General features: G+C 44.0%; 1 protein-coding gene across 1 annotated transcript; it reads left to right on the top strand.

The window, feature by feature from the left end:
• Positions 1-51,526: 51,526 nt before the first annotated feature.
• Positions 51,527-116,471, top strand: LOC143933892 (galanin peptides-like). The gene is made up of 6 exons (XM_077457002.1): positions 51,527-51,685; positions 54,946-55,026; positions 73,980-74,034; positions 93,476-93,565; positions 98,848-98,922; positions 116,282-116,471. Exons 2-6 carry the CDS (start codon positions 54,946-54,948, stop codon positions 116,338-116,340), a joined length of 360 nt encoding a protein of 119 aa, XP_077313128.1. The 5' UTR covers positions 51,527-51,685; the 3' UTR covers positions 116,341-116,471.
• The last annotated feature ends 27,708 nt before the right edge of the window (positions 116,472-144,179 follow it).

Genomic DNA, 144,179 nt, shown 5'->3' on the forward strand with positions numbered 1-144,179 from the left:
AACACACTGGGAGCCTTCTCCATACCTTATGGAGCTGCGAAGTTATAACCCCATACTGGAAAAAAATAGAATCCTTAGTTAGGGAAATTACACAATCCAGATGTAACCTTGAACCGGGCTTAGCACTGCTCAGCCTTTCTATTGAACAGTTCCCCCCAGTGCTGCGAAAAATAGTGGTTAATATCCTATATGCTGCCCGCATTTCATTGGCAAAACAATAGAGGTCTCCCACACCACCTTCCCTAGAGGTGGTAATAGCCAGAGTGAACAATCAATTTCTTATGGAAAAACGACTAGCATACAAAGAAGGAAGAGCTCCGGGTTTCCACAAACATTGGGAAGCCTGGGATTCTTCCAAATATGCCTCACCATATTTGTGACCTAGGCCAGATATATACTTGCTGAATAGATATCTTTGAAGGAAGTTGCCTCAAATTGCAAACCAATCTATATCTGGAGTGAGTACTTAGGTGTTGGGAGGTGACTGCGATACCAGAGCACTCCCTAGGGGGTGTGGTAGGTGCAGTCTACCCCACTCTGATTCAGGGGTAGTACCAAAAGATAAAAACATATCTCTGTTTTGTTGGATTTACCTGTTTACTGTTTTCCCTATGCTTTTTGAACAAGTTTTGTTGTAATAAGCTAAAACTTATTGAGAGTTACGGATGGATGCGGGGACGCATGCACCCCTGAACCACCACCCTAGACCCTCATTACGGTCAAGGGGAGCTACTTTTTCAATTTTTACTCCAGATCTGAGCCTGATCACAGTGTGAACCCAATTGGGGTGACAGGCTCTGCCTCCCAGGAGGCCATGTACTTATATAATCTTTAAGTAGCTCTACTGGGAAGTATAAGTTTTATGTCTAAGTGTATGCAGATTATTGTCTTAATTGTGCACTACTATGCTACCCATATTCCTGTTTTTGATACTTGTAACATGCAAAACTTAATAAAAATCTTTTGGTTAGAAGAAAAATATCCACCAAATTGTACTTATTTTTACCAAAGATATGTAGTAGTATACATTTTGGCCAAAATTTATGAAGAACATTTACTAATCTGCTAAATTTTATAACAAAAAAGAAGAAAAAATTTTTTTTTTACAGAATTTTTGGTTGTTTTTCTTTCATAGCACAAAAAATTAAAAACCCTGCAGTGATTAAATACCACCAAAAGAAAGCTCTATTTGTGTGAAAAAAAAGGACAAAAATTTCATTTGGGTACAGTGTTGCATAACTGAGTAATTGTCATTCAAAATGTGAGAGCACCAAAAGCTGAAAATTGGTCTGGTTATTAAGGGTCTTTAAGTGCCCAGTGGTCAAGTGGTTAAGGTATAAGTGGTGACCTGCGAGATAATGGAATGAACTTCCCGCCAAATATGGATCATGGAGCCTTCCTCTGCTTTGCATCTCCAGCAAACATTTGGAATTGTGGGTGAGAATTTTTGTAGCCTAGCGGGTGTTCTGTACCATTTGGTTACAATTTTGTACCTATTTTCTTGAATTGCTACATTCATCGAGCCCTTATGTGCATAGGTATATATGTCTTCCCACTGTTCTTTTGTAAGGTTAATATGTAGGTCTTTTCCCCATGAACTATGTGTGGGTGTAGTATATGTCTGGTCAAGTTCGTCTTGGAGTAAATTGTAGATGTACGATATTAAATGTCTCAGGGCTGTGGTACTTGTACATAGGGCTTCAAATGGGGAAAGTTGTCTACACCACATTGTGGATGGGTTTTCCGAGGAGAGGAAATGTCTCAGTTGCCTATAAGTCCAGAAAGGAAATTCCTTGGTTGGGGAGAGTGTAACTAGGTTTTCAAATGAACGTATTCGTCCTTTGTGGAAAAAATGGTGAGCTAATACCTCTTCATGTGGCCATTCCCTTTTTAAGAATAAGGTGGATTCACCTGGATGAAAGTCTGGGTTGTTGCATAAGGGGGTCAGGGGACCTGGTCGAGAGGATATTTTGGAAAGGCGTAAGGCTTGGTTCCAGTGTCTTGGAGTAATCCTGGGAAGGGCATTTTTTAGACCATTAGTGAAATGATTCTCTAGTGTAACCCATGTCTTGTGAAACCGCCAGTCCACAATCCTGGTTAGGTGGCAGGCCAAGTAGTATTTGGGGAGGTCAGGAAGTCCGATCCCTCCCTGCACTTTAGCCCAATTCAGACGGGAGTATTTGATGCGTGGGGCCGTGTTTTTCCAAATGAAGGCAGTACATTGCGAAGAAGGAAGGAGGGAGGTCAATTGGGATTGTCTGCATCAAGTATAAGAGTTGGGGGAGAACAATCATTTTAATTAATGCCACCCTACCGAACCAAGAAACATTTAGATTGGCCCATTCCTTTAATTCTGTTTGGATTTTAGGCAGGCAAGAAGTTTTGGTTGTTTAGGTCTGTTGTTTTCCTGGTGATTTGAATGCCAAGATAGGAAATGGTATCTTTTTTCCATCTAAAGGGGTGGGATTCCTGACAGTGAGTAACTTCCTATGGTGGTACTGAGATATTTAGGGCATGTGATTTGGAATAGTTGATCTTCAGGTTTGATAATTCCCCGAAATATTTCATATCACTGAGTAGATTAAGCAGGGACAGACGTGGCTTTTTTTCTTTTTATACTTTTTCTCCATGAATACCTTTGGTGTAGATGACTACATTCCTCTTTAAACTGGAGTTTTGATGGTGGCCACTTTATATATGACATCTTGGATGCATGCATCATTGAATGCTATCTGACGTCCTAGTACTCTGGTTGGAGGATCCATCGTGGATGATTATTTTCACTACTGATCGACTCACCACTACTGGTGTGTGGGTCCACACCTAGGGGTAAGAGTACAAGAGGAAACATATACATTTACTATCTTTATTTTGATATCATTCTACACACCTGAATCTCCCTATATTAATTCAAGTTTTGTTCTGAAGAGGAATATATGCATTGATTATTCTTAAAGGGACTATGATGATTTTTGAAGTGCATTATATTTATCACCTTTAACAAGGACGTTATCGCATTTTCACTATTTTGTTGATTTTTTTATGCTATGCCATTATTAGGTTTTCACTTGTATTGAGTTCACTTTTCAGGTATCGAACAATGGATACTTTCTTAGTTTTTGGTGCTTTCTTTGGTATTGGGCTGCGATTTGCCATTTTTGAAATGTATGTATTTTTTGTAATCCTACACAATTTCACTTGTTCTAGGGTTTATATTTACTACATTTTCATTTTGTAGAGATATTCCCTCTTGGAAATTTTCTTCTTGGCGGGCATATTCCTGTAGCGCCACAAATAAAGCCCTGTGTACAATTTTATCGGAAAATATCTTTAAATCTAAATCAAAACTATTTAAAACTATTACGGTGCCCCCCTTGTCAGCATTTCTAATAACAATGCTATGATCTGCCTTCAACACTTTCAAAGCCTGTCTCTCTGTATCAGACAAATTACTGGCCATAGGATTTGTGCGACAACTCCAAGCCAAATGAGTTAAGTCCCTCTCCACCAGTTTTTGGAAGAGATCCAAATCCTTCCCCCTCTATGCCACCGGATAGGATGGCATAGAGGGGATGGGTAGTTCTCTTTCACCTAGTTTATTTTGTAATCATCAATCAAGACTATTGTCACTATTGTCACTACATTAAAAAAGGTAAATGTGTGAAGTCCAGTACTAATGGAAAAACTTTTGAAATTTCATCTTTCATTAATTGTAACACCCAGTATTTAGTATATGTAATCACTTGTTATACCTGCCACGTTCAATATGTGGGTTGTACTATACATCGACTGAAGGAGCGACTGTATTATCACTTATATGACATAGAGAAAAATAAGTCAACCAATGTGGCTAAACACTGGAACCTTGTCCATTTTAAGCATGTTTCCAGTCTTTCCATCGAAGTCATAGAGAGGGTTACCACTCCTATAAGAGGAGGAAACAGATTCAGAATACTTTGCAAGTGTGAAGTGTTCTGGACATTTTCCTTACATAAGAGAATACATTCAGGGTTAATAATTAAGAAATGGTGTTGCGCTCCGGCTAAATAAATCTAATTAAACTAAGATAAACTAACATGTACTCAAGTACCAACCAAAACAGAAATAAAATAAAATGTGAAACTGTATGTTTAAATAAGCTCAGACAATGTGCATAAATTCTAAAGTGCAATACACCAGGTCAAGTTGTGCACTTAACATAAAAAACTTGGTATAAGAAATCTTCTATTAATGACAGTGAAATAGTATTGAGTGCACACAAATGTATAAATGATATGGCTCGAAAAAAAAAAAAAAAAAAAAAAAAAAACTGAGTGTCGTTATAAATCAAAAAATGCACAGAATGCTAATAGTCCATGTGCAGTGTATCACGTGTATGAACAAAATGCTAATAGTCCATAAACAGTGAGATATGTGTTTGAAAAAAAGGTCCAAAAACAAAAATGAGGTGAACTACAGTTATATAAAAAGCATGTCCATTTAGTGGTAAAATACGTCCATTAAGTGATCAACAAAGCAGTATCCTGCGTGCTCCAAAAACAGAAGGTGGATTCCACCAGTGCTCCTATGCGTATTATATCCTCACACTAGGTGCAGTAATTACCTTACCTTACTGCTGTAAGGTAAACAGCATTTCCAAAGTAACGCTTGTTGTCCAATAATGTAGGTTCAGTAGGTGATATGATCCTAGACTCTCATTCACCGTGGGCGCGTTGTAACATGCAGAGAAAGCAAGGGGAACACTCCAATGGTGAAGTACGTATTCACAATTTATTGGATATAAAACGAAGATATAGGTACTCACATTTAAAACAGTAAAAAAAAGCACAACTAAATGAACGCGTGTCACGTTCGCGCTTCCGGACGTCACTTCCGGTGTCCTTACTGGCCAATTGTGTTCCTACGCGTATCGTCAAATGACTTCATCAGGGAATAACAACTGGGGTAAGGACGAACGTATAAATAGTGTCAGTAATTGGCGGCCATTTTCGTGAAGTCCATTATAGCCACATCTACGGCCATTTTCTCGTGGGCTAGTATACATAGAATGATGGCCTACAGACGTAACAGTGGCAAGGAATGTACAAACTTCACTTACGATCATTTTTTGGGGCATTTTTAATGTAGATGGTCATTAACTGTTTTAGCCCACTGGGAAATGCCCGGGAGCCATTATTCTTATTGGCACAGCCCCGAAAGTAAATCAGAGCAACACGTCTCGTTAGTGCACCTGCGCAGTAACGTTTGTTTCTAAAAATGACATCTAGCATAAAACAAAAAAGTGATAGATACGGGCAGTGCTAGACGAATATATTAAAATTGAAAGTAAATGGATAAAAAGCATCAGAGTAAAAGCTACACTAGTAAAACCATAGTAAAATACAAAGTCATCTGTAAATAAAAATATTATGTATAAGAGATATTAATAGAATGTTTATAAAAATCTTAGGGGGTGTGGTCTAACATGGCCAATAATTAGGAATCAACTATTGGCGATATAGATTATCAACAGGTCAATCTAAAAAGCAATGATGTCTAGGAGGGAGACAGTGATCTAGAAAACGCTTAGGACTATTTTCTGGGCCACTATTAATATATAGGCTAAGCGATGTGAGAAATATATTAAAAATCAATAATTATGGCGAAAATTATGTACATAGAAGATCAAAAATATATTGGACAAAAAAGTGGGAATTCCAGGATAACGGCCATAATAAATGGTCCTAACGGGAGTCATGATCGATCTCCAAGAGTAACGCTGAAAACAGAGACTGATTAAGAAAAGGGGAATAGAATATATATAAAAATAGAATAGAATAAGATAGAATATGTAAAAATATATCAAAATCATTCTCAATTTTAGAGAGGACACCGGAAAGGAGATCCAAAATTCACATAATAGCAATTTTAAAACATACTAACAAAAGAAACATATAAATAATGTAGTCAAAAATCACTAATAAAACAATTGAGGTCAAAATCAATATTGAGTCCCTGGGGCGCAAAAGTATCTAAAGTGAAAATCCATCTAGACTCTGCTTGACTTAGTGTTCTGACCTTATGGCTACCTCTCCAGTGTCTTTTGTAGGGTTCGATGCCCCAAAACATGAGCTGGGTAGGGTCCTTGTTGTGGTGTGTGCAAAAGTGCCTTGAAACGCTATGCTTGTCAAAGCCATTAATAATGTTTTTGACATGCTCTTTTATCCGTACCCTTAGAGGTCTTTTGGTGCGGCCTACGTATTGCAAGCCACAACTGCATTGCAACATATACACAGCTCCCTCGGTGTTACAGCATATGAAATCTTTTATTTCGTACGTATTCCCAGTGCTTGTAGACGTAAAGTTAAATTTCTTTTCAGCTGGGCGTTTTGTTTTTAAACATGCAAAGCACCGTTTACATGGGAAGAACCCTTTTCCAGTGAAAAAAGTCAGGCCTGTGGGTGGGGGGTCGGGGACATTCTTGACTATCTTGTCCCTTAGAGTCAGTGCCTTTTTGTACACAAATTTGGGGTATTCAGGCAACAGTTCCTGTAGGTGTACATCTAAGCGTAGAATGTGCCAATGCTTTCTGATAATCTTTTCGAATTTCTTGTATTGGGCGTTGTAGTTTAATATGAGCGGTATCCCATCCATCCCTCGTGCTGGAGTAATTTTATCTCTAATTAAAGTGGCCCGATCCATATTTTCAACTTCTGTGATTTTCTTTCTAATGTCTTCATTCTCGTATCCCTTATTTATGAACCTCTGACCTATCTTTTCAGCCTGCAGGCGATAGTCTTTAGTGTTTGTACAGTTTCTGCGTAGTCTTATCAGTTGACCCTTTGGGATATTACACAGCCAGTTAGTGTGATGGCAGCTACCTCTTGGCAAGTAACTGTTCCTATCGACATTTTTGAAATGGGTCTTTGTATATAATTTGTTATTATTTTGTGTAACTTCTAAATCTAGGAAAGATATTGATCCGGTACTCACTTCCCAGGATAATTTAATGTTTCTGTTATTAGTATTTAGTCCTTCCAGGAATCTAACTAGGCTGGTTGTTTCACCTCTCCAGAGTATAAGGACATCGTCGATATACCTTTTATATATGGCCAGTTCTCTGGGTCTGTTAGTGTATACCGCTTCTTCTTCCCATTGGGCCATGAATAAACATGCCACACTGGGAGCGAACTTGGCTCCCATCGCCACTCCGGTTCTTTGATGGAAGTACTCACGGTTATACCAAAAATAACTGTTTTTAAGACAAAAGTCCAGGCACTTGACTAAATATTTACGCTGGGAGCACGACAACGTGCTATACTTTCTCAAGCCCCATTTTACGGCCTCACAGGCTTGGTAGTGTTGAATCACCGTGTACAGTGAGGAGACATCAACTGATGCCATAATCCAGGGTCCTTCCTCTTCAGGTAGTTCTTCTAATATTTGCAATACCTGCTTCGTGTCTCTCAGATAGGCTTCGGTTTTTGTGACCACAGGTTGTAAAAATGTATCTATATATTCCCCCATTCTAGAAGTGAGGGAGTCAATCCCATTCACTATGGGCCTAAATGGGGGATCTATTTTATCCTTGTGTATTTTCGGTAATGCGTAAATAATCGGAGTCCTGCATGACTCTGGAATCAGGTATTTAGCTTCTTTTTTACTCAAAATATCCTTTTTAAGCCCAAGGTGAACTACCTGCTCAAGTTCTTTCCTACATTTAAACATGGGATTCTTGGTTAATTTTGTATATGTAGTGTTATCTCCTAGTAGCTTCTTCATACTATCACAGTACTGTACTTTTGAGAGGATGACAATTCCTCCGCCCTTGTCGGCGGGTCGGATAACGATATCTTTCCGCTTCGATAATTTCTTAATCCCACTTTTCATAAACTTGGGATCCTCACGCTTCTTAATTTTTAGGTCCTTAAGGTCTTGTAGCACTACCTTTTTGAATACTTCAACATGTTTATTGTTGGAGACCGTTGGGTTGAACACCGATCTATTCCTTAATTCACTATGTGTCACATCCTGATCCGCCACCTGAATGCGTTTTTTGATGGGATTGCTCGCTAAATATTTTTTAATGTTTAATGTCCTAACATATTTTTGTACTCCTAGATACGTCTCAAATTTGTCCATATTCTTAGTGGGAGCATATTTTAGCCCTTTATCAAGTACACCTATCTCCTCTTGAGATAAGGGCTGCCCACTCAGGTTGAAGATCCCCTCCCCTTTCAGTCTCTTCTTTGCCTGTAATCTTTTTCCGGCCCTCTTTCCTCTCTTCTTGGCGGACTTCTCCTTATGTCCCTGGTATCGTTTGGACGCCTCTGTGGGTGAGTCTCCATACCTCTCCCTAAAAAAGGTCTATTTTGATAGGCGTCCTGGTAATAATTTTGGCTTCTCCCGTCTCTGTTTTCCTCATAGTGGTCCCTTAATGGGGCGTAGTGATTGTACGTCGGTACCGAATATTGTTCGTGAGAGTAGGTATGGCCCTGAGGCGGGCCCCAACTGTCTCTATGGCCATTCCCATAGTTCTGTGGTGGGCTCCTTCCTCGTTGTCCATATGCTCCTTGAGGTGGGCCTCTAGATTTAGAAGTTACACAAAATAATAACAAATTATATACAAAGACCCATTTCAAAAATGTCGATAGGAACAGTTACTTGCCAAGAGGTAGCTGCCATCACACTAACTGGCTGTGTAATATCCCAAAGGGTCAACTGATAAGACTACGCAGAAACTGTACAAACACTAAAGACTATCGCCTGCAGGCTGAAAAGATAGGTCAGAGGTTCATAAATAAGGGATACGAGAATGAAGACATTAGAAAGAAAATCACAGAAGTTGAAAATATGGATCGGGCCACTTTAATTAGAGATAAAATTACTCCAGCACGAGGGATGGATGGGATACCGCTCATATTAAACTACAACGCCCAATACAAGAAATTCGAAAAGATTATCAGAAAGCATTGGCACATTCTACGCTTAGATGTACACCTACAGGAACTGTTGCCTGAATACCCCAAATTTGTGTACAAAAAGGCACTGACTCTAAGGGACAAGATAGTCAAGAATGTCCCCGACCCCCCACCCACAGGCCTGACTTTTTTCACTGGAAAAGGGTTCTTCCCATGTAAACGGTGCTTTGCATGTTTAAAAACAAAACGCCCAGCTGAAAAGAAATTTAACTTTACGTCTACAAGCACTGGGAATACGTACGAAATAAAAGATTTCATATGCTGTAACACCGAGGGAGCTGTGTATATGTTGCAATGCAGTTGTGGCTTGCAATACGTAGGCCGCACCAAAAGACCTCTAAGGGTACGGATAAAAGAGCATGTCAAAAACATTATTAATGGCTTTGACAAGCATAGCGTTTCAAGGCACTTTTGCACACACCACAACAAGGACCCTACCCAGCTCATGTTTTGGGGCATCGAACCCTACAAAAGACACTGGAGAGGTAGCCATAAGGTCAGAACACTAAGTCAAGCAGAGTCTAGATGGATTTTCACTTTAGATACTTTTGCGCCCCAGGGACTCAATATTGATTTTGACCTCAATTGTTTTATTAGTGATTTTTGACTACATTATTTATATGTTTCTTTTGTTAGTATGTTTTAAAATTGCTATTATGTGAATTTTGGATCTCCTTTCCGGTGTCCTCTCTAAAATTGAGAGTGATTTTGATATATTTTTACATATTCTATCTTATTCTATTCTATTTTTATATATATTCTATTCCCCTTTTCTTAATCAGTCTCTGTTTTCAGCGTTACTCTTGGAGATCGATCATGACTCCCGTTAGGACCATTTATTATGGCCGTTATCCTGGAATTCCCACTTTTTTGTCCAATATATTTTTGATCTTCTATGTACATAATTTTAGCCATAATTATTGATTTTTAATATATTTCTCACATCGCTTAGCCTATATATTAATAGTGGCCCAGAAAATAGTCCTAAGCGTTTTCTAGATCACTGTCTCCCTCCTAGACATCATTGCTTTTTAGATTGACCTGTTGATAATCTATATCGCCAATAGTTGATTCCTAATTATTGGCCATGTTAGACCACACCCCCTAAGATTTTTATAAACATTCTATTAATATCTCTTATACATAATATTTTTATTTACAGATGACTTTGTATTTTACTATGGTTTTACTAGTGTAGCTTTTACTCTGATGCTTTTTATCCATTTACTTTCAATTTTAATATATTCGTCTAGCACTGCCCGTATCTATCACTTTTTTGTTTTATGCTAGATGTCATTTTTAGAAACAAACGTTACTGCGCAGGTGCACTAACGAGACGTGTTGCTCTGATTTACTTTCGGGGCTGTGCCAATAAGAATAATGGCTCCCGGGCATTTCCCAGTGGGCTAAAACAGTTAATGACCATCTACATTAAAAATGCCCCAAAAAATGATCGTAAGTGAAGTTTGTACATTCCTTGCCACTGTTACGTCTGTAGGCCATCATTCTATGTATACTAGCCCACGAGAAAATGGCCGTAGATGTGGCTATAATGGACTTCACGAAAATGGCCGCCAATTACTGACACTATTTATACGTTCGTCCTTACCCCAGTTGTTATTCCCTGATGAAGTCATTTGACGATACGCGTAGGAACACAATTGGCCAGTAAGGACACCGGAAGTGACGTCCGGAAGCGCGAACGTGACACGCGTTCGTTTAGTTGTGCTTTTTTTTACTGTTTTAAATGTGAGTACCTATATCTTCGTTTTATATCCAATAAATTGTGAATACGTACTTCACCATTGGAGTGTTCCCCTTGCTTTCTCTGCATGTTACAACGCGCCCACGGTGAATGAGAGTCTAGGATCATATCACCTACTGAACCTACATTATTGGACAACAAGCGTTACTTTGGAAATGCTGTTTACCTTACAGCAGTAAGGTAAGGTAATTACTGCACCTAGTGTGAGGATATAATACGCATAGGAGCACTGGTGGAATCCACCTTCTGTTTTTGGAGCACGCAGGATACTGCTTTGTTGATCACTTAATGGACGTATTTTACCACTAAATGGACATGCTTTTTATATAACTGTAGTTCACCTCATTTTTGTTTTTGGACCTTTTTTTCAAACACATATCTCACTGTTTATGGACTATTAGCATTTTGTTCATACACGTGATACACTGCACATGGACTATTAGCATTCTGTGCATTTTTTGATTTATAACGACACTCAGTTTTTTTTTTTTTTTTTTTTTTTTTCGAGCCATATCATTTATACATTTGTGTGCACTCAATACTATTTCACTGTCATTAATAGAAGATTTCTTATACCAAGTTTTTTATGTTAAGTGCACAACTTGACCTGGTGTATTGCACTTTAGAATTTATGCACATTGTCTGAGCTTATTTAAACATACAGTTTCACATTTTATTTTATTTCTGTTTTGGTTGGTACTTGAGTACATGTTAGTTTATCTTAGTTTAATTAGATTTATTTAGCCGGAGCGCAACACCATTTCTTAATTACTATCACTTAATTTGGGGAGGGTTTACACCCCTGCCGGTGTTTTGCTGCAACCACACTAGTTCTAGGACACATTGATAGGCGCGAGAATACTTTTACTCACATTCAGTGTTAAACTTTGAGTGTGATATTTCACACTACTATGACTGACCCTGTGTGTTCATGTATTTCTTATTTTTTCTTTCATCTAGTCAAGCTAGATTCCCCATTTTTGGAGCTATTAATTTGGGTATCATCGGTTTCAGCTTTAGTGACCAGATCTCTTATAATCGCATGGTGTATGACTATCAATTCGGATTAACCTTGTTCTCCATTAACTTGATACGGTTTGGGTGTCACTAGTTTCAGTTTGAGCAATCAGAATTTTTATGATTGTATGGTGTACAACCATTGACTTTGATTTACCCTGTCTTTCATTAATTTGATATGGTTAAAAATTCTCTCTTTATGCCGTGTACACATGATCGGAAATTCTTGTCAGAAAAGCCTTGGATGGTTTTTCTGACGGAATTCCGCTCAAGCTTGTGCTGCCTACATACGGTCACACCAAATTCTGACCGTCAAGAATGCAGTGACTTATAACACTACGACAAGCCAAGAAAATTAAGTTTAATGCTTGCAAGCATGCGTCGAATTGTTTCCGAGCATGCGTAGGAATTTTGCTCGTCGGAATTGATACAGACGATCAGAATTTCCAATCTAAACTTTTTCCGTTGGAAAAATTGTGAACATGCTCTCAATCTTTTGCTGGCAGAAATTTCGCCAGCAAAAGTCTGATGGAGCCTACACAGGGTCGCATTTTCCGATGAAAAGTTCTCATTGGTCTTTTGCTGGCTGAATTTCCGATCGTCTGTACGCAGCAATAGAGTAATTTATTGGATTTCATTGGCTATGAAATAGAGAAGGCTGCTTGTTTGTTCTTTTGTCTAATGGTCTAATAGTATATTGCCACCTAACATTATCCTATTTTTTTACTAATTATTATTTGTTAATCTAAGCCAGAACATAATAATAAAATGCACACATATAGGTTTGGGTTTAGATAACAAATGTAAGGGTTCTGCTTAAATCTTATATGAACACTTTCCCTTTGCCCTTTGGAGCATCATGATATAACATACTAACAATACTCAATATGTTCTTTTTATAAATAAGGCAATTAGTTGATTTTAATTCAGTTTATTATTGAGCTTCGTGTTATGGAATTAAGGATATATAGGTGTTCATTAGTGTATACTATAGATCTTTGTGCAGATCTAATTGTTTTTATGTTTATATGTTCCAATGTTTTAATGCTTCGAGCTTTATATAGTGATTGCCTTTATATTCACATGCATGGATTTAGTAATGGTTTGTTTTGGCAATGCATATGTATTGGTCAGTGTATTGACGTTCCAATGAGTGCTGCGACTGACTTGTTCATTAGCTACATTCATTATTTATTCATTCATTATTCATTGTCTTTATGGACATCTACAATGTTACCATCATTGATATCACTGCAACCATTCCATTATTCTATTTACCAATATCGTTATACTTTATTTAGATCACTATTATCTTATTTTATCTTACCATATATACTCGAGTATAGGTCGATCTGAATATAAGCCGAGGCCCCTAATTTACCACAAAAAACTGGGAAAACTTATTGACTCGAGTATAAGCCGGGGGTGGGAAATGCAGCAGCTACTGTAAGTGGCAAAGAGGGTCAACAATGCCCATCTGCAGCTGCATGTCTCACTGTGTCTATTGCATGCCTCCCTGTGTCCTGTGCAGATCTGCCTACCTCACTGTGTCCTGCGTATACCTCCCTGTGTCCTGTGCAGATCTGCCTACCTCACTGTGTCCTGTGTATGCCTCCCTGTGTCCTGTGCAGATCTGCCTACCTCACTGTGTCCTGTGTATACCTCCCTGTGTCCATTGCAGCCTACCTGTGCTAATCTTCATCCTTTGTGTCCTGTGCATGCCTCCGTGTGCCCATCTGCAGCCACCGATCAGCGTGTCATAAAAACATACGGCGGCCATTCCAGTATTCAAAAGCCGTGCCTCCTCTTTGTCTGTGATAGGCAGAACACTCAATTCCCCAGCAGTCAGTTTTCAGCCTATCACGGACATCCGCTCATCCTCGTCTGAGGTATGAGGATGAGGGGATATCCGTGATAGGCTGAAAACTGACTGCTGGGAAATTGAGTGTTCTGCCTATCAGACGAGGAGGAGGCGCGGCTTTTAAATACTGGAATGGCCGCTGTATGTTTTTATGACACGCTGGCCACCGTCTGTCTACATGACATGCCTGATCAGGTAGGCAGACGGTGGTGACTCGAGTATAAGCCGAGGGGGGCACTTTCAGCCTAAAAAAAAGGGCTGAAAATCTCGGGTTATACTCTAGTATATACGGTATATATTTAGTGATTGCATTAATAGAAAAAGGTGTCTATGTGAGGTGATTAGAACTTTTTGACATACACCAACAGTCAATTACATTCATTTACCTGTTTGCCTTTATTAGCCTGCAAAAGTTCACTTTGATTCTTTCCCTTTCCTTTTTCTTTATGTTCCCCCCCCCCCCATTTTTCTTCCCTTCCCCTATAAAATTCCTCTTTACTTTATGTATATTCAGCAACATACCATCTATACCTTCATTAGTGCATGTATATTTATAGATTTGTTTGACATTTGTAATGTCTATCACAGTATATTATTACACTATTCAACATTTATTGGAGTTAATTTATTAACACATTTAACTTATACTTTACATGGTATCTTCCATTAATTCACTTTTCATTTTTTATTTTTATTATTATTTCTCACTCAAGCACTAATAAGTTTCATAGTCAGCTCACCTACATATATACTGTACCTTCACTCATTAATTTATTTTATGTATATTAAACATTAATAACTCTTCACACATATGCTTTTATGTTCACTTTTTACTCATTTTAATTTTATTATTTTTTACATCTACATATACACATATTTTTGCACAAGGCTTCACTTAGTTGCACTTTTTTCAATCACATAATGAAGATGTAGTTATGTTTGCAGCACTTGTTGAAACTTCAGGTGTCTCATGGTACTTAATTGGTACATCAATTGACTGATTGATTTGCTAATCATGGAGTCACATGGCTTGTAACAAAAAGTATTTATTTCACTTTTGATTCTTGTGATTGTTAGCGATGATTAAGCACTGTTTGTAGTGTGAAACGCGTAAACTTTTTTGTCCGTTCTGCTGTGGAATGTATTTTTTATTAAGTTTTTTGAATAAAAGGCAAACATTTCTTTGCATTGTGGCTGTCCAGAACTTATTCCGATTTTTGGTTGCTATATGCAGTGCCAGCACCTGGGCTTCTAAACTGGAGGAGAGGTTTTCTACCTTTGTCTGACCTACCTGGAGCGGTGATATCCCTTTCCTTACCTTGAACTCCGTAGCACTGCATCCGCCTAAGGAGGTATAGACAGACCAAGAGGCTCAACAGTATCTGAAAAACTTTTCTTGTCAGTACTACACTTCTCAAAAGATGATCATGAACATCACCAGCATTGTGAGAAATACAATTCTCCCTATCATTCTTGACTTCCACGGTTGCTAGGGGCAATGGTATACGTTTCTTAATGGTCACCCCTGACATCTATGGCTGCAACAGGACATTTTCACCACTTGTCTTCCTGCTATACAGCAGACTGCCTGAAGACAAGTCCTTATCAGTCCTCATATTACATTGCAGCAACTCGTCATTGACACTGCAGGTGATAGGTGTCTGAACCTTCATTTGAGGGTGTCATCCCTCCTTGGTTGTGCTTTCACAGACCAATGCCCCCACCTGGTTGCAGGGCAACATTGCAGGCCAAACAGATTTCCTATTGCCAATGGTAATGGTAAGCACTTTTGGCACAAACATTCTCCCTGTAGAGATTTTCCTGGCACCTTTCCCCATGCGATCACAGGATGAAGCAACAGATTTTTGGACATCCTAGGTCTCTTTGTGGGAACAGTGAGCCACCTCCTCATAGAGGCCGCACCATCCCAGATGACTTTTCTCTGGCATCTCAGCCCTCTTTGTGGGAACAGTGAGCTACCTCCTCATAGCGGCCCCACCATCCAGAGGACATTTCTCGGGCATCCCAGCTCTCTTTATGGGAACAATTAGCTACCTCATCATAGCAGCCCCACCATCCCACCATCCGGACGACTTTTCTCGGGCATCCCAGCCCTCTTTGTAGGAACAGTGAGCTACCTCCTCATAGCAGTCCCACCATCCAGACGTAAATTTTTATAACAGAAACAAAGAAAAATGTTTTTGTTTTCAACATTTTTGCTCTTTTTTTTTGTTTAGCAAAAAATAAAAACCACCAAAAGAAGGTTCTATCTGTCTCCAAAAAAATGATAAAAACTTATATGGGTACAGTGTTGCAAGACCACGCAATCACATGCAGATCAGGTCCAATTTAAGTGCTGGGATGTTCAGATATGTATATTCTCCTTAGATATACTCTCCTCCACTCCTTTCCTTCATCTTCTATGGTGCCAAACTATAGGAAAGCCTTGCTTACACTCACTTGGTAAAAGGTATTTGCAGACACAAAAAACTTGAACCTTTAATTTTTTACTAGTAATGGCGGTAATCTGAATTTTTTATCAAGACTGCAACATTGCAGCGGACAGATCGGACACTTTGACACTTTTTTTAAAACCATTGACATTTATACAGCGCTCATTGCTATAAATGATTACTGTATAAATGTCATTGGCAGGGAAGGGGTTAACACTAGGGGGCGATCAAGGGGTTAAATGGGGGTAAGCATAGGTGGCTACAGTATTGGCATGGTTGTGTTTTTGGTTATGTATTTGTACTTCTTTATATATCTTATCTTAAAATGTTTTTGTTTTTCTTTCAAGCAGTACATATTTTTTTCACTTTTTAAAAGTACTTAATACTGGAAAATGTGCAACCATATACACTGATCCCACATTAAGATCACTGACAGGTAAAGTAAATAACATTGATTATCTTGGTACAAAGACATCTGAAAGTTGGTGGGATATACAGTATTAGGCAGCAAGTAAACATGTTGTCCATGAAGTTGATGTGTTAAAAGCTGAAAAAATGGACATCATAGTTGATTGTGTATGGGGCTTCATAGCCCAGGGTCCATGCTGACCTCTGTCCACAGCCAAAAACACCCACAGTAGGCACGTGAGCATTAAAACTGGACGACAGAGCAATGTAAGAAGGTGGCTTAATCTGATGAATAATGTTTTATTTTTTCACATTCTGTGGATGATCAAGTGCATTGGCATTGCTTACCTGGGGAATAGATGGCACCAGGATGCAGTATGGGAAGAAGGCAATCAGGCAGTAATGTGACGCTTTGGGTAATATTCTGCTGGAAAACCTTGGTTCTGCCATTCAAAAATGGTTTCAGGAATACAACAAGTTTGAGGTTTTGATTTGGCCTCCAAATTTTTTAGATTGCAATCCATTGAGCCTCTGTGTTATGTGCTAGAAAAACAAGTCCAATCCATGGAGGCCCTACCTCACAACTTACAGGACCTAAAGGATCTGCTACTGATGGTTTGGTGCCAGATAGCACACCTTCTAGTGGCCATGCCATGATGGGTCAGGGCTGTTTGGTGACAAAAGGGGGACTACTCATTATTAGGTGGGTCATTATAATGTTATGGCTGATCAGTGTAGGTTTGTGGTCATGAAGCCACATAATTACAGTGGCCTAGAGGATCAAATATGGTTGTTATGGGGGGTGTGGCTTGCGCGCTGAAGAAGATGGCTGCTTAAGCCTAGAGCTCTCCATAGCCGGCCGTTTAACAGCAAAAAACAGGCAGGTATTCTCCTCTAAAAACATACATACATACTCTGCAGTACTCCTGAGACAGTAGGGGCAATAATGTCTCGCAAAAGAGGACAAGAAAGGGGACCAAAAAAGCTGTCATCATTTACATTTAAACAGAGCGGTGAGCTGACAAAAATCCAAGATGGCGCCGCCGGAGCTGTGAGGAAAAATAATAAAACTCACACAAACCTTTCTGATAGCCATCCACCTGAAATGGATGAGGAATTATCATCCTCATATTCTAATGGCTCCTCTCATCTATCCCCAACATCCCAGGGACCCGCAAAATCGCGGATGAAGCTGGATTCATCTTGCCAGGCAGCTGATACTGTGAACACAGCTCTGCATAGTGATAATGCTATTTCCTCATTACAGACATCTATAGCTGCTTTCCCAACATTAGGTCAGCCAGTACTAGATATCACAATGAAAGAAATGCTTGTGTCATTACAATCGTCTATTATATCTAATCTATCCTCCATGATTCATAAATTCTCTCTTGATATGAAACATATGGATGGTAGACTGCAATACGTTGAAAACAAAATGGAGGAATGCACTGAAACAGTGAATGAGCTAGTGGATGCATGTACAGAACAAAAAGATGATTCCATGTGGGTCAAGATGAAATTCGCAGATCTCGAGGACCGCTCACGTCGAAAACAACATTAAAATGAGAGGAATACCAGAGTCAGTTCTACCTATGGACTTACATAACTATGCAAATACACTATTTTCTACATTATTGCCAGAATTATCGCCGATTGAACTTACAATCGATCGTATTCATAGAATTCCCAAACAAAAACATCTAGAAGAATCAATTTCTAGAGGTGTTATTCTGCGAATCCATTTCTATCAAGCTAAAGAGCAAATTCTCTCCAAAGTGAGGGAGCTAACTACTCTCCCACCACCATACTCAGATATACAATTATTCGTCGATCTCTCGCAATTTACACTACAAATGAGAAGACAGCTCAAAACTGTAACTAAGGCATTATCTAATCATAAGATCACATACAAATGGAGACATCCAGCCACTATCTTGACCACTTACAACGGGAAACATTTTGCTATATCTACCATTGAAGATGGCATGCAATTACTCCAAACATGGGGTATTATAGTTGATCTTCCACATAACACCCCTGCCTTGAAGGAAAAACCTAATTTATTCCACTTTGGACAAAAACGTGAACAAAATAGAATTTGCATTACTGACATATACGGTCTGGTTTGATGCTCAATACCTTACTACTTGAACTTCACCCCCTATCTTGGTCAGCATTCCTTTAAGTTGATTACTGCTGACTCTTGGAAAATATTTTTTTCTTTACTCTTTTATTTTTTTTTGTAAAATTTTTTTTCCCTCTTGCAATATATGTTGCCAAATAACTACTAATAGAGTAATAACTCATTTTTTCATAGGTTTAAAAAAAAAAAATCTACATTGTTGTGTGCATGATTTAATAGTAACTGTGAACTGATCATATAACAAATACTTAGATCTTTCGTTTAAGCATTATAGAAACTAGAGAATATTCTTTTAGGAATATATAGAATTATAGTAACATTTAATGTTGCTATATATTAATATGTCTTTCAAAATATTGTCCCTAAATGCAAGGGGACTGAATCACCCAGCGAAACGAACCTCTATGTGGAGGTCCGCCTTATCCTTTAATTGTGACATATTATGTGTTCAAGAGACACATTTTGCTAAAGATGCATCTCCCAAATGTCAACATAAACATTTTCCTCATATTTTTCAAACAAAATGCTCCAAAAAACAAAGAGGCGTGTTAATAGCTATTAGAGATACTATTACATTTCAATTAGATAATTGTATTACTGACCCTGAAGGTCTCTATATTTTTTTGATTTGTACCATTAACAATATTCAATACACCCTTGTATCTATTTATTCTCCGAATATGAGGCAAATGCATTTCATAAAAAAAACTATAGAGGAGGCGAAGAAAGTTCAAAAAGGACACCTCCTGATATGTGGAGATTTCAATTTGATTCCAAACAATGATATGGATTCTTCTGCTAAGTCCAAATGCTATGCTTCTCCCCTTGATAAGTTCATAACTTCAAACAACTTATTTGATGTGTGGAGATGTGGACATGCTAATGAAAGGGATTACACATATTTGTCACCACGGCACAATACCTACTCCAGAATTGACTTATTCTTGACAGATAAATGGCTGCTTGACAAGATTTCATCCTCCCATATACATACGGCCACATGGTCAGATCACGCTCCCATTAGCATGTCTATAACAACCACGTCATCCCAACCAAATTCATATATATGGAGAGCTAATAACTATATTCTCCAAAATGAAAATTACTCCACAACACTCCAACAACAGCCTACTGAATTCTTTTCAATTAATTCGACGTCTATATCTGACCCAATGATATTATGGAATGCTCATAAAGCTGTTATGAGAGGGGTGTTTATGCAATTAGGTTCTAAAGCTAAAAGAAAGAGAACTCAGAGAATGGATGAACTTACTAAGGAGATAGCAAAAGCTGAGGAACACAATAAAAATGATCCTTCTCCTTTCATTAAAACACAAATTTTCCAGTTACGTAATGAAATAAGAACCCTACTTTTAGAGACACATGAGAAATCCTATAAAAAATTCAGAGCTACCACTTATGCAACAGGGAACAAAGCGGGGAAAACAATGGCATTACGCATTAAAGGTTATCGATCTAAGACTAAAATCCCATTCCTCTACCATCCTCTCACTAATGAAAAATTGCTTAAGCCTTCTTCAATAGCTGAAGCATTTAGCTCATATTATAATGATTTATATAACATTAAGAACGATGGTGATACCCATCAACCTTCTCAGGAGGAGATTGACACCTTTTTGGAGAGTGTCAATCTTCCATCTATTTCCCCACAACAATTAGAATTTCTCAATTCTCCCTTTACTATCCCTGAAATTCTACAAACTATCCATATTCTTCCTAACTTGAAATCACCTGGTCCAGATGGCTTTACGGGGGAATATTTAATTTTTTTTTAAAGTACTCTAGCACCTATACTATGTGACATTTATAATTTAGCAGCCAATTCTTCATCATTTCCCAATGAAATGCTGAATTCTCTTGTTGTAACTCTTCCAAAACCAGATAAGGAACCATCTTCACCTAAAAATTTTAGACCAATTTCCTTATTCAATTTAGATGTTAAAATTTATGCAAAACTTATAGCCAAAAGACTAGATAGTTTGTTACCCTCTCTTATCCATAGAGATCAATCGGGTTTCACCAAAGGAAGACAAGCATCGGATGCTACTAGAATGATAAATATAATACACCATGTAGAACTCACCAAATCGCCATCCCTGTTTCTGTCGCTTGACGCTGAAAAAGTGTTTGATAGAGTTCATTGGGGATACCTGTCATCAGTTCTGACTAAATTTGGCTTAACAGGTCAAATCAACAAAGCAATATTAGCCCTGTACTCTGTCCCCTCGGCTCGAGTGTATACTATGGATTCTTTATCACCTCCATTCCCAATAACAAATGGATGCCCCTTGTCCCCCCTAATTTTTAACCTTGATATCGAACCCCTAGCTGAGAGTATTAGGTCCAATACATTTTTTTTTAGGAGTTACCATTGATGAACAAGAACATAAAATCAACCTTTTTGCAGATGATGTTGTTCTTATGATTACTGATCCTGTGAAATCCTTACTGGAAATTCAGGCAACACTAAATATGTTCAGCATAGTAACGCAAATAAATCTTGTATATTGAACTTGGGGATAGAAGAAAATACTACTAAACATCTTAACCACTTGACCACTGGGCACTTAAACACCCTTAATAACCAGATCAATTTTCAGCTTTTGGTGCTCTCACATTTTGAATGACAATTACTCAGTAATGCAACACTGTACCCATATGACATTTTTGTCCTTTTTTTCACACAAATAGAGCTTTCTTTTGGTGGTATTTAATCACCTCTCAGTTTTTTTTTTTTGTGCTATAAAAGAAAAAAGACCGAAAATTCTGTGAAAAAATGAATTTTTCTTCGTTTCTGTTATAAAATTTAGCAGATTAGTAATTTTTTCGCCAAAATTTATACTACTACATATCTTTGGTAAAAATAAGTACAAATTGGTGGATATTATTTGGTCTTTGTGAAAGTTATAGAGTCCACAAGCTATGGTGCCAATATCTCACACACAGCATATGCATACCACAAATTACACCCCAAAACACATTCTGCTATTACTCCAGAGTACGGCGATACCACATGTGTGATACTTTTACACAGCGTGGCCACATACAGAGGCCCAAAATGCAGGGAGCGCCATCAGGCGTTCTGGAGCACCCAGGACAATTCTGACATTTCTCTCCTACATGTAAAAATCATCATTTATTTGCTAGAAAATTACACAGAACCCCAACACATTATATCTTTTTTTTTAGCAAAGACCCTGGAGAATACAATGTTGGTCGTTGCAAATTTTTATCTCACACGGTATTTGCGCAGCAATTTTTCGAACACGTTTTTTATTGGGGAAAAACAGTTTTGTGCTTAAAAAAAAAAAAAAAACAGTAAAGTTAGCCCAATTTTTGCATAATGTGAAAGATGAAGTTATGCTGAGTAAATAGATATTGAACATGTCACTCTTCAAAATTGCACATGCCCGTGGAATGGCGCCAAACGTCGCTACTTAAAAATCCCCATAGGCGACGCTTTCAATTTTTTTTACTGGTTACATGTTTTGAGTTACAGAGGAGGTCTAGGGCTAGAATTATTGCTCTCGCTCTAACGTTCACGGCGATACCTCACATGTGTGGTTTGAACACCGTTTTCATATGTGGGCGGGGCTTACGTATGCGTTCGCTCCTGTATGCGAGCACATGGGGACAGGGGCGCTTTAAAACATTTTTTTTATTGTTCATTTTACTTTATTTATTTTAGTTTGACATTTCTTTCCCCCCCAAAAAATGTTTGATCACTTTTATTCCTATTACAAGGAATGTAAACATCCCTTGTAATAGGAATATGGGATGACAGGTCCTCTTTACAGTGAAATCTGGGGGTCAATATGACCCCACATCTCACCTCTAGGCTGGGAAGCCTGAAATAAAAAAAAAAAAAGATTCTGGCTTTGATCGTATTGGCGAGTTGGTAGAAGCACCGGAGGGCGGTGAGGGGTGGGGGGCGTCTATGGCTGGGTATTGCAGGGTATCACCGAGTATGGCTGGGTATCTCCGAGTATGGCTGGGTATTGCGGGGTATCTCCAAGTATGGCTGGGTATGGCAATTTATGGCAGGGTATTGCAGAGTATTGGCGGGGTATTGGCAGGTATTGGTGGGTATTGGCGGGGTATTGGGGGGTATTGCAGAGTATTGGTGGGTATTGCAGAGTATTGGGGGGTATTGGAGAGTATTGGGGGGTATTGCGGGGTATTGGGGGTATTGCGGGGTATTGCGGGGTATTGGGGGGTATTGCCGAGTATTGGGGCATTGCAGAGTATTGGGGGTACTGCAGAGTATTGGGGGGTACTGCGGAGTAATGGCAGGGTACTGCAGAGTATTGGGGGGTACTGCAGAGTAATGGCAGGGTACTTCAGAGTAATGGCAGGGTATTGCAGAGTAATGGCAGGGTATTGCAGAGTAATGGCAGAGTATTGCAGAGTAATGGGGGGTACTGCAGAGTAATGGCAGGGTATTGCAGAGTAATGGCAGGGTATTGCAGAGTAATGGGGGTACTGCAGAGTAATGGCAGGGTACTGCAGAGTAATGGCAGGGTACTGCAGAGTAATGGGGGGTACTGCAGAGTAATGGCTGGTATTGCAGAGTATTTGCAGGGTATTGCAGTGTATTTGCAGGGAACTGAGGGGTTAAATTCGGTGAGCAGCGATGTGGGCACTGCAGATGCAGCCCACATCGCTGCTAACACCGATCTCTTTCCCCTCCGCTGTACCGATCGGTACAGAGAGGGGGAGGTAGGAACCGGCGTCATAACATGACGCCGGTTTGTTTACAAGTGATCACTCCGTCATTTGACGGAGCGATCACGTGGTAAACGGCCGCGACGAGAGCCCGTTTACCGTGATCCGTGATCCAGTGGACCCGGCGGTCACGGATGATCTCGTGTGCGCACCCCAGGGGGCGCGCGAGAGCAGAATTCTGGGAGGCCGTTAATTAACGGCCTCTCAGAGTTAAACAACCGCCCTGAAGCCGTTAATCGGCAATGGGCGGTTGTTAAGTGGTTAAATTAAAATTCCCTTATACATGGACAATTAAATATTTGGGTATTCAATTATCAATTTCAAGTAAAACACTGTTCCAATATAATTATATTCCACTTCGTAATGCATTACAAGAAAATCTCACTAAACTAGCATCCCATGAATTTTCATGGATGGGACGTTTGGCAGCATTTAAAATGCTTCACATTCCACAAATTTTATACTTTTTTAGAACTCCCGATTCCAATTCCATTATAATTTTTCAAATCCCTTCAGACTCTGTTTTCTAGATTCATCTGGCAGGGTAAAAAATCTAGATGTGCTCATTCAAACTTAGTGAAGAAACGTCAAGCTGGAGGAACAGGATATGTGGATTTTCAAGATTATTATTTAGCCTTGGTTCTCACACAGTCTAAGGAATGGTTTCTATCTCCTCCATCTACAATTTGGGGGGAGATGGAAACTGCTAAGATCCCAGTAAATAATATATCAATATGGATTCCTTCCATGGCACTTGGAGCCAAGATACCTTCTTGCATCTCCCCAGCAATGTTAGCAACACTTAAATCCTGGGTTTGATTTCTGCATCTAACTTCCTCACACCCTCTTCCTACTAAAGTCAAAATTCCGCTAAATACTCTACATAATTTCATGAAGACAACCTCATTTATACCATGGATAGAGAAGGGAATTAAATATCTATATAATCTACTTGATAATGGGGTGATCAAACCATTTCCTACACTTCAAAAGAAATTTCAATTGCCAAATTCAGATTTATTCCTCTACATCCGAACTAAGAATTGCATTTCTAACCTCCCATCATGGACCTATAATGTTCCCCAATCGGCTTGGTCCTTCCTTAACATCCCCATACATCAACAAAAAGGGATCTCTCTTTTCTATAATCTTCTTCAACAAAAAAGTGTGTTTATAAAGACTATCCATTTAATTAGATGGGAAGAAGACTTAGGATACACCTATACAGTTGACCAATGGGAAAAAGCTTGTAACACCACATATAAAGCCACATGCTGCTCTACATTATGGGAAGTATCCATTAAATTGACCAGGGGCGTAACTATAGGGGGTGCAGCAGTCGCGAACGCAACTAGGCCCTGTGATGTAGGGGGCCCATGCAGCCCCCTCTACATATGGCGGACAGCAGCATAGGCAGCTAGGGGTACCAGTGCACCATGCACATGGGTGGCTGGAGGTGGAGGGTGACTAGCAGAGCTCCATGCTCGACTATCGCACTGGCTGCTCTTTAGTTGTGCATTCCCTGCATGACCTGTGTCCTTCGGCCGGATCCTCAGAGTACCCCTCTCTTGCTCCATGCATTCCCGCTCAGTCCGATGTCTGTTCTCCCCAGCCAGACCCCCCCCCCGAGTCCGGCCCACACTGCACTGCATACTTCTCCCAGGTAAACAAACTTTAAGCACACAGATGCTGTGCAGCCCATTGAGAGCCCCCCAGAGGACACTGCAGGCTTGTCTGCCAGCCCCCCTCCTCCCCCGTCATACACAGATGATGAAAGGTCTTTCTGGGAGATATGCTGATCGCCCGTCCAGCACACTGGATGGAGCCCAGGCCAACATGGATGAGTGCACGGCCTACAGCTTGGTCATGGTGAGTGAGAGAACCCCATCCTCCACACACTATTACATACCCCCTCCATCTCCCCCTGTGACCACTCTCATACCTATGACCAAGCCCTGGAGTTCCACCACCGGACTCGGAGGGAAGGGCCCTGGCTGGGGTTCAGGGGGGCCCTTCATGGTTTCTTGCATCGGGGCCCTGAAGGTTCTAGTTACGCCACTGAAATTGACTCAACGTTGGTATCTTACTCCTGAGAAAATATCTAAATTCAACGGCACATTTGACGACAAATGTTGGAGATTGTGCGGAAAAAAAGGTGATATGTTACATACATTTTGGACATGCCCTAAACTTGGGAAGTATTGGGAACAAATCTTTCAAGTTATGTCTGAAATGACCAAAACAGTCATGCCTCCAAATCCCTCACTGGCTCTATTTTCCATTGATCTTGAACGATATCCTATCCAGTTTAGAAATGTGTTTACACATATTTTGCTGTCAGCCAGGATCAGTATAACGAGGAACTGGAAAAATCCTGATCCTCCTTCCATAAAAGAAGTGATAGAATCGACTCAAACTCATTACATTTATGAATCAATACTAGCTCTTCAACCTCATAAAAAAGAACATACTCATAAAATATGGCAGCCATGGTTAACATGGGCTAGTCCCCAAAACATTGCATGAGTTCTTTGTTCCTAGATAACTTGAATTAAAAAATGACTTACCCCGCTCTAATATTTTAATCTTTGTTTTGTATCTATTAAATGACAGGTTACTATTACTGTCCAGAACACAGTTTAGCACCCATAGGGGTGTTCGGGAATATATTTAGGTTCATCATCTTTGAATTACTTGAATTGGCAGTATATAAATATATGAAGATAATATTTATATTACTTTTGTGTATTGTCTCCACAATGGATGTATTAATAACCTCCCGATCGTTACCTTTATTATCCCTATTATAATTGAGATAATTAATATGGTTTTCTTTATATTATATTTTTTATTATTTTTGGATACTATTATCTATGTATCTAAATACTGTAACTGATATGTTATTTAGTCATAATTTCTGTCATTTGTCTTGATAAAAATTGAAACTTTAATAAAAACTATTGATTAAAAAATATGGTTGTTATAATTACAACCAAATGACTAGCAGTAACTGGACAATCACAAAGTGTACAATCGACATAGAATTTTTTTCAGAAATTTTCCAGGATGCTGAAAGATCTATGCACTGAGTCATTCTTTTTTCATATTTATCTACTGCAGAATAAACTCTATATATACCACTTGTCATGCAATAGGATACTATTCAACTGAGATAAAAGATATAAGGGTTAATCTAAGATGTGTTGGTTGGCCTTGTCTGATTGTGAATCCACTTCTCTACTTTCCACATATTTAATAATGGCTGTACATAAATGACAATGCTAATTATGTCCTTAACCTGTGTTTGCTGCTTTTCTTAGAATTCAAGAAGGCTTTTAATTCAACAGAGTAGCCTCTTGCTGAAACAACATCATTAGGATAAAAGTTCCTAATTGAGAAAAATCTTCCAATTAATTAATTCTATGCATTACTATCATACTGTCAAGTGGATTCCTTCAACAGAAGAACATTAGGAAACCAGAAAGATTATGGTTGGAGATAGAGACTCAGCAGGCTAATCTGTGCCATTAGTGGTCACACTTCTGTGCCATTCTTGATGTTACATTTTAGAGGATTTGTTAACAACAGACATAATAATGTATTTGCTAAATACAAGGATCATTATATGTTACTTGGCTTTGTCCTACTGTTTAGGCTTTTTGCAGATATATAACATTCTGCTCAAAGTGTACATACCTCTCAGCTATCTCAGAATAGGAAGGACCATCTCAAGATTTAATTGAAACCGTGGCATCCCACAGATCCAGACTAAATCCTGTGGCCCAATGCTGGTATCCACTACTTCCCTTGCTCCAGTTTGGCTCCTCTCTTGGCCATCAAATTGTCAGATCCTGGCAATCAAAATGTAACAACACCCCCCTTTAACCACACCCACGTTACCTTTAACCACACACACTTTATTGCTGTCTGTATCCACACTGGTGAGATTCACTTTCTGTGTGTCCAGGTGCACAATGTGTCCAGTACAAAAAGTGAATTGGAATTTAAAATTTCACAGCTGTAAGCCCTTGTACACACGGAAAATGTCCGATCGGACCATGTTGTCGGATAATCCGACCGTGTGTGGGCTTCATCTGACTTTTTCCGTCAGAATGTCCGACCAACAAATTTTAAGAGCTGGATATAAAATTTTTCCGATAATATGATCTGATCGGACTTTGTCCTATCATTTGTAGAGAAATCCAATCAGACAAAGTGCCACGCATGCTCAGATCAAATTCCTAGACCAAAGCTTTTGGCTACTAGCTTGAACGAAGTCCCGTCGTAACTAAATAACGTCATCACGTTACGAACGATTGGAATTTTCCGACAACTTTGTCCGACCGTGCGTATGCAACACCAGTTTCGCACAAAATCCGTCGGACAAAATCAGACGGATTTTGTTGGGCTTACAGGAACAGGAGGTGAGAAGAAATCTTCTAATAAGGACACTGTGACAACTGTCTAAGAGAAGAATTCCCCTAGATTTCCTTTTACTTTCTGCTGTGCTTCAGTGACCATTTAACCATTTCCCACTCTATTCCTGGCTATGCTCTCTTTTGGAAAGACAGGGTAAAACGGAGTGGTGGTGGTATCTGTCTCTATGTGAGAAGTGATCTCAATGTGATCTCGATGAAGCTGAAGCATTATGGGTGGAACTGCACATGGGTGTGCATACTTCAAAAGTCATCATTGGAGTTGGTTATAGGCCACCCAGTGTTTATGAGGAGGTAGAGACTCAGCTCCTTGCGAAAATAGAAAAGGCTGCAAGGGCAGGGACAGTGATAATAATGGGGCATTTTAACTATCTGGAGATTGACCGGATTAATGGCACTGCCAGAACAGGTAAAGGGCAAAAATTTATAAACCTATTACAAGACAATTTTATGGTATAGTTCATAGAGGCCCGACTAGGAATGATGCTCTGTTGAGCCTGGTAATCTCAAACCATGCAGAGCTTATTACTAATGTTCATATAAAAGAACATCTGGGTAGCAGTAACCATAACTTTAAGAGAGCATATTTTCCAAGGATGAGGGCTACTCACCAAGACCTAGAATGGAAGGGAATATTTGCATCGATGGGCACCAGAACAAAAATGCTAATTCTTCAAAAAGAATGTATGTAGTGAACTCACTGCAAAGTATATTACCATGGGCAACAAGTTGAAAAGGCTAAAAAATAAATCCTATGTGGTTCATGGCCAAAGTAGAAAAATCTATAAATAATAAAAGAGCTTTTAAAAAATATTAAAAAGAAGGAACACTATCATCGTTTAAATGTTACAAAAAATATAACAGAATTTGTAAAAAGCAAATCAAGGACCCAAAAATTCAAACGAATGACAGATTGTGAAAGATAGTAGGATAAATCCCCCAAAAATCTTTGAATATATCTGTAGCACTAACCCCAGAGGGAGCTGCTGGTTATTTTTGGGCTTACCATTACCTTACCGCTTCTCCTTGTTGCACATTTAGGGGATGTCCCGTGGTAGGTGACTCAGTAACTTGAGACTGACAATAGATCCAATTGAATGGATTTTATTTGCAAAACTTCAACCATTGAACAGTCTTTTAACTTGGGATCAGAGGGTTGGAAAGGAATTCAGGTACTCTCAATGTCAAAGTCTATAAACGTTAAGGAACTTGCTTACTCTGACTGCATCCAGAGAATAGCCATTCGCAGCTGGATGAACACTCAGGTTGGACAGTCCCTCTCTCACAAGGCCTAGCAGCCAACAAGGTGCTTACTCAGGAACACGTAGGAAACTAAGCTGTAGAACACTTTTAGGATACCTGGATCTTTCAGCCAGCTTGGCGATATCCACAAGACCAGATTCTCTCGGTTACTTCAGCCCTTCCAGGCTCTTGTTAAGAAAACCATGGTATTCTTCTAAAGAGTCCTCCCCTGGAATGCTTGAAGTACAATGGGTCTCTCCCGAACCGGAGACGGCACCCAAGCACCTCAGAATCCTCCTTTAGTTTCCCTGCCTCGGGCTAGCCAGCACCGAGGCATCAAAGTCGGGTGGATCCGCACCCCAGGCCATAGCCTTCCTGGGGGCTGGTCAGGAGGACCAGGACTAAGTAGTCAGCACATCATACTGGACCGGAACCCCAAACCACGTAATGTTCATATCTTAAATACCCTCTCCCAGAGGGCACAGCGAGAGGGCCACTCCCACTGACCTGACTTGAGAAAGAGTAACTTAAGCGCATGACCAGACCATAGTTCTACGCCTGCCACCAGAAACAGTGCCCCCTGCAGCCAGGCTGAACATCTCATAGTCCAGTCAGACTGACACAGAAGTCAAATTTAGACAAATAGACCCAAACCAAACTGTAGTTTGGGTAAAGTTTTAACTTTGAAAAACATAGTGTGTGCTCTTCAGGAGCCCGGCGCTACATATCAATAGTAAAAAGGACAGGTTTGAGCATGTAGGCCATTTACAAAATAATCTAGAGTGGGTGACTGGGGACAAAGAGAAGGCACATGTATTAAATATCTTCTTCAGCTCTGTGTATACAAAGGAGCATGGGGGAGCTCATGGCGATAACGGAGATGGTATTGACACAGCTCCAAATGATCCACAATGGCTCAAAAGTGGTATGGTCCAGAAATATTTAGACAGAATAAATGTGAATAACGTACCTCGACCAGATGTAAAGAAGGGGAGGATTTGGGGCTTGAAGGGCACTTTCACACTGAGGTGCAGGGGCATTGGCGGTAAAGCACTGCTAGATTTAGCGTCCCTTTACCAACGTTTTAGCAGTGCCTTTTGGCCTCTAGCGGGATGCTTTGCAGGTGTTGTCCATTGATTTCAATGGCAGGAGAATATACCTCTCCTAAAGCTCCCCAAAGATGCTGCTTGCAGGACTTTTTTTTTTTTAACATTACGCAAGTGCACCGCTCCAGTGTGAATGTCCTCGGGTTCTCACACTGGAGTGACAGGAGAGGCGCTTTACAGGGGCTTAGCAGTCAATATTTTTAGTGCTATAGCGCCTGTAAAGCACCTCAGTGTGAAAGTAGCCTAAATTAAGTGCATAACCAATAGTTGGCCTGTTGCATGAAAACATAGTAAATTGATATACAACATATTTTGTTATTAAAAACAAATATTATGTTTTATTAAATAGCCTCATCAGCAAGTTATGAGAGTTATACATCATGGTTACAGTGGTACATGATGTAAACTGCTATCCATTGATGGTGAAATTGAGCCATAACGCTCTAAGGTACATAAAATACAGAGCTGATTGCATAAAAAAAATCACAATAGTATTGCACTTAATGATCCATAAAGGTGAAAAATAGGTATGAAAAACAAACACCTAAATGCATGATAAAAAGAGAAAGATCGCATCCTAAATTGCTCAATGCATTTTGTGACATACTCTCCACTTCTTCAGGAGCAGGTGCAATCTATATAAACAACAATATAATTATTTAATTAACAAGAAATATATACATTGGAAAGAACAAAATTAGGGTAATGCCCTGTATAACTTTGGCTTACAAATCAGCTCAGAATATAAACATAATGAGGACCAGGGTCCATCTAGGGACATCTAAACTGGGAACTGAGGGAGTAATACCCGTCAGCGTCAGGAAGAGATACCAGGACTGCAGAAAAATTGCAAATCTGCATGGTGGGGTCACTATTGGCTCAGCTGGCAGTCCATAAATGTTTCTATGAAAAATATTTTGTAATATACATAAATATTAGAGGTATATTTATAAAATGAGTCACATATATTGTGTGGCTGCCAGCCAGATACCGAAAAAAACATTACTTTACTTTTTAATATATTTATAAATTATATAGGGGCTGGGATTAAAAGTACAATATCAGTGTTTGCAGATGACACCAAACTATGCATTGGACTAACATCCTTACAGGATGTCTCCAACTAACAAGTGACTTCAAGGAATTGTTTAATTGGGCAACTATGTATCAATGAGGTTTAATGTTGATAAATGTAAAGTTATGCACTTGGGGGCTAAGAATATGCATGCTTCATAAATACTAGGGGGAGTACAGCTGGGGGAATCAATGGTGGAGAAGGATCTGGGTGTTCTAGTAGATCATAAGCTTAATAATAGCATGCAATGCCAAGCTGTGGTTTTCAAAGCGAACAAAGTCTTTTCTTGTATTAAGAGTGGTATAGACTCCATAGAAAAAGATATAATTTTGCCCCTGTACAGATCATTAGTAAGACCTCATCAAGAATATGCAGTTCAGTTTTGGGCACCAGTTCACAAAAAGGATATCTGGAACTAAGGAAAGTGCAGAGAAGGGCAACCAAACTGACAAGAGGCATGGAGGAGCTCTGCTTTGAAGAAAGATTAACTGGTTCCCGACCAGCCGCCGCAATTATATTGTGGCAGGTTGGCTGCCCTGGGCGAGCCATTGTAGCTGTACGTTGGCCACTTTAAGGGGTATAGGGGGTGCCCGCCACATCACTGAGAAGCCGATGCACATACCCGCCAGGAACAACGATCGATCCCCTCCCCAGGCAGTCCCATCCCCTCTATAGTTAATAAGAAAGAAAGAGAAAATTCCCCAGGGACTATATGGGCGTGGGTCTAGATACATGCATCAGTTACATCAGGTGCATCAGGTACAGCAGTGAATGAAAACAATGCATTTTATTAGAATAATATAAAAATAGACACATTAAAAACAATATGTTAAACAATTCATACAGATAAATCTTTAGATCATGATGTAAGGGACTCTAGAGTAAGAGACCACAATCAAACATGATATATGGAATACCCGACATGTTTCAGAACTTTGTTTATTCGTATAGTTCCTTCTTCAGGGTTTGTTTTTGGAGATATATTGTATAATCTAATATGGAAATGCATAAATATCAATTAGTCAACGTCAAGTATATAGAACAAATGCATAATGTGGGGACAGCACCATACACGGTGAACATTCAAAAACAATAACAAGAAACACTTACAGTATAAACAAATTGCTGTACAATCTCTGTATCACAGACGGATCTTAGATAATCAAAATGCAATAGGTGTCACTCCATCAGTCCAGTCTCCATTATTGTAAACAGATGAGTAATAAATAGTAGGTTGCAGATCACTCCAATACATAAGACTGAGGGCAGAAAAAAATAAATAAATAAATAAATATATATATATATATATATATATATATATATATATATATATATATATATATATATATATATACATTTAAATATATATATTGTAGACATGTCACTGGAGAAGTGGTTGAGGGGGTGTACATCTCACCTAGGTTGCTACACAGTGTGAGATGGTAAGTCCAGGATGGATCAGTTTCTCAGCAGCAATATGCTGCTGAGTTGTTATTTAATTTTGCCGGGCCTGGGTTTATATGGAATGGCAGGTAGGTTTGGTAGAGGGACCTGTCATTCCACATCCCCCGATCCAGTTCTGGGTTTGGGATCAGGTGAGCTTTGATCCTAATTAGCCTGGGAAGCTAAAGGCTCTGCAGGGTCTGCAGGTGATTGCTCTCAGCCAGGGAAACGAACAGTCTGTGTGTTTGAGGAAGCTGCAAGCACAGCCACTGCTGGAGCTAAAACTCACCCTGCGATATCCAGGCGAAAGACGCTGTGTTTGTAAGTGTCAGATAGGTGAGCAGAACCTGTTAGTAAGCGCCCAGCCGGGCTAGGACTTTTATTTTTGTTGTACTTAGAAAGCACGGTGTTGCTGTATATTTTGTTTGCTGGACTGTTTGTACCACGAATAAACGCCAAGATCTGCTTTATAAATTCCAAGTCTGCTGTGAACTGTGTCCAAACACACCCTACCCCGGGAAGATCCCTTACAATTGGTGGAGAATGCGGGCAACACGGTTGCTAGGGGCAACGGTGTGGACAGACTTGGCTACAGCTGCTGATGTCCTGGGTGAAAGCTGCAACTACACTCCAAGAACAGTCCAGCAACATGGAGGAGATGCTGAAGCAGTTTATGCAAGTGAGTTTGCAACAACAGCAGGCTCAGACAGAGGCCAATAGACGACATGAACAGTCCATGGCTGCACAACAACAACTTATCGAGCACCTGATAGCAATTCGAGAGGCGCCTGTGGTTGCTAATCCACCCACAGTGATGGGAGCCGCTCCAGAGATTTTTTTTGGGAGAAGGACTGTGCAGAAAGCGCTGCAAAAGATGACTGCTGAGGACGATGTTGAGGCCTTTCTAACAGTATTTGAGCGCGTGGCTGAGCGAGAGAAGTTACCAGCCGCTGAGTGGGCAGAGGTAATTGCGCCCTATTTAACAGGTGAACCCCAAAAGGCCTACTATGACCTCAGTGAGCAAGAGGTTAAGGACTATACTCGGCTAAAAGAGGAGATACTTGCCCGACTAGGAGTTACTACTGCAGTCCGTGCCCGGAGGGTACGCAACTGGAGCTACAGTCTGGACAAATCAGCGAGGTCCCAGATGTATGACCTAATCCATTTGGCAAGAAAGTGGTTGGAGCCAGACACTTCTACTCCTGCACAAATCCTAGAGAAGGTCGTGATGGATCGCTACCTCCGAGCGCTTCCTACTGACCTGCAACGCTGGGTGGGACAAGGTGATCCTAAGAATGCAAACGAACTTGTCAACCTTGTGGAGAGGTTCCAGGCGACTGAGGACTACCTCCGTGATGTTCCTGCAGCATCTTCACCTCCCCGGAGCGCCAGATCTGTGCCGTCAGCTGGTAAGAGACTTCCATCTATTGGGGGAGTGTGGAGGGGTGCTGATGGAGGGAAAAGGGCTCAAGTGGTGTCTCAGGGACAAAAGACTGGTGATGGTCCCGGGTGGCTAAGGGGCTCTGAAAAGGACTCCTTGCCAAAGAGACCAGGCCCTATCCAGTGTTGGAGATGCCATGAGGCGGGACACGTGTCGGCCCATTGCCCTCTTACCTCTGAACCCATGGAATGTGACGCTAGCCGGCGTCAGTCGCTATTTGCGGAACCATCTTGTGCTGCAGTTCCTGGACTAGAGACTGAACCGCAAATCTGCAACATCACAATCAATGACTTTCCTGTTAAAGCGTTAATGGACTCAGGAAGCCTTGTAACCTTGGTGCATGCTAGCCTGGTGACTGGGGACTTAGAGTCTAAAAAGCATATGAGTGTTGTGTGTATACATGGTGATACACAAGTGTACCCTATAGTGCTGGCTAAAGTCGGGACTGAACAAGGCACAGTACAATATGAAGTGGGTGTGGTTAAAAACCTCATGCATAATGTAATATTGGGGCGCGATTTTCCTTTATTCTGGGCTCTCTGGGAAAAAAGAAAAATCCCCAAAAGGAGTGAGGATACCTCTAAGGTGGTTGCCTTGTCCACTGTGAATGATAAAAGTGTACAGGATGAAAATGATTGTTTTCCTTTGCAGGTCCTGGCTGGGGAGGAGGAGGCTCCTCCCACTGAGCAAAATATACTAGACTTAGAGGTGTCTAGCGATAATTTTGGGGCTGCACAATTACAGGACCCCACTCTCAAAAATGCGAGAGAGCAGGTTGCTGTTATGAATGGGGTACCTCAGGAACCAGATGCTGAAAAAAGATTTCCACATTTTTCGGTAACTAATGATCTTTTCTATAGAGTCAATAAGGTTAAGGATGAGATTGTGGAACAGCTTCTGGTACCTAAGCCGTACCGGCGTCAGGTGCTTGACATGGCACATAACCATGTTCTTGGGGGACACTTGGGGACTGACAAAACGCGAGAGAGGGTTCTCCAGAGGTTTTTTTGGCCGGCCATATATGATGACATTAAAAAATACTGTGAGTCGTGCCCCACATGTCAGGTTAGTGCCCCAGTGTCACATTTTCGCAGTCCTTTGGTTTCGCTCCCTATTATAGAGGTGCCTTTTGAGCGTATTGCCATGGATTTAGTGGGTCCCATTGTAAAGTCAGCTAGAGGACACCAGTATATTTTGGTAGTCCTGGATTATGCGACCCGCTATCCTGAGGCTGTACCCTTAAGAAACACTGCATCTAAAACAATTGCACGTGAGTTGTTTTATATGTTCTCTAGGACTGGGATCCCCAAAGAAATCCTAACTGACCAAGGTACGCCATTTATGTCGAAAGTAATGAAGGAATTATGCAGACTATTTAAAATCTCACACATCCGTACCTCTGTATACCACCCCCAGACGGACGGATTGGTGGAGAGATTTAATAAAACTTTGAAACATATGTTGAAGAAAGTGGTGGCAAAAGATGGTCGTGACTGGGATCATTTATTACCCTACCTCATGTTTGCTATTAGGGAGGTGCCCCAAGCGTCCACAGGGTTCTCACCATTCGAGTTGGTCTATGGTCATCACCCTAGGGGTCTACTAGACATTGCAAAAGAGACATGGGAGAATGAGTCCACCCCATACAAGAGTGTTATTGAGCATGTAGCACAAATGCAGGACCGTATAGCCACTGTAATGCCCCTGGTAAGGGAACACCTCCAGAGGGCTCAAGAGGCCCAAAGTAGAATTTACAACTGGTCCGCAAGAATCAGGACATTCAACCCAGGCGATAGGGTCCTTATACTAGTCCCCACTGTTGAGAGTAAATTCTTGGCGAAGTGGCAAGGTCCCTATGAAATTGTTGAAAAGGTCAGTGAGGTGAACTACAAGGTGCACCAACCAGGTAGAAGGAAGCCTTTCCAAGTTTATCACATAAACTTGATCAAGCCCTGGAAAGACAGGGAATCCTTGGTGGCGACAAATACTGTTAATAATTTGTCACCACCAATCCCTCCAGTCAAGGTAGGTGATACTCTATCAGTGTCACAGAAACAGGAGGCTCAGGAATTTTTACAGAAAAACAAAAACAAGTTCTCTGACCTCCCAGGGCGTACACACCTCATCCATCATCACATTGAAACTGAGCCTAGAAGCAGAGTAAACCTTAAGCCCTATAGGATACCCGAGGCACGTAGGGAAGCCGTATCTGCCGAGGTAAAACGTATGCTTGCTCTGGGGGTAATTGAGGTGTCACAGAGTGAATGGTCCAGCCCAATTGTGCTAATCCCAAAGCCCAATGGAACTTGGAGGTTCTGTAACGATTTCAGAAAGTTGAATGAGATCTCCAAGTTCGATGCGTATCCTATGCCCAGGGTAGATGAGTTGATTGAGAAGTTGGGTAACGCCAGGTACATAACCACCCTCGATCTCACAAAGGGCTACTGGCAGATTCCACTTTCTGGTGAGGCTAAAGAGAAAACTGCATTCTCCACCCCTGATGGGCTATTCCAGTATGTAGTGATGCCATTCGGGTTACATGGAGCGCCTGCAACTTTCCAGAGGTTGATGGACTTGATTCTGCGACCACATCGTGATTACTCAGCTGCCTACCTCGATGATGTGGTCATTTTTAGCCCTGATTGGGAAAGTCACCTCTGTAAGGTACAGGCCGTGTTGGATGCCATAAGTGATGCGGGGTTGACCATAAATGCCGAGAAGTGTGCTCTAGCCCTAGAAGAGGCCAAATATCTAGGCTACATTATTGGGAGAGGGTTGATTAAGCCACAGCTAAATAAAATTGAGGCAATACAGAATTGGCCTAGACCCCTGACAAAGAAACAGGTTAGAGCTTTCCTGGGTATTACGGGGTATTACCGTAGATTTGTGCCGAACTTTGCCTCAGTTGCTGCTCCACTAACTGACTTGACAAAGGGCGGAAAGACAGCAATGGTCACGTGGACCCCAGAGGCCGAGAAGGCTTTCCAAAGCCTTAAGTCTGCCTTGTGCCAACCACCTGTCTTAGTTACCCCCGATTTCAGGCGAGAATTTCTGGTCCAGACAGATGCCTCTAACACAGGCTTAGGTGCAGTACTCTCACAAGTAGTGAATGGTGAGGAGCATCCAGTGACGTACTTGAGTAGAAAACTAACCCCGGCCGAGAAAAATTATGCCATTGTGGAGCGAGAATGTTTGGCAGTGAAGTGGGCCCTAGAATCGTTAAAGTATTACTTGCTAGGCAGGAAATTCAAGTTGGTGACAGACCATGCCCCCCTAACATGGATGAAGTTAAACAAGGAGAGAAATGCAAGAGTGACTAGATGGTTTCTCTCCCTACAAAACTTTAATTTCACTGTGGAACACAGGCCAGGGAAATTACAGGCAAATGCTGACGCATTGTCAAGGGTAAGTTGTCTGTGGGGACAAAAGGCTCAGCCCTCCGGTCTGAAAAAGAGGGGGGGGATATGTAGACATGTCACTGGAGAAGTGGTTGAGGGGGTGTACATCTCACCTAGGTTGCTACACAGTGTGAGATGGTAAGTCCAGGATGGATCAGTTTCTCAGCAGCAATATGCTGCTGAGTTGTTATTTAATTTTGCCGGGCCTGGGTTTATATGGAATGGCAGGTAGGTTTGGTAGAGGGACCTGTCATTCCACATCCCCCGATCCAGTTCTGGGTTTGGGATCAGGTGAGCTTTGATCCTAATTAGCCTGGGAAGCTAAAGGCTCTGCAGGGTCTGCAGGTGATTGCTCTCAGCCAGGGAAACGAACAGTCTGTGTGTTTGAGGAAGCTGCAAGCACAGCCACTGCTGGAGCTAAAACTCACCCTGCGATATCCAGGCGAAAGACGCTGTGTTTGTAAGTGTCAGATAGGTGAGCAGAACCTGTTAGTAAGCGCCCAGCCGGGCTAGGACTTTTATTTTTGTTGTACTTAGAAAGCACGGTGTTGCTGTATATTTTGTTTGCTGGACTGTTTGTACCACGAATAAACGCCAAGATCTGCTTTATAAATTCCAAGTCTGCTGTGAACTGTGTCCAAACACACCCTACCCCGGGAAGATCCCTTACAATATATATATATATATATATATATATATATATATATATATATATATATATATATATATATATACACATATGTATATATGTATATATGTATATATATATTGGTATCAATAATTGTGACTAGAGATGAGCTTGATGTTCAACTCGAACATCAGCTGTTTGCACGTTCGGCGATTACCGAAAGTTATGGGCCATTTGCGCCAAATTCGTGTGGCGCTCACAGCCCACAATGCACTGTGCCATCGCAGTGCATTGCTGGCTCATAATTGGCCAAGCATGCACTGTGACCCCACATGCTTGGCCAATCACAGCGCCGGCAGCGAGGAAGGCCAATCATAGCTCAGGCTGTGTAGTACACGCCCCACACTATATAAGGCCGCCAGCGCGGCGGCCTTGTGTAGTGTGTTGGCGTCTGTAGGAGTTAGTGGGTGCTCTCTGTGTACCTTCAACACAGTATATACCGTTCGTTATCGGCCGATTTAGCATTCTTGCTCTTCTGTAGTTGAGCTTTTAGCAATCTGCAGGAGTTTGTGGGTGTTATCTGCGTGCCCTGTGCGCAGTATACACCATTATATCCACCTATATAGCTAGCTATATTGCTCTTCTGTAATAGAGCTTGCAGCCAGTTGTAGGAGATTGTGCGTGTTGTCTGCGTGCCTTGACCGCATTATACACCATTATATCCACCTATATAGCTAGATATTTTGCTCTTCTGTAATAGAGCTTGCAGTCAGTTGTAGGAGATTGTGCGTGTTGTCTGCGTGCCCTGACCGCACTATACACCATTATATCCACCTATATAGCTAGCTATATTGCTCTTCTGTAATAGAGCTTTCAGTCAGTTGTAGGAGATTGTGCGTGTTGTCTGCGTGCCCTGACCGCACTATACACCATTATATCCACCTATATAGCTAGCTATATTGCTATTCTGTAATAGAGCTTGCAGTCAGTAGTAGGAGATTGTGTGTGTTGTCTGCGTGCCCTGACCGGACTATACACCATTATATCCACCTATATAGCTAGCTATATTGCTCTTCTGTAATAGAGCTTTCAGTCAGTTGTAGGAGATTGTGCGTGTTGTCTGCTTGCCCTGACCACACTATACACCATTATATCCACCTATATAGCTAGCTATATTGCTCTTCTGTAATAGAGCTTGCAGTCAGTTGTAGGAGATCGTGCTTGTTTTCTGCATGCCCTGACCGCACTATACACCATTATATCCACCTATATAGCTAGCTATATTGCTCTTCTGTAATAGAGCTTTCAGTCAGTTGTAAGAGATTGTGCGTGTTGTCTGCGTGCCCTGACTGCCCTATACACCATTATATCCACCGATATAGCTAGCTATATTGCTCTTCTGTAATAGAGCTTGCAGTCAGTTGTAGGAGATTGTGGGTGTTGTCTGCGTGCCCTGACCACACTATACACCATTATCCACCTATATAGCTCTTCTCTAATTGAGCCATCTGCCATCTGCAGGAGTAAGTGGGTGTTGTGTGCCTCCAGCACAATATACACTACCCAATTTGCTGGTTTTCCCCATCTCCCTTCAGGCCATTACCATGTCTGGAAGGCCAACAAGGAGAGGCAGACAGGCACAAGCCGATAAAAGAGGGCAAACAGGCTCTGTGTCTAGAGACAACAGTGCTGGTTGTGGACGCGGTGCATCGTCATCATCAGCACGTGGCCATGGGACACGCTTGTCCTTCTTTTCGGCAGCTGGATGTGTTGAGCCGCATCATGCCGAAGACTTGGAAGAGTGGATGACCAAGCCTTCTTCGACCTCCTCATCCTCTCTCACCCAGGCTCAGGGTACTAGCAAAGCAGCTGCCAACGCATTGTCTTCCCTCGTCTCAATGTCATCATCAGTGACTCCTTCCCTAGACCCACCCCGTCCTCCTGAGGAGTCCCCTGAACTCTTTGAGCACAGTGTTGGGTACATGCTCCAGGAGGATACCCGGTGTTTTGTAGGCTCTGATGATGATACTCAGCTAGAGGAAGGCAGTAGCGTGAGCGCAGAGAGAGGGGATGCTCAAGAAGGACAGCAATCTGGCAGTCATGTTCCACAAGCTGCAGCATACTGCCAGGTTTGCTCCAGCGATGAAGAGGGAGGGGATGATGAGGGCACTGACTCCACGTGGGTGCCTGGTAGGAGAGAGGAGGAGGAGGAGGCACATGTCCAACGAGGCAGGATGCCCTCCGGGGGCCAGCTTAGGGGCAGCACACCAACAGAATCACACCGCAGAGCTCCGCCTGTGCAGGGCGCTGTCTCTGCGAGTTATTCTTAAAGTTCTTTGGTGTGGGCCTTTTTTGAGACGAGTGCATCAGATTGCACCACTGCTATTTGCAACATATGTCTCAAGCGTATCTCGCGTGGCCAAAACATCATCCGCTTGGGCACCACATGCTTGACCAGACATATGTTGACCTGCCATGCAGCTCATTGGCAAGCATACCTCAAGGACCCACACCAAAGAACAGAGTGGACCTCTCCTTGCTCCTCATCAGCTGGGATCTCCAACCCCACTAGACCTTCATTCCTCTCTGAAACCTGCTCTGAGAGGAATGAAGGTGTAGAATTAGGTGTATCACAGCCAAGTGCTTCCGGGCACTCTGCTAGCAGTACACCCACATCCGATTATAGCAGGCAAATTTCCCTGCCCCAGCTGCTGGACCGTTGAAAGAAGCTCACTCCCAGCTATCCACATGCCCAGCGGTTGAATGCTAGCTTGGCTAAATTTCTAGCACTTCAACTGCTGCCTTTTCAGTTGGTAGACTCGGACCCCTTCCGTGAGTTTGTACAATGTGCGGTTCCTCAGTGGCAGGTCCTTTTTCTCGCGGAAAGGCGATTCCGGCTCTCTACCGGCATATGGAAGGCAATGTCCTTGCCTTGCTGGACAGGGCGGTCAGCGGTAAGGTGCATATTATCGCTGAATCATGGTCCAGCAGGCATGGACAGGGATGTTACCTGTCTTTCACGGTCCATTGGGTCACTCTTCTGGCAGCTGGGAAGGATGCAGGAAGAGGTGCAGTAGTGTTGGAGGTTGTTCCGCCACCACGCCTCCAAAATGCTACTACTGGTTGTGACACACCTCTCTCCTCCACCCCCTCCTCTTCTTCCTCCATGGCCTCTTCCAGTGCTCTGTCCTCAGAACCAGCAGTGCTCCATAGGCGTTCAAGGGGATACGCAAGTACGCAGGCAAAACGATGCCATGCCGTGCTTGCGCTGGTTTGTTTGGGGGACAGGAGCCACACTGGGGCAGATATTTTGTCAGCTCTGCAGGGGCAGGCTGAATGGTGGTTTGCGACAATGGCACCAACCTCCTCTCCGTCCTCCAACAGGGACAACTGACCCATGTGCCCTGTGTGGCTCACGTCCTTAACCTGGTGGTGCAGCGGTTCTTGGGCAGGTACCCGGGCTTACAGGATGTCCTGAAGCAGGCCAGGAAAGTCTGTGTGCATTTCCACCAATCATTTAATGCCTGTGCTCGGCTGGCTGAGCTCCAAAAGGAGTTGAACCTGCCCGAAAAACCGCCTTATATGTGACATGCCCACCAGGTGGAACTCAACGTTGGCCATGCTGCAGCTGCTGCACACACAGCAGCGGGCCATCAATGAGTACCTGTGCGACTACGGCACCAGGACAGGGTCAGGGGAGCTCAGGTTTTTTCTCACCACACCAGTGGGGCATGATCAGGGATGCATGCACTGTCCTGTCACCGTTTAAGGAGGCCACAAGGATGGTGAGCAGTGACAGTGCATGCATCAGTGACACTGTACCTCTTGTCCTCCTGTTGGAGCATACGCTGCATGGAATAATGGACAGGGCACTTGAGGCAGAACAGAGGCAGGAAGAGGAGGACTTCCTTGCCTCTCAAGGCCTTCTTTATCCAGACAGTGTTCCCGCTGTCCCACCCATCACACAGGAAGAGGAAGAGGAGGAGGAGGAGGAGGAGGATGATTGTGTCAGCGTGGAGGCTGGCACTCAGCATCAGCAGCAGAAGCAGCAGCAGCAGCAGTCTTGTAGGGATGATTTACAGTCCCAAGAAACCCGTGGACTTGTACATGGCTGGGAGGAGGTAGCTGCGGATCATGTTGTCCTTAGTGACCCAGAGGACTCCGGACCGAATGCCTCAGCTAACCTACGCTGCATGGCCTCCTTGATCCTGCAAAGCCTGCGGAAGGATCCTTGTATTCTTCGGGTCAAGGAGAGGGACCATTACTGGCTGGCCACTCTCCTTGATCCACGGTACAAGGGTAATGTTGCCAACCTTATCTTGCCGTCGCAGAGGGAGCAGAGGATGAGACATCTCCAGGAGGCCTTGCAGAAAGGTCTGTGCAACGCATTCCCAGAGACTGGGAGGTTACAAACTCCTGATTCTGCACAACGTGTTGCTGAGGCATCGATTAGAAGGAGCGGTGGAGAAGGTGGCCATCTGACCGATGCGTTCAGACAATTTTTTAGTCTGCAAACCCCAAGGTATGATCGGTTCCAGCAACCATCGCCAGCGTCTGATTTACATGGTGCAGGAATACCTAGGGGCAAGGTCAGACTTGGACACCTTTCCCATCGAAAATCCTCTGGCTTTCTGGGTCTTGAGGATGGATCACTGGCCAGAGCTTGCACAGTATGCAATTGAGCTACTGGCCTGTCCTGCATCCAGTGTTCTTTCAGAACACACCTTCAGTGCTGCTGGTGGCTTTCTTACCGATCACAGGGTGCGCCTGTCCACCGACTCGGTTGATCGACTGACCTTCATAAAGATGAATCAGTCTTGGATCAACCACAGCTACCAAGCACCTGAAGCTGATGTAACCGAATAACTTTTTTTTAAAATATCACATCCCTTAGAGACTGCCTATGCTGATGCTGAGTGACTGTCCTGTTATGTTGATTGTCTATCCTCTTCCTCCTCCGCTGATATGTTGGAAGAATATTTTTGGTTCTGGGTGATGCCACCAGCCCAATTTTCAGCCCCTGTTTAACAGGGGCATTGAATTATAATTTTTGATGCAATGCTTTGCAGCAAGGCTCATTCCTGCACCACAACTAGAGTATATGAGAGAGGTTGCAGTGTCGTGGCACCAGCACCAGTGCCATCAGCCCAATTTTTCAGCCCCTGTTTAACAGGGGCGTTTAATTACAATTTTTGATGTAATGCTTTGAAGCAGGGCTCATTCCTGCACTACAACTAGAGTATATGGGAGAGGTTGCAGTGTCGTGGCACCAGCACCAATGCCTAAGGGCCAATTTTTCAACCCCTGTTTAACAGGGGCGTTTAATTAAAATTTTTGATGCAATGCTTTGCAGCAGGGCTCATTCCTGCACTACAACTAGAGTATATGGGAGAGGTTGCAGTGTCGTGGCACCAGCACCAGTGCCTAAGGCCCAATTTTTCAGCCCCTGTTTAACAGGGGCGTTTGATTACAATTTTTGATGCAATGCTTTGCAGCAGGGCTCATTCCTGCACCACAACTAGAGTATATGGGAGAGGTTGCAGTGTCGTGGCACCAGTACCAGTGCCTAAGGCCCAATTTTTCACCCCCTGTTTAACAGAGGCGTTTAATTACAATTTTTGATGCAATGCTTTGCAGCAGGGCTCATTCCTGCACTACAACTAGAGTATATGGGAGAGGATGCAGTGTCGTGGCACCAGCACCAGTGCCTAAGGCCCAATTTTTCAGCCCCTGTTTAACAGGGGCGTTAAATTACAATTTTTTATGCAATGCTTTGCAGCAGGGCTCATTCCTGCACTACAACTAGAGTATATGGGAGAGGTTGCAGTGTTGTGGCACCAGCACCAGTGCCACCAGCCCAATTTTTCAGCCCCTGTTTAACAGGGGCGTTTAATGACAATTTTTGATGCAATGCTTTGCAGCAGAGCTCATTCCTGCACTACAACTAGAGTATATGGGAGAGGTTGCAGTGTCGTGGCACCAGTACCAGTGCCTAAGGCCCAATTTTTCAGCCCCTGTTTAACAGGGGCGTTTAATTATAATTTTTATGCAATGCTTTGCAGCAGGGCTCATTCCTGCACTACAACCAGAGTATATGGGAGAGGTTGCAGTGTCGTGGCACCAGCACCAGTGCCTAAGGCCCAATTTTTCAGCCCCTGTTTAACAGGGGCGTTTGATTACAATTTTTGATGCAATGCTTTGCAGCAGGGTTCATTCCTGCACTACAACTAGAGTATATGGGAGAGGTTGCAGTGTCGTGACACCTGCACTAGTGCCACCAGACCAATTGTTCAGCCCCTGTTTAACAGGGGCGTTTAATTACAATTTTTTATTCAATGCTTTGCAGCAGGGCTCATTCCTGCACTACAACTAGAGTATATAGGAGAGGTTGCAGTGTCGTAGCACCAGTGCCTAAGGCCCAATTGTTCAGCCCCTGTTTAACAGGGGCATTTAATTACAATTTTTGATGCAATGCTTTGCAGCAGGGCTCATTCCTGCACTACAACTAGAGTATATGGGAGAGGTTGCAGTGTCGTAGCACCAGTGCCTAAGGCCCAATTTTTCAGCCCCTGTTTAACAGGGGCGTTTAAATACAATTTTTGATGCAATGCTTTGCAGCAGGGCTCATTCCTGCACTACAACTAGAGTATATGGGAGAGGTTGCAGTGTCGTGACACCTGCACTAGTGCCTAAGGCCCAATTGTTCAGCCCCTGTTTAACAGGGGCGTTTAATTACAATTTTTGATGCAATGCTTTGCAGCAGGGCTCATTCCTGCACTACAACTAGAGTATATAGGAGAGGTTGCAGTGTCGTAGCACCAGCGCCTAAGGCCCAATTGTTCAGTCCCTGTTTAACAGGGGCATTTAATTACAATTTTTGATGCAATGCTTTGCAGCAGGGCTCATTCCTGCACTACAACTAGAGTATATGGGAGAGGTTGCAGTTTCGTGGCACCAGCACCAGTGCCTAAGGCCCAATTTTTCAGTCCCTGTTTAACAGGGGCATGTAATTACAATTCTTGATATAATATTTCACAGTAGCGCCCATTCCTGTGCCCACCGAGAGTAACTTTGAGGACTTATATTGTTTTGGCACCAGCACCACAACCACCAAAGGCCCAATTTTTCTACCACTGTTCAACAATGGCATGTAATTACAATCCTTGATATAATGGTTCACAGCAGGGCGCTCCAGCGCCCACTAAGAGTCACTTTGAGGGCTTACAATGTTGTGGCTACACCAACACCTTGTTCCGCCATTTCTGCAGAGCATATAGGGCAGGCCCCTACTTTCAAACATCCAACTTACAAACGTCTCCTACTTGCAAACGGAAGGAGACAACAGGAAGTGAGATGAAAAAAGACGGACGGCAAAACAAATTATACAGGGGTGATAACCCTTCCCTATGTTTTCCAAAAAGCTTAAAAATTGATTTTTTGACTGGAGCTACACTTGTACCAGTTCAAAATTACAAACCGATTCTACTTAACACAACAAACCTACACAGTCTTTCCTTTTTTTTAATATGGGTACGGGGTTCCCCTTAATATCCGTAGAAGACCCAAAGGGGTTGGTAATGGGCAGGGGGACTGCCCATGCCATTTTTCTCAATGATTTTCATCCATATTGTCGGAACCAGATATTACATTAAAAACGCAAGCAGTTTTAAATGACTTTTTTCCTGTTAAATGTCATTTTGTGCAGGGACTGTTCTAAACACGGGAAACACGTGGCACTTCACAGACATACTATAAACACCCCCCAGGCACGATATTTAAAGGAATATTTCACTTTTTTTTCACTTTAATCATCATTAAAATCAGTGCTACCGCCAAAACGGCCATTTTTTAAAACATTTTAGTCATTGACCCATGTCCCCTGGGGCAGGAGCCAGGTCCCCAAACCCTTTTTAGGACAGTATCTTGCATATTAGCCATTAAAATTATCACTTTTTATTTCGAACATTCGAGTCCCATAGACTTCAATGGGGTTCTAAAGTTCGTACGAATTTGCGGTCCGTTCGAAAGTTCTGATGCGAACAGATGCGGAAAGGAGTTCGGCTCATCCCTAATTATGACTAATAAGCTAGTAAAACATCATTAACAAAAAATAAAATAGAGACCAACCAAGCATCATGGGCCATGGAATCCTCGAGAAACAGTAAATGGGAGGGGCGGGAACCCTAAAAAAATATAATATATAGTATAGTATAAGTCTCCCAGAGATAAGTCAATAAGAAGTAAAAAGTATAATATAAAGTAAATGGAGATGCGGTAAGATGTATAATCTAAAACTATAGTCGGAATTGGCTCAAAAAATAAAGTAAGTATAAGCCAATGCCAAATCTTCAAACTGTGTTGCTACACCATACATATGTGGACTGTCTCAAAATTAACTATGCTAAGGCAGTCCAACAAAGCAAATAAAAGATGTAATGCATGGAAACGTATGCCTCGTACACACGATCAAGCAATCCGGTGGAAAAGTCCGGCAAACTCAAGTCCGCCGGACAATCAGCCCGTGTGTAGGCTCTAGCGGACTTTTTTTACCCAAAAGTCCGGCGGAATAAGAAAGTATTTTTGCACTCCAATATGTCCGCCGGACTCGCATTTCGGCGGACAGTACGGCCGTGTGTGTGCTAGTCCACTGTACTTTTGAAATGAGCGGACTTTTCCCGCGTGGAGAAAAGTCCGCTCATTTTGAGCGCGTCTCCAGGTAGCAGGGGCCAGCGAAGGAGGCGGCGCTGGCCCCGTCACCTGGTATGGACTTAAAGGGGAACCCCTACACCGAAAAATCAGCGTGGGGTCCCCCCTAGGTCCATATCAGACCCTTATCCAAGCATGCTACCCGGCCGTCCAGGAAAGGGGGTGGGGATGAGCGAGGGCCCCCCCTCCTAAGCCGTGCCAGGCCGCGTGCCCTTAACATGGGGGGTGCATTGGGGAAGGAGGACAAGGGCCTCTTCCCGACAACCCTGGCCGTTGGTTGTCGGGGTCTGCGGGTGGGGGGCTTATCGGAATCCATGAGCCCCCTTTAATAAGTGGGCCCCCGGGTCCCGGCCCCCCAACCTATGTGAATGAGTATGGGGTACAATGTACCCTTACCCATTCACCTGTAAAAAAAAAGTAAAAAAAACACAACACACAAGGGTTAAAATAGTTTATTGCACAGCTCCGAGGGTCTTCTTCGGGGGTCTTCTCGCCGGACTCCTCCGCTATCTTCTGCTAGCTCTTTTATTAGCGGAGGAGCCCGGATTTCTTCTTCGCCGCCGCCGCCCTCTTCTTCCGACTTCGGGGGTCTTGTCCCCCTCTTCGGGGGTCTTTTCCCCCTCTTCGGTTCTTCTTGTCGGGCCACCGCGCCTTCTTCTAGCTCTTTTACAAGCAGTGGCCCGGTCTTCTGTCGCTGCTGTCTTCTGGCCGTCTGTTCTTCTCTTCTGGAGATGTTGAATCGTCGCTGTCTCAGCTCACAATGACAGGGACGCGGCGTGCGGCGACTTATATAGGGAGATAACCGGATGATGTCCCCGCCCATTATGATGTCACAGTCCCAGCATAATACCACCAAAAGAAAGCTCTATTTGTGAGAAAAAAATTACATTAATTTTGTTTGGGTACAGTGTCGCACGACCGCTCAATTGTCAGCTAATCTGACTCAGTGCCATATCGCAAAAAATGACCTGGTCAGGAAGGGGGTAAATTTGTATCTCTGTCCCCGTCCAATGCATCTAGAGAGGCACCGCACATCCCATGCCCGCTATCACTGTCACAAAGTGCCAGAGCATCAGTGCGATCTGAGCCAAGCGGGTGCCCTGTGATTGGCTGAACGGAACTGGTAATGTACGTTGTGGCAGACATGAGGATCTGTGATTGGCCCGATGGATCACATGTGGAGGCGGGGCTGGACTGTGGATAATTGCGCCTGCTTACCCCCCGGAGTCCTGCCTCACGCTGTGTGTCTCCTGAGGTCGCTCTCATCTGCTCTGTCAGCCCCCTTCTTGTCAATCACCCCCCTCTGTCATCCCCCCTCCTTTCTGTCAGCCCCCTTCCTCCCTGTCAGCCCCCCTCTCTGTTGGGCCTCCCTCTCTGTCAGCCCCCCCTCTCTGTCAGCCCCCTTCCTCCCTGTCAGCCCCCCTCCTCCCTGTCAGCTACCCCCCTGTCACCTACCCCCTCCTCTGTCAGCTACCCTTCCCCCTCTGTCAGCTACCCCCCTCATCTGTCAGCTACCCCCTGTCAGATACCCCACTCCTCTGTCAGCTACCCCCGCTCTGTCAGCTACCCTTCCTCCTCTGTCAGCTACCTCCTCACCTCTGTCAGCTACCCCCAAAAAGCACACACCCCCTTCTTCCCCAGATCCAGCAGCCGGGTCACACTGCACTGTCTGTCTGTGCGCTCTCTCTCTCCCACCCAGCCGCTGGCGTGGATGCCGACAGAGACAGTGAATGGAGGGCCACTGGACTGGTGTCCTAGCAATCAGGGATGCTTGGATGAGAAAGCATGGTATTACAGACTCCGCCCCCTAACAGGTTCACACACACATCTTTGCAGCGATTCCTGGAAGGAAAGGGTTTTTTGTCTTGCTGTAATGGAAGTCTCTATTGGGGGGCACAGGCACTGTCTGATATTTAATATTTTATTTTCTTCTCTATTTGTGGGGTGCCTGTGGATTGCTTTGAATTTTCTTTAGCTTTTTTTTTTTTTAAAGGGTGCTTGAAAGGGTTGTAGAATGCAAAGTGCCACATTGTGAACAGTTTGTATGGGGTTGGGTTTAGTAGAAATGATTCTGGTTTTGGATGGAGGTATACTGCCCTACTGACACCGTCCACTGTCCTACTGACATTTTCCTCTGCTCTACTGACATTGCCCTCTGCTCTACTGACACCATCCACTGCTCTACTGACACCATCCACTGCCCTACTGACACCGTCCACTGCTCTACTGACACCGTCCCCTGCCCTACTGACATTGTCCTCTGCTCTACTGACATTGTCCTCTGCTCTACTGACACCATCCACTACCCTACTGACACTGTGCACTGCTCTACTGACACCGTCCACTGCCCTACTGACACCGTCCATTGCTCTACTGACACTGTCCTCTGCCCTACCCACACCGTCCACTGCCCCACTGACACCATCCACTGCTCTACTGACACCGTCCACTGCTCTAATAACACTGTCCCCTGCCCTACTGACATTGTCCTCTGCTCTACTGACATTGTCCTCTGCTCTACTGACACCATCCACTGCCCTACTGACACTGTGCACTGCTCTACTGACACCGTCCACTGCCCTACTGACACCATCCATTTCTCTACTGACACTGTCCTCTGCCCTACCCACACCGTCCACTGCCCCACTGACACCATCCACTGCTCTACTGACACCGTCCACTGCTCTAATAACACCGTCCACTGCTTTACTGTCACCATCTACTGCTCTACTGACACCGTCCACTGCCTTACTGACACTGCCCACTGCCCTACTGACACCATCCATTGCTCTACTGACACTGTCTACTGCCCTACTGACACCATTCGCTGCTCTACTGACGCCATCCACCAATCTTCTGACACCATCCCCTTTAAGTCCCCCCCCCCCCCCCACTGTTAATGCAATTTGGCCACAGCCACTGTTCACCATAGCACACCTCATTATTACTCTCTATGGGTAACCCAGGTATTTTACTATTCTATAGCGTGTACTACAAAAAAAATTGCCATGCACTGTAAAAGTGTTTGGGTTTGGCTTGAAGAAAAGGTGGCAACCCTAGTTACACATTGCTGTGCATGCCAGAGTAAGAGTATAATTTATAGTTATCTCTAAAATTATGAACTGTAATGGTACTGAAGTTTGTTGCTATTTCATGCACAATTTTTTAAAGCCTGACATGTATGGTATCTATTTAGTCAAAGCAACCTCATCCTTATATTTTACCAAAAATTTGGGTAACATACTGTGTTTGTATGCTCTAAAACTGACTCTGGTGTATTTTTTTACTGATTGATATAGTGTGACATAAAAAATTGCATATAATGGTTTAGGGTTTTAAGTAATCTCCAGACCTAAAATACTATAGTGGAACTGCACTGCATCTGAGCACTACATATCAAAAACGCTATATAATTAATTTTTATTATTCAAAGCAAACTCACTCACCCATTTATGTCTCCATGCTTTATTTTTAAAGAGAAATCACTTTGAAAACCATCCCCCTAGCATTTCTGGCAGTGGCCATCATAAGTAAGGGCAGATGATTCATGTAGCATTTACCTCCTGGAATCCACCTGTCCTTAGCTTAAGCATGCAGGCAGGAAGTTGTGCCCAGCTGAGAAAACCCCTCCTGAAGACTCCAGGGATGTATGACATCATTTGTCTAGGCATGGAAAACAGGAAGTAACTAAAGACTATGCTTGGATAAGGGTCTTATTTGTATTTTTGGCGTGAGTCCCCCCCCCCCCAATCCATCCTGGACCCTGAGTATGGATTGTGTGTGTCTGTGTGTGTGGGGGGGGGGGAACCGCACACCAATTTAAAAAAAATGTTTACAGTCTTTTAAAATAGTTTACAGTTTTTTTTTTTTATTGTTTAAATTCTGCTGTGAGTTGGTTGTTAAGGACGTAGCAACTGCTCCTTTAAAATGGTGTTCCCCTTAATATTTCATCCATATCCTGATTCAGGCATGCAGCCAGTCTATCCTCGGGGACCTGATCATTCCCGTATTGTGTTCTGCCATCTTGCTCATTAAATGTAGAGAAAATTAAGCCAGCTTTTCAATCACAATCTGCATGTTGAAAGCACATCTGTCCTTTCTGTGACAGTCATGTGTCACTTATTTCTGCAGCTGGGAGTTGAAGGTTACATAGATGGCAACTATCCCGAATTTGTTTGGACCTAGGTGCTTTGTATACGTACATTGTTTCACAATGCTTTATAACATTTGATCATGCTAAACTTGATGTGACTTTTATCTGAACATAAGGTACTTTCATATCTCCATGACCTTACAAATTCAAAAGAAAATATTATTTTTTATTTTAACACGCTTGCTTAAGTGTCTTTCCTGCAATGCAAATAGACAGTATATCTGAGAAAAAAGAACATAATGGTAAATCTCAAATTGGGTTAAGTTGGTTTTGTCAAAAAAAAGTTAGGGGCAAATTGGAAGGGGAGGGGTTAAAAAATAAGTCATATACAAGAAAGCAAGCCCTTGACTTAAGGTTACAGGCATTAAGAGGAAGTCAATTATCAGCAATTACGCCTATCAAACTAATTTCCTTACTGAAAAGGCAAATAATAGCATTTACCTAATCACAAACCTTTTTGCGCATTTGTCATTTCGCATTCCCTCCTCTTCTCCCTCCTTGATAATGATGTAAAATTGCGCTTGCTGTTGCTGCATAAATACCCAGAAAGCGTCCGGGATCTGAGTGGCTGAGTAACATCAAGCTTGCAAGATTCTGGCCACCATCTATATTTGAATACCAGACCAAAAAAAAAAGCAAAAAAAAAAACATTATTATTTCTTTAAGCATTCAACACTAAGACAATCATTTCTATATAAAAGGTAAGTTATTTTTTCTGTGTTTCATTTAGCTTGTATTGTGTGAACTCTTAATAATATGATTTGTAAAGTTAGAAACCTATTTAACAAAGCAATGCTGGGAGTCATCATGATGAACAACATGTAGTTACTCATAGCAACTAATCCTGCAATTAAAAGTTTTTAATGTTGACTTCTGCTTTTTGCACGATAAACACATCTTACTTAGCAAGCCTTATGTGTTATGTTGCTTTATTCTGAAGACAGCTTTAAAGTACAGCTTTAGTAATAGCAATTTTATACTGACAGTAAGGAAATGTATTTCTTGCCTAATATGCACAAAATCAATATTGCCACTTTTTAGTGATATTGTAAAAATGGGTTCTTTGCATTGCTCAAAATGCTGTTCAACGTGAATCTTTTTTCTGCTTATATTATCAAATGCTTTTATAATTCTGTTGAGTTTATTTTTTATTTATTTATTATGCAGATGATATAATGAGATGGTGTGCTGCAACCCACAACAACCAATCAAATATCACTTTTTATAGCCCCCTTGCTAAGGATAGCCATATAAAGGCAAATGATATTATATTATATTATCCTGTGAAAACATATGATATGAACATATGATCAGTGGAAACATATCTGTCCATCCTTACACATGTCTATAAATCCTGGCACAGCATCCCTGTGTTATGTTGTGTTTTCATATGCTCCATAGTGTAGAAAAACAATTCAAAATAGGCATTTACTCTCTAGGACATCATAATTAACCATTTATTACAGGTCATTTTTTGAAAGCAGTAGTATTGTTTGTATTCATTGAACTATATGCACCCAACCAGCAGGTTAAACAAAAGATAATGAACTGATTCCCCCATCCAAACATTTGACGTGGATAGGGGGAACCCTTTTCACTTGAGCTACTGTATTCTGCTGGAGGAGAGATATCCCCGCTAGCAGAATACAATGATCAGTGTTCCTGGCTACAGCTGGTGGTACTGTTCATTCAGGTAAACCGCACAAGCTGATTGTCCACAAGGCAATCGATAGATCGACTTGTGGACAACCAGCTAGCCCATACATGGATCAAAATTTGTCTGGTCCCTGCTGAACTGGCCACATTTTGTTCCATGTATTGCCGGCTTAATAGAAGCTAAACCTTAAATGGTTGCTGTAGGTTTCTGTAAACCACTGCTGTTTCTACTAGAATCACTCAATGTAATACCCAAACTCTACTGCCGGTAATGCCATCCAAGGCTGAAAATTGATGCACGTGGCTGGGATGTGCAGTCCCTGAGCACTTTTAACATTGATATGTACAGTATAAGCCGGAAACTCGGTGGACTCAAATGTTGAAAATCTTTATTGGCTACACAACTACATGCAGTAAAATAATACTACCGAATTTCGATCACTGTGGCCTTACTCATAGTATAATAAAACGCAAAATGATTAAAACTTTTATGGGGTTCAGCATCTACTACCCAACCAATTAGAGAGGGGAAGCCCAATAATTAAAATCATTAGTGAAATGACAAATGGGAAGAGGAAAGCACTTGATGATGGTAAACACTAATACATTCCAAAGATATAAACATCATTGTCCCAACAGAACATTATTTAAAAAATAAGTCCAGGTCCCATCTATGGTTCAGACTGAAAGGTGCCCTGGTGTTCAAGATGTGTATTTTTGAAAACAGGAGTATTGTTTGTATTCATTGGACTATAGACAACCTAAGGAGGTAGGTCATACATGATTAATTTTTTTTTCATTCAACTAGGAGGTTGAACAAAAAATTTTGAACTTATTTCCCCATCCACATCAAATGTGTGCATTCCTTTTCGCTAAGCTATTGTATTCTGGCATCATGTTTCTGGCTACAGCTTATGGCACTGATCATTCGGGTAAACCCGAAAAGCTGGTTGTGGACAAGTCAGTCGATAGAAGGACTTGTGTATAACCAGCTAGCCCATACATGGATCGAAAAATCCATGTATGGCTGGCTTAATAGAAGCTCAACCTCAAATGGTTGCGGTGGGTTTCTGTTTCTGTGCTGTTTCTAGTGTTTTTTGGCTATTGCCAACATTGTTTTAGCCTATACATTCAATAACATAGCTTGCCAAGCTCTTGAGATTGTATAACATTATATAGGTAAGGTCATGACATGTTTATTAATGCTGTTATTTTCTTGAAGCTGGAATTCAAGTGGCTAAACACAGTTACTTATTTACATAGGTTGAAAAAAATACACAAGCCAACCTAGTTCAACCAATAAAAAAAAAATAGGATAAATAAATAGAAAACTTCATATACAGAAATCTATACCCACAGTTGATCCAGAGCAAGGCAAAAACCCTCCTAAAAAAATCATGATCCAATTTGCTCCAATGGGGCAAAAAAAATGTCTTCTTGGTCCCCCATAAAACATCGAATCGAATATTGCCTGGATCAACAATCTCTGGTGTTATTTCCTATAAATAGTATTCATTTATATCTTGTGCATTTAGGAATGCATCCAGCTCTTTTTTAAGGAATCGAATGAGCTGAAAGAAATAGTTCTTGAGGGAATATATTTCAAATTTCCACAGCTCTTTTCTTCCAGACATAAAAAGTGTCCTCTTGTCCTTTGAGTGGACCAACACATAATTGAAACACATGCAAATTAAAATTCAAAAGTTTAATAATTCTGTTGAGTCAGTCTTTTTATCCAAGCACCCCTGCTACTCAGTATAGCCAGGTCTTGCTCTGCAGTGGCATCCTAGTTTATTCAGAACAGGTCCCCAGACTGTTAATTGATTACTATAGGAGCAGCATCACTCAAAGTATACTCACCTCCTACACCTACATGTATGTTGTCTGTTAGTAGATGTTCACTGCAACAGAGCTTGAATGGCTCCTAGGGCTAGTTCTTTCTCTTAGCAGTTTGAGTCCTGTTGTGGGAATTTTTCAGTTACAGTTGATTACAGGAGGGTGATATGAAGACAAATTGAGGTACGTACACTAGTTGCTTAAAATTATGTTTAGTGATTTTTTTTTAAATTCTTTTGTATATACTGTATGTGCCTGGTGTTTAGCTAACTGAATAATCCCACAAATATATTTAATGCTTAGTTAATGACATTTCCATAAACTGTGAGTAAAATAAAATAAAAATTCTGATTATTTACCATTATGGCTGCACTTTTTAAACTTCTGTATGCCCTAAAAAATTAAGGCCAATTGTACACCTTGTAAAAGAGGAACAAACCATATCTCACATGACTTTGTTGTCCTGTAGATGCGGAATTCACAGACTCTGTTGTGTGTCTCTTTTCTTCTCTGTGCCATGGCAACGGAATGTTCTGGTTACACGTTAATGGTAAGAAAAATCCCATAGGCTTTGGTCAAGGTCATTATTTTGCTTAAAAAGTTTTATCAATGCATTGGGTTTACAATTTTTAGTTTTAGTTGTAAGGAATATATATATATATATATATATATATATTTATATAGTAACTAACAGCCATGTGAATATTATGTACTTATATCCAGGTCCAGACAGCAGGTGCAGTTCTGAGCTCCTTGTCACATCTTTCCTTATACAGGATGCTTTCTTTATTTGTTCTTAGTATTTTTTATCAGGACTTTTCTATCATTGTGCTTAGTGATTTCCCTTAACATTGTAGTAGAAAAGCTCTTACATCATACCTGAGGAAGGCAGCTGTCTATGAGAAAGGCCTAGGAGTGGTCCTGGGAGTGAAGGACACTCAGATCTACATATTTGCAAGGTACTCCCTCCCCAGGGTGTACAAATAAATGATATGGACCAATTATGTTGAGTGTATACACATTTATATACCTGCTATAAAATGTTAAAACTCAACGCCAGGCAAACAACTAAACACACAGGTTAAATACAGGTCATATAAGGGTTGTGTTTTACCTGTCAAAGGATTTGTATTTCTGTTTATCCACTTTTGACATTTTTTACAGCTTTGTCACACCTGATTTGTCTTTGCTGCAGTCAGGTAACACTTTCAGATCAAGAAATTTCTGCAAAGTTTCTGTTTAACCACTTGCTTACTGGGCACTTAAACCCCCCTCAGTCCCAGACCAATTTTCAGCTTTCAGCGCTGATGCACTTTGAATGACAATTGCGCGGGCATACAACACTGTACCCAAATGAAATTTTTATCATTTTTTTCCCACAAATAGAGCTTTCTTTTGGTGGTATTTAGTTGCAGCTCGGAGTTTTATTTTTTGCTAAACAAACAAAAAAAGATGCAAAAAAAAAAAAAAAAAATCATGTTTTAATAGTTTGTTATAAAATTTTGCAAACGGGTCATTTTTCTCCTTCATTGAAGTGCGCTGATTAGGCGGCACTGATAGGCTGCATTGGTGGGCACTGATGGGCTGCATTGGTGGGCACTGATGGGCTGCATTGGTGGGCACTGATAGGCTGCACCGGTGGGCACTGATAGGCATAGTTAAGGCGGCACTAATAGGCACAGATAAGGCGGCACCGATGGGCACAGATAAGGCGGCACTGATGGGCAAAGATGGGCACAGATAAGATGGCACGGATGGGTGGCACGGATAAGTGGCACGGATGGGTGGCACGGATGGGCACTGATAGGTACCACAGATAGATGGGACTGATGGGCACTGATAGGTGGCACTGATAGGTGGCTCTGATAGGTGGCACTGCTGGGCACTGATGGGCGGCACTGCTGGGCACAGATGGGCGGCACTGCTGGGCACTGATGGGCGGCACTGGGGTGCAGCACCTTTGAGGCAGATTGGGTGGCACTGTGGGTGGCACTGTGGGTGGCACTGTGGGGTGGCACTGTGGGTGGCACTGTGGGGTGGCACTGTGGGTGGCACTGTGGGCACTATGGGCACTGACGGGGGGCACTGACGGGGGGCACTTACTTTTGCTTTTATTTTATTTCAGGATGGCACTGCGGGAGGCAGGTGGGCACAGGCAGGTGGCAGATGGTCCCTTGTATTGATGGCCGTGATCGGGACTGATGTCCCGATCACGGCCGCCGGCGATCGGCTTTTTTTTTCTCTCCTCGCGCTGTCAGCACGAGGAGGAATAATAGCCGATTACCGGCTCCGTTCTATCACATGATCAGCTGTCATTGGCTGACAGCTGATCACGTGATAAGGGGTCGGGATCGACCCCTTACACGGATCGGTGATCAGGCGAGTCTCACGGACTCGCCGATCACAGAGCGCGCCGCGCGCGCCCCTCAGGGGGCTCGCAGGCCGCTCGTAACCGGGACCACGTCAATAGACGTAGTCCCGGAAATGTAGGTCCGCGCTAATGCCGTCATTTGGCAATAGCGCGGATCTGTAGTGGTTAAAGGACACATTAAAGGATGTTAATAGCAACCAATAATGCTAATATAAAAGAGTAGTAAACAACATGAACTAGTATTAAATGTGGCACGGAATGGCAATAATAGATTTAAAACCCCAAAACAGCTAATTTCTTAGTTCTAATATGTTAATTTTATTTACCATCAACAAGACAGTAACATATACTACAGGGCCAGATTAACATAAGGGTTATTAGAGCTACAGCTCCTGGCCCCTTACCTTAACATAGGCCCGTTTGGCAAAAAAAAAGATTGAGTTTCAAGGGTCATAGATAGCTGAAGATCTACCCCAACAATGGTCACAATTTGGGGCTCCTAGGACCTATGGTTTCAGAGATACAAAGCTCCTTGTGCAGCCTGTCAGAAGCTACATACAGAGCAGCCAGTTTAAATACAAGCTAGCACGCTAGCTCAAAAGTACCACTGGCCTCAGCTGTCCAATAAAAATGCTGCAGTGGAGGCTGTCCTTTCACTGCAGTGTCATAGAAGGGGGTATGTGTCTATAAGGCCCCTTTCACACTGGGACGGTGGGTTAGCGGTGCTTTACCATCAATTTTGCAGTGCTATGTGGCCACTAGCAGGGTGCTTTTCCCCCCCACTAGCGGCTGAGAAAGGGTTAAAACCAACGTAGAGTGCTGTTGCAGCAGTGCTATGCTGGCGGGATAGCAGCGCTGCCCCATTGATTTCAATGGGCAGGAGCAGTTTAGGAGCCGTGTATACACCACTCCATCACCGCTCCAAAAATTCTGCAAGCAGAACTGTTTTTTTAGCATCCTGCCAGCGCACTACTCCAGTATGAAAGTCCTCGGGGCTTTCACATTGGAGAGACAGCAGCGACTCTTTCAGGGCGCTTTGCAGGCACTATTTTTAGCGCTGTAGGGCCTGCAAAGCTCCTCAGTGTGAAAGGGGTCTAAGACACATGCCCCCTTCCAGCCCAGCCCTCTCAAATAACAAGGAAATACATGGGTTTATGGGTATAACATTTACCAATAATCCCAGGCTGTTGGGAAAGATGGTGGCTTCATTCAAGGCCGTTCCTTATGCTCAGTTTTATTTGAGGCTGCTGCAAACAGTATCCTATCAGCTTGGAACAAGAAAGTCCACGTGTTAGATTTCCCAATGCGTCTGCCTCCAAGGGTGCGCCGGAGCCTCAGTTGGGGGTTAATAACCAAGAATCTGCAGAAGGGAAAATCCTTCCTACCAGTTACCTGGAAGGTGGTAACAACAGATGCCAGCCTTTCAAGTTGGGGAGCAGTCCTGGAAGAGGCAACTGTCCAAGGGAAATGGTCCAGATCACAAATTACCTTGCCCATCAACATTCTAGAGATTCGGCCAGCACACTTGGCCCTGAGGGCCTGGATGTTCGGGTTACAGAATTGTCCTGTCAGGATCCAATCCGACAATGCCACAGTAGTGGCCTATATCAATCACTAAGGGGGCACAAGAAGTTGTGCGGCCCAGAGAGAGGTGAATCATATCTTAACGTGGGCAGAAAACAATGTACCTTGCCTATTGGCAGTCTTCATTCCAGGAATAGAAAATTGGCAGGCGAACTACTTGAGTAATAGACCCTTCACCCCGATATCTTCCTGGCAAGATGCCGGAGATGTGGGATCCCGTACATAGATCTGTTTACGTCCAGATTCAACAAAAAAGATTGACAACTTTGTGTCAAGAACAAGGGTTCCACTAGCATGCGCAACAGATGCCTTGGTGTTCCCATGGAATCAGTCCTCACTGATTTAGGCATTCCCTCCTATGCTGCTGTTTCCACGATTTCTCCAGAGGCTCAAGCAGGAAGGTAAGTCAGTGATTCTTGTGGCCCCAGTGTGGCCCAGAAATCCTGGTATGCAGAGATTATAAGAATGGCAGTAGGGGGAACCATGGACCCTACCACCACATCCCAGACCTTCTCTCGCAAGGTGCAGTATTCCATCCTACCTTACAAGCGCTAAATTTAACGGCTTGGCTATTGAGACCCACATTCTGAAGTAGTGTGAGCTATCAGTTTCTGTGATATCTACCTTGATTAATGCAAGGAAACCAGCCTCCAGAAACATATATTATAGAGTCTGGAAGGCATTTCTCTCCTGGTGTGAATCCAGGGGTTGGCACCCCAGGAAGTATGTCATAGATAGAATCCTTGACTTTCTGCAGATGGGGTTAGAGCGGAGGCTGGCCTTGAGTACTATCAAAAGCCAGGTCTCTGCATCCTCATCCTAATTTTCCATTGCCAGGTTTTCATTTAAACCAGGATATTATTCTGCCTTCATTTTTTCCAGAACCCTGTTCTACAGAAGAGAAATCACTACATTCTCCGGATTTGGGGAGTGCAGTCAAAGTCTACTTGAAGGCGACTGCTCAGATTAAAAAAACTGATGTTTTGTTTTTGTTGCCTCAAGTTGCTAAAAGGGGACAGGCAGCATCAAAATCTACTATTTTTAGATGGATTCAGCAAGTAATTGTTGAAGCTTAAGATTTTAAGAGGAAGACTCAAAGTGCACTCCATTAGGGCTGTTAGTGCTTCGTGGGCAGTGCATCACCCAGCCTCCAAGGTTCAAATTTGCAAGGCTGCAACTTGGTCTTCAGTCCATAAATTTACCAGATTCTATCAGGTGGATGTAAAAAGGCGTGAGGATATTGCCTTTGGGCGTAGTGTGCTGCAAGCAGCAGTATAAGCCCTCTAGTCTCATAGGTGCCCTACTTTTGTTGTGTTTCCCTAACCTCAGTTGGCATTGCTCTGGGACATCCCACATAGGGACACTACTATAACTCTGTGTTACATGATGTACGATAAAGAAAATAGGATTTTTATAACAGCTTGCCTGTAAAATCCTTTTCTTGGAGTACATCACGGGACACAGAGGTCTCTCCCCTCTTCTAATACACATATATTGCTTTGCTACAAAACTGAGGTAGTCCCAGTAGTGGAAGTGGTTATATAGGGAGTGAACTTCTTGTCTTAGGGTGTGCCAGTGTCCATCACCTGAAGGTGGCTTATAACCCACATAGTAACTACTATGGCGCTGTGTCCCATGATGTACACCAAGAAAAGGATTTCACAGGTAAGCTGTTATAAAAATCCTATTTTTTTGCTAGAAAATTACTCAGAACCTTCAAACATTTTATTTATATATATATATATATATATATATATATATATATATATATATAGTTTTAGCAGACACTCTAGGGAATAAAATTGCGGTCGTTACAACTTTTTATGTTACACGGTAAATAGATACCTAAGGCCGCGTACACACGGGCGGACTGTTCGCCCAACCTTGTCCGCTGAACAGTGTTTGGGCGGACAGTCCGCTCGTGTGTGGGCTTTCAGCGGACAGTTTCAGCGGACAGTTGGACGGACAAAGTCTTTCGGAAATTCCGAAAAACTGTCCGCTGAAACTGTGTTTGAGCGAACAGTCCGCCCGTGTGTGGGCCTGTCCGCTGTACTTTCGAAATGAGCGGACTGTTCCCGCTCGGAAAGTCCGCCCATTTCGAGCGCGTGTACAGGTAGGCGGGGCCCGCGAAGGAGACGTCGCGGGCTCCGCCGCCTGGAATGGGCTTAAAGGGGAACCCCAACGCCGAAAAAAATCGGCGTGGGGGTTCCCCCAAGTCCACACCAGACCCTTGTACGAGCACGCTACCCGGCCGGCCAGGAAAGGGGGCGAGCGAGCGCCCCCCCCCTCCTGAGCCGTACCAGGCCGCGTGCCCTCAACATGGGGGGTGCCTTGGGGAAGGGGGGGCCGCGCGGTCCCCCCACCCCAAAGCACCTTGTCCCCATGTTGATGAGGACAAGGGCCTCTTCCCGACAACCCTGGCCGTTGGTTGTCAGGGTCTGCGGGCGGGGGGCTTATCGGAATCCGGGAGCCCCCTTTAAGAAGGGGGCCCCCGGATACCGGCCCCCCACCCTATGTGAATGAGTATGGGGTACAATGTACCCCTACCCATTCACCTGTGAAATAAAGTACAAAAAAAAACACAACACATGGAAAAAGTATTTTATTGCACAGCTCCGGGGGTCTTCCGTCTTCGGGGGTCTTCTCGCCGGACTCCTCCGCTATGTGTGTGTAGCTCTTTTGCTAGCGGAGGAGTCCGGCTTTCTTCCTCCCCGCCGCCGGCCTCTTCTCCCGACTTCGGGGGTCTTGTCCCCCTCTTCGGTTCTTCTGCCGGGCCACCGCGCCTGGTCCGGTGGCCCGGTCTTCTGTCGCCGTCTTCCGTTCTTCTGTCGCCGCCTTCGGTTCTTCTGCCGGGCCACCGCGCCTTCTTGTAGCTCTTTTACAGGCGGTGGCCCGGTCTTCTGTCGCCGCCGTCGCCGCCGCCGCCGCCTTCCGTTCTTGTTCTTCTTCTTGTTCTTCTTCTTCTTCTCCTGGAGATGTTGACTCGACGAGCTCTCCGGCCGGAATGCCAGGGACACGCTCCGCTGCCACTTATATAGTGACAATGGGGCGGTGTCACATGGTATATGTCACATGGGTTGGTCACATGGGTTGATGTCACATGGGGACTATGACATCGTAAGGGGGCGGGGTCACCATGTGACCAACCCATGTGACATATACCATGTGACACCGCCCCATTGTCACTATATAAGTGACCGCACAGCACGGCTCTGGCATTCCGGCCGGAGAGATCGTCGAGTCAACATCTCCAGGAGAAGAAGAAGAACAACAAGAAGAAGAACAAGAACGGAAGGCGGCGGCGGCGGCGACGGCGGCGACGACGACGACAGCGGCGACAGAAGACCGGGCCACCGCCTTTAAAAGAGCTACAAGAAGGCGCGGTGGCCCGGCAGAAGAACCGAAGGCGGCGACAGAAGAACGGAAGACGGCGACAGAAGACCGGGCCACCGGACCAGGCGCGGTGGCCCGGCAGAAGAACCGAAGAGGGGGACAAGACCCCCGAAGTCGGGAGAAGAGGCCGGCGGCGGGGAGGAAGAAAGCCGGACTCCTCCGCTAGCAAAAGAGCTACACACAGATAGCGGAGGAGTCCGGCGAGAAGACCCCCGAAGACGGAAGACCCCCGGAGCTGTGCAATAAAATACTTTTTCCATGTGTTGTGTTTTTTTTTGTACTTTATTTCACAGGTGAATGGGTAGGGGTACATTGTACCCCATACTCATTCACATAGGGTGGGGGGCCGGTATCCGGGGGCCCCCTTCTTAAAGGGGGCTCCCGGATTCCGATAAGCCCCCCGCCCGCAGACCCCCACAACCAACGGCCAGGGTTGTCGGGAAGAGGCCCTTGTCCTCATCAACATGGGGACAAGGTGCTTTGGGGTGGGGGGGCCGCGCGGCCCCCCCTTCCCCAAGGCACCCCCCATGTTGAGGGCACGCGGCCTGGTACGGCTCAGGAGGGGGGGCGCGCTCGCTCGCCCCCCTTTCCTGGACGGCCGGGTAGCGTGCTCGGACAAGGGTCTGGTGTGGACTTGGGGGGAACCCCCACGCCGATTTTTTTCGGCGTTGGGGTTCCCCTTTAAGCCCATTCCAGGCGGCGGAGCCCGCGACGTTTCCTTCGCGGGCCCCGCCTACCTGTACACGCGCTCGAAATGGGCGGACTTGCCTCCGCCTTACGTGGGCGAGTCCGTTCATTTCAAAAGTTGAGCGGACTGTTTGGCAAACAGTTCATTGAAACAGTCCGCTCGTGTGTGGGCAAGTCCGCTCATGCAAATTTTGAGTGGACTGTTTGCCCAAACTGTTTGACGAACAAGGTTGGGCAAACAGTCCGCGCGTGTGTACGCGGCCTAACATGTCACGCTTTACAATTGCGCACACTTGTGGAATGGCACCAAACTTAAGTACTTAAAAATCTCCATAGACGACACTTTAATTTTTTTTTTATTTTACAGATTACATGTTTAGAGTTACAGAAAAGGTCTAGTGCTAGAATTATTGTTCTCGCTCTAATATTTGTGGAGTATGTAACCTGTGTGTATCTGGCTCTGATACTAGCCAGTGCCTCACCAGCCACTGCCTCACCGCACGCCCCTGACCCAAATCTTAAAAATACATTTGGACAGGGCTGTACAAATGCCATAGTTGTGATGTTTTAAATTTCTTTAGCTGCAGCATCTTTAACTCAACCTGGAGAGTTTGACTGACAGTGACTCGCCTATTGATTTCAATGGGGCCACTCTGCAACTGCAAGCCAACAGCATAGTCCAACAATGTAAAAATACCATTCAGCAATGTAAAAAAACAAGGAGGTAGCAGTAGAACCTCATGAACAGCTGCTGCTATACCACTCGTTGAAAAGCAATCCACCACAGATCACTTTTCAGAGGGGAGTAAGCATTAACAAAATATGAAAGAAACTTTAAACACATCATCCATTTCACACTCACCACCAACCAGGTCACTCCCCAGCCACTTCCCATGTTAGCCACCTCCCTTCAACTTATATCACACGTGACCATTTCCCAACCTGCAAACAACAGACCCCACTCTAAAAGAAATCACTCCTAGTTACTTCCCCCACTAACTGATTGATATCCATCCTTAGCCTGTCCCCTCACACCCTCTCACCTGCTGACCTCTGGTTAGGGGAATCACTCCTGCAGTGTTATTGTGTTCTGCCAGTTCCCTACCCACACAATATAATGATCAGTTTTGCTAACTATAGCTGGCAGCATTGATTGTTCTGGGAAAAACCTGACAGGCTGGTTGTACTGAAGTCGATTAATAGATTGACTTGTGTTCAACCAGCTAGCCCATACATAGATGGACTATGGCTGGTCTCTTCTTAATTGGCTTAATTTCAATCCATGTATGGCCTGCTTAACCACTATTAAGTCCCTTAACATCCTTTCACAAACCTTTACATTTTTCCTTCCCAGATTCCTTCATCCTCCTTACTTGTACATAGTGCCCACTGTCATACCCTCCACAATCCTCTCCTGTACATACTGCTCTCTGTCATACCCTCTACACTTCTCCCCTATACATAGTGCCCGCTGCCATACACTTCTCTCCTGTACATAGTGCCCACTGTCATAGTCTCCATATTCCTCTCCTGTGCATACTAACCACTGTCCCACACTTCTCTCCTATACATAGTGCCCACTGTCATACCCCCACAATCCTCTCCTGTACATACTGCGCACTGTCACACACTACTCTCATGTACATGGTGCCCACTGTCATACCCTCCACACGCCTCCCCTGTACATACTTCCCACTTTTATGCCATCCATACTCCTCTACCATGCCTGTTACCCACAAAAGCAGTTCTTTAAAATTATATTGAATATCCTCAATGTTACCGGCTCTAGAATGGGCACACTTTTGTTAGTTCAACTAAAGGAAATCTTCTCAGTTCTCATATTTGTTCTGCCCATTATTAGCACTGATTTAATTTTTTGATTACTATTGTGATGTATAGAGGAACAGGGCATGTCAGCTACTCTAAATAGACCACTGTTAAAAAAAGTGTCCCTGAAAATAGTTTTGAAATGTTGGCAACTATGCACTGCCCAAGGGCCACCAGGTCAATAGGGGGCCCCATAAGAGGTTCCTGGGATCCTGTGATATTAAAGCGGTAGTAAACTTTGCTAACATTACTTCTTTTTAGAGGCCCTGAGGTAGATTATAATGTACAAGTATGCACAGCATATTAGAACATTAGGGTGCACTTGCCTGTCAGGCTGAGCCCTCCAGTGATCTGCTGTGATCAATATGGGCACTTCCATCTTCACCTGGCCTTCCTTCTGGGTTCTGTGCCTTCTGTCACTTGCCTTGGCTGGGCTGCATTGATGTCACTCCCATGCATGCTCATGCGCATCCTCTATCTCTCTCTCTCATACCCCCCTTTCTCATCCTCCCTGCCTTATCTCTCACCCCATTTCTCTCTCTCTCTCATCCTCCCTCGCTCTATTTCATTTATTTTGTTATAACAAAAACATTTAGCACTTTTTTTTTATTTAATTATTATTATTTTTTTTAAAAGCCCCACCAAAATCCTCAGCACCAAGACCATGATGTTCTTAATCCGGCCCTAATATACTATTAACCGCTTGCCAACTGGCCCATAGCCGAATGACGGCTACAGGGCGGTTACATATTACTGGAAGGGCGTACAGTGACGTCCTCCCAGAATCCCACTCTCGCCCACCCCCTGGGGTGTGCACCGAGAACATCCATGACTGCCAGGTCCAGAGGATAGCGGCCGTTTACCACCTAATCACCCCATCAATTGACGGAGCGATCACATGTAAACAAACTGGTGTGATATCCAGTTCTTCTTTCCCCACTCCGTCCAGTGTGAGCGGAGAGGGGAGAGATCGTGGCAGCATCACTGTGGGCTGGATCTGTAGTGCCCACAGTGCTTCTCTGTCACACAGAGCCATACTTGGCCATGCTTTGCTATGCTCAGCAATACTTGGATGTACACGGCCTCTGTATGTGGCCAGGCTGTGGAAGTCTCACACATGTGGTATCGCCGTACTCAGGAGGAGTAGGAGAGTAGTAGTAGAGAATCTATTTGGGGGTGTCATTTTGGTATGTACATGCTATGTGTTAAAAATATTGTATAAATGGACAACTTTGTGTTAAAAAAAATGTGTTTTAACCACTTCCCGCCCACCGGCCATCATATAACGTCCTTGATTTTGTGCGGGGATATCTGAAAGATGCCTTCAGCTACAGGCCCCCCCACCGCCCTCCGTGGCTTCTACCAACTTCATCGCTATTATTTCAGGCTTCCCAGCCTAGAGGTGAGATGTGGGTCCTTCTTGACCCCATATCTCACTGTAAAGTGGACCTGTCATACCATATTCCTATTACAAGGGATTTTTTGGGGAAAAAAGTGTCAAACTAAAATAAAGTAAAATGTACAATAAAATATATATATATTTTTTAAAGCACCCCTGTCCCCGTGTGCTTGCATGCAGAAGCGAACGCATACATAAGTCCTGCCCACATATGAAACCACACATGTGAGGTATCACTGTGAACGTTAGAGTGAGAGCAATAATTTTGGTCACAGACCTCCTCTATAACTCAAAACATGTAACCAGTAAACAATTTCAAAACGTCGCCTATGAGGATTTTTAAGTAGCGAATTTTGGCGCCATTCCACGAGCGTGTGAAATTTTGAAGGGTGACATGTTAGGTATCTATTTACTCGGTGTAACGTCATCTTTCACAATATGCAATAACATTGGGCTAAGTTTACTGTTTTGTTTTTTGTTAAAGCACAAAACAGTTTTGTCCCCAAAAAAACGTGTTTGAAAAATGTCTGCGCAAATACTGTGCGGGATAAAAAGTTGCAATGACCAGCATTGTATGTAGAATGTGTTTCGGGGTGTAATTTGTGTTATGCATATGCTGTGTGTGAGAAACAACCTGCTAATATGACAATTTTGTAAAAAAAAAAAAAATGAAAAAAAATCTTGATTTTGCAAAGAATTGTGGGAAAAAATGACAACTTCAAAAAACTCACCATGCATCTTTCTAAATACCTTGGAATGTCTTCTTTCCAAAAAGGGGTCATTTGGGGGATATTTGCACTTTTCCGGCATGTTAGGGTCTCAAGAATTGAGATAGGCCGTCAGTACTTCAGGTGTGATCAGTTTTCAGATATTGGCACCATAGCTTGTGGACTCTATAACTTTTACAAAGACCAAATAATATACACCAATATGTACTTATTTTTTACCAAAGATACCGTATGTAGCAGTATAACTTTTGGCCAAAATTTATGAAGAAAAATGACTAATTTGCTAAATTTTATAACAGAAACAAAGAAAAATTCATTTGTTTTACAAAGTTTTCTTAATTTATAGCGCACAAAATAAAAAACCCAACAGTGATTAAATACCACCAAAAGAAAGCACTATTTGTGTGAAAAAAAGGACAAAAATGTCATATGGGTACAGTATTGTATGACTGAGTAATTGTTATTAAAAATGTGAGAGCACTGAAAGCTGAAAATTGGTCTGGTTAGGAAGGGGGTTTAAGTGCCCAGTGGTCAAGTGGTTAAACAAAATTAAAACGTTAAAGAAAAGACCAGAATATGATAAAATAAATCACTGTCACTTGAATAGGAGTTGTTGTTGGCATTCAACTAGGTCAATTTGTTTTTACACTCAAAATCTTAGTTCAATGAACAGTCATCATGCATTTCTGCCTCTGTAGGTCTTTCAGTCAGAGTTGACTATTACTGACAGATAGACATTCTCATATTTAGAAAATAATGTGAATAGGTGGTATGCGTGGACAGGTAACCTAAGCACTGTGAAAAGGTTGGCACAGCATCCCTGATTCAAATCCTTCTTATTCTTGGGTGAGGCTTGTAGGGTCCTGGGGACTTTAATGACCGATGGTAATATATTATATTCTCTAAGTATTTACGTAAATTACTATCCATGCAACCATTTAGGCAACTAACACAAATCCGATGGCTGCCTAGTGCAATCATACCTCTTACTACAATAGCAGATGCTGTGAGATGTACCTGGCTATTGAATAGGAAAACCCATTGCAATTTTTCTGACCCAGGTGACATTTTACTCCTCATAATTTTTCAAGTATGCATATTTTTCAGTGGCCTCTAATTTTGTGAAACAATCCTGGATTAAGGATTGTCTAAAACCCAATTGTTTATAAATATCAAGAAGCCTGGGAAGAGTACACTGATTTTCAGCTTCTGAAAATTTGAACAGTTGTTTAGGACATGGGCACATTGAAAAATGTTTTCAGCATATGAAATTTTGGCACCAGTTAGAGGAACATATTTAAATATGTTTATGTTGCGTATTTGGTAACTTACTTTCTTGTTCATACATAACGGGACACAGAGGCTTGGTAATTAGTTAGATAGTACCTTCAGGTGATTGGACACTAGTAACCCTAATTACAAAGTGAGTTTCTCCCCTATATAACCCCTCCCATAAGTAGAGTACTTCAGTTTTTTCACCAGTGTCTAAGGTGGTTGGTCACGTAAAAGATGTGCTAAGAAGAAAACTCTGCTTGATGGTCCCTGTGGGGGTCTAGGAGCTATACAACCGGATCCATGCCTCGGGCCTATACTCAAATATCTAAGATGGATGGTACCTGGGCCTCCTGATAAGAAGAAAAAAGGTTTTGCCTGTAATGCCTCTACTTGGAGGGCTGGGCTCTGGGATCCAAACCTTGGTGCACTAATATAAAACAGTGGCACGAAAGGTCCCTGGCAGAGACTTTTACAGCTCCAGGGAGTAGATTCCTTTAAATAGGAACCCAGAACCCTGAATGTTGGCACAATGCTACCCGCCATGATGGGTGAAGGCTGAAATCTGTCTGTTCTCAGCAGTTCCTGCGGCAGGGGTAAGGTAAGTGAACACAATCCTAAAGTTTACACATTTTGGATTATCTTCTGTGAGTAGTTGCATGTCTTACCAGGTTTCCACCTGGTAAGACATGCAACTACTAGAGGGAGTAAGAGACAACCTGGTGTATACTTACATGCCTTCCAGGATACACGCTCAATGTGAAGCTGGTCTGTGAATGCCACTAACCTCCTCCGCTGCAGGTTCTGCCACATAAACACTAAAGGGGGGATTGCATGCAGTCCGGGGGTCCCACGCATTCCTCTGAAGGTCTCCACCCCCCCCCCCCACCCTGGCCGCTGCCATGATGGTCCTAAGCGCTCATTCAGGGGTGTGCTTTTACAGCGAGATCGGCACGCTGGTGCGCAGGTGCAAAGCGGCCAGTTTTAAAAGCCCAAAGCGACAGAGCTCCTGTAAGTGGTGGGACACAGAGCTGTGGGCTTAGTAAGCATCCCAGTGGATCGGATCCTGGCAAATCTAAGACACCTACTCGGCATCGGATTGTACAGTGTATAGCAAATGTTTATATTATAAGACTATAGCACATCAGTGATCGCGCTTTACACTAGTACCTGTGCTTTGCAGCGTCGGACTATGTCTCCTCGTAAGAGGACTTCAGGGGGAGGTAAGAGGCACCAGGAAATCACCGCCTACATCTAGGGGTTCTGGACATGCCTGCAGGATACCACCCCTCCTGCAAGACTGGAGGCAGCCTCTCAGGATGAGTCTGAACCCCTGTCAGGTTTTGCAGCCTCTCAAATTGTTTCAGCCCCTGTTTATGTTACAGAAGAATCTTTAAAGGCTGCATTGGATGGTTTGGTAGGAAGGATTACTACCTTTGTCACAGCTTCCTTAAAAAATTGCAGGAAAAGGGGTAGAACCCCTCCCTCTGTTTTGGGTTCCCTATCAGATGAACATTCTGATAATGAGGAAAGATCCCTATCAGAAGATAGGGATCAGGTGCAGTCAGACGAATCAGGGGAAGAGGAGAAGATGTCTTCTACCTCCCAGGCCCTCAAAGTGCAGGTGCAATACTATACTGAATTGGTGCTTTCCACATACAGATTGCCCTCTGCTGAGGCCTCCATTTCCTCTGTTTCCTCCCTGTAGTCCCGGAAATCCCCACAGGCTGTGTATGCCTTTCCAACTCACCCTTTATTGGATGAATTGTTGTATGAGGACTGGGGTCACCCAGATAAACTCTGTTCTCCTCTTAAAAGGTTTTCTATGCTTATCCAATGGAGGAAAGTTTCACCAAGAAGTGAGGAGTCCCAGCCATAGATGTGGCTGTTTCTTGTGAATAAGAGCCTGACCTGTCCTGTGGACAATGCTCAAGGATTTAAGGATCCAACTGATAAAAAGTTGGAAACTTTATTTAAAGCCTCTTCCTCCGTGGCAAGCGCTGTAGTCCAACCTACAGTTGTAGCAATTGGCATGTGCCAGTTCCTCAAGGAACAAATGAAGCAGGTGCTTAGCCTCCTTTCTACCGAGGAGACTGAGGTTTATGCAGAACTTCCTAAAGCCTTGTGTTTTATGGTTGATGCCATTTTGGGTTCTGCTCAGCAGGCATCTCGCCTCACTCTCCTGCTGGTACACATGTGTAGGGCCCTTTGCTTAAGCTTTGGGCAGCTGAAGCTTCATGCAAAAGGTTTTTAACTGGGTTCCCGTTTCATGGAGAACACCTATTTGGGGATGACTTGGACAAATATATCCAGAAAATTACCGGGTGTAAAATCACATTGTTACCAGTCAAAAGGAAGAGCAAACATCCTTCATTTAGACGTTCTTTATCCCCAGCCTCATCCTCCAGGCAGTGGCGAGTCAAATACTAGGGGAAGGTCCAAAGACAAGCCCAAGGACAAAAGAAGCCTTGGGGCCCATGATCTGGTAAACAGAACCCCAAAGCCTCTCTATGAAGGGGCGCCCCCGCTCAGCCGAGTGGGGGGAAGGCTGATGCAGTTTGCAAGCGCCTGATGGGAAGAGATTCAGGACAGATGGGTAGCTTCCCAGAGTTCCAGGTGCTTCCGTCATCTTATTTCCTAACACACCTAAGCCACAATGTGCTCTGCACGGTAAAGTACTTAGAGTACCTCAATCTAGAGAAATCTTCCTTGCAGCCACTAAAGAGGCTAGAGTATTTGGACATGGTCATAGACACAGTCCAAAGCAGAGTGTTCTTACTCAGGTCAAAAGCCAGGGCCATAAAGGATTTGGTCAGGGCAGTCTCAGCAAAAAGAAAACCCTCTATCCGACTATGTATGAGTCTACTGGGGAAGATGGTGGCCTCTTTCGAGGCTGTCTCTTAGCCCAGTTTCACTTGAGGCCTTTACAAAACAGCATCCTGTCTGCCTGGAACAAGAAGGTTCAAGCTTTGGACCTTCCAATGTGCCTACCCCAGGGGTACGCCAGAGCCTCAATTGGTGGTTACTGATCAAGAATCTTCTAAAAGGAAAAACCTTTGTCCCAGTTAATTGGAAACTTGTAACCACAGATGCCAGCCTAATAGGCTGGGGAGCAATTCTGGAGGAAGCTTCCACCCAGGGAAGATGGTTCAGACCCGAAAAACTCTTGCCCATCAACATTCTGGAAATCCGGGCACTTTGTTTAGCCCTCAGGGTCTGGACTTGCAGACTACAGGGTCATCCTGTCTGGATACAGTCCAAAAATGCCAGGAGCCTGGTTGCCCAAAAGGAGATGAATCGTATTTTTCTCTGGGCAGAAAGGCATATTCCTTGTCTGTCTGCGGTCTTTATTCCAGGGGTAGAAAATTGGCGTGCAGATTTTCCTAGCCGCCATCAGCTGTGTTCAGGAGAATGGTCTCTGCACCCTGACATATTTCAGACCATATGTCAAAATTGGGGTACTCCGGATGTAGACCAGTTTATGTCCAGGTTCAAGAAAAAACTGGACAGCTTTGTATCAAGGACAATAATCTGCTAACGATCTGCTAACACAAGGGTCAGATGCCTTAACGATTCCATGGGATCAGTACGCTCTGATCTATGCCTTCTCTCCTATTCCGCTTCTTTTGCAGTTCATTTGGAGGGTCAAGAGGGAAGCAAAGTCGGTCGTTCTGGTGGCCCCGACTTGGCCCAGGCGACCTTGGTATGCAGAGATCGTAAAGATGGCAGTGGTGAGACCTTGGGTTCTTATGCTGCATCCAGATCTACTCTCACAAGGTCCAATATTCCATCCTGCCTTACAAATTCTAAATTTGACGGTTTGGCTGCTGAGACCCACATTCTAAAAGGCAGTGGTCTCTCGGAATCAGTCCTTTTCACTCCGGTTAATGCTAGGAAGCTGGCCTCCAGACTCATCTACTACAGAATCTGGAAGGCATATGTTTCATTGTGTGAAACCAGCGGATGGCACCCTAGAAAGTATGCCATTAGCAGGATTCTTGCCTTTCTTCAATTAGGCATTGAAATGGGACTGGCTTTGAGTACGATCAAGGTCCAGATCTCAGCCTTATCAGAATTCTTTTAAAAGCCAATTGCCTCTCATTCCCTGGTCTGGGCCTTTGTTCAGGGGGTACTGTGCTTGAATCCGCCAGTCAAACCTCCTGTGTGCCCATGGGATCTGAATTTGGCTTACAAGAACAACCCTTTGAACCATTACACCATGCTTCTTTAATTCTTCTGACAAAAAAGCTGGTCTTTTTGGTAGCCATTTCCTCGGCTAGAAGGGTTTCAAAACTAGCACCTCTTTCTTGTAAAGAGCCATACTTGATAATTCACAAAGACAGGGTGGTGTTGCATCCTCATCCGACTTTCTTACCTAAGGTAGTGTTATGCCCCGTACACACGAGAGGACTTATGTCCGACAGACTTCCAAAGGAGTTCCGCCGGAGTTCCGACGGAGTTCTGACAGACTTTTCGGCCGAACGGACTTGGCCACACACGATCACACTAAACTCTGACGGATTCGAACGTGATGACGTACGACCCGACTCGAATAAGGAAGTTCATAGCCAGTAGCCAATAGCTGCCCTAGCGTCGGTTTTAGTCCGTCGGAGTAGCATACACACGAGCGGAGTTTTCGAAGGGGACCGGGTCCGGCGGAGTTCCGTCGGGAAAATTTGAAGCATGCTTCATTTCTAAAGTCCGTCAGACTTTTGCGAAGCTAAAGTCCGTTGCAGCCCACACACGATCGGATAGTCTGACGGACTCGGTCTGACGGACTTTGGATGTTGAAAAGTCCGCTCGTGTGTACGGGGCATTAGGATTCCATCTGAATCCAGATGTGGTCCTACCGTCCTTTTTTCCAGATCCACAGTCCATGGAAAAGGAGTTTTTACACTCTTTCGATGTTGTAAGTGCAGTCAGTATCTATCTGCAGGCAACCACTCAGATAAGAAAGTCTGATTGTTTGTTTATTCTGCCAGAAGGCCCCAGAAAGGGCCAGGCAGTGTCAAAATCCACTATTTATAGATGGGATTCGGCAGGTCATTATTCAGGCCCATGGTATAAAAAAGAAGATTCCTCCTTTTCACGTTAAAGCACACTCAAGTAGAGCGGTTAGTGCTTCTTGGACAGTGCATCACCAGGCCTCCATGGCTCAGATCTACAAGGCTGCAACTTGGTCTTCAGTTCATAGTGACGCATCTGAGAGATTGCTCCAGTTATTATTGTGTATTATGGGGGAGGAAACGCAGATGGCTGAAATATTGGACTCCTTAAGAGTTACAATACATGATGACCCTTTTCATTTTAGAGAGAAATTTGCTAAGACCTTCAAGATGGTATATGCATTCACTAGATTCTATCAGGTGGATGTAAGAGGGCATGAGGATGCCGCCTTTGGGCGCAGATCCTCTTGTCCGTCGGTGGTCTTGTATTTTTTTTCTGATTTGTGTCTCCCTCCCCTCAATTTGGCATTGTTTTAGCACTTCCCATTAAGTAATTGCCAAGCCTCTGTGTCCCATGATGAATGAACAAGAAAAGAGGATTTTTAAAAACAGCTTACCTGTAAAATCCTTTTCTTGAGAACACATCATGACACAGAGCTCCCGCCCCTCTTCAGGATTATATGTTGGGGTACTTATTGCTTTGTTACAAAACTGAGATACTCTCCATATGGGAGGGGTTATACAGGGGAGGAACTCACTTTGTAATTAGGGTTACCAGTGTCCAAACACCTGAAGGTGCTATCTAACCCACTAAGTAATTACCAAGCCTCTGTGTCCCGTGATGTATTCCCATGAAAAGGATTTTACAGGTAAGCTGTATTTAAAAATCCTATTATATCCTAACATACGGTCTGACTCTTAAACCTAACCCTAGTCCTCAATACTAGCAGTTAATAGCTAAACAGATTTACAATATCTATAAAACTCATGCTTCTGCATTTTACCTGCCACCACAAAACTGTAGCCTGACATATCAATGCCAAAGAAGTTTGGATCATGGTAAATAAGGCAAGAAACTATGGCTAAAATCCTACACTAAAATGTTGACTCCAAAGATTCAACTTTAAGCAATGGAGCAAAGTCCATCCTGATATAACATTGTCATCATGCTCATGGCAAGGTGGGCTGTTTGTGATATAAAAAAGTATTAACTGGTAAGAAAATGACATCTATACAACTACACCTATAGAATGTCTATTATTTGATCTCTTCCATGTATTTCACCTGTATTTTTAGCCCAAAGACAAACGAGGATGGACCTTGAACAGTGCTGGTTATCTTCTTGGACCTCGTAAGTATAGATTTACACTTGTTTTCTTGAGTAGGCTAGCATTTTCTGCCTCTGTAAAGGGAGACCCATTTCTGTAAAATAACACGTAGTACATTTAGTTATATACTGTAGTTTTTGTATTGCATTTTGGCAGAAAAAACGCTTGACGCATGTCATGGTTTTAGGTAACTTTAGATGTGCCAGCGACTTGGTCATTATTCATTTCATTGACCAGAATAATAATTTATTATGGACATTAAAATGAATTGATGCTCAAAACCTAACACTCTCCTAGCGTTGATGCGCGTTTAGACACGTTTATACGTGTCAAGCCTTTTTTCTGCTAGAATGCTGCTGCTCCTGGACATGCTGGCAGTGGGTATTTTTATTGCCTCCAAACTCCCCTGCCCTGAAACCCCTCTAAATGTCTATGTGTGCATGGACAAACAGGCTAACATGCAGGAGACAGAAAAAGCCAGATGCACGTAACAACAGCATTAAAAAGATTCAACTGGCAACGTTAAAGGACTTCTCCATTTGTGTTAAATAATTGATATGTCATGTTAAACATTTAAACGTTTGATACATCATGTCATTTCTACAACCAAAGCAACAATACTGTTTGTAGACAAGTTTTCATTGAACCCTCGTCCCCTCGCCTGCCCCCATCATTGTCTCACTCTCAAAATTCTGCACAGTAATGAACATTATTCCACTGTAATGTTCGTGCACTTTCCCTACATTCACACATATGCACTTTTTGGTGTGTTTTGCATTTTACAGAAGTCCATATACAGTCCATATAACATGATTTCCTATAGTACACGTTCACATATATGCGTTTTTCAGCCGGTGCGTTTTTGGAAAGGGTTGAGAACTTTTTTTCCTGCAGCAGATTGCATTTTGCATGGAATAGGCTTCAATAGAGTTGCACTAGAAATGCAAGTGTTGCGTTTTTGCATTTTTGATGCATTTTTGATGCGTTTTTTTTCTCCCTTTAACTGCTTCAATACTAGGCACTTTTAACCCCTTGCGGTGGCACTAATGAGGCACTAATATGCCTCACTAATGGGTACTAATGGGTAGCACTGATATGCGGCACTGATGAGTGGGCACTGAGAGGTAGCACTGGCTTTCATCACTGATGGCCACAGATTGGCATCAATGATGGGCACAAATTGGCATCAATGATGGGCACAGATTGGCATCACAGATGGGCACCAACTGGCATTACTGCTGGGCACTGTTGGAGCTGCACTAATCATCAGGGCACTTTGTCAGTGTGAGGCGAGGAGAGCCAATTACCAGCACTTCCGTGTTTACATGTGTTTAGCTGTGATTGGACACAAGCTAGCTGATCACATAGGTAAAGAGCCGCATCATCAGCTCTTTACTGAGAACGGGGTCAATCACCATGCTGCACGCCACTGTGGGCACACAAGAGCAGTCAAAGAGCATGACCTCCTAGAACAAGAGTGCATCCCGCCCCCCGTCATTTGACTATACGGCAGGCGGGAGGTGGTTAAAAACACTGTATATAGCTGGTTGTTAAAGAGCTGGCTGTGAATCCCCAGGCTTCCCTGCTGGCAGCTGAATGTGAAAAAAGAATTGCCGGGAAAAAAATGGCGTGGGCCTCCCCTCTGAATTCATATCAGATTCTCATTCGAGCATGTAGCCTGGTGGGTCAGAAAAGGGAGGGGACGAGCGAGCACCCCCTCCCTCCTGAACCATACCCGGCAACATGCCCTCAACATGGAGGAGTGCTTTGGGGCAGGGGGGCTCTGCCTTGGGCTGTGGCTGTGGGGGGCTTATTAGAATCTGGAAGCCCCCTTTAACAAGTGGCTCCCCAGATCCTGCCCCCCCCATGTGAATGAGTATGGGGTACATTGTACCCCTATACATTCACCAAAAAAAGTGATGCATAGAAAAAAATAACTTTTTTTGACAACTCCTTTATTAAAAATCCAAAAATAATGCCCCTATGTAGATCCATCATCAATTACAGCACCACCGGTCCTGAAAAAAAAAGCTCTAAACTCATCGAAGGCTAACCGCCGACTGCCCACAACTCCGTCTGACAGGTCTTAACTGTCAACCATCCAAAAGGGGAAGCTCCACTTGTTTGTCTCTTCCCCCCTCTGCTGCCACATTTGACAATTTTCGGGGGAAGCAGGCACCTGGTTTTGACAGGTACCCACTTCCACTTCCGGCTGATCTAGCCATGGTAAAGTCACCCGGAAGTTTGGCCCCCTTCCCCCACCATCGGGACATTCACAAAGCGCAATACACTTTGCGCATGCACAGTATGGAACTGGCTGTGAAACCACTGATGGTTTCCCTTACAAGAAATGGTGGCGGTAGTACCTGATTAAAAAATCGACTGGTGTTAAAACACCGCTGGATTTGTGAACAGGTAAGTGTCCCAATATTAAAAGTCAGCAGCTACAGTATTTTTACCTGCTGACTTAATTTTTTCTGAAGCAGCCTGGAGCTCCTTTTTAAATGGTGGGGACACCTGGTGATGTCACCTTGTGGCCCCACCCCCTTGTGACATCACTTCCCCAGTATGCCCCGGGCGGTGAGGTCACAAGGGGGCAGGACCACCAGGTAAAATCCCTGGGCGGCCCTGTCTCCTTACCTATTTAAAACGGGGGGCGGCAGAGCCCTCCTGCCCCAAAGCACCCCCCCATGTTGAGGGCATATGACCTAGTATGGTTCAGGAGGGGGAGCACTAGCTCGTTCCCTCCCTTTCCTGACCTTCGTGGCTGCTTGCTCGGATAAAGGGTTGATAGGGATTTGGGGGGAATCCCACACCATTTATTTTGGTGTGGTGTTCCTTTCAAAATCCATATCGGATCTGAAGGGCCTGGTATGGATCTGGGGAAGGACCCTAAACCATTTTTTTCTCAATTTTTTTGCAGGCAATTCTTTTTTGTACATTCAGCTGGCAGCAGAGAACCCCACTAACAGGTGATAACTCATCTGTTGTTAAGGACCTGGCGGCCGGCTTCCCAGCCCGCTCCTTAGCAACCAGCTATATACGGTGTTTTTAAAAGGAAAAAAAAAACACAGCACACAAAATGCATGAAAACTACATGCAAAAATGCATCAAAAATGCGGGTTTAAAAATGCAAAACGTGCCTGAAAAACGCATAGATCGCAACCGCATAGATGTGAACCTTGACTTAGGGTGATCCCTTTGTTACAGCTATGATCATGTCTTTAGGAAAAATCACTGACAAATCTAATTTAATATAAGTTGAATATAAGTCTGTTTTTATTGTCTTTCTGTTAGTTTCACTGTTTGCATATGATGTATTGTGACCTCTAGTGTCTGTGTTAAATTTTGTTATCTTTTAGTCTGCTATTGTATTTACTGGAATCAAATATTATATGCAAATTGTTATACCGTATATCCTTTGACAGTTATATTTGTTACATTTTACTTGTATATTAAATTTGTATCTTCGTGACCTTTAACTTTTTATTTTTGACCTTTGTTACATGGTTACATAGTTGTATAGTTGATAAGGCTGAATAAAGACACTAGTCTATCCAGTTCAACCTGTGTGGGTGCGTGTATTTATGTCAATACCATTTTCCATATCCTTGTATATTGCATTATATGTGCATCTAGGGTTTTTTTTTAAATTATTGACACTCCCTGCAGACACCACCCACTGTGAAAGGGTGTTCCACAACCTTAATGCTCTGACAGTAAAAAACACCCACGCAGTTTAAGCTTAAACCACTTTTCATCCAACTTCATTAAGTGGCCACATGTCCACTTAAGTGACCTGAGACTGAATAATTTTCTCCCTATGAATCACAATTGAGATATTTGTATATCACTATCATATCCCTTCTTAAAGAGGGATTCCGCCAAAAAAAAAAATATTAAAAGCCAGCAGCTATAAATACTACAGCTGCTGACTTTTAATAAATGGACACTCACCTGTCCCGGGTTCCAGCGATGCCGGCAGCCGAGGCCGATCGACCACTCGGGCCTCGGCTGCTGCCGCCGCCATTCTAGGTGAGGGAATCAGGAAGTGAAGCGAATCGGCTTCACTTCCCGGTTCCCTACTGCGCATGCGCGAACCGCGCCGCGCAATAGGAAATCTCCGCGCTGTCACTGGGACCCGTGTGTGTCCCAGCAGACAGCGCGGCAGGGCAGGAAATGGCGTAGACTCCCGTGGGAGTCTATGCCCGGAAGTGGGTGAAAATACCTGTCTTTGACAGGTATCTCCACCCCCCTCCCCCCTGAAAGGTGTCAATTGTGACACCGGAGGGGGGGATTGTTCCGATCAGCGGAAGTTCCACTTTAGGGTGGAATCCCGCTTTAAGTGTTTCTTCTCTAGCCACTTTAAGACCAGGTCTTTTTCTGACATTTGTAATCTACAAGTAAAAATCTGTATTTATTGCTCGAAAATGACCCCCCCAAATATTATATATTTTTTTTTAGCAGAGACCCTAGAGAATTAAATGGTGATCGTTGCAATGTTTTATGTCATATTATATTTGCGCAGCGGTCTTTCTAATGCAATTGTTTTGGAAGAAATACACTTTCATGAATAATAAAAAACAAAAAAAAACTGTAAAGTCAGCCCAGTATTTTTGTATAATGTGAAAGATAATGTGTGTAGTAATAGTAAATAGTTACCTAACATGTCATGCTTCAAAATTACGCACGCTCGTGGAATGGCGACAAACTATGGTACTTACCTTCTTAGAGTTACAGATTTTGCACTAGAATTATTGCTCTCACTCTAACGATCACACGATACCTCAGATGTGTGGTTTGAACACCGTTTAGATATGCGGGTGTGACTTACGTATGCGCTTGCTTCTGCTTGCAAGCTCGGAGGGAGGGGGCACTTTGAATTTTACTTTTTATTTTTACACTGTCCCTTTAATAATTTTTTTTAATCACTTTTATTCCTATTACAAGGATTCCTAGAAATAAGCATGACAGATCCTCTTTATTGAGATATCTGGGATCAAAAAGACCTCAAATCTCTCATTTACCTTTAAAAGCAAAATAAAAATGTCATTTTGACTTTAAGAATACAGTGCCGAGTACAACACGTATACAGTATATACATTTTGCGGGTTGCAAGTGAATTACCAGGATTATGGCTGAAGATATCAGCCATAACCCTGGTATCGGCTGGTTCTCTCACAAAAGCATTCAGAATGGCTCGTGAGAATGTCCCCTTGTCCCCTCCCGCAGCTCGCTGGTGTTCCCCAGGCTTACCGTTTCCACCGATTCGTCTGAGAAATGTTCTAATAGTGCCGCTAGTTGGCCACAAGGCAATCAAAGAGTAAATCCCCTCTGGTCACCTCTATGACCTTGGAGGACCGGAGCGACGAAAAAACGCCACTTCCAGTCCAAGCTGGAAGTAAATACATTTTTTTAAAAGCAAAATATAAAAAACATTTTTTGGGATCTTTTGCTTTTAAAAGTAAAGGAGAGATTTGAGGTCTTTTTGACCACAGATCTCTCCATAAAGAGGACCTCTCATCCTCATTATTTGTATTACAAGGGATGTTTACATTTCTTGTAATAGGAATAAAAGTGATAAAAAAAAATTAAGAGGGACAATGTAAAAAATAAAAAAACAACAAGTAAAATAATAATAATAATATAAAAAAAAAAAATGGAAAGTGCCCCCATTCCTCTGTGCTCACTCGCAGAACCGAACACATATGTAAGTCGCGCATGCATATGTAAACGAGATTCGCAGCACACATGTGAGGTATCACCATGAACATTGGAGCAGTAGCAATAATTCTAGTGCTAAACCTTTGTAACTCTAAACAGGTAACCTGTAAAGGCGTTTAAAGTGTCACCAGTGGAGATTTTTAAGTACCGTACTTTGTTGTCATTCCACGAGCGAGTACAATTTTAAAGCATGACATGTTAGGTACCTATTTACTCAGCGTAACATCATCTTTCACATTTTATAAAGAAATTTGGATAAATATTGTGTTTTGTGTATTTCTTTTTTTTAAATAGCAGTTGCAGAACTGCTGTGCAAATACCGTATGACATAAAAAATTCCAATGATCGCCATTTTATTCCCTAGGGTAAAAAAATGTATAATGTTTGGGGGTTATAAGTAATTTTCTAACAAAAAATACTGATTTAACCCTTATAACTGAGGTCCTCCTGTTCTCTTATTAGCTTTGTTGCTCTTCCCTGGTCTCTCTCCAGTTCCTGAGGACTGGTGACCATAACTGGATGGCATACTCAAGATGTGGCCAGACCAGAGTTTTGTAAAGTGGAAGAATTATAGTCTTATATCTAGAGTAAATACTCGTTTTAATGTATGCTAATGGTCTGCTAGCTTTGTATGTTGCAGCTTGCCGTTTCATGCCATAGTTGAGCTTGTGATCTACTAGGACCCCTATCCTTCCTGGATTCCCCTAAAAGTTTGCCCCCCTAGCAAGTAACTTGCATTCATATTTAAACCTCATTTGCCATGTAGTTGTCCATTCCTTTATTTTATTGAGCTCTTCTTGTAAAGTTTCTATAGCCTGCTGTTAAATGATTGCCCTGCTTAGCTTTGTATCATCAGCAAACACTAAAATTGAAAGGATAAGTTCACCTTTTGGAACATGTTAGATGTTCCATCCGTATTTGGGGTGTAACATCTTTCAGCAGCTGCAGCCTCTCTTCCTTTCCCCCCTTCCCTGTGGCAGTGATCGGGGATCTTCTCCCTGTGCCCGCTGTCACTATTTGAAAATAATGTGGGCTGAGCCTTGTATGGCCGGGTCATTCATTCACAGCTTTCATTGCGGCTGACGGCTTGTAGTTCTAAAGTCGCTAATAAGTGGCTTTATAGTTCATTCACAAGACCTGCAGCTTGTAAATAGTCAACCTGTGTGTAAGTATGGACTGAAAGCTGCAGGGCTTGTCTGCAGGAGCCTGGCATTGCACTTCTGATCCACTGATCATGGTTGTAATGCTTTCCAGGCTCCTTAGGGAAAAAGTAATAAATGTACATTTGTTTGCTGCAAAAATATGTGCATTTATAATTTTTTGCCCTAAAGAAAAGAGAACTTCTACTCTGACTATTTATGTGAACATCTATCAGAATTGGTCAAAGGAGAGAGCCTTTGGGTAACCCACTCACAACTCCAGACCATCCTGAGTACACACTGTTTAATACCATCCTTTGGGTGCACCCCTGTAACCAATTTTCTATCCAGGTACAAACATTATCGTCCGTGCCAACAGACCTCAGATTGTCAATTAAGCACTTTTGGGGCATCCATGCCCAAGAGGGTTAAGGCAGTGCTGGAAAATAATGGTGACCACACAAAATATTGACACTTTGTTGCACAAATTTGGACATTTTCACTTAAGGGTGTACTCACTTTTGATGCTGGTGGTTTAGACATTAATGGCTGTGTGTTGAGTTATTTTGAGGGGACAGCAAATTGACACTGTTATACAAGCTGTACACTCACTACTTTACATTGTAGCAAAGTGTAATTTCTTCAGTGTTGTCATGTGAATATATTTACAAAAATGTGAGGGGGGTACTCGCTTATGTGAGATACTGTATACATGGGACAAGATGTGCACAAAGTCGCATCACCACTCCCATTGGACAGTGTACTAACTAATGTAATAGAGATAATTTAGGAAAGATTAGGAATTATACTTTACACAAAATAGTGTTAATCTTTCTTCCTGACTCTATTTTTTCTGAGCACTGGTTGCTCTCTAGCTGTTTGGGATCTCCCACTCAGTGATCACACAGCCTCCGCTGTCCTCTCCTCCTACTCTTTGATCACTCGTCCCCTGACATCCTCTCCTCCTGCTCCCTTTATATTGTATTTGTTGCATGATAAAGGAAGAGTGTGTCTGGCCCCCAAAACCTGTTGGCTTTTTTCTACTATAAGGGCATGTTCACAACTTATATGGCACAGGAATGCGCTGTGCATCCCTATACGATTCATATGCAATCCAGGTGCAGTACAATTTCAGCCCATTCATTTAAATTGTCTGAAATCCTGCCAGATCGCACCAAAAGTAGTGTATGCCCTACTTTATAACATACAAAGGAACCAGATCGCAAGTGCAGTGTGTTTTTGAATGCGGTGAGGGAAATGTGCATGGAATGCGGGTTTCCTGAATCGTATTCTGGTGTGAAATGGCCCTGAATCAGTTTTATTATTGTTTGGCACTCTTTTTGGATTGTGAACTCATGAAAAAGCAGTCACTTTTATATTCTCTGTATAGTCGGTGTCTGCACTGACTCTAACTATATGGATGTTGATTCCTGGCACCATTTTATTATTTTTAACAGTATTGTCAAATAGCTCTCACCTGAAATCAAATAAAAAAAATATATATATTTACACTAAAATTATACTGATAATACTAATATCATTACACATTCATTATAAGCAGATGTACCTGCACAAATAAAGTTTCCTGACAGGCTCCATGGCAGCATACGTGTGGGTAGCCCCACCTCCATAATTACCCAATAACTCCCATAAATCTTTGCTCCTGGCTACTATCCGTGTTCCTTTTTTGTCCTCCCCAGTAGGACCAGGTGGTTTCTTTCCCATAACAAAACTTCATGACGATCGATTTGCTGATTGACTGAGAGTTTTCCTCCGATAGGCCCTGACTGTTAAGCAGGGTATGGAGTGTATTTGCAGAGTAGCGAGTAGGATTTTCCTACCTGAAGTGCGCACGGTCTGTTTCCCGTTGCTATGGGTGACCATTATCTGCTTGGAGGTGTGCCGCATGTGTTCCAGTCCGTTCGGCCAGGTGATCGTTGGTGGAGTGGTGAGCCTCTTGTCTATCCATGGCAACAATGTATTTGTGTATTTGCTCTTTTTTTCTGTTTGTCTAGCAGTTCCTCTATGCTGTTTGCGGACGCTTCCACGTTCCAGCAAACCTCTCTCTCCTGTTTCCGGGTTGCATAGGCGTTCTGATGTGAAACCGAGGCTTGGTTCCAGCGCCTCGCATCTGACGTCGGCAATGACGTCAGGGGTGCCACTTGGAAGCTGTCAGAGCCCTGAGAATGTTTGCAGAGGACACAGCGACTTCCCAGGGTTGACAGTGCGGCGGTTTAAGGTAAGAGCATGTCCCTTAGGCTAGGGATATGCTTACTCTTCATTTCCTTAAAAAAAAATGTATATTATTTGTCTTTGGCTTGCAATGTCTCTTTGATCTGTTGGTTTGTTTGGGTATGGATGCCTTACTGCCTCCTAGTGGCCAGCCCGCTCATGTTAGGTAGGTTACTAGTAATTATGTGTTTTATCTGGAGAGAGTTAAGCATAGGTAGGACTGACTGTGTGTCTTTTTCTCTTTCTGTCTGTTTGTTTTCACAGCCCTTCTGGGTCTGATCCACAGCATAATGCCTCTAGACACAGTGGATCATCAAAATAACACCGCTATAAATCCTCCTCAAGGTCTAGCCAATATAGGTCAAGGTCTGAACAGCGTGACAAGGATTATTCTCATCCCCCTGCTGCTCACTCTAGCAAGAGGCCAGAAAAATCATGCTGGGGGTGCAGGATGCCTGTTCCATTAGACAAATCCCTATGCGATCACTGCTTCTCCAAAGCTGCAGATGAGAGGGATGGTGCAGACCAGCGATTGGAGTCGATAGTAAGATGGGTTGTGAAGGAGTCTCTGCAGGAGAGGGATGCGCTACAGTCATGTGAATCCCCGTTAGATTTGTTAGTCCCTCCAACAGGAGAGAACCTATTGCAAGAGACGTGGGAATCCTCTCAACCAAGTCACCACTCTGCTCCTATCTCAGATAGTGAATCTGACTTGGAGGATCCTGGGTTAGGATTTGATTATGGACTGGTTCCTTCATTGGTCAAAGCAGTGAGAGAAGCTCTGAAGTGGGAAGACCCTACTTCCCCACCAAAGCAAAGAAAATTCTTTAAGCAGCTCAATAAGGAGCGACAATATTTTCCTTTCCTTTCGGAGTTGGGTGACATTATCACCGAGGAATGGAGCAAGATGGATAAAAAGGGTTCCATGCAGTCAAAGATCCTGAAGCTATACCCTTTTAAGGAAGAGGATGTGAAACACCTGGAGTCAGCTCCACTGGTGGATGCAGCGCTCATGCGTTTGGTGAGATATGTAACTCTCCCTTTAGAAGATACGGTATCTTTTAAAGATCCTTTAGAAAGGCGGATCGACTCAGACCTGAAAAGGATTTACCTGACTTCTGGAATGGCTTGCAAACCAGTGATTGCAATGGCAGCGGTCTCTAAGGCCATAGAATCCTGGGCTGATAATGTGGAAGAATTCCTGAGGAGTATTTCTATTGAAACAGCCAAAGACTCCCCTATCCAAGAAATCAGAATGGCGTCTGCCTTTTTGGGGGAAGCATCTATTGATGTTATTCGTCTGATATCTCGGGATATGTTAGCAGCTGTTTCAGCATGCCGTGCATTATGGCTCCGCCCATGGCTGGCGGATCCAGCATTGAAACAGGCTTGGTGCCGTATTCCTTTTGAGGGGACATCTTTGTTTGGTAATAAGCTGGATACTGCCATATCCCGGGCTACAGGTGGGAAATCTGGGTTTCTTCCCCAGGACAGACGTCTTCAGAATCAAAAACGTCCATTTCCAAGGAGATAGGGCCCTGATCGTGCCAGGGAGGCGCGTAGCTATAGGCCTGGTCGAGAATTCTCAAGGTCATGGAAATCCAGGCAGTCTTCTTTTAAAAACACCTTAAAAGGGGGTTCGTCTGGCAAACAGGATTCCGCTAAATCCTTTTGAAATTGGGCCCGCTCAAGCTTGTCAGGTGGGGGGTCGTCTTCTCCACTTCAGGCATGTTTAGGCGGCCTCAATTCGGGATTTTTGGACAGTAAAAACAGTATCCACAGGTCACAAGTGGGGTTTTGTCCACACCCTAAGGTTAAGATTCATTCCCACAACTCTTCCAGGATCATAAGAGAAGAAACAAGTCCTATTGACCTACGTGAGCTCTTTACTTTACTTTTCAAGGCTCAGCCGTACCCGTTCCAGAAGATGAACGTGGCGAGGGCATGTATTCCCCTCTGTTTATGGTCCGGAAAAAAAATGGCACATGGAGGCCGGTAATAGATTTGACCCATCTTAATTCCTTCATTCGCAAAGAGAAGTTCAAGATGGAATCTCTGCTTACCATCCAGCAGTCAGTGCATCTGGGGTCTGGTTGATATCAATCGACTTGAAGGATGCATTCTTCAATGTGCCCGTGGCAAAGGAGTTTCAACAGTTCCTCCACTTTGCGGTAGGTGAACAACATCTACAGTTTACATGTCTTCCCTTTGGGTTAAAGATGTCCCCACGGGTCTTCTCCAAGGTTCTTTTAGCAGTTGTGGCCCTTCTCCGAGTCAAAGGTGTTCTTCTCCACCACTATCTCGACGACCTACTTCTGCTATCTCAGAACAGAGAGCAGCTCTTAGAGCACAAAGATCTAGTTATCTCCACTCTGCAAGAGTTCGGGTGGCTTCTGAACCTAGAAAAGAGTCACCTAGATCCAACTCAATCTCTCGTCTTTCTAGGGGCGCAGTTCAACATGGTGGAAGGTACCATCTCCCTTCCAGAAGAGAAGGTTGGAGTCATATGAGACAGGATCCACGCAGCCCTTGCGTCATCTCATCTTTCGGCTCTCCAATGTCTGAAGGTGATTGGCACAATGTCAGCCACCATTCCCATGGTAAAGTGGCCCCAGTGGCACACTCATCCCTTTCAGAAAGGGTTTCTACAGCAATGGGACTTATCCAGCCAGACACAGCGCATATTCCTCACTCCAGCCATGAGGACATCTCTTCTTTGGTGGCTTCAGGGGAAGAAACTGCGCAACCACCATTCGATCATTCCCATCTCATGGGTCACAGTAACATCAGATGCCAGCAACCGAGGATGGGGCACTCACTGCCTTTCAGATGTCGCTCAGGGCAGGTGGACTTTTCCGTCAGAAAAGGTTGTCTCCAATGTTCTGGATTTGAGGGCGGCCTTCCAGGCGCTTCTAACATTCCACCATTCTGCAGTCTACATCCCAGGGGTGCAGAATGTTCAGGCGGACTTCCTATCGCGTGTCGCGATGGACAACAACGAATGGTCCCTCCACAGGGAAGTATTCGAATAGCTTTTGACATTGGGATTGTCTCCGGAGGTCGACCTGTTTGCTTCCCCGTGCAATCAGAAGCTACCGAAATATTACTCAAGGTTCCGGGATCCTCAGGCATATGGGATAGATGCCCTCACAGAGCATTGGAAGTTTCAGATAGCTTATGCCTTCCCTCCAGTTCCGGTGATCCTGCAGTTCCTTCGGAGGCTCAGGACAGAGAAGGTAGAGATCCTTGCAGTGATTCCATTCTGGCCCAACAGGCCTTGGTTCCCTCTACTGCTGCTCCTTAGTTATCAAGAGCCTGTTCCCCTGCCTCTCAGGCCGGATTTACTATCTCAAGGCACAATGTTACATCCATGCCTGTCATGTCTACACCTCAGGGTATGGTTTTTGAGAGGGAGAGGCTAGAAGCTCTTGTTTGTCCGGAAGAAGCTATTCTTTCCAACCCTTCTCAATTCCTGACGGGGGAGTACTAACAGAATATATGAGCGTATATGGTCCAAGTTTTCAGTCCATATGTCCTCCAGAGAAAATCCCTGTAGTTCTCCAACAGTACAAGATATACTGAGCTTTCTCAAAACAGGCCTTAATTTACCTTTTGGCAATGGTTTCCTAAATGGGACCTCCCTTTAGTGCTGGACTTTCTTTCAAACCTTGGAAAGGATCCTATTGAGCCTCTGTCCGTAAGGGATCTCACTCTCAAGACTATCTTCTTGGTATCTATAACCTCAGCCAAGAGAGTTTCAGAGATTAGGAATCTAAGTTCGGAGGAACCTTTTCTGACCTTTTTTCCAGACATGGCAGTATTGATTCCCATGTTGGGATCAAATCCCAAAGCAACCTCTGTCTTCCATGAGAATCAGGAAATTGTGCTTCCTACTTTCAAAACTTTGGATAGTCAGGATGTTTATCCTCTGGACGTAGGACACTCACTAAAACAATATTTGGAAGTCACGGCTCCTTTTAGGCAAACAAAATTCCTTTTTGTTCTCCCTCATGGCAAGAATAAAGGAATGCGAGCTTTGGCCAGATCTATCTCTGCTTGGATCGTTCAGATCATCCAGAGGGCATACAGAGCAAAGGGCTTGGCTCCTCCTGAGGCATTGATGGCTCATTCAACACGAAGTATCGGAACGTCGTGGGCAGCTTCTCGGCATGTTGCGCCTGAAGTTATTTGCAGAGCGGCCACTTGGTCTTCCATTAATACTTTTGTTTCCCATTATTGTGTAGAGCCAGCTGCTCTATCTTCTGTTAATTTCGGTTTGCAAGTTTTGTCGGTTGACAATGCTAAATAAACTTTAGTTCTTTGCTCAACATTTTGCCCACCCGGGTGTGTTTGGCGAGTTATTTCCCACACGTATGCTGCCATGAAGCCTGTCAGGAAAACAGAAAATTTATATCAAATACTTACCGTAATTTTCCTTTCCTGATAGGCTCCATGGCAGCAGGAGTTCCCTCCCAAATGTCTGGAGTAGGCTAGTTATGGAACACGGATAGTAGCCAGGAGCAAAGATTTATGGAAGTTGGGTCCTATTGGGTAATTATGGAGGTGGGGCTACCCACACGTATGCTGCCATGGAGCCTGTCAGGAAAGGAAAATTACGGTAAGTATTTGATATAAATTTTCCGTTATATTATCAGTAAACCAAAATCCTTTCATTCTACTGTGGGCTTGGTTTAGTTATGTTATTAAAGTGAAAATACTTGATTATTGTCTAGTGCACAATGTTATGAGACAATAATTAACTGCAGGGGGCAATGAGGTAACATAAAAATTCTTTTATTTTCACCTGTTGATCTGGCCAGTAAATCTATTGTTTTTCAACAGAACAAGCTTGCTCACAAATGTATTAGTTAGATTGTTAGTTAGATTTAGTACTTACAGGGGTGCTTACAATAATCTGCTTTCATTTATTCATCTAAAACCTTTATCGCAAAAGAAAGAAAAATTGTAACTGCAGTGTGAATCTTCGTTTGTTAGTCTACATCTGCTAGTACATCTCACACTCCCCCTCACCCTAGACTGACAATGCTGCTGTTCCTGTGCTCCTTCATCCAGAGTGGGGGCATTCTAATATAGGAGGTGAGTTACTGGCCAGATTATCAATTAAAAACAGAGTGAAAAAAAGCCTAAAAAAGAAAACCAATGCTGGCACCACATCTAATGATTGTTAAGCTGTAATATATTCAATTTTGGGTTTAAAACAGCTTTCATTTTTTTTTTATAATTTGCTAGTTTAAAATAAACTTATCATGAAAGAGTTACAGGTGCTGGCCCTTTTCTGAAAAATGCAAATTCCCTGGCTGTTATGCTGACCCATTGGTTCCAGTAATTTCTGATTCATTGAACTGGAACAAGAATGTAGATAGAGGAAGACCCAGAGGTTCTGCCCCCTAGTGAGTAGATTGTATTCATATTATATGTATTATTTTAAATATTTCTACATTAAACTTAATTTGCCATGTAGCTGCCCACCACATTCATTTGTTCAGATCTTCTTGCAAGGTTTCCACATCCTGTGGAGAAGTTATTGCCCTGCTTATCTTAGTATTGTCCTCAAATACAGAAATTAAATAGGATTGGTCACAGGACAGGACCCTGGGGGACCCTACTTTCCACACCTGACCTTTCCGAGTACTCCCCATGTATCATTACTCTCTGAACTCGCCCCGTAGCCACTTTTCAATCCATGTACTCACCCTATGGTCCATGCCAACAGACCTTACTTTGTACAGTAAACATTTATGGGGAACTGTGTCAAATGCATTTGCAAAATCCAGATACACCACGTCTATGGGCCTTCCTTTATCTAGATGGCAGCTCACCTCCTCATAGATGGTTAATAGATTGGTTTGGCAAGAACAATTCTTTATGAATCCATGCTGATTACTGCTAATGGTACCGTTGCCATTACTAAAATCTTGTATATAGTCCCTTATTGTCCCCTACAGGAGCTTTCATACAATTGATGTTAGGCTAACTGGTCTGTAATTCCTAGGGATGTATCTTGGCCCTTTTTTAAATATTGGTGCTACATTGGCTTTTCTTCAATGAGCTGGTATTATTCCAGTCAATACACAGTAATGTTTGTAAAAATTAGGAACAATGGTCTGGCAATTACTTGACTTAGTTCCTTAACGACCCTTGGGTGCAAGCCATCTGATCCCGATGACTTATTAATGATACGTTTTTCAAGTCTATTTCTAAATCTGTACTTTAGGGGGCTTTTTGTGTGTCATGAGGATAAACATTGCAGTTTTGGTTATTGAAAGCCCCCGTTTCTCTCCTGAAGACTAGAAAGGGGGTAAGTTTGTGCTGTTGCTGATTGGAGAGAGATACAAAAATATTGTCCGCTAAAAATGAGCTTGATAAAAATAAGAATAAGAAGCAAATGTGCAAAAAAACCTTGTACAAGCTAACAGTCCATGCTCCAGGGCAAGCCTTCAAGGGGAAGCAAGAAGCAGGCTCCAAGTACATTTAAAAGCCAAACAAACATTTCTTCTCATCAAACTTCTCCATCTCTCCAGCCTTAGTAACCAGATTTCCTTCATCATTCTTTATGGGACCAAAATGATCTGACCTCCCTTTCTTACTATTATTGTACTTAAAGAATTTCTTGGGATTTTTTTTATTCTCCTCTATGTACCTTTCGTGTTCTATCTTAACCACCCTGATTGCACCCTTACATTTCTTATTGCATTCTTTGTAAAGTTGGAATGCTGATGATGATCCTTAAGCCTTGTACTTTTTTCAAAAGGCCTTCTCCTTTGCTTTTATATGCATTTTTGAGTTAAGCCACCCAGGACTTTTATTAGCTCTTTTAAATGTATTTCCCATTGGGATGTACTGGCTAATGCCGTTATTCAATATGCTCTTAAAGCGTGCCCATTTTTCCTCCGAGTTCTTTGTCCTAAGATTTTATCCCAATAGCAAGGATCACAGTTTAGGAAAGTTGTCTCTTTTGAAATTCAGTGTCTTTGTATTCCCCTTATATTTCCTATTTGTGTGATTTATACTAAAACTAACTGACCTGTGATCGCTGTTTCCCAATTGCCCCGTATTACCACATCCGTGATCAGGTCTGTATTGTTGGCAAACAGTAGGTCTAGTAACGCTTTGTTTCTAGTTGGTGCATTTACCAACTGACCCATGGAATTGTCCTGAAAAACATTTAGGAACTGGCGAGCTTTTGATGTATGCACGGTTTCTTCCACCCAGTCTATGTCTGGTCAATTAAAATCCTCCATTATGACACGCAGCTGCGGCTCTTTAACCATGTGATTGGCTGTGTCCAATCACAGCCGGTCACATGTAAGCACAGAAATGCCGGTAATCGTCTCTCATTGCCTCCCACTAACAGAGTGTGTGGCAAGGAGAGCAGATCAGCGGCATCTCCTCACAGGGGACATTGATACATGTAATAAGGGCACTGATCATTTGTGCCGTGATTACATTAAAGCACCACCAGTGCCAGCAATCAGTGCCCACCAGTGTTGGCTATCAGTTCTGCCTATCAGAGCTGCCCATTATTGCTGCCCATCAGTGCCACCCATCAATGCCCATCATAGCCACCCATCAATGCCGCCTATCAGTGCCACCGATCAGTGCCACCTATCAATGCCACCCATCAGTGCCGCCTATCAGTGCCCATAAGTGCGGCATATAAGTGCCTCCTCATCAGTGTCACCTAAATCAGTGGCTATCAGTGTCGCCTCATCAACGCACATCAGGAGAAAATTACTTATTTACACAATTTTTTTTCCAAATTTTTTTTTTGTTTTAGTAAAAAATAAAAAACCCAGCTGTGATTAAATACGACCAAAAGAAATCTCTATTTGTGTGAAGAAAATTATAAAAATCTCATATAGGTACAGTGTAGTATGACCACGCAGTTGTCATTCAAAGCGTGACAGCGCTGAAAGCTGAAAATTGGCCTGGGCAGGAAGGGGGTGAAAGTGCCCTGTAGGCAACTGGTTAAATACTTTGTCACTTTGATCCATAATGACATCATCATATGTCACCCATCTTAAAGCGTATGCAATGTAAAAAAAAACGATAGGATTTTAACCATTCCCCACTCTATTCAAAATAAAAGAAAACATATTGGCTTTAGAAGAACTTCAAGAAAATAAATATATATATATATATATATTGTGGCAGCACGCAGGTAAAGTCACCTGGTTGTATCCAGGATGGGAAATATGTGTGCCCTAGATTCAGGCTTTATGCAGACTTTTACAATTAGAGGGGAAGAGTTAATGAGCCCAGCTGAAGTAAGTGGGCTCATTAAGACCTCTACAAAAAAACCCCAGCATGCTTAGGGAGATGCACCATCCTGGAACCAGTTTTGTGTTGTATAGACTGGGGAGTGTGACACCTGTTCTGTGCGGTGAGTTAACGCCTGTGTGGCAAACCTCTACAACAGAGACAGGGACTGGTGCAGCACAAGGCTGCATTCAGTTGTTAGATAGGGAATCTAAGTGTGTAATTAGAGGTCAAGCTGACCAGGATTTATTTTCATGTTTTATTTTTGTTTGGCTGTTATATGTTTCACTGCATGTAGCATAAATAAACCGCATCTTTTGTTTTTTTTGCACCTACAACGCTGTCTGCTGTGCCTGATTTTGTGTTGTGAACCCATCCAGGGGGTCACACACACCCGCTGCCGAGCTAACCCCTCACAATATATATATATATAAAATAGCAGACCCTCCCAATTATTACTGAATTAGAAGGAGCTTATCAAGTTCACTGCAGTTTCTACAGAATAGAATCAGGTATGCATCTGTAATGAAGTTTGTTAAACTCTGTCTAATATATACAGTTGATCTGCAGAGGGTTATATTCCGAAAGTGTGGGTACATCCAAAACTTTTATTCCGGTTCTGATATATGCTGGAGAGTCAATCTGATAATTCTTATATCTTAGGAGTGTGCTGACTAGTTTTTTGAGCCTTAAAGCGGAGTTCCAGGCTTTTTTTTTTTTATTATTAAAAGTCAGCTGCTACAAAGTTTAGCTGCTGACTTTTAATAAACAGATACCTTTTCCATGGTACAGCAATGCGGCTGCACGGAGCCCCACTCCTCTCCCTCTCCTCTCCTTGGCGCATCCATTGGAACCGTGGGCACCGGGCGTGCACTGCGCATGCGCGAGTTGCGCTGCGCTCTCTCAGTGGACAGGCAATCTTCTGGCACTTGTCACATGTTCCAGAAGATTGCAGAGAGGGAGGAACCACCTAGGGGAGAGGAGGAGTCGCCTAGGCGGCCTGTGGGCGGAAGGAGGAAGTGGCACAGGAAAGAAGTCACACCCCCCCCCCAAAAATGTTTTTTTTTTTACAAATGTGGTATGTAAGGGGGGGGGGGGAGGAGTGCTTAAAGCAGACGTTCCACCTTTGGGTGGAAATCCGCTTTAAGTTCCTGGGTTTACAAACCTGTTGCCCAAAATTAGGGAATTCCACTCTTGCTGTTTGATCTGAATGTATTATTCCTCATGAATGCAGAGAATGCAGTATAAAGAGATGTATGCAGAGGTGGTTGGTAACAACCAACATTTCTAGGGGGACACAAAAAGAATTTGTATCTATTACAACTGGGAGATTTAAGACCAACAAAGGCTGAGGTTGACTCAACCCATCATGTTTCATCTGCAACTGAAATATTATCTTGCTTGAAGAAAAGCTGGAAGAAATGAACACCAACTACACTGGTGCGATTTTATGTAGGACGTAGTTGGAAAAAATGGTGTTGTAATGGCTGGATATATTTGAGTGTGCTGTGATTATCTTGCTAGCTATGCTAGGGGAAAACAAAACAAATGGTACCCTCTATGCATAAAGTTGCTATTTATAATCATAACTTAAAACCTTAGATTTTTAAAAAATTAAAAACAACAAACATGTCTATACTTACCTGCTCTGTGCAATGATTTTGCACAGAGCAGCCCCAATCCTCCTTGAATTGGGTCCCCCACTGGCGCTCTTGGCTCCTGCTCTTCACCTGGTGCCCCCACAGAAAGCCGCTTTACTTGGGGGCACCCAGGCGGGCTCACTTCCAAGTCCCAGTGCTGCATGCATTGACACAGACAGCAGGACTCGGCCCCACCCCAGTGTCACAGCTTTTGATTGACAATGGCTCCTGCTGCTATTAATCTGTCCAATGAGGAGAGTGAGAGTGGCTGGAGCCGCTGCGCTCGTGCACATCACTGGATCGGATCTGGGTCAGGTAAGAAAAAGGGGTGTCTTGGGGGAGCTGCAGCCCAGATGGTTTTTCACTTTAATAAATAGAACGCATTAAGGGGAATGAACTTAAAGCTTTACAACCTCTTTAATTATATGGCTGTTATCTTTTTCCAACAGATGCTCATCGGACTTTGCCTGATAAAGTTGGTATACCTGGTAAAAGGGAGATAGTGGAAGATTTGTTCAAGGCTGGTAAAGACATATATGGTAAGTCCATCTATCTATAATCTTCCTTCTCTATCTTTAGAAATCTTTCTTGGGAGAGGCCACCATTGTTAAAGAGGTTGTATAATGTTTTTTTACTTTTACTGACAGGTAAGCCTATAATAAGGCTTATGCCCCGTACACACGAGCGGACTTTTCAACATCCAAAGTCCGACGGACTGAGTCCGTCAGACTATTCGATCGTGTGTGGGCTGCAACGGACTTTAGCTTCGCAAAAGTCTGACGGACTTTAGAAATGAAGCATGCTTCAAATTTTCCCGACGGAACTCCGCCGGACCCGGTCCCCTTCGAAAAATCCGCTCGTGTGTATGCTACTCCGACGGACTAAAACCGACGCTAGGGCAGCTATTGGCTACTGGCTATGAACTTCCTTATTCGAATCCAGTCGTACGTCATCACGTTCGACTCCGTCGGAGTTTGGTGTGATGGTGTGTGTCCAAGTCCGTTCGGTCGAAAAGTCCGCCAGAACTCCGTCGGAACTCCGGCGGAACTCCGGCGGAACTCCGGCGGAAGTCTGCCGGGCATAAGTCCTCTCGTGTGTACGCGGCATTACTTGTAGGTAAAAAAAAATATCTCCTAAACCTTTATGGTTTAGGAGATATTCCCCTTGCAATAAGCCACTGACTGCAGCAGTGCATACGCACAGAGAACGTCAGGTCGGGAGCTCGTTCTAAGGTAAGTATTTCATAATGAGTTAGTATGTAGTGCATACTAGCTCATTGTGCCTTTTCCCTTGCAGGTCTAAAAAAAAAAAAAAAACATGTCAGCGGGGTTACTCCCACTTTAAGGAAGAACTAAAGGCAACACTTAAGCCCCGTACACACGAGAGGACTTATGTCCGACAGACTTCCGAAGGAGTTCCGTCTGAGTTCTGCTGGAATTCCGACGGAGTTCTGACAGACTTTTCGGCTGAGCGGACTTGGCCACACACAATCACACTAAACTCCGACGGATTCGGACGTGATGACGTACGACTGGATTCGAATAAGGAAGTTCATAGCCAGTAGCCAATAGATGCCCTAGCGTCGGTTTTAGTCCGTCGGAATAGCATACACACGAGCGAATTTTTCGAAGGGACCGGGTCCGGCGGAGTTCCTTCGGAAAAATTTGAAGCATGTGCCATATTCTAAAGTCCTTTGGACTTTGGCCAGTCAAAAGTCCGTTGCAGCCTACACACGATCGAATAGTCTGACGGACTCAGTCCGTCGGACTTTGGATGTTGAAAAGTCCGCTCGTGTGTACGGGGCATTAGGGTCACCAGTAGGGTTGAGCAAACGATTCAGCCCGAGCATAAGTTCAGGCCGAACTTTGGTTGTTCGGATGTTCTGCAAACACTGAACAATATGCGGTGTTTGGGGCAAATTCGAAAGCCACTGGAACACTGTTAAAGTCTATGGGACATTAACATGAAAAATCAAAAGTGTTCATTTTAAAGGCTTATATGCATGTTATTTTCATAAAAAGTGTTTGGGGACCAGGTCCTGTCCCAGGGGCCATGTATCAATAAAAAAAAAGTTGTAGAAACCGATGTTTTTTTGGAAGCACTGATTTTAATAATGCTTAAAGTGAAACAATAAAAGTGAAATATTCCTTTAAATTTCATACCTGGGGGGTGCCTATAGTATGCCTGTAAAGTGGCACATTTTTACCGTGTTTAGAACAGTCCCTGCACAAAATTACATTTCTAAAGGAAAAAGGTAATTTAAAACTACTAGCGGCCATGATGAATTGTCAGATAAAAGTCATTGAAAAAAACGGCATTGGATCCCCCCCAGTCCATTACCAGGCCCTTTGGGTCTGGTATGAATATTAAGGGAAACCCCCGAACCAAATTTTTTAAAAGAAATTGCATGAGGATCCCCCCAAATTCTATACCAGGCCCTTCAAGTCTGGTATGGATATTAAGGGGAACTCTGCGCCAATTTTTCTTTTAAAAATGGTGTAGGGGTCCCCCTCAAATTCCATACCCGAAGGGTCTGGTATGGATTTTAAGGGGAACCCTGTGCCAAAATCAAAAAAAAAATGGCGTGGGGTCCCCTCAAAAATCCATACCAGACCTTTATCTGAGCACACAACCTTGCAGGCCGCAGAACAAGAGGGGAGACGAGAGAGCGCCCCCCTCCTGAACTGTACCAGGCCACATGCCCTCAAAGGGTAGCCCCCCAAAGCACCTTGTCCCCATGTTGATGGGGACAAAGGCCTCATCCCCACAATCCTTCATCGGTGGTTGTGGGAGTCTGCGGGGGGGGGCTTATCAGAATATGGAAGCCCCCTTTAACAAGTGGACCCCCAGATCCCAGCCCCCCCTGTTTTAAATGGTAATGGGTACATTGTACCCATACCATTTCACAAAAAAACTGCAAAAAATTTCAAAAACCACATCTTGAGTCCTTTATTCAAAAATGATAAAATAAAAATGTCAGATGAAGTCCATTCATCTTCTTCTCCATGGGAGGCACCTGCCGTATGATGCTTCAGCGCTGATGACAGTTCTTTTATAACTGGAGGCGGATCTTTTTTTATTTATTTTTTCAGTCCGACGGCGTAGCGAGAGAAGAAGATGCATGGACTTTGTGGGACATTTTTATTATTATTATTATTATTATTTTATTTTTTTTAAATAAAGGACTTGTCCCAAGATGTGTCTTGTGGTTTTTTAACATTTTGACACTTTTTTTTTTAAATGGTATGGGTACAATGTGCCGTTATCATTTCAAACATGGGGTGGCGGGATATGGGTGTCCCCTTGTTAAAGGGGGCTTCCAGATTCCAATAAGCCCCCCACCCGCAGACCCCCACAACCACCAGGCAAGGGTTGTGGGGATGAGGTCCTTGTCCGCATCAACATGGGGAAAAGATGCTTTGGGGAGCTACCCTCCCCATGTTGAGGGCATGTGGCCTGGTACGTTCAGGAGGGGGGGCACTCTCTCGTCCCCCCTCTTTTGCTGTGGCCTGCCAGGTTGCATGCTCAGATAAGGGTCTGGTATGGATTTTGAGGGGGGCCCCTATGCCATTTTTAAAATTTTGGCGCAGGGCTCCCCTTAATATCCATACCAGATCTGAAGGGCCTCGTATGGAATTTGGGGAACCCCCATGTAATTTTTTTTTTACATTTTGGTTCAGGGTTCCCCTTAATATTCATACCAGACCCAAAGTGCCTGGTAATGGACTGGGGGGGATCCCATGACATTTTTTTCAATGACTTTTATCTGTATTGCCACGAGTAGTTTTAAATTACTTTTTTCTTTAGAAATGTAATTTTGTGCAGGGGACGTTCTAAACACGGGAAAAATGCGCCACTTTACAGGCATACTATAGACACCCCCTAGGTATGAAAATTAAAGGAATATTTCACTTTTATTGTATCACTTTAAGCATTATTAAAATCACTGCTCCCGAAAAAAAGGTCAATTTTTAGAATTTTTTTTTTGCATTGATACATCTCCCCTGGGGCAGGACCCAGGTCCCCAAACACTTTTTATGACAATAACTTGCATATTAACCCTTAGAATTAGCACTTTTGATTTTTTTACGTTCGTGTCCCATAGACTTTAACGGTGTTCGCGTGTTCGAACACATTTTTTGCCTGTTCGCATGTTCAGCTGCGAACCGAACCAGGGGGTGTTCGGCTCATCCCTAGTCACCAGAACTAGCGTCTCCATTGGAAGCTTTCCCCTCTGAAACTGTTTATGGGGACAACCCAAAACTTAGGATTTCCTTTCACTTTTGATAATGATAAACATGACAAATAGAGAGGATGATTCTAAGAACAAGTACGTAGACAACGTTTTTTCAGACTTTCCCCTGACTTTTCTGATCTGCATACTTGTTCTGGGTCAGTGGTTTTAAAAGTGCATATGCCAGAGAACACAATATTCAGGAAACTAGCATTTTCAGAAGCAGGTGAGAAATGACAATCTCTATATTGCTCTTTGTCTCCCAACTCAACTGTTTTTAGCTAGATCAAATAATCATCCAATGTCTGTACACACGACTGGACTTTTTGACAGCAATTCGATCGTGTGTGGGCTCTATCGGACCTTTGCTTGCCAAAAATCTGGCGGACTTTAGAAATAGAACATGTTTTTAATTTTTCCACCGGAACTCCATCGGACCGAGAAATCCGTTCATGTGTATGCTAGTCCGACGGACAAAAACCGACACTAGGGCAGCTATTGGCTACTGGCTATGAACTTCCTTATTCCAGTCTGGTCGTACGTCATCACATTTGAATCTGCCGGACTTTGGTGTAATTGTGTGTGGCCAAGTCCGTTCATTCGGAAAGTCCATCGGAACTCTGCGAAAGTCTGTCGGAAAGACCGTTGGACCTAGTCCCTCGAAAAGTCCGGTCGGGTGTACCCGGTATAAGAGGCAATTGCAGACAGAAAGCCTCATCATAGGGTAGCAACCCCCCAATAACGAAGCACCAAAAATTGCATCCGCAAAATGCTTCCCCTCATCATCCACATATGGAAACTGTGGCATTTAACATCTTTATTGGAACAATGTGGGGAAGTGGAAAAAAAATCACATTGGCTGAGCTTAAACTCTAATTCACTTTAAAGTGGTTGAAAACCCACACATATACCCAGTGAAGTAAATAGCCTCAGAAAAGTGCAGATCGTGTTAAAAATCTTTCTTCATCTTTCAGCAGTACATAGGGGTGGATGAGGAGTCTGCACTTACACTGTGTGAGAGCTGATTGGAGGAAAGGGACACACCCCCTCCACATAGACAGAGGAATGAAGGGAAATTCAGAGCTGTATTCTGAATAAACAATCTCCCTGCTTATCTCCTCCTAAGCTCCCTCCCTGACAAAAATGTTGAGCACATGTTATCACGTGTCGGAGAACTTATCAGAAGTGACTCATGCTGATAACAGAGGAACGGAGCACTAGAGAGAAACAACCCTTAGGGCTTTGGAGAGACAAGTAAACACTACAGACATATATGCTTAGTTCAAATTTCATGAATGGCTGTTATAGGGATCTAGTGGATCTATATGGTTTGTGCTGCATTCTCACAACATAACACTTTCTTTATCTCCCTACATAAATTCTCGCAGCATCCATTATTAGAGAATTCATGTCAGGAAGCGTCAAATTTGTCAAGCCCACACACAGCAGTTTGCACTTCGCAATATGACTTTGCATTATGTTGTTATATTAGTGAAAAGAATGTTCCTATTTCTTAAGCACTGAATGGTTTAAAAGAAATGTATCCATTTTAAAGCATAAAAGTACATTTTTTTCTGATTTCTACAGGAACACTGCTACATTCATTGGATGAGACTACCATTCAGACTGTCCTTGAATTCCTGGCATATCTACGCCTCAAAGGTAATTTTATACTGAACTGCAGGAAAATGCAGGTTGTGTTGCTAACAGGGCCGGAACAAGAGGTGGGCAACTGGCCGGCTGCCCTGGGCGCAGTGGGGTTTGGGGTATTTTTCTAGAAGGGATTTGGAGGGGGGATTCGTGCTCATAGGGATGATTGAGGGATCTGTGCTAGGAGGAGAAGATTTGGACAGGGGGAATTAATGCTAGGAGAGGGGTTTTGGGGGGGGATTTGTGCTGGGAGAAAGGATTGGGGGGGGTTTATGCTCAGAGGAACAAATTGAGGGGTAGAGGCTTTGTACTAGGAGGAGGGGGGATTTGGGAAGGAAGAGGATTGGAGCTGGGGGATTTGTTCTGGAAGAGGGGGATTTTTTGTTCTTGGCTTGCAAAGGAAATGTATGCTTAGGGGGTAAGTGTAAAGATTAGTTCATGAATTTTTTTGGGAGGAGAGGGCGGGGATCTTTGCTGACACATAATGCTCATACATTTGGGGGGACACCTTTTGGCGTCTTTGCTCTGGGCACTAGATGACCTTTTTCCCACTCTGCCTGCTAAAGCAATAATCGTTTTTTGGCTGCTGCCTACTGAGATTTTTTAAAAGCATCCCCATCATGGAATATTTGGCTACAATGGTATAAGTCATAGGGGCAGCTCTGTTTATAAAGTATGTCAAAGCAGAAAACTATTTTTAAATCCTGCAATGCATGCACATTTCCCCAGGTTTTATCTCTGAAGTATAAGTTTGCCTTTTCAAAAAGATTTAAAAAGTGAATTAACCCCCTCTTGTCTGGCATATTGTAATATGAAGGCTGAGAGTGAACCCTGTTACTCTGGGAGGACATCATGATATCCTCCCAGGATTGTTCCTCGTGTGCAAAACATGGACCATGCTCCAGCATGATCTGTCACCCACTGTGTCCACTGGACACAGCAGATGACAGATCACTGTACCGACCTGCTGCTGGTACCATGTGATCGCTGTAGCCAATCACAGCAGATCACATGACAATTGTACACAGTGAAGGGAGGAGGGATTTGGGTTTCTAGAGCACTGGGCTGACTTTTCATTGGGGTGCAACCTATATGCTAATGATGGTTTGCACTTGAATGGAAGGGGGTCTGCTGTGCTGGGGAAGAGGTTTATGGGAAGGCTGGAGGAGTATTTAAACTGGGTTTGAGGGGGGAGGGTGAACCAGAAGTACATTGGGCAGACAGGTCAGTTAGGGGTCAGACATTAATGGAGGGTGGAATGGGGATAGATGGGGGGTGGGATATGGCAGGTGTCAAGAAATTTCCCATGTTGCAAACAGCCATTGAAAACTATAGTGCAATTTGTACTACTAAAAATAATATGAAAAACACCAGAGCAAAATGTAATAATGCATTAAAGTGTTTATTCACCAATGCCAGAAGTCTGCCAAGCAAAATAGGTGAGTTGGAAGCTGTGGTGCATCAGGAGAGCTATGATGTAATCGGTATTGCTGAAACTTGGCTTCAATCCTCACATGACTGGGCTATTAATATTCCTGGCTATGCACTCTTTCGGAGAGACAGGGTAAAAAGGAAAGGTGGCGGGGTCTGTCTCTATGTGAGAAGTGATCTCAAAGCAAGTGTGAAAGAGGACCTGGTGGATGGAGAGTGTGATGAGTCCGAAGCATTATGGGTGGAACTGCATTTAGATGGGGGTAGTTCAAAGTTAATCGTTGGAGTTTGTTATAGACCACCCAATGTGAATGAGGAGGTGGAGACTCAGCTCCTTGCACAGATGGAAAGGGCTGCAAGGGCTGGGACAGTGATAATAATGGGGGATTTTAACTACCCAGAAATTGACTGGAGTAATGGCACTGCTGGGACAGTTAAAGGGCAAAAAATGATAAACCTATTACAGGACAATTTTATGGTCCAGTTTATTGAGGCCCCAACTAGGAATGAAGCTCTGTTGGACCTGGTAATCTCAAACCATGCAGAGCTTATTACTAATGTCCTGATAAAGGAACACCTGGGTAGCAGTGATCATAACATGATTTCCTTTGATGTTAGCGCTAAACAAGAAATACATACGGGTAAGATAAAAACACTTAACTTCAAGAGAGCTAATTTTCCAAGGATGAGGGCTACTCTCCAGGACTTAGACTGGGAGAGAATATTCACTTCAATGGGCACAGAACAGAAATGGGAATTCTTCAAAAAGACTGTTGGGGACCTCACTGCAAAGTATATTCCCATGGGCAATAAGTTTAAAAGGCTAAAAACAAAACCTATGTGGCTCACGGCCAAAGTTAAAAAAGCTATAAACTGTAAGAGAAGAGCTTTTAAAAAATATAAAAATGAAGGATCACTAGTGTCATTTAAATGTTACAAAGAAATTAACAGTATATGTAAAAAGGAAATCAAGGATGCAAAAATTCAAAACGAACGACAGATTGCAAAAGATAGTAGGACAAACCCCAAAAAATTCTTCAAATATATTAATAGTAAAAAGGTCAAGTCTGAGCATGTAGGCCCTTTACAAAACAATCTAGAGTTGGTGACTGGGGACAAAGAGAAGGCTAATTTATTAAACACTTTCTTCAGCTCTGTGTACACAAAAGAGCATGGGGGAGCTCATGTCCATAATGGGGGTAGTAGTGACACAGCCCCAAATGATCCACAATGGCTCAAAAGGGATATGGTCCAGAAATACTTAGGCAGAATAAAGGTGGATAAAGCACCTGGACCTGATGGCATCCACCCACGCATCCTAAAAGAATTGAGCTCTGTAATTTCAGAGCCATTGTATCTAATTTTTAGGGACTCATTAATGACGGGAATAGTCCCACTGGATTGGCGCAGGGCGAACGTGGTGCCTATATTTAAAAAGGGATCAAAGTCTTTACCAACTAACTATAGACCTGTTAGCTTAACTTCTATAGCTGGGAAGATACTGGAAAGTTTAATAAAAGACCACATCGACGAGTTCTTGCTGAACAATAACACTTTAAGCAACAGACAGCATGGATTCATGAAAGACAGAAGTTGTCAGACAAATCTGATTTCTTTTTATGAGGAGGTAAGTAAAACCTTGGACAGAGGGGTGGCGGTGGACGTGGTATACTTGGATTTTGCAAAAGCATTCGATACAGTTCCGCACACACGGCTCATGTGTAAGGTAAAGTCTACAGGTTTGGAAATATCAGTTTGTAAATGGATAGAAAATTGGCTAGAAGACAGAATTCAAAGAGTCGTGGTTAATGACTCTTACTCTGAATGGTCTAAGGTTATCAGTGGTGTACCCCAAGGTTCAGTGTTGGGACCCTTACTTTTTAACATCTTTATAAATGACATTGGGTCTGGCATCAAAAGTAATATTTCTGTCTTTGCAGATGACACCAAGATATGCAGTGGAATAACGTCTTTACAGGATGTCTCCAATTTACAAGCCGACCTCAATACACTGTCTAATTGGGCGACTATGTGGCAGATGAGGTTTAATGTTGATAAATGTAAAGTTATGCACTTGGGGCCTAAGAATATGCATGCATCATACATGCTAGGGGGAGTACAACTGGGGGAATCCATAGTGGAGAAGGATCTGGGGGTTTTGGTAGACCATAAGCTCAATAACAACATGCAATGCCAAGCTGCTGTTTGCAAAGCGAGCAAAGTCCTTTCTTGTATTAAGAGAGGTATGGACTCCAGAGAAAGAGATATCATTTTGCCCCTGTTCAAATCATTAGTAAGACCTCACCTGGAATATGCCGTTCAGTTTTGGGCACCAGTTCTCAAAAAGGATATCGGGGAACTGGAGAAAGTGCAGAGAAGGGCAACCAAACTGATAAGAGGCATGGAGGAACTCAGCTATGAGGAGAGATTAGAGGAACTAAATTTATTCACTCTTGAGAAGAGGAGATTAAGGGGGGATATGATTAACATGTTCAAATATATTAGGGGTCCATATAGTGAACTTGGTGTTGAGTTGTTCTCTGTACGGTCAACCCAGAGGACACGGGGGCACTCTTTACGTCTAGAGGAAAAGAGATTTCAGCTTCAAGTACGGAAAGGTTTCTTCACAGTTAGAGCAGTGAAAATGTGGAATAGACTCCCACCAGAGGTGGTTCTGGCCAGTTCAGTAGATTGCTTTAAGAAAGGCTTGGATACTTTCCTGATGGTACATAATATAACTAGGTACTAACATAGGTAAAGTTGATCCAGGGAAAATCCGATCGCCTATTGGGGGATCAGGAAGGAATTTTTTTCCCCTGCTGTAGTAAATTGGAGCATGCTCTGCTGGGTTTTTTTTTCGCCTTCCTCTGGATCAATTGTGGGCATAAAATTGGGTATCTGGATTGTACGATTATTTTTTATTTTATTTATTTGTTTTTAAGGTTGAACTGGATGGACTTGTGTCTTTTTTCAACCTGGCTAACTATGTAACTATGTAACTATGTGAAAGGCTTGGATTCATGCCTTCCATTGTGTACTATTGTAATGAGCTCTGTGATTGGTCAAAGTGATTACATGTTACATGCAGGGCCAATCACAGCCCATCTGTACTATGTGATTAGCTCTGTCCAAAAAGAAAACAAAATGAAGAAAAAAGTTGACAAAAAATTATTAATATTTGATTTTTATGTTACATACCGTCACCAGTCGGTGTCCCTGATCACCGCCACTCCAGTTATATTAAGATGCTGTACTGCACTGGTGACACTATCTAGAAAATTTAAAAAAAAAAATATTTTTCTTTTATTTCTTAATTTTCCAAAAAATTGTGACAGAAATGTACAACTTCAAAAAACTCACAATGCCTCTCACTAAATACCCTGGACTGTCCTCCTTCCAAAAAGTGCCTCAAGAAATTAGATAGGTCATCAGTACATACATTAGGATTAATTGATATACTGTATATACCATCGTTTGCGGACTAAACTTTCCTACAGACTAAACAATATACACTGATTTGTTTTTGCTTTTTATATGAAAGAAATATAGCAGTATACATTTTGGCCTGAATTTATAAAGAAAGGTTATTTGCAAAATGTTATAACAGAAACAAAGAAAATCTAAAAATTTTCAGAATTTTAAGTCTTTTTTCAACCTCACCTATTATGTACTTTTTTTTTTTGTTTGTTTTTTTAGCAAAAAGTAAAAAAAAAACCCCAGCAGTGATTAAATATCACTGAAAGGAAGCTCTATTTGTGTGAAAAAAATGATAAAAATGTCATATGGGTAGAGTGTTGCATACGCAATTGTTGTCATGCAAAATGTGACAGCTCTGAAAGCTGAGAATTGTCCCGGGCAGGAAGGGTGTAAAAGTGTCTGGTATTGAAGTGGTTAACACCCTACAGCCTCAACAAATCCTTTAACACCCCTGATGTAGCAGCCCAGGAATTTGAAATACCCTCTCTTCCTTCTGTAGGGCTTCTGGGATGGATGAGAGCGATTTTGGTCAAAGTGGTCATATGCTGGCGCTGAATCGCTCTGGTTCATCCTGGTAGCTCTACAGAAAGAAGATCAGGGATTTCAAATACCCAGACAACTACTAAAACTGCGTAGGCATTGACAGCTCATCACCTACAAAAAGTAATTGAAGCAGGGACCGGCGGGTGGGGAGTGTGTAGGGTGTTTACCTCTTCATTTTTTGGAAAAAGTGAACTAACCCTTAAACACTCTGAAAGTACAGTACCATTGATGTGCCAGGAATGCAGTGTGCTCCTACCTTCAAAGGACATGGTATTAGCATTGTCTACTTCGGTTCTTATGGATTGCAAAGAAAACAGACCCCTCCTTATCTCCTCCCACCTCATTTATAACCTCTCCTTGAGCAAAGACAGAGAGCACAGAAGGTAATTGGCTCACCAGATTTCTGGCAAAACCAGACATTTTGTACTTTTATCAATCAGATATAACAAAGAGTTTATGGAGAAAATAAAAGTACAGTTGTTAGGTGTGAGCAGAATAGGCTTCTCTGAAGAGGAGGGTTTTCAGGAATTGTCTAAAAGCAAACAGAGTAGGAGATAATCGGACAGATTGGGGTAGGGAGTTCCATAGAACGGGAGAGACTCAGGAAGGTGATGAGGGAGCTAGAGAGCAGAAGGTCTTGAGAGGAATGAAGAGAATGAGTAGGTTGTGAATGGCTTTGTAAGTTGCTGTTGATATTTGTTGGGTGCGCAGAAGCCAGTGGAGAGATTGACAGAGAGGAGTAGCATACACTGGTTGGTAAGGTGGATGAGCCTAGCAGCATCATTCATAATGGACTGGGGGGATAGCCTACGTAAAGGTAAGCCAATAAGGACAAAGTTGCAGTAGCTGAGGTGGGAGATAACCAGGGAGTGAACTAGGAGCTTTGAAGTGTCATTGGTTAGAAAGGGGCATATTTTGGAGACGTTGCGCAGGTTGAGGAATCAAGACATGGATAGTGATTGGATGTGGGGCCGAAAGGATAGTTTAGAGTCCAGGATTACACTGAGTGGCAGCTGGTGCTCACTATTTTTTTGGGGTGGTGGCACAACCAACACTACCCCCCCCCCCCATGGGAGACACAAGTGGCGGCGATCACTCCACCCTCTGCGGGAGACACAGGCGGCCGCAATCACCCCCACCTACCCCAACTGGAGCCAAAGGTGAACACCCCCATCTACCCCCCCACGGGATACAGGAGGAGGCACAGAGGCAGGGAAAAGGAAGAGTCGGAGCTGCTCCAGTGAGCACAAAGGCATTCTCCTCCTGGCCGATTGGAAACCAGAGACACTATTGGCCAGGGAGCCCTAAGACTCCCTGGCCAATAGGGGCTTTCTGATTGGCAAGGAGGTGTACGAATCCCGAATATTCATTCACTAGTGTCACACAACTGGGTGCAATCAGAGCACAGTGCTCACCCTTAGTTACATACCGTATATACTCGAGTATAAGCCGAGATTTTCAGCCTCTTTTTTGAGGCTGAAAGTGCCCCCTCGGCTTATACTCGAGTCGCCGCTGTCTGACTGCTCGATCAGCGTATCGAGCAGACAGACGGCGGACATTAATTTTCAAAAGCCGCGCCTCCTTCTCCGCCTCCGCCTGTGATAGGCGGAACACTGAATTTCCCAGCAGTCAGTGTTCCGCCTATCACGGACATCCGCTCATTCTCATACTACGGACGAGTATGAGAGGATGTCTGTGATAGGCGGAACACAGGCTGCTGGGAAATTGAGTGTTCCGCCTATCACAGGCGGAGGCGGAATTTTGAATTGTAGAATGGCCGCCGAGAAGAGCGGCGATCCATCGGCACGGGACGGAGGAGGCACGGCACGGCACGGGACGGAGGAGACACGGGACGGAGGAGGCACGGCACGGGGGAGGCACGGCACGGGACGGAGGAGGCACGGCACGGGACGGAGGAGGCACGGCACGGGACGGAGGAGGCTCGGGACGACGGCGGCTCGGGACGGAGGCTTGGGACACAGGTAGGCTGGACACACACACAAGGCTGCACGGACACACACACACACACACACACACACACACACACACACACACACACACACACACACACACACACACACACACACACACACACAGGGATGGATGGATGGATGGATGGATACACACACACACACACACACACACAGGGATGGATGGATGGATGGATACACACACACACACACACACACACACACAGGGATGGATGGATGGATGGATACACACACAGGGATGGATGGATGGATGGACACACACACAGGGATGGATGGACGGACACACACACAGGGATGGACGGACACACAGGGATGGACAGCCATGTCTCACCCTCGGCTTATACACGAGTCAATAAGTTTTCCAGTTTTTTGGGGGTAAATTGGGGGCCTCGGCTTATACTCGGGTCGGCCTATACTCGAGTATATACGGTAGTTACACAGCAGGTGAGTTTGAAAAAAGACACAAGTCCATCAAGTCCAACCTATGAGTGTGATTATATGTCAGTATTACATTGTATATCCCTGTAAGTTGTGGTCATCTAGATGCTTATCTAATAGTTTTTTTAAACTATCGCTGCTCCCCACTGAGACCACCACCTGTGGAAGGGAATTCCACATCCTTGCTGCTCTTACAGTAAAGAATCCTCGTCGTTTAAGGTTAAACCTCTTTTGTTCTAATTTTAATGAGTTTCCATGAATCTTATTAAACTCCCTTCTGCAAAAAAGTTTTATCCCTATTGTGGGGTCACCAGTAGGGATGAGCTTCGACTTCGAGTCAAACTCATGTTCGACTCCAACATTGCCTGTTTGCCTGTTCTGCGAACAGTGAACAATTTGGGCTGTTTGCGGCAAATTCGAAAAGCCGGAACACCCTGTACAAGTCTATGGGAGAAATCTAAAGTGCTAATTTTAAAGGCTAATATGCAAGTTATTGTCCTAAAAAGTGTTTGGGGACCTGGGTCCTGCCCCAGGGGACATGGATCAATGCAAAAAAAAGTTTAAAAAATGTCAGTTTTTTCAGGAGCAGTGATTTTAATAATGATTAAGTGAAACAATAAAAGTGTAATATTCCTTTAAATTTCATACCTGGGGGGTGTCTATAGTATGCCCGTGAAGGGGTGCATGTTTCCCGTGCTTAGAACTGTCCCTGCACAAAGTGTAATTTCGCAAGGAAAAAAAGTCTTTTAATCACTCAGTGAGTGTTCTCTGTATTACAGAGCCGACAATTCATTCATTGATTTAAAAAAAAAGCGCGGGGTTCCCCTAAATTCAATTACCAAGCCCTTCAGGTCTGGTATGGATATTAAGGGGAACCCTGCGTCAAATGAAAAAAAAAATTGATGTGGGGGTCCCCCTAAAAATCCATACCAGACCCTTTATCTGAGCACGCAACCTGGCAGGCTGCAGGAAAAGAGGGTGGACGAGAGAGCGCACCCCCCCTCCTGAACTGTACCAGGCCACATGCCCTCAACATTGGGAGGATGCTTTGGGGGTCTGTGACCCCTCAAAGCACCATGTCCCCATGTTGATGGGGACAAGGGCCTCATCCCCACAACCCTGGCTGGTGGTTGTGGGGGTCTGCGGGCGTGGGGCTTATCAGAATCTGGAAGCCCCCTTTAACAAAGGGACCCCCAGATCCCACCTAATGACGTTCCCTAATGACGTATGGGTGACCCCGCCCCTCTGATGTAACGGAAACCTGCGTTACATCAGATGGGGGCGGGGTCACCCATACATCATTAGGGAACCCCTGGCTTCCCTCACCAGCGTCAAAGGGGGCGGGGTCAGGTGACGGGTGGCCCTGCCCTCCTAATATAAGAAACGTCAGCGATGGGATCCCCGCAGTGTCTCCTCAGTGGAGACAGAAGACGGATGCATGGACTGCGCTGGACTGAAAATCACCCGTCGCTGGATCAGATCAGCCATCGCTGGACCCTGAAGAGATGATCATCCACCGGTGGATAGCAAGAGTGGATTAGCACCGCTGGAATGTTTTTTTTATTTTTAATAAAGGAATTTTTCAAAAGTGTGTTTGTCTTATTTAACCATTTTTTACACTTTCTTTGTGAAATGGTAGGGACACTTTTGGATCCCCTTACCATTTCAAACGGGGCGTGGGATCTGGGGTCCCCTTGTTAAAGGGGGCTTCCAAATTCTGATAAGCCCCCCGCCCGCAGACCCCCACAACCACCGGCCAGGGTTGTGGGGATGAGACACTCAAAGCATCCTTCCAATGTTGAGGGCATGTGGCCTGGTACGGTTCAGTAGGGGGGGGGGCGCTCTCTCGTCTCCCCCTCTTTTCCTGCAGCCTGCCAGGTTGCGTGCTCGGATAAAGGGTCTGGTATGGATATTTAGGGGGACCCCCACGTCAACTTTTTTTTAAATTTTATGCAGGGTTCCCCTTAATATCCATACCAGACCTGAAGGGTGAAGTAATGATTGAACTTGTGGAAATGGAATGTTAAGTGGAGAAGGTATCTGTACAGCGGAGATCTCCTCACGAATTGTATTAATCTTATGTTTGAAGTGATTGGTGATGTCTTGTGCAGTGAGTGAGTTAGTGTGTGGAGGCAGTGGATGAGGAAGAGAGTTGAAAGTAGAGAAGAGTTGACAGGGACAGGATGATAAATTGTTAATGAGAGTGATAAAAGAAAAAAGTCCATCACGTCCAACCTGTGTGTGAGCACTTTTATGTCAATATTACATTGTGTATCTTTGCATGTCATGGTAGTTTAGGTGCCTAATAGTTTTTTGAAATCATTTATGCTCCCCGCTAAAACCACTGCTTGTGGATGAGAATTCCACATTCTTATGCTTCTTATCGTAAAGAACCCTCTACGCAGTTTCCGGTTAAATCGCTTTTCTTCTAATTTAATGAATGGCTGAGAGTCTTTTTAAATGCCCTTTCGCTGAAAAGTTTTATCCCTATTGTGGGGTCACCAGTACAGGAATTTGTACATTGAAATCATATCTCCTTTCAAGTGTCTCTTCTCCAGAGAGAATAAGTTCAGTGCTCGCAACCTTTCCTCATAACTAATATCCTCCAGACACTTTATTAGCTTTGTTGCTCTTCTCTGTACTCTCTCCATTTCCAGCACATCTTTCCTGAGGACTGGAGCCCAGAATTGGACAGTATACTCCAGGTGTGGCTGGACCAGAGTCTTGTAGAGTGGGAGAATTATCGTTTTATCTCTGGAGTTAATTCCCTTTTTAATGCATGGCAATATTCTATTGGCTTTGCTTGCAGCAGCTTGGTATTGCATGCCTTTGCTGAGCCTGTTATCTCCTTGGACCCCAGGTCCTTTTCCATCCTAGATTTCCCCAGAGGTTCTCCCTCTAGTGAGTAGATTGCATTCATGTTTTTGCCACCTAAATGCATTATTTTACATTTTTCTACATTAAACCTCATTTGCCATGTAGTTGCCCACCCCATTAATTTGTTTGGATCTTCTTGCAAGGTTTCCATATCCTGCAGAGAAGCTATTGCCCTGCTTAGCTTAGTATTGTTCGCAAATACTGAGATTAAGCCGTTTATCCCATCCTCCAGATCTTTTATGAATAAATTAAATAGGAGTGGTCCCAGGACAGAACCTTGGGGGACCCCACTTTCTGCACCAAAACATTCCAAGTACTCTCCATTCATCACTACCCTCTGAACTCACCCTTGTAGATAGTTTTCAATCCAGGTACTCACCCTTTGGTCCATGCCGACAGACCTCAGTTTGTACAGTAAACGTTTGTGCGGAACTGTATCAAATACCTTTGCAAAATCCAGATACACTACGTCTACGGACCTTCCTTCATCTAGATGGCAGCTCACTTCCTCATAGAAGGTTAATAGATTTGTTTGGCAAACACGATGTTTCATGAATCCAAGCTGATTACTGCTAATGATACCATTTTCATTACTAAAATCTTGTATATAGTCACTTATCATCCTTTCATCTAAGAGCTTGCATACTATTAATGTTAGGCTAACTGGTCTGTAGTTCCCAGAGATATATCTTGGTCCTATTTTAAAGATTGGTGCTACATTGGCTTTTCTCCAATCAGCTGGTGCCATACCAGTCAGTAGACTGTTCGTAAAAATTAGGAACAGCGGTCAGGCAATTACTTGACTGAGTTCCTTAAGGACCCTAGGGTGCAAGCCATCTGGTCCCGCTGACTTATTTATGTTGTTTTTCAAGTCTGCTTCTAATTTTATCCTCTATTAACCATGAGGGTGTTTACCATGTCGTGTCATGAGGATAAACCTTGCAGTTTTGGTTACTGAAGCCCCCCGTTTCCCTCATGACTAAGGCCGCGTACACACGGGCGGACTGTCCGCCCAACTAGGTTCGTCAAACAGTTTGACAAACAGTCCGTTCAAAATTAGCATGAACGGACTTGACCACACACGACGAACGAACAGTCCGCTGAAAACTTGCGCGATGACGTGAACGGCACGTACGACGGGACGAGAAATTCGGCGTCCGATACACTGCAATGCAACCTTCGCCGTGTAAATTCTTTCTGAGCATGTGCGAGACTTAGTTTGCCGAACAAGCCTACACACGAGCGGACTGTCCGCTCAAACCAAGTTTCAGCGGACAGTCTTACGGAGATTCCAAAAAACTTTGTTCGTCAGACTGTCCGCTGAAACTGTCCGCTGAAGCCCACACACGAGCGGACTGTCCGCTGAAACACTGTTCAGCGGACAAAGTTGGACGAACAGTCCGCCCGTGTGTACGCGGCCTAATACATTCAAAACCGTTGCCATCTCACCATCCTTTGTGGGGCCAATATGATCTGTTCTCTCTCTTTTGCTATTTATGTACTTAAAGAATTTCTAGAGATTTTTTTTTACTCTCCTCCGCTATGTGCCTTTCGTGTTCCATCTTAGCTGCACCGATTACACCCTTACATTTCTTATTGCATTCTTTGTACAGTTGAAAAGCTGAGGACCCCACAGCCTTGTATATTTTAATGCCTTCTCCTTTGCTTTTCTATGAATTTTTACATTGGTGTTAAGCCACCCAGGGCTTTTTTTTAGCTCTTTTAAATGTATTACCCTTTGGGATGCACTAGCTAATACCCTTATTTAATATGCTCCTAAAGCACACAAATTTTTCCTCTGTGTTCTTTGTGCCTAAGATTTTATCCCATTTAGTATCTTGTAGGAAGGAGCGTCGTTTCTGGAAGTTGGCTCTTTTGAAATTCAGTGTCTTTGTATTCCCCTTATGCTTCTGATTTGTGTGATTTATGCTGAAACAAATTGGCTTGTGTTTGCTTTTTCCCAAGTTGCCCTGTATTTCTACATCCACGATCAAGTCTGTATTGTTAGTAATCAGTAGATGTCAGAAACCTTGAATCAGACTGAGACAGAAGTACAGTTAAATCACATTTGTTTAAAAAAAGGTAAACAGAGTAAACGTAGTCAAAACATAGCCAGAGTTCAGGAATCGTAATGGGTAGTCAGACAAGCCAAAACATCAGGGAGCCAGAGATCAACATAGTAGAACAGCAAGCAGGATCTGGAGCCAGAAGTAATGTCAGCCAAGCAAGTCTTTAACAGAATCACAGAGTGTCCCTAGAGATGTGACCAAGGTGAAGGCAGAGAAGATCTGGACTAGACGGCTTAAGTAACCAGGACTGACGAGCAGGATATCATCAACAGGTGAGTCACTGTGAAGAGATAGGAGCTGGCAATTAACAAATTGTGAATTGTATTTGTATACATATAACCAACAGTACAATATAAAAGTCCATCCGGACATAAAGAATACAAATGTATCCCTCTTGATGGTTTCTACACCCCCAACATTGGGGTCACATCTACCTGGGAAGCTACTCCAGAGAAGATATTAGTGTCGGCCATCAGACTCAACATGTTGCCTGCTTCTTCAGGATTAAATAGAGGTTATAGGACACCCGGAGGTCAGGCACAGCCAGCCGAAAGTCACATGGGGGCATAAAGGCTGGAATCCCTGGGTGAGCATGGGAGCAAACACAACTGAGCCACTGAGGTTTCAGCGTGATATTACTTGAAACCAAGGGTTTGTTCTATTTTTAAGGTGGTGGGATAGATAGAACATGGCTGAACACCAAGGAATTAAAATAAATAATTCAGTACCCAGAAGGGTAATTCTCAATTTAGGTTCAGTTTATATATTGTAAATGTTTGCTTGGCAGTATAGCATATCCAGAGGTCTGTATGGCAAATACGTTGCCTAGCTGTGCATAAGGGGGTCGATCCATGTGCATCCACCGCCATACGGCAGTGAATTAACAGAGATTAATTAAAGCTACATGTCGAGTCTGGCGGCCTACACTAAAATATCTTTAGTAGCTTCCCAGGTAGATCTGACCCAATGTTGGGGGTTGTAGAAACCGTCAAGAGGGAATCCTGCTGCTCCACTTCATCCATTTTCTTTTCACAATTGAAGAAGATGGTAGAAATAAATATAGCTTCTACATGGAAGGAATGCAAAAATACATCCAATTCCTTTGATAGCAACTTTTGGCAAGGGTACTTTATTGAGTAAAATTTTCCTGCCTCTCTCACTGGTGTGCTGCAAATCTGGTGCATGGAAGGAAACTACAAGCAACCAGTACCATAGAAATAGTTGCCTTTAAAGGATTTGGTCATATCATATTATGAATTCTGATATGTGTAGCCATTTGGCCCTATGACAATACTGAGTCATCCACAATAAAAAAAAAAAAATGTTTTAATCAAAACTTTTTTTATTGGCAAGAATAATGGGTAACTGAATTACAATAAGGGGATAAATATATTTCCAGACAGTTGAATTATACACAAAATCAAACACGTATGTACATATGATGCAGCTACCTAGTATTAGGCACATATAACCTTGTTTTTCATAGAACTTAGAACAAACAACACAAACAAAAAAAACCTTTAAAATAATAGAAAAATAAAATAAACTAAAATTGAATATTATAAGGAATAGTCACCTTCCTCCAGGCTTGTCTATAGACCTTTTTAAAACATGAGTTACCATCTGCACTATAGGAGAGGCCTCAAGCTCAGGAGGAAATCCTATCAACAACATTAGAGTCTATAACAGTAGCAGTCTATCCATTATTAGCTGGGGGGGAGCAAGGTTGGGGTGTAACTGGAAGGGCATGGAGAGGGAGTTATTAACTCGGACCCTGGCACGAGGTTCAGATTAGAGTACTTTCACCCAGTTGATAAAAGCATTCCCCAGGCCAAAGCCAGCCAGGATTTCCCAGAGATAGGACCATTCAACACTGTCAAAAGCCTTGGCAGCATCCAAGGACAGAATGGCCCTACTGGAGCAGCTTGACATCAATATTAAGCAACGATATATGGCGGTCTGTCTATCCTTGCCTGGCTTGGGAAGGACCACTATAATGGCCTCCTTCATCAAGTCAAGTAGATGACCTGTTTTAGCAGATCAACCCATACCTGGTGTATACCACAACAGGCAGCCCATCTGATCCAGGAGATTTGTGGTTTGGTGCATCTGCCAATGCCTCAGTCAGCTCTTCTATTGTGATCGGGGAATCTAGTGCTTCTTTTTAGCTGGAGAGACCTGGAGAAAGGTACAGTCCCCTAAAAACAGAACCAAATCAGAGGGGGGGTATTGTTAGTTTTAGAGGTGTATAAGTCTGCATAGAATTGCTGAAATGTACCAAAATGTCAGTAGTAGAAGTGCTAACCTCACCATTAAGTTTCTTAATCTCAGTAATGGAGGTGGATTACTGCTGCACCTTAGCGACTATAGCCATTAGCCAATAAGTGATCTGTAGTCTCTCCTTCCTCAAAATAGTTCTGTTGAAGGAAATATCTATTTTTTTCAGCTGTTGACAATACCACCCTGTTATATAATGTTTGGGTCTCAGTCCAGCTATTTTGGTAGGCTGGAGTAGGATTCGCTACCAGAACTATCTCTTTACATTGTAAGTCAAGGCGGACCGTGTCCTCCCATTCTCTAGTTGTTTCTTTATACCAGATATCTCCCATATCTCCCATATGAGGAGACCCCATAAGAATACTTTTATAGCATCCCATACTACTGCACTATTAGCAGACATGTGGTTTCATTTTAGACCAACCAAGGTTTTACCCATTTCAGACACATTTGTAGAAAAAAATGAAAATAAAAATAAAAGTAAAACTGTTGAAAGAAAAATTGTTAAAGAACAAAAGGAGAACCAAAACCATAGTTCTGGGTCAACAGAACCCAAGTAATCATAGGATGCCCCTCAACATGAGGGGGGATTAGTCCGCTCAGGACCAGGTTGCTGGGGGGGCAATAACGTAGCTCGATAGGTAAATAGACCAGGTAACTAGTCTCAAACTTGATCACTTAATATATGTCCCAGACCGTAGTAGATTAGCCGTGTAGTATGGAGTGGGACCAATAGATCGTAAGATCAAACAGATGTAACCTTTCCCACCGCACAGCACATATCATGTGCTTTGCACTGATGAAAAGAATTCTATTTGTTTTCAACCTTCAGGCTGCCGCCACTCCAGATTATGTTCCTCCCTGTCCAGCCAGTGCATGGCAGAAGTAGGATTGTAAAAAAAGTGAGCTGATCCATTGGCAAGTACCTTCAATTTTGCTGGGTATAACATAAAATATTGAACATTCACTGCCCGTAGTCTTTTCTCGATATCCAGGAATTTCACCCTTTGCCTTTGTACTTCTGCCGCAAAATCAGGGAACAGCGAGATTTTTGTATTATCCACTTTGAGAGAAGGTGTAACCCTGGCTTTAGACAGTATGGTGTCCCTATCTCTGTAATTGAGCAGGCGGAACAGGAAGGGTCTCAGGGGTGCACCCTGTGGTGGCAGGCACCTTTGCCAAACGTGTCAGCTAACTATGCTTCGATGAACGCCACAGGATTCTTGCCTTCTGCTTTTTCGGGAGGCCTACCATGCCTATGTTATTTCTGTGGAGGCAGTTCTCCATGTCCTCCAACTAGATGCGTAGTATATGTGAGTATATTTACCATCACTCTGTAATGGCTGCAATTCATCCTCCAGTGTGCTAATACACCCTTCTACTGCAGAGGTGCATTCATGCAACTTTTGCATATCCTGCCACACAAATGATATTTACATTTTCATGCTTTTCACCTCCCCTGCTAGGTTAGTAATAGAGGAGTTTCAGACAGTGACCGCAGCCAGTATATCTCTGAGTGTTGGCTCAGGATCAGTATTGTCATTATTGCTCTGTTTGCTGGGTGCCGTCATATTGGATAGTTGTGTGGGGCTGTGGGACACAGGGGACAGAACAGTTGGATGAGCCAGGAACAGAGGAGTGTCATCCAGATCCCTGTTATCCTCCCCCGGATCATGTCTGCTAGGCCCTGGGGTCGATGGAGTGTCTTTCCCACATTTAGAGAAGAGGCACTGGGCCGCTTCCTTAGCAGTGCAGGGTGGGAGACCGCCATCTTGGTATGGCAGGATTCGGGAGCCCTGTCCATGTCTAGACATTATGGGGCACAAAAATAATACTGGCTTTTGTTCAGTAGATTCCGCAGAGTTCAGCGGTGTCGGTCCCGAGGCTGTAGGTTGCAGGATGGCAGTGCTATGGCTGGGAATCTGCAGGATATTCGGCGGAGCAAATGGCTGCATGTCCTCTTACATGCCTCGCTCGGCCACGCCCCCAAAAATAACGATAGGTAACATTTCATTTACATTATTGCTACACTGGGCTAAGTGTTAGGAAGCAGGGGGTAGCTGTGGAGTGTTTCCGCAGGTGGTTCAAGTGAATAGAAACACTTCTGAGTGTAGCATAAACTTATTCTATCTTACAACAGCTCTGAGTTATAAAAAGTAGCAAATCAAATTTTACTAGCTTCTTTTCTCTCTGCCTGACAAACAGATTGACAATGAATGACTAATGAATGTTTTTTGCAGAATGTCTAATAAACTCTCCTTGTTTCAGAAACGGGCGCACTGGATCATATGGCTCTGCTCGTCTCGGAAGAGTCAACACAAACTTGAACATCCCAGGAGCTTGGCCTGTGCACAGAAAACAATTATATTTCCTCTGTCCTTCATTATTATCAGTCCAATATTTGAAACAATGACAAAATAAAGTAAAATTCAAGCTGGTTTATAAGCTTTTAAAAATATCTATTGATTAGCTTTCTCTTACTTAGTGGCAACTGAAAATAAATCTGTCACATTTGAAGAATGATCAGTGTTTTTAGATCAGATTAAACACTGTTGAAGTAACCTTTAATTTTCGACTGTATGCTACAGCAATATATAATCTATTTTTTTGTAGTCCTCTGTTTCAAAGTACATCTTTCCTATGAGAAATATAAGAGCTACCATTGCCGCTGTTTTGTCAGATTAGGCGACCTATCAGAATTTGTAACAGAAGTGACATTCCGTCGCCGCCATCTGTCCCCAAAATATGAAGTACAGTACCTTGAAAAAGTATTCATACCCCTTGAAATTTTCCACATTATGTCCTGTTACAACCAAAAACATAAATGTATTTTATTGAGATGGAGAATGACAAATGGTGGCTTGCATTTATATTCAGCCCCCCTGAGCCAATACTTGTGGAACCATCTTTCACAGCTATTACAGCTGCAAGTCTTTTTGGGTATGTCGCCACCAGCTTTGCACATCTAGACAAGTGACATTTTTGCCTATTAATTTTTGCAAAATAGCTTAAGCTCTGTCACATTGGATGGAGAGTATCGGTAAACAGCAATTTTTAAGTCTTGCCACAGATTCTCAATTGGATTTATATCTGGACTTTGAATGGGCCATTCTAACACATGAATATGCTTTGATCTAAACCATTCCATTGTAGCTCTGGCTGTATGTTTAGGGTCATTATCCTGCTGGAAGGTGAATCTCCGCCCCAGTCTTAAACCTTTTGCAGACTCTAATGCCACGTACACATGTCTGTTTTTTCCGTGAGAATAAACTCTGATGGTTTTTCCGAAGGAGTTCCGACTGAGTTCTGCTGAAACGGTCTTGCCTACACACGATCACACCAACGTCTGATCGTCTAGAACGCGGTGACGTACAGCGCGTACGACGGGACTAGAAAAAGGAAGTTTAATAGCCAGTAGCCAATAGCTGCCCATGCGTAGTTTTTGGTCCGTCGGAACAGCATACAGACAAATGGTTTTCCCGATAGGAATTGATTATGTTGGAAAGATTTAAAATTTAAAACATGTTCTATTTCTTGGTCCGTCAGAATTTTTGGGAAAAAAAAGTCTGAGGCCCACACATGATCGATCGGAATATTCGATGAAAAGATTCCGTCTGACTTTTTATGACGGCATAACAGGTTTTCTTCTAATGTTGCCCTGTAGTTGGTTCCATCCACCTCCTTCCCATCAACTCTGACCAGCTTCACTGTCCCGGCTGAAGAAAAGCAAGTGTTAGTTTTCCGCCACACATAGAGTTTTGCTTTTAGGCCAAAAAGTTACATTTTGCTCTCATCTGACCAGATCCCCTTCTTCCACATGTTTAACTGTTTTCCCCACCTTGCTTGTCACAAACTGTAAACGGGACTTCTTATGGCTTTCTTTGAACAATGGCTTTCCTCTTGCCACAATGGCTTTCCTCTTGCCAGATTTGTGGAGTGCACGACTAATAGTTGTCCTGTGGATAGTTTCTCCCACCTGAGCTGTGGATCTTTGCAGCTCCTCCAGAGTTACCATGGGCCTCTTAGCTGCTTCTCTGATTAGAATAAATGTTCTCCTTGCCCGGCCTGTCAGCTTAGGTTAATGTCTTGGTAGGATTGCAGTTGTACCATACTCTTTCCATTTTTGTATGATGGATTGAACAGTGTTCCGTGTGATGTTCAAAGTTTGGGATATTTTTTTTTATACCCTAAACCTGGTTTAAACTTCTCCACAACTTTATCCCTGACCTGTCTGGTGTGTTCCTTGGCCTTCATGATGCTGTTTGTTCACTAAGGTTCTCTAACAAACCCTGGAGGGCTTCACAAAACAGCTGTATTTATACTGAGATTAAATATCAATGTAAAGGGGGCTGAATTCAAATGTACGCCACACACTTATTTGTAAAACAAATTTGAAAACCACCTATCATTTTCCTTCCACTTCACAATTATGTGCCACTTTGTGTTGGTCTATCACATAAAATCCCAATAAAATATATTTATGTTTTTGGTTGTAACATGACAAAAGTGGAAAATTTCAAGGGATATGAATACTTTTTAAAGGCACTGTATAATATGTTAGGATAATCTATAAAGTTAAATCATATACAGTGAGGAATGGAAGAATCTCCATAATGCAAAAAAATGCACTGGGACTCAGTGTTGTCAACCTACCAGATTGAAATTTTCTGACATGACACCCGAAATTTACTGGCAAAGTCAAGTTTCTACTGGCATTTCCAAAATTACAGTTTTAAGTGCAAATTTAGGCTACAGACAGTCCCACTCCTTGTCTTGCTCCCATCCCACAGTCCCGCGCACAAGGCTCTGGCCTCTCCACTCAACTCCTGTGCACCATGACATCACACGACACGCTCAGTCACTGCCTCCGCCAGACCCACCCCCGCCACCTGAACACACTGTAGCAGGCACACGGATGGTCCCGACTGGCTCCAGACCAGAACTGCATATGCCGAGCATCTCAGCCATATTTTTTACCGGTAATCTTTTCCTGTCACTGGCATTTACTAGCAGAAGAAAAGTGCCCATTAAAGTGGTTGTAAACCCTTACAACCAACTTTGACCTACAGGTAAGCCTAGATTAAGTCTTACCTGTAGGTCCAAGAAATATCTCCTAAACCTATATGGATTAGGAGATATTTACCCGAAGACAGCCACCACTGTGTACGGCGTATGAGCCGTAGACAGCGGCGCGCAGGCGCACTGGGGCAGGCCGCAGATCGCGGCGATATGCCACGAGTGTCGGCTCCCGTGCGCATGCGTGGGAGTGACATCATCATGGCTCTGGCGAATCACAGTGCTGGACCTGCAAGACCCGGAAGTCGCTCCGGGATCCATGGCAGCGGCGAAGAGGAAGACGGAGGACCGCTTCGGGGGCTTCGTTCTCAGGTAAGTTATTCATAATAAGCTAGTATGCTATGCATACTAGCTCATTATGCCTTTGCCTTACAGGGTGTGCTTTTCAAAAAAAAAAAAATATTTGCCTTTACTTCCTCTTTAACTGGCTGCCAGTAAAAATACTGACAGTTGGCAGCACTTCTGGTACTGGAGGGGGTTATAGGGACAAAAAGTCTCATGGAATCAAGTGGTTGAACCTGAAGTTTAGATGGTATTTTTTTAATGATTACATTGGCTTATCTTGGACTGATGTTAGTATATATGCACATTCCTGTAGGATCCCAGTGGAAGCTGGTAATCACTGTAGTAGGCACCACTACAACAGTGATTTCCAATAGCTTCCGGATCCTGTGCCGAGCTGCTGCCTTGCTGCATTTTAAAAACAACTGGTAGCTTTGCATTAAAAAGAAAACATTGAATGGGACTTTCTTTAGGCACCCAGAACAATAAGAAATGTATACAAATTAGATATATTTTCTATTAAATACAGATAAAAATATGTAGACACAGAGTAAAATATTGCAATCCAATACATCATCATACATTTAACATATCTGAGTTCCATCATTCAAAGATGTCTTCAATGACAAACTGTCAATGGTATTGAACCTCAATGTGTTTCAACTCATAAAGAGTCAGGCGATGAACAATAAATCTGGAATATATATATACATAAATTCCAATAATATTCACAATAAGAAAAGTACGAGCCAATCAATTATATATATATATATATATGAATTTACTTACAAAAACCCAATGCTGCATATAAAGAATGAGTGTGTGTGTCCAAGGAAAGTCCTGAGGTATATCTTGGTGTGATGCAAGAGATGCCAAACCCAGCCACACTCGCAACAAATGGGATAAACACCTAGTAAAGAAAAAAAGTTGGGGGGTTGGATATTATTATGCAATTAGTGAAAACCAAACTGCTGGGAATAAACAATTTTATAAAATAACCTTATAAAAAAAAAATATATATATATATGAATGTTGCAAATATACTGTATATCCACCTAAAAAGCAATTCCTACAACAAGTCTACTTCATAACAGTGTGTGGAGAGCAACATAAAAAAGCCCAGCAGATGGTATCTGAACTCTGCAAGGTGATCACAGAAATGACCAACAGAAGACCCACACAGCATATACTGTATATAGGGCAATCCAACAAATCAGCTGGTACAAATGCACCAGTTCCGAGTTCTGAACATTTTCATAAATGATGGCCAATTGTGCAGAAGCTGAATATAGGGGAGGATTAGAGGGTGATGGCAGCCACACTGGATGTGGTACCAGGCGGTGACTATGTGCACCATTGCTGTCAGGATGAGCGGGGAATGCATTTGGGAGGACCCTCTAATCCTCCCTTTACCCAGCTGTCACCATTTATTTATATGGCGGTACATTTTCAGGAATCGGAATTTGTGCATTTGTTCCAGCTGACTTGTTGGATTGCTATATCCAACAAGTCAGCTTATTGCTGCACTTTTGTTGCCAGCTTAGACATTAATGCTGTGTGTTAATTTATTTTGAGGGCACAGCAGATTTACACTGTTATACAAGCTGTACGCTCACTACTTTTAGAAAAGTGTAATTTCTTCAGTGTTGTAACATGAAAAGTTTTAATGAGTTATTTACTAAAATGTGAGGGGTGTACTCACTTTTTTGAGATACTGTGTGTGTGTGTGTATATAAACTAAATGTGTAGCGCTGCTAATGTATATAATACATAAAAACCTAACCAGAATGGAAATCTGGAGGTAAATTGTGTTATATATACAACAATATAACACTCTCTAACTAGAGTGTATGAAAAATTGCAACCATAAGAAAACAATTGAATCTGTAAATAAGATATGTGAATTCAAACAAGCGACTATATAAGCGATGTGAGATCACATGTAGTCACTTAAACTTACATATAGTGAAAAATTCAAAACTAAAATGACGATAAAAATTGCAAGAAAAAGGTAACACAGTTGAGTTTGCAAATCCAAAGACAACTATTTGAGTGATGGGAAATCGCATATACTCAGATAAACCTGTATATGAATAAAATGAATATGATGTAATGCCACAGAAGAATACAAACACTATAAAAGATGCATGTGGTTGAAGTGAAAATATAAGCAATTAAATTTTGCATAAAATCGCATATACTCAAAAATGTAACAAAAACATGAAAAGTGTATTCTAACATTGATTCAAAATGATATATGTACCTTTAGGTCTAAATAGGGGGCTTCTATATAGCATACAAATGATCTAAATGTATACCCAAATATGACGTGGAAACAATATAAATGTATTCACAAATGTAATATGCAATATAGTAAAGTGCCTGAAATCCAAGGTGTGGTGTTACAAAGGGTGGAATCGCACAATAAAGGTCTGTATTGCATTTCAGTGCACTCTATGAATAAAAAAACACCCAGGGTAGTACTTTCACCTTCTAAGGGTAAGGAGGTCTGCATAGACTTCAACTGGGGTATATGCGGGCCTGCCACCACTGTGCTTATATATACAGACATGAATTGTAAAAACATTAAACACCTGTTTGGACATTGTGGAATCTAACTTCCGGGTTCACGGGTGATGCATTCCAATTGTGATCATGTGACATGATGATGAGTCTATAGGGAAATAGTTTAACACAACCTGGCAACGTTCAAATGAAGTCAGGCCTTTGTTTCAGCATCCAATAGCCATGACATGTGTCAAACAGGTAAAAGACGTATGACTAGGGGATGTGCTCATTTGTGAGGCTCTTCTATAACCACTTATACTCTGAATTACTTATCTAACAAATGACCAGACGACACGTTATCCTCTTTGGAGTCGAATGGCCATAGCAGCCCATTTTTTATTACAAACATATGAAAAATACAAAAATACTCTGAAACATAACTTAAATGCATATAAATACATTTTCAACAAAAAACATATATAAACCAAATATATATACATCCAGCATTAACCCATTTTTGATCTAGAGGTCTTTGAAGGTAAATTAGAATTGTAACCCACCAGTTGTATCGGTAAACCATAAACAGGCCCCCCGCCGTGTAATTACGCAAGCTCAGGGACAAACCAGCAACTTCCTTCCAGATACAACCTCCTCCATTCCATTAACATTTTAAGGGAGAAAAAAGGACACCCATACCTCCATCTGTGCCCAACCCCCTTAAACCTCCATTATTTTTTCCAGCACCACCTTCAAAGACCCCAAAGACCTAACGCTGCTACGACAACTAAGTTCCCCTAACCTACCCAATTAACTAAAATTGAAGCGAACCGTCACCCCAAAAACAGGACAAAAAACGCAACCACGCAACCACTACACCGTGACTCACTGAAAATCACAAGTAGGGAGGGAGGGTGGGAAAAAACTCTCCTCCTGCTTCCTTCTCCTCGGCGCGAACTGACCTGCGCGAGGACTCCGCCCCCTTCCGACGTCACCCCCTCCGCTCGAGAGCCCGCCCCCTATACATTTTCCTTACCCGGCTGATCCTCACAGCCCCCACCCTCGTCATGTCGGCCCTCCCCCTAGTTTAGTGTCCGGGCCGTTTCTTGACTAGGGGATGTGCTAATTTGTGAGGCTCTTCTATAACCACTTATACTCTGAATTACTTATCTAACAAATGACCAGACGACACGTTATCCTCTTTGGAGTCGAATGGCCATAGCAGCCCATTTTTTATTACAAACATATGAAAAATACAAAAATACTCTGAAACATAACTTAAATGCATATAAATACATTTTCAACAAAAAACATATATATAAACCAAATATATATACATCCAGCATTAACCCATTTTTGATCTAGAGGTCTTTGAAGGTAAATTAGAATTGTAACCCACCAGTTGTATCGGTAAACCATAAACAGGCCCCCCGCCGTATAATTACGCAAGCTCAGGGACAAACCAGCAACTTCCTTCCAGATACAACCTCCTCCATTCCATTAACATTTTAAGGGAGAAAAAAGGACACCCATACCTCCATCTGTGCCCAACCCCCTTAAACCTCCATTATTTTTTCCAGCACCACCTTCAAAGACCCCAAAGACCTAACGCCACAGCAAGCGCATGTGAAACCTTACATGCGTGACGCCCACCACATCCTAACTGCCCGTTGCACACCGTCCTGCACCCCCAGCTGCCAAAGGTCAAGCCCGATGGCATTCAAGTGCACGCCATCAGAGCGCAAAAAACGCCAAGTTTCTTCCTCTAAATCCCGATGACGCACCGCCAGCCCCCCATTCCGGACAAAAAACTTGGCCACCGCCTTGTTTACCTTCACCCTGGCTCTATTTAAGCCCGCAATAGAGCGCGCCAAACGCCAAGCAGTCCTGGCCACAATATCGGACCAAATAAAAATTGTATCAGGGAAAGAGGCTTGCAACCGTAACAGATCAAATTTTATATCCCTGATCAACTCCCGGGCACACCGCAAACCCAGATCATTACCCCCCACATGTAACAAAACCACATTAGGGGGACGATCCAAGCGAGCGTACCTGTGTAATTCTGGCAACACCCTAGACCACAGCATTCCCGGGATACTCAACCAGCGAACCGTGCCTTCCTCCCTAGACAAACCCAACAACCTCCCATCCCGCCGGACCTCAGCCCTCCTGGCACCCCAATACACATATGAGTGTCCGAGGATCCACACCAGACAGGCCTCCGATTCTGAAAGAAAAGAAAAAACACAAAGGAATAGAATGGCAGGGTGGGATGGGAGGAGAGCAAGGTTGCACAATGCTTTTTTTTTTTTTTTTAAGAAAAAGAACGTACCATCCCGGCCCACCCCCGAAAAAACTTCACCTCCCAATCGGGCTCGGACCCACCGTCCCCCCTGTACCTACAACAAATGAGGGCGAACGTACAAACGAAATCGCGCCGATTCCCAACGCCCAATGCTCTGAACTGCTTTGTTATCCAACCCCCACCGGACTGCCTCAGTGGCAGCCCCGATGCGGAACGAGTGAGAGGAATAGTTCTTTACCGACAACCCCGCAGCCACCAAACACTTTTTAAATACCGCCTGAAATTGAAATCTAGACAAGGCCGTGCCATCCACATGTCGGAAGAAAACCCCCTCCCCCTGGGGCCTGATACAAGAAAATTCCCCCACAGACGCCACCGGACACACAGGGGAACCCGGAATCGACCGCAATTCCACCCACACACCCTTGCCCAGCCTATCCGTCTTGGACCTGCGCAAGAACACACCCAATGCCCCACTCCGCACAAACACTTCGCTCACATCTAAACCCCCATCACCTCTCTTATTCCCTCTCACAATCTCCCCCACTCGAAATGCCCCGAAAAACGCCAGAACAAAAACCGCCCGGAATAACACACTCTCAAACCGCGAAACGCAAACACGTTGCAACTGTTTCACCACCTCGCCCAAAAGCTGGAACGAAACTGGTCGTCTGGTATCAGCCGCAGAACGACCCGCGCGGTAACCATGCATAGCGCGCCGAACCATAAAGACCTTAGTAACATCCCTCTGGCCGGCCAACTGAAACATAAAAGCCAGCCCGGCCAGCTTTTGCGACATATAAGATGCCGACACCCCATTTTAAAAATTCCGACCAATAAAATAAAGCAGCAAATGAACCCTACCCTCCTCGCTACTGCAATCCCCCACCTCCTGCACCAAAGCACCCCATTCTTCCCAGACCTTACTGTACGCCGACCAGGTAGCCACCGAGACCGACTTACGAATCAACAGCTGTGCAGTGGTAATGCGATGCTCCACAACCTCTCGGGGCACTGAAGCCCGTGCGCCTCCGCTTCCGGTGCCAACTGACGAAATCTGTCCCACTGGAAACGAGATAACGCATCAGCCACTGAATTTTGCACTCCAGGAACATGCACAGCAGTCACAAAACAATTCAGACACAAACACTTAAGAACCAGATAACGCAGCAAACGCACCACAGGAGGAGAAGAAGCAGTGTTGTTATTAATGGCTTGCACCACCCCCAGATTATCACAATGAAAGCGAATGCGACGATTCCTAAAACCCCCTCCCATAGCTCGACCGCCAGCACAGTGGGGAACAATTCCAGCGCCGCCAGATTGCGAACCAAACCCGCTTCCCTCCAAGACACCGGCCACTCCCCAGCGCTCCACCTACCCTGAAAGAAAACCCCAAAACCACCTGAACCAGCGGCGTCCGTGAACAGTTCCATGTCAAAGTTAGAAACCACCCTATCCAACCAAAGCGAGCGACCGTTATAACTGGCCAGGAAAGAATCCCACACCAACAAATCAGCCTTGTGGTCCTGGCCCAAGCGGATGAAATGATGAGGAGCCCGCACGCCTGCCGTAGCCGCCGCCAATCGCCGGCAGAAAACACGCCCCATGGGCATAATGCGGCAGGCGAAATTCAACTTGCCCAAGAGCGATTGCAGGGCCCGAAGCTGAACCTTCTTCGCCCGCAATGCCCAGGCCACCTCCCGCTGCAGATCCACCAACTTGTCCATCGGCAAACGGCACTCCATCGCCATGGTGTCTATGACAATCCCCAAAAAACGCAGCTCTGTTGTCGGACCTTCCGTTTTATCCGGGGCCAATGGGACCCCAAAAACCTCGAACAACTGCTGAATAGTAGCCAAGAGAGACGCGCAAACGCGGCTGTCCACAGGCCCAATACACAGAAAGTCATCCAAATAATGGATGGCAGAGGACAAACCCGAAACATCCCACACTGCCCATTCAAAAAAAGAACTAAACTGCTCAAACAACGAACAAGAAATTGCGCACCCCATGGGCAAACACCGATCAACATAAAACTTGCCCTGCCACTGGCAACCCAACAAGTGGCAGCAATCCGGATGAACCGGCAAGAGGCGGAAGGCCGCCTCTATATCTGTTTTCGCCAACAACGCCCCCTTGCCAAAACGCTGCACCCACTCAACCGCCGTATCAAAAGAAGTGTAAGACACAGTGCAGAGGTCGGGATCAATGGAATCATTAACCGATCCCCCCGCGGATGGGACAAATGATGAATGAGCCGAAATTTGTTCGGCTCCTTCTTAGGAACCACGTCCAACGGGGAGACCACTAAATTAGACACGGGTGGTTCCCCAAACGGACCAGCCATGCGCCCCAATGCAACTTCTTTGAGCAACTTGTCTGTGACAACAACCGCATGCTCCCTGGCTGACTTCAAATTGTTCGCAACCGGCGGAACCACCTGAAGCTGACTATTCAACCGAAAACCCTCCGCAAACCCCAACTCCAGCAATTTTGCCGCATCCTGATCAGGATAGCGCCTTAGAAAAGGCACCATCCTTCCTACCCTCACCAGCGTCACCCCCTTTACCAGAGTCACCCCCTTTTCCACGGCCCTGCTTGAAGCACCGGGACTGGGAATGGGAACCCCCGCACGTGGAACACTCGTGCCGGAATCGACACTTGGCCCCGAATTTGCAAGTTCCAGCATTAAATTGCCAACAGAAACCCATGCGGTTCCCGGCCGGTTGTCCGACGGCCGCCGGGCTCCCGGCCCCTCCCTGAAAGGGAGGCAAGGAGCCCCTCGGGGAAGACATCAGCTTCATCCAAAGACTAATGTCCTTGTGGTCCCACCGCAAGGACGGGCGGACCGCCTTCTTCTGCCTAAATTGCTCATCATAGCGCAACCAAGCAGTCCCCCCATAGACCCTCTGCGCCTCCCCGATGGAATCGAGGTAGCAGAAAAGCGGCGAAGAATTTTCCGGCGCCTTCTCCCCAATAACACTTGCCAGAATTGCAAACGCCTGCAACCAGTTAGCAAACGTGCGCAGGATCAGCCTGTACCGCCACTTCTCCTCCTCCTCCTTCTTGCTCTCATCCGGCTTAACTTTGTCCAAGTTAAACTTCTCCAGAGGTAGCAAGGAAAAAATCTCTACATATTCCCCCTTCCAAATGCGGTCTCTCACCTCAGTCTTCAAGTGAGCGCCCAAAGGCCCCTCAAAACAGACGTAGACCTCACATTTTGCAGCGTCTGCTAGAACCAAGCCATCCCCTCCCGCTACCCCCTTAGCGGTCACCGCCGCCTCCCCAACCGCTGCCGGCGCAGCAACCACCGCTGTCGAAGTCGCAGTAACAACCCCCGAAACGGCCGGCCCAGTAGCCGCCACGAGCGGGCCAACCGCTGGCCCGTCCGCCGCGGCCACCACTACCGAGGGAACCCCCGACGGCAAACCCTGAACCCCAGCCTGCGCACCCAATGCCCACACAGCAACCGGAGATGCCTCAGCCGGCCGCGAACCAGTCTCGCAGCGCGCCAGGACCTCCCGCAACCCTGCCAACAAGGTGTGGACCACCCCCACATCCGGAGAACCCGCTACCCCCAAGGACAAGGAACCCGGCCCCAGATTCACCCCCCCAGGGCCCACCCTGAGGACACTGGAAGCCCCAGCGCCCCCCACCCCTCCCAAAGGAAACCCCCCAGGAACGACAGAAGAAGAAGATGAAGAAGACATAGTAGAAGGTCTCTTACCTGGCTGCCGCTGCCCAAGGGGACATCCAGCCGTAGGTCCCGAGCCCCGTGCCGTCCTCGGCACCGCATCCTCCTCCGGCTCGACCAGCTCTCCCTCCGACAAGCTGTCTTGGGAACTCCCAGCCTCCGATCGCTCCGCTACACCAGGCCGTGGGTCAGGATTCCTCGCCGGCGTAGAGCGCCCTGCAGTGCCGTCCGCACTGCGCGCCGTGGGAGTCCGCACCCCCCGCTCAGAGTGTTCGCCACGACGAGCCCTGGGCCAAGCCGGGGAGATCTAGACCGCAATTCGGACCGGTCCCCCCGATGGAGCCGCGGCGTCCCAGCCGTCCTGCTCCGCCCCCGTCCGTCAGGATTACAGGCCCCGGCCGTGCCCGGCGACTGGCCAGCACCCGCCGAAGCCTCTCTCCCACGCCGAGCTGCCCTCCCCGCAGGCAAGAGGCCCGCCGAGGCAGCCGCCATCCGACATCCCTCCAGCGCCGGGGCTGGAGCAACCAGGCCCCCTAGATAGCCCCCCCCTGTGCACGACGCGAACCGGAACCCCCTCCAACTGCCATCGGCCTACGCTTAGGCGGCGGGGTAGCAGTGTCCCTTTCTGTGTTCCCCCCAGCCCTGTCAGTGGCCGAGGGGGGGAGAGAGGGGGAGGGGGGCCACCGGGTACCACGCACGAGGCCTGGCCGGGGCCCTGCAGCAAGCTTGCTACAGAGGCCTCCAACCAGCCAGCACCACGGGCCACCGCCTCCTCCCGCAGCCGCAACAGCGCCGCTTCCACATCCATGCTCACCGCGCAAAAAAACGCCGGTCCGCAGGGCTTAAAGTCAAAACGCAGGGGAGAGCTGAAAAACTCTCCTCCTGCTTCCTTCTCCTCGGCACGAACTGACCTGCGCGCTGACTCCGTCCCCTTCCGACGTCACCCCCTCCGCTCGAGAGCCCGCCCCTATACATTTCCCTTACCCGGCTGATCCTCACAGCCCCCACCCTCGTCATGTCGGCCCTCCCCCTAGTTTAGTGTCCGGGCCGTTTCTTTGTGTGCTTAGTCACTGAGTGCTCGGCGTCCGAATATCTCACATGTAACCACAACATCACATGGGAAGGCATGGGATGGACCAAATGACCAACGTCCTACCATCGATCAATGCGCAACCAGAGCGTGCATAACATAAGGATGTGAAAAAGCCTGAGGTGGATAATAGCCGGCAAATGGAGCGCTAATGCGTTCCAAGCCTCAGGATCGTGGAAACTGAAGTTGAAGATGTGTAAGACATCATAAGTAGTTATAAATAAATAAATTCACCAAAATTGAAAAATAAACAATCAGACAGAACATATCTTCTTTGGTGAGCTACTTATAATTAGAAAAGAAATCAAGGATAAGTCTGAATATCCCGTCCTTCCGAACCTGATCCATACTTACCGCATTCCGGTACAAGCTCGACTGACTCACTGCCACTGGCTTGTGAATCCACCAGTTCGGGTAAGAGTACCCCATTCCCTTCCTTACCCTCAGAAGGTGAAAGCACTACCTGGGTGTGTTTTAATTATAGAGTACACTGAAATGCAATACAGAAATCTAGATAATACATCAACTGTCCTGCATTAATCAGCATGAACATTTTTCTGTCACACCAATACAGACTTTGATTTGTTCTTATTATTTGTGTGTGGTGTACCTTTATTGTGCGATTCCACCCTTTGTAACAACAAACCTTGGATTTCAGGCACTTTAATATATTGCATATGACATTTGGGAATACATTTATATTGTTTCCACGTCATATTTGGATATACATTTGGATAGTTTGTATGCTATATAGAAGCCCCATATTTAGACCTAAAGGTACATATATCAGTTTGAATCAGTGTTAGAATACACTTTTCAAGTTTTTGGCACATTTTTGAGTATATGCGGTTTTATGCAATATTTAATTGCTTATATTTTCACTTCAACCACATGCATCTTTTATAGTGTTTGATTACATCATATTCCTTTTATTCATATGCAGGTTTATCTGAGTATATGCGATTTCACATCACTCAAACAGTTGTCTTTGGATTTGTGAACTCAACTGTGTTACCCTTTTCTTGCAATTTTTATCTTCATTTTAGTTTTGAATTTTTCATTATGTGCAAGTTTAGGTGACTACATGAGATCTCACATTGGTTATATAGTCGCTTGTTTCAATTCACATCTCTTATTTACAGATCCAATTGTTTTCTTTTGGGTGGTAATTTTTCATATACTCTAGTTAGAGAGTGTTATATTATTGTATTTGCCTCCAGATTTCCATTCTGGTTAGGTTTCTGTGTATTATATTCATCACCAGCGCTACACATTTAGTTTATATTTCACAATACAATTAGTCTGATTGTTATGTTGGCTGCTCACATTTGAGGTTGGCGCAGTATTTCCACCTTCTTTTTATTTTATATATATTTATGTATATATGTGTATATATATATATATATATATATATATATATATATATATATATAATTATATATATACTTACTTTTTTTTGCAACTGTATATGTATGTGAACCCTTTTGGAATGATATGAATTTCTGCACAAATTGGTCATAAAATGTGATCTGATCTTCATCTAAGTCACAACAATAGACAATCACAGTCTGCTTAACCACTTTCAGACCGGACCATTTTGCTGGTCAAAGACCAGACCACTTTTTGCGATTCGGCACTGCGTCGCTTTAACTGACAATTGCGCAGTCGTGCGACGTGGCTCCCAAACAAAATTGACGTCCTTTTTTTCCCACAAATAGAGCTTTCTTTTGGTGGTATTTGATCACCCCTGCGGTTTTTATTTTTTGCACTATAAACAAAAATAGAGCGACAATTTTGAAAAAAACGCATTATTTTTTACTTTTTGTTATAATAAATATCCCCCAAAAATGTATAAAAAAACATTTTTTTCCCTCAGTTTAGGCCGATACGTATTCTTCTACATATTTTTGGTAAAAAAAATTGCAATAAGCGATTATTGATTGGTTTGCGCAAAAGTTATAGCGTTTACAAAATAGGGATAGTTTTATAGCATTTTTATTAATAATTTTTTATTATTTTTTTTTACTAGTAATGGCGGCGATCAGCGATTTTTATTGTGACTGCGACATTGTGGGGGACCCATCGGACATTTTTGACACATTTTTGGGACCATTGTCATTTATACAGTATTCACTGCTATATAAATGCAGTGATTCCTGTGTAAATGACACTGGCAGTGAAAGCGTTAACCAGTGGGTGGCAGTGTAGGGGTTAAGTGTTCCTAGGGGTGTGTTACTAACTGTGGGGGGGTTGGGCTTTCATTTAGTGAACACTGATCTCTGTTCCAATCACATGGAGCAGAGATCAGTGTCACTAGTTGCTAGGCAGAATGGAGAAATGCTGTTTACACGGCATTTCCTCCATTCAGCCGTCCCGTGAGACGATCGCGGGTATGCCCGCGGCGATCGAGTCCGCGGGTCCCGCGACCAGACTCACGGGGGTCCCAACCAGCGCGGGTGTGCGCCGCCGGCGGCGCTCTCCCGATGGCAGGGCGGCATTGAAGATTGGACGTACATGTACACCAATATGCCTGCCCGTGCCATTCTGTCGACGTACATCGTCGTGCGCTGGTCGGGAAGTGGTTAAACTAATAACACACAAATAATTAAATGTTACCACGTTTTTATTGAACACACCATGTAAACATTCACAGTGCAGGTGGAAAAGTATGTGAACCCTTGGGTTTAATAACTGGTTGAACCTCCTTTGGCAGCAATAAGTTCAACCAAACGTTTCCTGTAGTTGCAGATCAGACGTGCACAATGGTCAGGAGTAATTCTTGACCATTCCTCTTTACAGAACTGTTTCAGTTCAGCAATATTCTTGGGATGTTTGGTGTGAATCGTTTTCCTGAGGTCATGCCACAGCATCTCAATCGGGTTAAGGTCAGGTGTATTTTCTTCTGTTTAAGCCATTCTGTTGTTGATTTACTTCTATACTTTGGGTCGTTGTCCTGTTGCAACACCCATCCTCTCTTGAGCTTCAGTTGGTGGACAGATGGCCTTAAGTTCTCCTGCAAAATGTCTTGATAAACTTGGGAATTCATTTTTCCTTCGATGATAGCAATCCGCCCAGGCCCCGATGCCCCCACCTCCATACTTTACAGTTGTGATGAGGTTTTGATGTTGGTGTGCTGTACCTCTTTTTCCACACACATAGGGTTGTGTGTTTCTTCTAAACAACTCAACTTTGGTTTCATCTGTGAACAGAATTTTTTGCCAGTACTGCTGTGGAACATCCAGGTGCTCTTGTGTAAACTGCAAACATGCAGCAATGTTTTTTTTGGACAGCAGTGGCTTCCTCTGTGGTATCCTCCCATGAAATCCATTGTTGTTTAGTGTTTTACGTATTGTAGATTCGCTAACAGGGATGTTAGCATATGCCGGAGACTTTTGTAAGTCTTTAGCTGACACTCTAGGAGTCTAACCCTCTTGGGCATGGAGTTCACCAGAGCTTCACAGGTTGCCATTGGAGTTCTTTTCCACTCCTCTATGACAACATCACAGAGCTAGTGGATGTTAGAGACCTTGCTCTTCACCACCTTCTGTTTGAGAGTGCCCCACAGATGCTCAATAGGGTTTAGGTTTGGAAACATGCTTGGCCAGTCCCTCACCTTTACCCTCAGCTTCTTTAACAAGGCAGTGGTCGTCTTGGAGGTGTGTTTGGGGTCATTATCATGTTGGAATACTGCCCTGTGACCCAGTCTCTGAAGGGAGGGGATCATGCTCTGCTTCAGTATGTCACAGTACATGTTGGCATTCATGGTTCCCTCAATGAACTGTTGCTCCCCAGTGTCGGCAGCAGGGGAGGGCTGGCAGCCTTAGGCCTGGGGGGCAAGTCCAGTCAAGTGGCCTATTGAACCACTTAATCAGCTAGGTGAGTTCCGCTGGTGGGGGGAGGGTGTTAGGTAAGTCCGCTGGTGGGGGGAGGGTGTTAGGTAAGTCCGCTGGTGGGTGGGGGGAGCATTTTAGATAAGTCCACTGGTGGGGGGGAGGGTGTTAGGTAAGTCCGCTGGTGGGGGGAGGGTGTTAGGTAAGTCCGCTGGTGGGTGGGGGGAGCATTTTAGATAAGTCCACTGGTGGGGGGGAGGGTGTTAGATAAGTCCGCTGGTGGGGGGGAGGGTGTTAGATAAGTCCGCTGGTGGGGGGAGGGTGTTAGATAAGTCCGCTGGTGGGGGGGTGTTAGATAAGTCCACTGGTGGGGGGAGGGTGTTAGATAAGTCCGCTGGTTGGGAGGGAGGGTGTTAGATAAGTCCACTGGTGGGGGGGTGTTAGATAAGTCCGCTGGTGGGGGGGAGTGTGTTAGATAAGTCCGCTGGTTGGGGGGGGAGGGTGTTAGATAAGTCTGCTGGTGGGGGGGAGGGTGTCAAGTCCTCTGGTGGGGGGGAGGGTGTTAAGTCCGCTGGTGGGGGGAGGGTGTTAAGTCCGCTGGTTGGGGGGGAGGGTGTTAGATAAGCCTGCTGGTTGGGGGGGAGGGTGTTAGATAAGTCCGCTGGTTGGGGGGGAGGGTGTTAAGTCTGCTGGTGGGGGGGAGGGTGTTAAGTCCGCTGGTGGGGGGGAGGGTGTTAGATAAGTCCGCTGGTTGGGGGGGAGGGTGTTAAGTCTGCTGGTGGGGGGGAGGGTGTTAAGTCCGCTGGTGGGGGGGAGGGTGTTAAGTCCGCTGGTTGGGGGGGAGGGTGTTAGATAAGCCCGCTGGTTGGGGGGGAGGGTGTTAGATAAGCCCGCTGGTTGGGGGGGAGGGTGTTAAGTCTGCTGGTGGGGGGGAGGGTGTTATGTCCGCTGGTGGGGGGGAGGGTGTTAGATAAGTCCGCTGGTTGGGGGGAGGGTGTTAAGTCTGCTGGTGGGGGGGAGGGTGTTAAGTCCGCTGGTGGGGGGGAGGGTGTTAGATAAGCCCGCTGGTTGGGGGGGAGAGTGTTAAGTCTGCTGGTGGGGGGGAGGGTGTTAAGTCCGCTGGTGGGGGGGAGGGTGTTAGATAAGCCCGCTGGTTGGGGGAGAGGGTGTTAGATAAGTTCGCTGGTTGGGGGGGAGGGTGTTAAGTCTGCTGGTGGGGGGGAGGGTGTTAAGTCCGCTGGTGGGGGGGAGGGTGTTAAGTCCGCTGGTGGGGGGAGGTGCTAGAAAAAAAAAACACACGCTGCCACTGCCAAAATTTTAAATTGTCTTGATGACTATGCATTATTAATTAAATTTACAACTGAAGCGGATTTTCTCATTCTATTCCATTTTGTGAAGGTTATCACAGATGTCTTACTTCAGGCTGGGGAGCGTTGATTCAGTGAGGACTGAAGACACTGAGCCAGGTCCTTGCCACTCTTCGGGGGGGGGGGGGTGATGATCCTGAAGCAGGTCTCATCTTCTCTGCAGACTGCAGCTAGCCACTGCTCCCCATAACGTGACGTTCTTGACGCCGGGCGTCCCCTCCCCTGACGTGCCACACACCTGGCCTGCCTCTGAGACTCCTGGGAGGTAGGAGTTGTAGTCTGCTGTGCTCACAACAGGGGCGTACCTAGAGCATTTGGCACCCGGGGCGGATCCTATATCTGGCACCCCCCCACCATAAAATGTAAAAACACCCACTGTGTCCCCTGCATACCTCTGCATCCTTCAATATCTTTTTGTCACTACTGTGTACCCCCCCTCTCCACAACTGCATCTCTGGACTCCTTTACATTACACAGCACCCTGTACCTCCGGACCCCTTTACATTACACAGAATCTTGCACCTAAGGACCCCTTTACATTACACAGGACCCTGCACCTCTGGACCCCTTTACATTACACAGGACCTTGCACCTAAGGACCCCTTTACATTACACAGCAGCCTGCACCTCTGGACCCCTTTACATTACACAGCAGCCTGCACCTCTGGACCCCTTTACATTACACAGCTCTTGTACCTCTGGACCCCTTACCTCCTGACCCCTTTACATTACACAGCTCTTGTACCTCTGGACCCCTTACCTCCTGACCCCTTTACATTACACAGCCCTTGTACCTCTGGACCCCTTTACATTACACAGCACCCTGAACCTCTGGACCCCTTTACATTACACAGCCCTTGTACCTCTGGACCCCTTTACATTACACAGCACCCCACACCTCCGCACCCCTTTACATTACACAGCCCCTCACAGCTCTGGACCCCCTGCATGTTACACAGACCCCCTACAGTGCAGACTCCCCTCCCTACCATACAGACCCCCATCTACAGTGCAGACACTCCTACAGTACAGACCCCTCCACCCTACAGCGCAGACCCCCCTACAGTACAGACTCCCCTACAGTACAGACCCCCCTACAGTGCCGAATCTTCCCCTACAGTACAGACCCCTCCCCCTACAGTGCAGACCCCCCTACAGTGCAGGACCCCTCCTACAGTGCAGGACCCCTTCTACAGTGCAGACCCCCTCTACAGTGCAGGACCCCTTCTACAGTGCAGACCCCCCTACAGTGCAGGACCCCCCCTACAGTGCAGACCCCCTCTACAGTGCAGGACCCCTCTACAGTGCAGGACCCCTCTACAGTGCAGGACCCCCCCTACAGTGCAGACCCCCTCTACAGTGCAGACCCCCTCTACAGTGCAGACCCCCTCTACAGTGCAGGACCCCCCCTACAGTGCAGACCCCCTCTACAGTGCAGACCCCCTCTACAGTGCAGACCCCCTCTACAGTGCAGGACCCCTCTACAGTGCAGGACACCCCCTACAGTGCAGACCCCCTCTACAGTGCAGACCCTCTCTACAGTGCAGGACCCCCTCTACAGTGCAGGACCCCCCCCCTACAGTGCAGACCCCCTCTACAGTGCAGACACCCTCTACAGTGCAGGACCCCCTCTACAGTGCAGGACCCCCTCTACAGTGCAGGCCCCCCTACAGTGCAGACCCCCTCTACAGTGCATACCCCCTCTACAGTGCAGACCCCCTCTACAGTCCAGACCCCCTCTACAGTGCAGGACCTCCCCCCTACAGTGCAGACCCCCTCTACAGTGCAGACACCCTCTACAGTGCAGGACCCCCTCTACAGTGCAGGACCCCCCACAGTAAAGAACCCCCCTAAGGACCCATAATGTACCTCGAGCCCAAGGCAGTGGCATTGCAGGGGGGAGGTGCGAGCAGCACCCGAGTGGAGTGACATCTGTCGGCTCAGTGATCCAAGACCCGGAGCAATAATCCCCTTGACCCCTTCTCTCTGTGGTCACGTGACTCACGTCGCGCCATTCTGATCAGTCCCGGCAGCGGCTGTCACTCACAGCCGAGCAGAGTGAAGCCGCCTCCCCCTCCTCCTTCATGTCTACACAGTGCTGTGCATGGAGGAGGGGGAGGCGGCTTCACTCTGCTCGGCTGTGAGTGACAGCCGCTGCCCGAGACTGATCAGAACGGAGCGACACAACCACAGAGAGAAGGAGATTATTGAACCGGTCCCGGCTGCCCGTCACAGCGTAAAAAAAGAAATGAACAAACGGCCAGCGGCCGTTTTAAACATAATGTAGGTGCCGGCCTGGGGGGAAATTTCCACCCTGCCCCCCGGCCCAGCCCGCCCCTGGTCGGCAGCACTCAGACCATTACACTCCCACCACCATGCTTGACTGTAGGCAAGACACACTTGTCTTTGTATGCCTCACCTGGTTCCTGTTTGTACTGGTTGCTGGTTGTACTCCTCACACACACTTGACACCATCTGAACCACATAAGTTTATCTTGGTCTTATCAGACCACAGGCCACAGTAATCCATATCCTTAGTCTGCTTGTCTTCAGCAAACTGCAGGCTTTCTTTAGAAAATGCTTCCTTCTAGGATTACAGCCATGCAGACCAATTTGATGCAGTGTGCGGCATATGGTCTGAGCACTGACAGGCTGACCCCCCCAGCCCTTCAACCTCTGCAGCAATGCTGGCAGCGCTCCTACGTCTATTTTCCAAAGAAAACTTCTGGATATGATGCTGAGCATGTGCACTCATCTTCTTTTGTTGACCATGGCGAGGCCTGTTCTGAGTGGAACCTGTCCTGTTAAACCACTGTATGGTCTTGGCCACCATGCTGCAGCTCATTTTCAGGGTCTTGTCAATCTTCTTATAGCCTAGGCCATATTTATGTAGAGCAACAATTCTTTTTTTCAGATCCTCAGAGAGTTCTTTGCCATGAGGTGCCATGTTGAACTTCCAGTGACCAGTATGAGACAGTGAGAGTGATAACACCAAATTTAACATGCCTGCTCCCTATTCACACCTGAGACCTTGTAACACTAACAAGCCACATGACACTGGGGAGGAAAAATAGGTAATTTGGCCCAATTTTGACATTTTCACTTAGGGGTGTGCTCACTTTTGTTGTCAGCAGTTTAGACATCAATGGCTGTGTGTTGATTTATTTTGAGGGGACAGCAAATTTACACTGTTATACAAGCTGTACACTAACTACTTTACATTGTAGCAAAGTGTCATTCCTTCAGTGTTGTCACATGAAAAGATATAATAACATATTTACACACGCACACACACACAGACACACAGTGGGTATTAAAAGTCTACACACCCCTGTTGAAGTGTCACGTTTCTGTGATGTGAAAAAAGGAAACGAAGATAAATCATTTCAGAAATTTCCACCTTTAATGTGACCTATAAACTGTACAACTCAATTGAAAATTTAAAAAATAAATAAATAAAATAATGTGGTTGCATAAGTGTGCACACCTTCTTATAACTGGCGATATAGCTGTGTTCACAATTAAACAATCATATTCAAACTCCTGTTAAATAGGCGCACGTACACACCTGCCTTCATTTAAAGTACCTCTGAATAACCTCAAATAAATTTCAGCTGTCTTTCCTGACATTTTATTAGTCGCAACCTACAGCAAAAGCCATGGTCCGCAGAGAGCTTCCAAATCATCAGAGGGATCTCATTGTTAAAAGGTATTAGTCGGGGGGCGTGGCTACCGCGCTGGTGAATGGCCGCTTAGGGACAGAGTTCCGCTCCAGCGACGGGAAATCATCCGCACTGTGGATCCCCTGCGCCGGCGAAACCACACGGAAACACCCTGGAGAGTCCGCTCACACTCCGGAGATGTCGCTGAAGAGGAGAGGCACTGGGCAGCCTAAAAAACTGCCGGATTTCTTTCCACCGGCGGCCCGCGAATCCAGCCAAGATGGCGCCGGCGGCAGCATGCACTCCTCCCCTGGTCCTTCCTCCCCCTCCTCGGGGAGCCCAGCACCCTCCGACAGACAGGGGAGGAGGTCGCCAGGAACATCCACGCCGATCAGCAGCAGCCCAGCGAAATCCAGACCGAGATTTTCAGGAGAAGCACTGCAGGTGAGCGCTGAACAGAACTCATCTGCTGATACTAGAGAAATTCATGAATGCATATCTGAGTTCCCTGCCACTAACCAGCCTGTCTCTGAATCCACCCTGAAAGACATGCTTGTCTCCCTGCGTGCCTCACTTCACACAGACTTTATGCAGTGTATTAGTAACTTTAAAGCTGAAGTGGGAGTATTGAGTGGTATGATGGATCATGTGGAACAGAAAATGGGGGACTTTGCGGTTGCTCATAACACCTTAGTTGATGCACACAACGATCAGTCTGAGGACATTGAGTGGCTTAAATCCAAGATGGCCGACCTTGAAGACAGGTCTAGGCGCAATAATGTAAAAGTCAGAGGGATTCCTGAGACCGTCCTCCCCACACAGCTTACTCAATACATTCAGGACCTCATGAAAACCCTGCTGCCCACTCTGTCGGACCAAGACGTGATTATCAACCGCATCCACCGGCTTCCTAAGCCTTCCCACCTGCCAGACAATATTCTGCGTGACGTTCTCATGCGGATTCATTTTTTTCACACTAAGGAGCAACTTCTATCAGAGTTCAGGAGAGAGACCCAGCTCCCAGAAAAATTCTCCCACCTGCAGTTGTTTGCTGACCTCTACCAATTTACCTTGCAGAGGCGCAAAGCTCTTCTCCCTGTTACCAAAGCCTTACGGAACCATGGAGTTCCATATCGCTGGGGATACCCTCTGAAACTCCTAATTACCCATGAAGGTAAATCCTCTGTGGTCTCCACCCTACAAGAAGGGCTTGACCTGCTACGCACCCTTAACATTATTCCTGAAGAACCCGTTGCTCCTTCAGCCTCATCCCCACCTATCCGGATGGAGACTCAGGGAGACTGGCAGACGGTCCAGAGGAAAAGAAGGAAAAAAAAATAAAACAAGGGTCTCTTGAGAAGTCTGCTGCAACTCACTGTTTGACTGCCAATTCCCAGTCGCTGGAGGTCTTCCAGCGCTCACCTTTTGTACCCTCCACGTGAATGGGCATCTATAGTGCCTTCGGATCTCACCAGAGATCTCCTTTTTTATTGACTTCTGTTTTGGTCTTTTGTCTCATGTTCTTTTATTTTTTCTTACTGCACTGTTGCAGTTCTATCCTGGTCTGTCAACGCCCGAACGATCTGGTGCCACTTGGACCCGACCTACAGCCATTTTACATCATCTACCCTAGGAAGCCTAAATCCCCGGGAACCCCAGAGTTCCACTCCGAATGTGATTGCCTTTTGCCACATCTGCATCTGATTGTTGCCTTCAATGCCACTTAAATTAGTTAATGTACACGGCCTCAACCATCCGGTTAAGCGGAACTCCTTGTGGAAGGAAGCACTGAATCTGGGGGCGGATGTACTCTGTGTCCAGGAGACTCATTTTCTCAATGCGGCTGCTCCCAGCTTTCAACACAGGAACTACCCACACATATTTCAGGCCTCTGTCTCGGAAAAGAAAAGAGGGGTAGCTATTGCCATAAGAGACTCGGTAGCCTTTACCCTTACTGAAGTATTTATGGACCCTGAAGGGAGGTATTTGATATTACTAGCTGAACTGAACAATAGGCCTTACACCATTGTTAACCTTTATGCCCCCAATGTACATCAGCTGCGGTTTTTGAACAGGCTCTTCCGCAAGATCAATAAGTGTCGTAAGGGTTCCCTGGTGGTCTGTGGAGACTTCAATGTAACGATCGACTACGCACTGGATACTACGTCCAGGGCGAGTCGACCCTTGCCGAAGCTCCAACCCCTACTTGCTGCTGAGGATGCATTTGATGCCTGGAGGTGTCAACATGCGAGCGAAAAAGACTTTACATTTCACTCTGCAAGACATAACACCTATTCCTGGATCGATTTGATTCTGGTAGACAGGTTGCTGCTACAGGCAGTGTCTTCCTCCACCATCCATGACATTTCTTGGTCTGACCACGCGCCTGTTTCCATTGAGGTGGTGGAGGAACACACTCAGCGCTCCGCCTATGTTTGGAGAGCGAACTCCCAACTTTTTCAAAATTCCTCGCATGTTGCTACTATCTCTAAGAACCTGGCCGAATTTTTTGAGCTGAATGCCCGCTCCGTACAAAGTCCCACTACCCTCTGGTGTGCCCATAAGGCCTTTATGAGGGGCATAATGCTCCAAATCTACTCCAGGGAAAAAAAGGCCAGAACCCAAAAACTGAACGACATTCTGGTGGATATTCGATCCTTGGAATCCTCCAACAAGTCAACGCCGGAATTTAACACGGCTCATAAGCTTACTCAGCTCCGTGTTGAACTTCGACGCTTATTGTTGGCCAGGTATGATAAATATGTGTATTCTCTCAAGTTGTTACACTACTCCTCCAGCAACCGCGCTGGAAAATACCTGGCCAACAGGGCGCGGGCAGCTAGGATCAAGACCAAAATCCCTTTTGTTTTCCACCCCTTAGATAAACAGAAAAAGATCAATCCGCAAGAAATTGCGGACGCCTTTGCTGCTTATTACTCCTCCCTATACAATTTAAAACTGGATGTTGAAACTCCCCAGCCCACAGATGAGTGTATACAATTCTTTCTATCCAGTATTATTCTACCCTCTCTTACAGAAGAACAATTGACATCTCTAAATTTGCCAATCTCGCCTGTAGAAATAGGGAAGTGCATCAAATCTCTCCCCCTGGGCAAATCTCCAGGGCCAGATGGCCTGACTAACGATTACTATCGTACATTCTCAGACCTTCTTTCCCCCGTGCTCTCTGAGATTTATGCTGAAGCATTCTCCTCTGCTTCCTTTCCCCCCGGAAATGCTTAGAGCCTATGTGGTTATGATTCCTAAACCGGGTAAGGAACTTAACACTCCCTCAAACTTTAGGCCGATATCCCTTTTAAACACAGACGTCAAAGTATACGCTAAGATTCTTGCTCAAAGACTCCTCCCCCTAGTCCCTCAGTTGATCCACCCAGATCAGTCGGGGTTCACGCCTGGTCGGCAGGCCTCGGACGCTACCAGGCGTGTTATTGGGGTCCTTCAGTTTGCAGAGGCCCATCGAACGCCTTCACTGCTCCTTTCCTTGGATGCGGAGAAGGCGTTCGACCGGATTCATTGGGGATCTATGGATAGGGTCCTTCGGAAGTTTGGCTTTGGTGGACCGATCCTCTCAGCTATTCTTGCCCTGTACTCAGCCCCCTCAGCACAGGTCTTCACCTCTAATATGCTGTCATCCCCCTTTTCCATCTCTAATGGCACCAGGCAGGGATGCCCACTATCCCCTGAAAGGGTTAATCCTGTGTCTAGGGTGGTCCCTTCAACCTCTCAGACCTTAGATCCAATGTATTGTATAAATTCAGAGTACTCTGGAATCAATTCTCAAAGGACAAATAAAACCACACACACACCATGGCGTCCTTCGAGAACTAATTGTATTGAGTTATTACAAAGCGATTGATATAGTAAATTTCACGTCACACAGAATAAGACATGCGCAGTAGACATCAAGACGATCACAGCTGGTCAAGACAAAACGCTATTGTTCTTTGTTCTTAGCTAGCTAAATTAATATGAGAAAAAGATAAGAGACAGTACATGATTTCTTTTGTAGCTAAAGCAATGCTGAGAAAATGTGTGAAAGTTATAGATAAGTGTGTGAGAACAAATGAGTTAGAAGAATCTCATGTTGAGACAGTTATCTGAGAAGTTAAAGGGGTGTTCAAACTGTACATATTGTAAAATGGAAGTTTGTGAATATTAAGATGGCTGACAAAAACAAGATGGATGCTTAACATAACCTTTCAACCCCCTCTTAAGTCATGGAATGACTTTCTACAGATCCGCAGCCTCCTTAAATCTACGGTTCTTGCTACGTTTGTTATATTCATTTACATAAAGCTGCAGATATTGTGTATATGCGTGAGAAGGTTGGTCTGGTGTAGTACATTTGCTAATACAAAGTAGAATAAGCTTGAAAATCAGGTAGCCTATCAATCCTAACAATAGTACTATGATAATCATAATCACTATGTCCTTTAACCATGAAAACATTCCACCTAAACCCAAACTAGAAAAGGGGTTCCATCCCTAATTACCTATGTCCCTTGCTTGTTTCATTAATTAATTTACCTGTGCTCGGTGTTGACTAATAACATCATAGTAGTCTGGGATTTCCAGGCTGGTATTGTGAAACCATGTACAACATTCATAATCTTGGGTCATTTCGCATAAACCTGTCAGAGCTGCACTCATGCTTTCAATAGCCAATTTGTGTAACTCTAGTTGTCTTCTAATTGCTTTGAGCTCGACATTGAGTAGTCCTATATCTTGAGAGTTTTTTTCCATAACATCATTTATTAGACTAGTGTAGTTATTTAATTTGTCCATCATGGTTATGCCCCATCCTGTCCAGGAGGGAAACCATGTCCATGACTTATCTGAAGTAGAAAACATAGGTGGGTTTTCTCTCTTGTATTTATAAGTTAACATATGTACTGGACTTGAAGTCACTTGTATGTGATGTTCCCGATTTTGGCCTAGGGCTGACATGACTGGTACCAACTGTGCTAAATAACACGATCCTTTCACTCCTGCGGGGATCCATGGGTAACAAATTTTAGCACAGCATACGTATGTATTGTTTCCCAATGAAAAACTTCTTAGAGAACTACGTTGGGGCTCAGTTCCAGCCTCAAATGCAGCACCAACAAGTTTACTCACAAGTATCCCAGAGGTTGTGTTCCTGTATGTAGTAAGTTCACTAATGGTGTTGTTAAGGGATTGATTTTTGTAACTACACATATGACCTATGATAATGTTACTGGTGTGGAAGGGAATACCCTTTGAAATGTTAAATACAGACTTGGAACACATACCTATTCCGTTGGATGTATTGCCTAACTGAACACACCACTCAGGTTCATGTGTCTTTCCTAAAGTGTAAAACATAATACTCTGATTGCGGTACCCTTCCGAGACATTCTTAATACTTAAGATTAGAGTATTTTCCAATAATGACTTGAGGTTTAGAGGGACAGCTAAAAGTGGGATTTTAGCAGTTTCTGGGTACAACTTACTACAAATCCAGCATTTTTCATATCCTGACTTTCTAGCATAAGCATATTTAAATTTTAACAGTAACATTTTTCCAGAAAAACTTTCTTTGATCAATTCATTAGAGACATCTCTTTTACTGCGATTTCTGAGGTGAAAGTCAGTGTGGTTGGTGTGTATTTCGCTTTTACCACATATGAGTTTCAAAGCACCTAAGTCTTCAGGATGAAAGATACAGTTAGTTATTATCCACACTGGGACAAAGATCAGAAGTAGAAACATCACCAGAAGGCAAAAGACTTTCCGAGAAGTCTGTGGTGAAATGAGTGACATCACTGTCCTTTATGTCTGTGCTTGTCTTTTGAGGACTTAAAACACCTGCTTCACCTCTTTTCAGCCTTTCTTGAATTCCTGGGCTTAGATCAACCTTCTTTACTCTGCTGGCATGGATCCAAGTAGGACTTTCCTCTGTAAGGATGGCGGTCCTGGTGACGGCTACCACTTTGGTCACTGGTCCGAATGGAACCTCTTGCGGCTTTCGACCTTTCTGAAGCCTCTGGACCACAACTTGATCACCGACCTGGAACGGGTGGGTTGGTACCTGTGAAGAAGAAGGAGAGATGCGAGCAACTCTTCTTTCGACAATATCAAGAGTTTCAATCCGTTTTTTTACATATTCCTCCTGTATTTGTTCCAAATCACCTTTCTCTACCATCAAGGGATGATTAGCCCACGGTGTGGGGAATGGCCTACCCATGAGTACCTCGAAGGGGGAATAACCCGTCACACTGTGAGGGGTCATTCTGATTTCAGCTAATACAGCTGGGAGAACTTTTTTCCACTTGCCAAAATTCCCACCCGTAGCTTTCCTTATCCT

The sequence above is a fragment of the Lithobates pipiens genome, unplaced genomic scaffold (genome assembly GCF_037356315.1).
Source record: "Lithobates pipiens isolate NorthernLeopardFrog02 unplaced genomic scaffold, aLitPip1_a1.2 Scaffold_27, whole genome shotgun sequence".
Taxonomy (NCBI): domain Eukaryota; kingdom Metazoa; phylum Chordata; class Amphibia; order Anura; family Ranidae; genus Lithobates; species Lithobates pipiens.

Bases quoted from the DNA above. Each gene is read 5' to 3' on its own strand.
- LOC143933892 (XM_077457002.1), top strand. From the start codon at position 54,946: ATGCGGAATTCACAGACTCTGTTGTGTGTCTCTTTTCTTCTCTGTGCC. The intron at 55,027-73,979 runs GTAAGAAAAATC...CTGTATTTTTAG, and splicing joins GTTCTGGTTACACGTTAATG to CCCAAAGACAAACGAGGATG. The intron at 93,566-98,847 runs GTAAGTCCATCT...TGATTTCTACAG, and splicing joins GGCTGGTAAAGACATATATG to GAACACTGCTACATTCATTG.